The sequence below is a fragment of the Balaenoptera musculus genome, chromosome 1 (genome assembly GCF_009873245.2).
Source record: "Balaenoptera musculus isolate JJ_BM4_2016_0621 chromosome 1, mBalMus1.pri.v3, whole genome shotgun sequence".
Taxonomy (NCBI): domain Eukaryota; kingdom Metazoa; phylum Chordata; class Mammalia; order Artiodactyla; family Balaenopteridae; genus Balaenoptera; species Balaenoptera musculus.
Window position 1 is genome coordinate 85,082,684 of NC_045785.1, and position 144,179 is coordinate 85,226,862.

General features: G+C 34.9%; 1 protein-coding gene and 1 non-coding gene across 5 annotated transcripts; one reads left to right on the forward strand and one right to left on the reverse strand.

The window, feature by feature from the left end:
- The first annotated feature begins 36,976 nt into the window (after window positions 1-36,976).
- On the forward strand, window positions 36,977-121,137 carry PTBP2 (polypyrimidine tract binding protein 2). 4 transcript variants are annotated; one of them, XM_036846712.1, is made up of 14 exons: window positions 36,977-37,089; window positions 38,754-38,784; window positions 58,416-58,491; window positions 76,561-76,733; window positions 77,694-77,837; window positions 83,975-84,139; window positions 84,231-84,341; window positions 92,186-92,381; window positions 106,412-106,551; window positions 108,015-108,048; window positions 108,465-108,557; window positions 115,827-116,043; window positions 116,149-116,226; window positions 116,397-117,906. In XM_036846712.1, the coding sequence occupies exons 1-14, from the start codon at window positions 37,082-37,084 to the stop codon at window positions 116,527-116,529; spliced, it is 1,599 nt and encodes a 532-aa protein (XP_036702607.1). In that variant the 5' UTR covers window positions 36,977-37,081; the 3' UTR covers window positions 116,530-117,906. The 4 variants fall into 4 exon arrangements, with proteins under 4 accessions (XP_036702607.1, XP_036702588.1, XP_036702598.1 ...); XM_036846693.1 differs by having other exon boundaries at window positions 36,985-37,089; window positions 106,397-106,551; window positions 116,397-121,137; XM_036846703.1 differs by having other exon boundaries at window positions 36,985-37,089; window positions 106,397-106,551; window positions 116,400-121,137.
- Window positions 82,816-82,917, reverse strand: LOC118887130. The gene has a single exon (XR_005017896.1). It is a non-coding gene; the product is annotated as a U6 spliceosomal RNA (small nuclear RNA).
- Window positions 121,138-144,179: the final 23,042 nt, after the last annotated feature.

A 144,179-nucleotide genomic window follows, 5' to 3' on the forward strand; every position in this document is an offset into this window, starting at 1 on the left:
ATTATTTGAACTCACAGTGCCTGTCATCTGTTATTCTCAAAGTACTTTACTAATAATAAATAATCTGTGAAATTTGTCTCTGCTGGGTATTACTACTTCTGTTTCAGCAGCAAGTCCCTGAGGTTGGTCCTGTCTATTACCACCAAGATGTCTCATTAGAGGAATGAGGAGTGGAACTGGGTACCAGGGCCAAATTGCAAGGTGGGTGGCTGGTGATTCTGCTGCTTTCTGTGCTGTCAAAACAAAAAACAAACAAACAAGAAAAAACTTCCAGCTATGGCTCCACACAGGGACCAGTTTCCAAGTCTGAATCCCTCGGCAAAACAACAGTGCAGTGAAGCTCAGCACAACAGTGGCAGATCCAGGACCAAAACACTGCCCTAATCCACACCTGTTCATCGTTCCTTTAACCTGCACTTGACTCACTGCTCCTAGTTTCAGTGTTTCAATTCCTCTCACCCAAGAAGTCAACAGAAGACCAGAATGACAACTCCCTTTTTCTGAGATGAACAAGTGGAAATCATAATAATCTTAGAGCATTGGCAGGAGTAGTATGTCTTGTTTATTTGTTTTTCTACTTTGGGGATAGTAACAGAATATAAAAATAAAGTTTCATGGATAATAAATGTAAAAAGGGAAGCATAAGATGGTCAGGTGATCTCCAAAAACAACTTGATTTGTCATTTCAAATGTTATGTAACACACACCCTCTTGAGTTTTTTGTTGTTGATTCTGAGCACCTCAAAATTACTATATATTCATTTCTATTTGTGGATAAGGCCTGAGTAACACTATCAGCATTAAATTTGTCTTAATTAATTTCTAAGCTGCTTGGCTCTTTCTTGCAAACTTTCCTTAACCACTTATGCAGATAAAGAAATGTGATTCTCATATGAAGATGGAAATTCTTCAGATTTGTGAAGATACCAAGTGTCATAAGGATATTCAGAGTCTCCAAAATTAATATTAGTCCTAGAGTGCAGTCTTTCTTTTTTTAATCAAAATGTGAAAGATCCTGGAGTAATTGATACTGTTCAATTATCAAGTAAAACTTCTGAGCTCACATTTTTATATCCTTTCTTTCCCAAATTCCACACAGTAAACATTTAAAGTACAAAGATCCATATCAGCCCTGAAAGTGGTTAAGAATGCTGTTTGCAGACCAGACATTTTGTTAAATTTCAGGACAAAACATGGATGAAGTCATAGTCAAAGTGCTGACATAGCACCTTTGTGAAAATTAGGACAGGACACCTTTTGAGGAGACAGAGCTCTGAAAGCACATTTGTATCTCTCTAAATGTTGAAGAGCCCTAAGATTCCATTCTTGATTTCTCCTCTGTCTTACCCCACTCCTTAGAAAGTTCTCATGTCTTTAAATATCATCTTAACACTGACAGCTAAATTTGTATTTTCAGCTTCATCTGCCTGCCCGTATTCTTGATTCATGTATCTATTGTCTACTCATCATATCCACCTCAATAGATAACCAGCCTATCAAAGTTAACAGGGCAAAAAACAAAAACAAACAAACAAACAAAACTCTTTCAATTCCCCTACCTCACCCAAACCTGGTCTTTCCCTTTTCAATGAATGGCACTACCTTTCACACATATATTTAGCCCCCAATTCTAGATGTCATCTTTAATTCTTTTCCCATCTCCTACTGCAACCCTGAAGCATGTTCTGTTTGTTGTTTGTTTATAGTAAATCTTCATTCAAACCATTCTCACACCCTCTGCTGGGACCAGCTAATAGAAGCCATTATCACTGTCATCATGACTTATACCGCAGCCTCCTAACACTTGTCTCGGCCTCTATTCTTGCTCCCTATACAGTCCATTCTTCACACGGCAGAGCGATCTTCTCAGATTATAAATCAGACCCCAGCGTTGTACAGTTCAGATGCCTCCAACAGGTCCCCAATAGAGAATAAAATTCAAACTTATCATCATGGTGAACGAGGTTCTGCGTACCTGGTCGCTCTGTAGTTCTCGGACCTTATCTAAAATACTCGGATCTCTGGTTCTCTGCCCTCCTAACATTGGTCTTTTGGTTCTTTTCTCAAAAATACCAGGCTTGTTTCTGCCTTAAGGCCATTAGACTGCTCTCGGCATCCATGCCCTCATGCTATACGTGTTTATTGAGCACCTATCATATGATAGGCTGTTTTATGCAAAGGAGAAAACAACAGTGACTATGGAACCTACTTCCAAGGAGTTTACATTCTAGTGCCTAAAGGAATTCTCTATCATCTCTCATCAGGACTCCTGAATAGTCTCTTAACCCTTCTCTCTGCTTCTAGTCTTACTCCCTTTAAATCCCATGCTTCACACAGCAGTCAGAGGGTGCCAAGGTCCACAGAGAGACTTTCTCTGGAGATTCTATATAAAACAGTGTTCCTCTCTCCATCCCAGGTCCCTATCACTTTCTATTCTTCTTTATTTTTTTCATGGCCGTTATAGTAATCTAAAATGGTATTATAAACTTAGTTGCTTACTTTTTTATTACCTGTCTCCCCTGCTATAAGCTTCATAATGGTGGGGATTTTGTTTTTTATCCCTAATTCCCCAACTTCTTAAACTGCACCTGACACATAATACAGAGTTAATAAATACTTGTAGAGTGAATACATTAAGAAGGATGTCAAAATACACAACATGCACAGGAAAGAGCTTAAACCGAGTGGAGATCATTTCTTCTGGAAGTGCATATAAAAAAGTTCCGAACTTGGAATTATCAAGTATGTGGAGTGGAAGGAGCCTTGGAAGGAAGCAAAGTTACTTACTGAGGGACCGTCTGTTAAAAAACCTGGTGGATCTCCACCTTTTAATTGCCTCATACAGAATAATTTGCACAGCATTTGTCCCCAAACTAAAATCAGAGTTGTCCTCTGAAGAAAGTGAAAACTTCTCTTGAAAGTATCCAGAACCGTAAACGTAGCTGTTGACACTGTAGAGAGAGGAGGGTAGAGACAGGAGTCAATGGGGACCTATAGGACAAAGGGGGAAAAGGAACAGGGAAGAACTTGGCCTGAGGAAAATACCCTAAGTGAAGCATGCCTGTTCATTCCTGCACACACATCTCCAGCCTGCCTGCTCCTCTGTCCTTGTTCTCCTAAACTGAAGTTTGTTCATCTGTAGGGCATGATTGTTGACATAGAGCCAGAAATCAGCAATCCAATTTAGGGAAGAAAATACTTAGATACAGATCTGCACAATTGTAATTAGAGTTAACATTTGCAATAGCACTTGCCATGTATAGGCACTGTTATACGTGATTTAAACACGTTAATTTGTTTAATTCTTACAACTACTCCATGAGGTAGGTACAATTATTATTCTTCCCATTTTATAGATAATGTACAGAAATGGTGAAGTGACCAGCCCAGGCCCTCACAGCTTTTAAGTGACTCAGTAGCAACTCTAAACCAGGAAGTCTTGCTTCATGGTCAAAACACTTAACCTCTACTCTTTGTAGAAGAAGCTCATGTCATTGCCCTGTTAACCAACTTCATTCTCCATTCATTAATAGAGATGGAAACTCAGGAAAACAAGACATATGAGCTAAATATACAACACCAAAAAGTAGAACCAAAGGAGCAAACAGAACAATTAACACTATTGGAAACAAAATTAATGCAAGATGCTAGTAAAATTCTAATAGTATCCTTAAAAAATTTCAAAAAGCTCTCATGTCCATAAAATATGATCGGAATGTCTTGAGAAAAGAGTGGTCAGGAAAAAAAAATATTTCTTAGAAATTTGAAATATTATTGCTGAAAAGATATTTAAATAGTATATCTAAAGACTACAATGAACACCATATAAGACCAAACAATGATATAGAAGATAAAGATAAAGAAACTTCAAAGAACATAACGTAAAAAGATAAGTAAACTAAAAATATGATAAAAGTAGTTAATAAGCATGAAAAATTGATCCAGGACCTCCAACATCCAACTATTAAGAGTTCAAGAAAGAAAGAGAGCAAGAGTGAAAGTGAGAGCAAGAGAGCGAGAGACAGAAAAGAAAGAAAGAAAGAGGGTTAAAGGGGGAATGAAAGAAATAATGAAGGAAAATGGAAGAGAAGATATATTCTTAATGGAAGACAATGGAATAAATGTCATAATTAAGCAATAGTAGAATAAACAGAGGCATGGGCCTATACTGAAAGGGTGTGAGTTTTAGTAGGGGAAATTTTTTTAAAGACATATGTGGAGGAAAACTCATGAAATATAAAAACTCCAAAGATTAAGAGAAAATTCTAAAATCTTAAAGACAGAAAGAGTAAGTACCCTACAAAGAAGTGGGAATCAGAATTGTGTCAGTAAGTCTGGATATTAGAAAACCATAGAGGAGGGCTTGACAAAATCTAAAATGGGAAACTAGAATTCAAAATCTAATCAGGGACTGGATGCATGCAAGAACTCAAAAAGTTTACCTCCCACATATGCTTTTGTAAAACTAATGAAAAATATATTCCACAAAACAAACAAGAAATCTTAAGAAGAGTTAAAAATGCTTGTTGAGGAGTTATGGAATTAATACAAAATATAAAAGTAAGAAAATTACATCTATACACTAAGACTAGAAACTACTAGTCTAAATTAGTACAGAAGTCAAGAGGGCTCTGTGAAGCATCACTTTGAAAAGATAGTAGATTCCTTTCAAAAAAATATGAATATGAAATGTGAATTTCTTCTGTCAATAAGGAAAAGAAAAGGCAATTAGAAACTCAGAAAAACACAAAAAGCTGTACAAGAAAGATTTGTCCTAGAATGAGACTAAAAATGTGGCATGATTTTCAGTAACTAATTTATGTTCTGTAAGGACAACACACATTTAACTTAATCTCAGAACATTCAATTTTGAGCAACATGGTTTTTATCACCTATGGTTATATTTTTTTTCTACAGTAAATTACACAATTTGAATATCAGTAAATGATGTTTTATAATTATTATAAATGCTGTTTTTAGTTTATAACTTTTAGATTTAACTTATTGTCAAAGGTCACAAAACCTTTGATTATAGTCATAGGATGATTTAAGTTAAATAACCCCTTAGAATGTGAAATTATAAAATGCCTGCAATTGGAAGATGGCATGAGGAGACATGGAGGAATATGTAAGGGACCTAACTTCTCATATCATATAAAGGGAATTCAATAGATTCTGCCTAAATTTTATGAATTGAGATGTAGAACTTTAAATACTTAAAATTATAATACTAACCACTAGAGTAATTAAAATCATAAACTGAGTGGTGGAGGAACTGAAAAGGGGGAGTAGAAGATAGTGTAACTGTGGTCACTTTCTACTTGCAACGCTGATTCAGCCAATACTGCTTAAATCAAAAAGTATTGATTTAAGTATTTTACTGTATTTAACTATTTTACTGGTACATGCAGATCACTTAGAGATATAATAGCAGCCTCCAGAAGAACCAATTTTTATAATAAGTAAATAGTCATATGAAAATTAAGAAATTCTTGGTATCAAGATGACACCCTGGCAGAAATGAAGTTAGTCTTCATGTCACCTAGCTGAAAAATGATAAAATTCTATTACAATGTTAAAATATATATTCCTAAAAGAATGAAGTATGTGAGCTATGTAAATTAATTTTTGATGTGAATTATGACCATTCCTTAATTCAGCTAAAGAGCAAAGAATTTAAGATAAAAATGAATAAATAAAATGCAAAATGTATTTAAACAAACACATTAGTTTTTTTTGAAATATATTTATTTTTTATTTATTTATTTATTTTGGCTGTGTTGGGTCTTCATTGCTGCACGCAGGCTTTCTCTACTTGTGGCGAGCAGGGGCTACTCTTCGTTGCAGTGCACAGGCTTCTCATTGTGGTGGCTTCTCTTGTTGCTGAGCATGGTCACTAGGCTCGCAGTCTTCAGTAGCTGTAACACGTGGGCTCAGTAGTTGTGGCTCACGGGCTCTAGAGCACAGGCTCAGTAGTTGTGGTGCAAGGTCTTAGTTGTTCTGCGGCATGTGGGATCTTCCCAGACCAGGGCTCGAACCCATTTATTGGCAGGCGGATTCTTAACCACTGTGCCACCAGGGAAGTCCAAACACATTCGTTTTTGCTGCATAAAAAACAACCAAAATATCTCACTGGCATTCAACAATAAGCTTTTATTACTATTATCATTTTTTTTTTTTACTACTACTATTATTATTATTTTGCTTACAAGTCTGCAGGTTGACTAGGACAACTTCAGCTTTTAGGTCCACTGCAGTGGCTCAGCTCCATACTCCTATTCAGGAACCCAGACTGATTGGGGCAGCAGCCATCTGAAAAATGCTTTTCTCATGGTAAAGGTTGGAAGTTTCTGCAGGCATGAGTAAAAACATACTGCTTCTTAAAGCCTGCATTCAAAATTTACACATTTACTTCTACCTTCAGTCCACTGGCAAAGCGTATCACATGCCCAATCTCAACATTGATGGGACAGAGAATATAATTCCTGTGGTGGTAGGGAGAGGAACACATTTGCTCAACAATAATCTAAGCTGCCATAGATACATAGGTGAGGTTATTTCTTTCTACTGAGCACTGCTGATTTCACTCAGAAATACATTTTAGGAAATTATTATTCCAATTACTTTACCTATATTTGTTTCCCCAAAATAAAAAGACCAGTCAAAGCCTTACAAGTCAAATTACCAGTAACACTGAGCTAATAGAGTAATATACAGCCAAGCCATTATTTATCATCTCACTAAAGCAGACACTGAAGCAAACTGCATGGTAAATTATTCTCAAAAAGGAAAAGTATCATTTTTTCATTGTCTCAGCATACACATTTATGTATACATGATATTAATTCTAGAAACATAGCAGTCACCATTTATGTCCATGAGAATATGTATAGCATTTGATGGGAAATGCTCACTTTCTTCTGTTGAATAGCAATATCATTTAGAATATTAAAAATGAATTAGCACATTGGACACAACGTAGTCTTGTGAAGGTTAACTAAGAGTAACAGCATTTCTCAAAACAAAATTCTTAGTGTATATGTGAAAGCTCTTTAAATATAGGAAATATTACTTTTAACCAAACATATATATATATGTATTTATATATATTACACAGTAACTTAACTTGTTTTCTTCCATCTCTACAAAAGAAGAACTATTATCATCTGTTAGATAAACATTGATTTTTTTTTTAATTGGGGTATAGTTGCTTTACAATGTTGTGTTAGTTTCTGCTGTACAACGAAGTGAATCAGTTATATATAGACAAACATTGATTTGAATTTCACAAATCAAGTATGGCTAACCATTAAGATTTTTCACATTATTTTGACATTGCTAAAAAGAACATTAAATTCGGGCTTAGAGACATATGGCAATATCACTTTGATTTGGTTGATTGGCCGTCATGTTCAACAATTTGAATTCATTTTATAAGCAATTTAAACAAGTTACTGGTAAAACTCCGAGCAGGGACAACAACAGGCTGAATGAGAAGTAGGCCATCTTTCTCTTCATGCATCTCTGTTTCTCTTTTTCATCTTCTTTTTTCATTCCCAGCTCAGGAAATACAGTCCTCATGCAAACCTAGTGAAATAGCCATTGTGGTCTTATCCTGCTTTCTTGGACCTCTCAGCATCCCCCCCTCACCAAATTTCCAAACTGTTAAGTTGATCAATGATTAATGATTAATACGAATATACATATCTGTACGGAATAGAATAAGAGCCCTACAAAAGTTTGCATAATCCTCAAACTGTGGAGAGCCTATTAAAGAAAAAAATCAATAAAATTTCAACTAAGTTGAATAATTCAACAAAGCCTTTTGCTGGAAAAATATCTATATATATCTATAGCTATATCTATCTATCTATCTACCTACCTATCTATATATATATATAGACATAGAGAGACATGCATACACATATATGAGTATCTTTGCACACATACATACACATACATGTATATGTGTAGGTACGTTTATGTGTTTATAGATATATACCCCAATAAACCTATGCAGATGCAATACACTATTTTCATGATGTTCCTGAATAAAAAACATCTAGCTAAACCTACCTTAAATGTATTCCTGACTTACATTTTAATAACAAATCAACAATTTGGAGCAGAAGTGTTAGTGGGGCAAAAAGACTGTCCAAGAAATATATCTAAGAGTAACTTCATAAATTTTGTTTAATTTTTTTGAAGGACTTATATGCAGACATTTTTATCTTTCACTAAGTGATCTTTCCAGTGTTTTTGAGTTAACCTTTTGCCTCTAATGGTCTTTCAGGTCTCTACCTATCAAATCTCTCATTCTCATAATTGCAAACTTTTAAGTAAGTAATAAACAGAACTTTTTGCTGATTCAAATTGGCTCATATCTTCCTAAACCAGGCCAAATTTGTGATATTTCCTGGTACACAAATAGAGAAAGTGAAATGTTTAGTAAACAATGATGACACTTCGTAGGTACTCACTAGATATTTGTTGAATGATTCAATGTATGAATTCTATAAAACCAGAACTGAAAGACAAATGTGGCTCGTTTTTCTTTATTTCACAAAATTTCAACTCCAAAACATGCAGAAAGTCACTTAGTGAAAGAGAAAGTGGGTATGTGTATTTAATTCCTTCTACATGCATGCTTAAAAGATTTAAATATAGATTTACAAGACGAATTTGTCCTGGATGTGTTTCTTGAACGATCTTTTTTTCTTTTCATTATCACCACTGCTTTAAATTATTGATTCGTCATTAGAATATCAGTCAGGAGTACATTTAAAGTAGGTTTAGTGAGAGACATTTATGCGAGAATACCGTGAAATAAGGTTCTCTATAAGCTGATGGGTATGTACATGGGTATGTTTATTCTTGAAATAGTCTGTGAAGGAGTTTTGCTGATGTGGTCATGATAATGTGCTGCTTATGTCTCCTTCTGTGGGGAGCAAAATTCACCGAAGGCCTCAGCAGCTAATGCTCCTTTAGATCCGCCCCATTCCTGGGCTGATCATGTCAGGGCCATACTTCCAGACAAAGAGTGAACACGGTGAAGGGGTGGTGCAAGACATGGTGTTCCTTTAACAAGGGGCTTTGGCTCAAAGACTATTAGACTGACCAAAACTTTCTCAGAACTGAGCTTCAGTCTGAGACTGTCCCCAGTGATCTGTCCTTCTTGCCCCCCTTCTCTCTCAGGTGTCAAACATAACATGGCAGTCTGAATGCTCTTCCCACTTTCTCTGGCACTGTCCATTTACCTTTTACAGATTTCCCCCAATAAAACTCTTGCACTTCCAATCCCCCATCAGTTTCTCAGACCACCCTAACAAACAGAACTGAATAATTGAATTGAGTTGCAGTTGTATTGCTTTTTTCTCTTTAAAATCTTCTCGAGGGTTGGAGCATCATGCAGGCATTTATAGAACTCTTACTCTACCCAGTACAGATCAAGTATTAGTATTACTTGACTTCAGCTCCCCCAGCATCATCAACCAGCCGGGGTGCCCCCTTCACCAGCCAACTTCATCACGCCAGGGAAACAGCCGCTCTGGTCCATGGGCCAGATCATCGTGGGTCAGGACGGCCAGGTCCTCATGGTGCTGGGGGCCTCCGGGGGCATGCAGGTCACCACGTGCACTGCATTGGCCGTCATCCACAGCCTGTGATTCGGCTACGATGTGAAGTAGGCTGTGGAGGAGCCCCGGCTGCACAACCAGCTTTTGCCCAACACCACGACACTGGAGAAGGACCTTGACCAGGCAGTGGCTGCAGCCCTGAAGACCTGACACCACCACAACCAGGTTACTCCTACCTTCATTGCTGTGGTACAGGCCATCGTCTGCACAGCCGGCGTCTGGGCAGGACGCTTCAGACTCCAGGAAAGGCGGGAACTCTGCGGGCTACGGAGCGCTCAGGCAGGCAAGGCAGGTGGGCCGGCAGGCCAGGGATGAGATGCCCATGGGGCCCGGGTTGGGACTTTGGGGGATGTGCTTCCCCGGTGAACAGCAAAGCAGTGCAATAAATGGGGGCTACAGCACCAGGCTCTGGGCGGTCTTGCCGGCTGGCTCCCAATTCCCTGGGAAAACAAATGAACAAAAAAACATAATATTGATGAGAAAACGACCCAGAGTAGGAGGAAGAAGAGGAGGAACTGGCAGCTTCTCAAGTCTTATTGTCTCTAAGTCAGACCTGTTCACCTTTTTGGAGCAAGTGAAGGATCCCTGGGACGTGAAGGGACTGGAGACAAGAGCCGTACACCCAGCTGTATCTTCTCCAGGGTTTGATGCTATAAAAGACAGGCATAAAAGAGTTTTTCCAAAAAGTGCTGCTCAGAAAATTTGAAAGCTGTCGCCTTGGAAATTTAAACATAACAGAAGACTGGGAATGTAAGCAGGCATGTCAAGGGTTGAAAGGACGTTATTATGGAAATAATCATATTGAGACAATTCCCATAATAGAAGTATTACTGCCAAAAGAAATAAAAGATATAAATCGAATTGGGAAAAACTTCACTTTTAGCCAGTAACTTATGGCAGAAAAATACTTTTTTGTAAGTAAAGACCCACATCATTTTTCTATCATACACGTTCTCTGAATGGACATTTGGAAAACCTGGAGAGTCATCGAGTCTATACTGCAAATACTCATTCAGACAGTTATGAATATAGGCTAGGAGTAAACATCCATTCAAACAGTCTGAAAACAAGAGATTTAAAAATGAAGAAAAAACATCCCAATATGATCAATTTGAGAGATCCTTTAACAAGTGTTCTTTATTCCTTAACCAAAAAATATTAAAAAAATGTATGAATAGATCTCATTAAATATGAGAAATATGAATAGATCTCATTAAATCAAATACGAATAGATCTCAACAGTTTGGAACTTTGATTGACAGTGGAAATTGCAGAAGGACAAGGCAAACCCAAAATAGCTATTCAGCCAAGTCTGCATGGGTATGTTAGGCCCCTGGCTTGGAAATGGAGAAAAGAGATGAAACAGAGAAACATGGTCTACTTCTTACTAACCCATGCTGTCCCTTTTAGAGTTTCAATTGCTAATTCATTTGAAATGCTTCCAAAGTGAGGTCAGGTTGCTGAAAACAATAGCTGTTGAACACAATCAGATCCAAGAGATATTGCCATTATATCTCTGAGCTCAAGAATTATTATTTTTTAGCAGAGTTTAAATGCCATTAAAAAAAATTTTAATGGGTAGCCAAGCTTCATTTGTGAAATTCAAAGCAGAATTTATCTTAAAAGAGCTTATCAAACTACTCTGTTTTAGTAGAGGTCAAAAAAAGTAGATAACATTTTTTTTTATCAAAAAAGTACTATTTTTTATGTCTAAGAAACTCTCAAATATATGCTTATATGTTAATTAACTTTTAAAACAACAGTTTACTCCAATTTAACCTTCACTAGGTTGTAAGCAATGCTTTGGATGTGCTTTGCCTATCCAATGTAACAATCCTTTTATTTTTTTCATTAATTTTACATCAAGTGTGTTTCATTGAATTTTTTATTATTATTTTCTTATTATAAGCATGAAAGTAATTTTGAAAGAATGCCTGGAAGAGGAGAGCAATAGGTTGTATAACCTGTAAAAGCATTAAAACATAACATAAAAACTACAGTACATAAATACTTGAATTGGTTGAGAAAACATAACTTGAAGTCATTACAATTGTATACCTGCAAAAAGAGCAAGACTATCAAAGAAAAATTATCCTAGTATGAAGTATCTAGGGACACTACTGAGACATCTGTAAGACATCTAGTAAAAGAATAAAATGGTGCTGAGAATATTGAAAGTAAATGAGGATAAATGGAGAGGCTAGGTACTGTTGCTTGAAGTGGGTATGGAGTTTGAGGCCCTGTAGAGGAAGCCATTACAAAGACCCGCCAAAGTAACAAGTTCCTTGGTCCCAGCCATATCACAGTTTCTACCTCACAAGTACAAAGCTGGTTTCCCTTGCCCCAACAAAGTGTCCTTTGGAGGATATGTAATCATGACTATATCATATTGTGCCCACTCAATGCCTCTGCTTGGCCATGTATGAATGGAGATGGGTCATAATGGAACCACAGCAAGTGAGGGGGAATTATGACACAGGCCAGCCATACCTGCCTCCAAAGACTACTGGCAAAGACAAATCCTGGGTTTGAATCAGAAGATTCATCATTTACTAATATATTTCCCTGATTGTAAGTCAGCTGTCTCCCCCAAAACCACTCCTGAGAGAATATAAACTCCTGAGGGGCAGGCGTCTTTGCAGATTTGTTCACTGCTGCGTATCAAGCACCAAGAATAGTGACTGGTAGAGAGTAGGCACTCAAAAAATAACTATGTATTGAATGAGTAGGTCTCCCTCCCCCAGGAGACTGTAAGACCCTTGGGAGCAAGAACCATATTAAATTGGGCTTTGTACATCCAGCATCCAGTTCACTGACTGAGACCTCTTTGCATCAGTGAATACTTGTTGAATTAATTAATTGATTATTTGAAAGTAGGACCAGTAGAAAAATAAATTTTCTTTCCAATCTGGAGATAGGACATTGGAATCTATCTTTGGGCCATGCATGTGTCTTTTGTTTATCAGGTGTCCTGCAAACACTTCCAGTCAGCTATAGGATTCAAGGACAAGTATAACAATGTAATTCATTTTTCTATGGAATCCACACAGAAGCTGGTGCAATTCTCAGGGCAGAACAGGAACTAAGGTGGCACTTCCCAGACCTCAAGCATTTAAATATCACTTATAGAGTTGCTGCTTCCCCTACACCTCAGCTGCACTGATATATTTTTCAATTATTTATTATAAAAGAATTTTCAATTTACAGAAGAGTTATAAAGACAGTACAGAGAGTTCCCATGTACCCTTCACCCAATTTCCCCTAATGCTGACATCTTACACAACCATGAAACATTTGTCAGCACGTGGAAATTAACATCGGTACAACACTATTAAATCAGCTACAGACTGTGTATTTGTATTTCACCAGTTTTTCTACTAATGTCCTTTTTCTATTCCAGGATCTAATCCAGAACACCACGTTGCATTTAGTCATAATAACTCCTTAGTCCCATTCTAACCTATTAAAATTTCTTGGTCTTTCCCTGTTTTTTCATGATCTCAACTAACAGACACTTATGAAGATTTGTGGTCAGGAATTCTACAGACTATCTCTTAATCTGAGTATGTGTACTGTGTTATGGTTAGACTAAGGTTATAGATTTGGAGGAAGAACATCATAGAGATGAAGTGTACTAGTCCATTAATTTTTATATCCCAAATGATGTTGCTGTTTTACAAAGCAAAGTGAGTATTTTGTATCACATGCAACACATGTCAAAACTGGGTTGTGCTAAGCCTAGAACTCCTGGTAGGTAGTTCTTTTGTTTACCAGAACAATTGAATTCATAGTCTAGAGATACAAGGATAGGCTAGAAGCCTAGTCTGGAGTGGGGGTCAAGGCTTAAATTACATGTGTGGGTGAAAACACCTGCTCCTGTTTTGGTCCTTCTAGTGACTAATCCCATCAGCTTCTGGAGAAAAGAAAATGAGAAAGAGACTATTTGGTGGGCAAATACCCAAGTTTCTTACATTGATATCATGAGTGATGACACAGTATAATAAATGGCACATTGTAAATGTAATAAATATTTGTTGATGAATAAGTAAATAAACAAATGGCAAGGCAACAGAAGCACATCTTCTGGTACAACTGACAGAATATTGGGCTCTGGGGACAGTGGACCTGACCCAAGATGTTTGGCAATTTTTCTTTTCAGATGTCATAATAACCTGCAAAATTAGCTTTATAATAGATAGTTGAAGAGAAACTGCTGGCAAGATCTCATCAAAGTTTACATTAAGTATAAAAGCTAGAAATTAAGTTGAACCACACATAATAAGCTTCTTCTTGCCACCCTTTTGAACCAAAAGGAAGATCCTAGAAAAAAATACTGTTGTTCCCTTATTTTAATTAAGTCAATATATCTAACAATCTTAAGTCAAGGCATTTACATTTTTTAACAACATTAAAATGAATGTTTTCTATACATTACAGACAATGCTGACAAGAACTTACGTTCTCTTACCAAACTTAATGTAGTATAGATTATTGGTAGAATTTTATCTTTTGATTTTTTAAAGGTTTCACCTGGAGGAATCTAAAAATGCACATATCACTGAAAAGGCAGTTTTTCTATTTTGGAAATAATTCCTCCTTAAAGAATGTCTCTGGCTTAAAGAAAATTTGGAAAAGGTTTTCTCTTTGAAAAAACTCATACGATTGAAGAGATTTCACCTTCAAAGAGTTTTACTCCAGAGAGAGCCCCCTTTGAGAATTTTAAGCATTGCATAGGAAATGTATTCTTTGAAGATTTTCATGTTAAAAAACAGTTGCATGACTTGGGTATCCTCTTTGAAGTTTTTTTTTAAACAATATTTAAAGGATTTCCCCCTTTGAATGTTTTCATGTTACTGAGTACTGCTTTTCTGAAAAATGTTATTCTCTATTCAGGGGGTTTGCTTTTCTTTTCAATTTTTCCCCATTACTATCATACCTTTAGTTATTTTGTTCTAATAAGAGAGATTGAAGATACTAATATACCAGGGCTCCTCCTACCTGCTGTAAAAATAGGATTGGATTTCTCAGCTTCACCCTGCGTCAGATCAGATTCAGAAGTACTATAAAAATTACTACCCCGTATAAGGAACCAACATAGAAATATGACCTAGCATAGGAGGTTTTATAAGAATTGGCAGTGTCTGGATGAATTACTCAAGAGCATCATTAAGTGATTACAGGTAACAGAGAACACCTCAATGAATAATTTCATCGTTGTGTCCCTAAATCAGATACAGCTAAAGAAGAGACAAATCTTTTGCGGTAGATTAGATGAGGCATATCAAGATTAATATCAGGTTTCTTTCATTTGACTAACTTCCAGTGAGACTCCACTATATGTGCTAAATAGGACACAAAATAAACAAGGTATCAACCTTACTCTCAAGAAGTTTATAGTCTTACAAGAAGGCATAAAATGCACACAAATGGCTATAATGTCAGATCTTGTGTTAATAAGTGCATCAGTAGTAAAAAGCCCTTATCAGGGTGCATAGAAAGGAAAGACTGTTTCTGATTAAGGGGATAAATGTCTTCATACAGGAGGGGACATTTTAGATAAGCATTAAGGCAGAGTTTCCATTTGGAGACTAGTAACCCATAATTGGGTCAAGAAATCAATCTAGTGAGATGAGATTAGCATTTTCTTTTAATGAAATGGAGTGGTAGAGAACAGAATAGAATACAATCAAAAAGAAAGTTTCTATGACTCAAAGTAAGGGAAAATGTACTTTCATGAAAATTTTATTCCATTTTATTTTTATGGACATATATGTGTGTGTTTTAGGTTGCAAGTACTTCTTACAGTGGGTCTCAGTAAAACAAAACAAACAAAACAAAAACCATCTGAAAGCCACTATGTTGAAAATGGAAAAGATTTCAAGGAAGAAAATGAGCTAGGAGAATAGACACATTTTTGGCAGAGGTCAAAAACAGAAACATACTGAAGGACAAAATAATTCAGTATCTGGAAGATAGAGTTCACTAGAGGAGTGAGATAAAAACGGAGAAGTAAAATGAGGTGAGGAAATGAGTGAATTTTGGAGGAACTTGAAATCCAAGCCAAAGACTTCAAGTATTGTTCTAAAGTAGTGGGGAGCAATTGAAGATGTTGGGACAGGAAGTAACAACAACAGAGTATGGACTAGGAAGATTAATCCATCAGGGATAGATTACAGGTAATAGAAATTATAAATGGGAGAGAGATTAGTGGTATATTGCAATACTGACTGAACAAGAGTGGAGTTTGTTATTTTTTAAATAAATATATATATACACTTCAAAAACACAAATTTTAAAATACTAAAATAGGGTAAAGAAGAACTATTATAGTCTCAAATAGAGATGTGTCATTTTATAAAGAAATAAAGTAAAAAAAAAGAAAAACCTTTCCCTTTAATTGTGTTCTTTTAAATAAGAGGTATAAAAAAATTATACTACAGTAACACTGTGACAATGCTGCATGTAAACACTGCAAAAACTGGGAATGAATTCGTAGGTCTTTTCTTCTTTTCTTTTTTTATTATTATTAGCATTAGGCTTTCTTTTTCCTAATCATTTAAAAATTAAAACTCCAAGACTTTTTTTGAAGATATATCAGTTATATTTAGTAACTTTTATATAAAGATAGAATTCATATTGCTAATATGGCTAAGCATCACCATAACTTGAGAAAACTACTCAAAGGCCAGAATCACACCTTATGCCTCATATATTTCAGCTCCTAGCACAATGTCTGATGAATAGTAGGTAATTTTTCTATATTTGGCATATAAAACTACAGGATTCCCAGTGAAATTTGAATTTCATGTAAACGATGAATTTTTTTGGTATAAATATGTCGCATTCCAGAAAACACTTTTTCTAATATAAGTTAGGTCCCAAATATTCCAAGATACATATTTACACTAAAGAAAACTATTCAGTGTTTTTCTGAAGTTCAGATTTTACTGTGTACTGTATTTTATCTGGCAACCCTGATAGCAGGTGTTCACTAATGTTAAATAAATAAGTGAATGCTTATATATGGGTTATTTTTATTGTGGTAAAATATACATAATATAAAATTTATAATTTGAACCACTTTAAATGTACAATTCAGTGGCATTTAGTACATTCATATTGTGCTACCATCACCATGATCCACCTCCAGACTTTTTCACTACCCCAGACTGAAACTCTGTACCCATTAAATGATAATTCTCCATTCCCCCCTTCCCTCAAGTCCTGGCAAGCACGATTCTACCTTCTGTCTCTATGAATTTGTCTATTTAAGGTCCCTGATATAACTGGAATCATACAATATTTGTCCTTTTGTGCCTGGCTTATTTTACTTAGCATAATGTTTTCAAGGTTCATCTATGTTGTATTATGTATCAGAATTTCCTTCTTTTTAAGGCTGAATATTTGTGTTTTTATTAGAGTATCCTATTAGAGTATTGACATAAAGACTACCCTGTAATCTTCATATAGCCTTTCAAGCTTTGCTCCAATTCCAGCACTTTGCAGGCTAGAGCTATGATTCTTGCTGTTGCCTATCTATAACCCAACATCTTTGTATTTTCTGCAAGAAGCATAAGGAGTGGGGGGGGGGGTGTCAGAGGACAACACGACCTCCAAAAGAAGCTTTCAAAAAACTCATTCCCTTCTTCTGTCCCTGAACGTTGCTGCTTCCAGCAATCATACCTTCCGCATTTTCTGGACTCTGGAGCTTATCACCCCAGTCCTTCCAGAGCCGGCCACCTGTGTCTTCTAGCTTGGCTGAATTTCCTGAACCCCTGACACATTGTCTGACCATAGATCCCTACCAAAGCCTTCTTCCCAACTACTACTGTGTACTGGGGCAATAACCCACTACAGTACGTTCAGTAAACAATTATAGTAAATATTTGCTAGCATAAGTTGAATTCTTTTTTATTATTTTGAAAAATTTATAATCACTGATACATCATGGGTCATTTTGAAATGATGTGTGGTGACTATAAATTTAACTTTAAAATCTTTTAAATATGTTTATATAATAATATTTTGATATAGCTGACATTTGTTTAATTTTCAGCTCTATTAAAGCAATTTTGTACTATTCTCCATATATATGAGATGGTTGCTAAGGAACTATTCACTGTAAATATCAGGTAATTCAGGTTTGGGCTTCAAAGGTCAAAGAGCTAAATTTGAGAGATCAGGGGAAGATAATAGCAGTTTCTCTTTTTTCCCCCCACTTGAAAATGCAGAGAGATATTCTAAAGTCTCCTTTTGTTTCTGTGCAAGATGAATCAACCATGGCACCTGTGCCTTGCCTATCACGACACTCATCCCATCTTATGGTGATTGTTTAGCAGCTCTCCTCTAGGCTAAGTGTTATGCTGTGTGAAGACTGCCTTGTGTACCCTCCTCAGTTTCCTGGCCCTGATAAATTCTTATTCATTTTTGCTTTAAATAGTCAATTATATTTTGAAGAAATTTTTTAAATGAAAAAAATATTTAAATATAACACATATTTACATTTTCCAGCACTTTTCATTCCCTTTTCAAGATCCAATTTCCTACCTAGAATAATTTTCCTTTTATCTGAGGAACATTTTTTTCGTGGCACAGATATGCTGATAATTTGCTCAGCTTTATTTGTCCAGAAAAGAGTTTCATCTTCCTTAACTTTTGAAAGAGATTTTCTCTGGACATAGAATTCAGTTTGAAAGGAAAATTTTCAACACTTTAAAGGTGTCATTGCAAATCACCTGGATTGCAATTTTTTCTGGTAAGAAGTCTATAATCATTCTGTATTTCCTCTGGCTGGTTTTAAGATTTTTCTCTTTATCATTGATTTTCCACTACTTGATTATGATGTGGCTTCATGTGGGTTTTTGTGTGTGTGTTTATCATGCTTGGTGTTTGAGTTCTTGAATCTGTGGGCTAATAGTTTTGATCAAATTTGGGAATTTTTCAGTCATTAATTTTTTCAAATATTTTCAGTCTTCCCTTCCAACTCAGAACTTCAATTACACATGTTTTAGACTGTTTACTATTGTACCATGGGTCATTGAAGCTCTGTTCATTTTTTTTCAGTCTTTTCTTCCTTCTTATATATCAGTTTGGATAGTTTCTATCAATTTTTATGTCTTCAAGTTCATTTATCTTTTCTTCTGCAGTGTCTAAAAACTCCATTAAGCCCATCCACAAAAAGTTTTATTTCAACTATTATCTTTTTCAGCTCTAGAAGTTCCATGTGATTTTTTTATTTCTTAGTCACATATGTTATATAAAAATAATTTTATATAAAATAATCTTTTTATATCTTTTATTTCCATTTCATTATATTTGTTTTTTCTTTAAATACTTGAGCATATTTATAATCACTGTCTAAGTAAATATCTGCTAATACCCATCATATCTATAATTTTGAGGTATATTCCTACTGATTGACATCTCTCTTGGCTATGAGTCTCAGTTTTCTGCCTGTTTTCATGTCTTGTAATTTTGTATTGAGTTCTGGACATAGCAAATTTTATGTTGTTGCATGTCTGTGTTTTGTTGTCTTTTAAAGAGAGCTGAATTCTGTTTGGTAGACATTTAAGTTACTTTTGGATCAATTTGACTCTTTCATGATTTTTTGTATAGCTTGGTCAAGGATGGTCAACAGCAATCTTAACACTAAGGCTTGTCTAGCCCTACTACTAAAGGATGACATTTCTGGGGTCTCGATTGAACATCCAGGAAATTCAATGACGACTCTCTACTATGGCTTATTGGAACTCAAATATCTCCCAGCCCTGTGAGAGCAATGATCATTACTCAGCTTACAGGTCTTCAGTTATTCCTTGACCAGCTTTATGGTGTTTTATTCTATGCATGTGCAGCTCAGTATTCACCAGCAGACTCTAGGGTAACACTTGCAGACTTCTGGAGCTCTTTCTCTGCTCTCCTGCCTCTCCAGTTTCCCATCAGTTCAAATTTCAAGTTATTTAACCTCTCCTAAATTTGATATCTGTCACCTCAACTTAGTGAGACTGTCATATTGTGCTTTGCTTAACTCTCTCCTCACCGTATTTCAGAAAGTGCCTTCAGACACAAGTTGGAGAGATCATAGGGCTCACCTCATTTTTTCCCTTTTCTCAGTCCTGCACTGTTTGTTGTCCAGTGTATGAAAACAGTTGTTTATTTATATTTTTTCAAGTTCTCTAATTTTTTTTTTTTTTTTTTTTTTTTTAATGGCAGGAGAGCAAGTCAGTTCCCAGTTACTTTTTATGGCTAAGGACACTAATGAGCCTAGCCCATATTCTTATCTGTGATTGACTTGTCTTGACTATTTACAAGTGAAGTTTCTGTTTTCCCCTGCTGTATTAGCCAAGAACCCTGATTTCACTATATAGAAGTATGTTCAGTTTGATTACTCCTGAGAGCTAGAGATAGAACATAGCAATCTTAGGAGAAAAAATATAAAGAGTGGCCTACTCCCTGTGGACATTAATTCTGCTGTAGCTCAAGTACCTTGTCCATACAGCTGGGCCAGATGTCCAGACTGGTGAACTTTATTGCTACCAGGGACTCAGGATCTTGGCCATTATTTCTTAACTCAGGTGGTATTAATTTCATTAATGTTCTTTAAACTATTTATGAACATTTGTGTATGGTATGGATGAAATATTTCACAATAAAAAATCAGAGTTTCATATTGCAATACAGTAAAAGACTTGGTAGATCAAGGTGAAAAAAAATGTAGTTTCTATCCTCAAGGACCTATAAGGTATGTGTGGTGTTGTAGTTGGGACACCCAAGCTTACAGAGATATTTAGAAAATAATAGATAAAAATGGGTGATGGAGAGCCACAGGATATTATTACAGCAAAAAGGGAAAGATTTTTTTAGTGTAAGTGACATATTAAATGACTCCAATAAAGTAAATAGAAATTAATTAGGCAAAGGACATGTGTGAGGTAGTGTGGTGTAGTGTGGGAAAGTTGGGAAGGTCATAAACAGGTGTAAACAAGGGCACTGAGGCAAGAATGGCACACTAGGTGCAGGAACTATTGGTGTCCTATTTGTCTGGAGCATAAAGTGGGAGACTGGGAGTGTCTGAAAATGAAGTTCAACACCATGAAGAGTTTGCATACCATGTGAATAAGCCTAGACTTTACCTACAGTGAAAGGGAGCCATTAAAGAATTTTAAGAAGGTTGGTTCCATATTCAGATCTGTTTTTACAAAGATCCTGTGGAGTGTAGAGTTAATATGAATAAGAACAGTGGTTAGAAGAGTCGAAAGATTATTACAGTAATTGAGTTAAGAGAAGATGCCTTCCCCTGAACAAAATTTAGTGATAGAGGAGGAGGGAGTCATTGAGAAATCAAGGACCTGGATGGTATAGCAACAAGGAACTGCAAGAGGCACCGTTCATCCTCAGAACTAGAGGAAAGGAGTAAGTGTGAATGGTTTATCTAAATTATTTCATAGGTGAGAGACCTACAAGTTAAGAGAGATTGTATATTATGGCCTCAGTTTTCTCAATAAAAGTGGTCTGAGAGTGAATGGAGAATTTGATAAGACTTGTGCCAATTTGGAGTAGTAATTGAGGGAGAGGAGGCTAAGCAGAATTACTCCTAAGTATAATAGAGATTAATAGGAGAAGCTGAGGATCCAACTGTTTTGAAAATATGATTTTATGGTGACAACATCTATAAGACTGGGAGATTTTTTTCACTTGTGACACTCAACTGTTCAGGTGTAGGAAAGAGAAGATGATAGACTGAAGCCTTGATTGGGGTTTTGTTGGGCTGAGTTGGGAGGATAGGGCTTCAGAGTTTTTTGAGTAGCGATTAAAAGCTTTCTTTAAATAATCAAAATCGACCTTTTAAAACTTCTCTCTCATACTCCTATAATGAAGAGGAGAAAAATGTATTCATCAGAATTCCTCTTGGGAAGAACAAAGTACAGTATTATTGGAAGAATTATTTCTTGGCATTTCGAATGAGACCCCCCCAAAGGCATGTTGAAGCAATAAATGGTGCTCACTAAAACTACACGCCTGAGAGAGGAAGGACACTTTGTTTTGCTTCAACAGAGAGAAGAGAGAATACAAAATCAAGAAGAAAGAGAGAAGAAAAAGAAAGTTGTTGCAGAAGTCTAACCCCTGCACAATATAACTCTTCATTGTCACCTCCAAATATTCAGGATCAATCTCATGAACACTTGGTGGAAACTGATTTATTATGTTAACTAAACAAGGGACTGAATTTCACATGAATGTTAGTGCAAGGTGTACCGATGAAGGAAATATAGACAGAGGAACTGGAGGCAGAGTAGATTGCGAGAATCTAAGCTCCCAGGAGTGAACATTGGTGATTCACACCAACTTTACCTTTAGTGGCAGGAAAGACCCCACAATAGCTTCTCAAGGGCAGAATTCAAACTGATCCCTCTGTATCTCCTGACTGCCTTGGCATACGCCTTACACATGAGGAGCATTCAATAGCTAAACTCTATTCTGAGTCATCTGTCTCAAGGATGCACTCTACCTTTTATAAGAAGAACAGGAGAGAAAAGAGTGACTGGATCTCTGACCTTTCACTGCCTTCAAATAAACAACTCAAAGCACAGCTCAGCGCTGTCATTTTCATATAACAAGGGCATGACATTTTCAAACATCAGCGTAGTAGGCTAGCACGGGTAAATTTTCTAAGAGAGACTGGATAACCAGAAACATACTTGCATTCAGTATCTAGTGTAAATTTTTGTGGCTGGGCTGCAGGTAAAGCCACCCTTATAACAACCCTGCACCAAAAGCCTTAGGCATCTATTCCTAAAGGTTAAGTGCTGGCTCTCTGCTTTCCTTTGGCTGGTCCAGGACATTATCTGCAAAAAGCTTGTCAGGTTGGTTACTATAGTGGCTAGTACTGGATTGACCAATAATCAGGCTAACTTCATGCCTTGGATAAAAGCAAGGTAGGAGCACCACGGTTTTTTTCAGTGAAAGGCTTCCAAATAGTTACTAGAGGAAAATGTATTGGACAAGGTTTAGGTGTTTTTTTTCCCTAAATTTTGTATTAATTTGGGAGCTGGAAAAAGTTTTCCTCAGCCCTCTTAGGGTCTCTGGATGGGTCTGAAAACCAAACTGACAAAGACAGATCAACAGGAGAAAAGCATACAAATTTTACTGAATTTTTACATTTACAGGGAGCCTTCACAAGAGAACGAAGACCTGAAGAAGTGACTAGAGCGGGAAGCTGTTATTCCTTTTAGACAAAGAAACAGTAAGTTTGTGAAGAATTGACCAAAGCGGTTTGGGCTAGAGGTAGGAAGTGGTGAAGAAATAACTAGGAAGGTAAGGGTGAGTTTAACAAAGCTTGTACAGATTTCTTGACCCCAAATTCCCCATCTCTGATAACAAGAAGTTGTCCTTCTTTCTGGTACAAAGAAAGTACCTTTCAGGTGGGAGTTTCAGAGAAGGGTGAGGGGGTGGTGGGACTTCAGAGTGACCTACCTGCTTCTGCCCTTTTCTCGAAATCCTTCAGCTTAAGATATTCGATATGCCAAGGTCACATATTTTGAGTTAGTGTGCCTTGAACCCCATGAAATGGAAACCATAATTTTGTAAAAAATTATGCCTTCAAAAAATCACTCTGTGGCCTATTTAGTGGATATTTTCAGCAGACATAATGTTGTTGGGTCCTAAGCAAAAAGGTACTAAACAAGAAGGAATAGTTACTGAAGAAAGGGGAAATGTCCAAGTTCATTTGACAAAGATGAAAAGCAGAAAATATTTCACTATTTCCCCCTATTCATTCAGCTGTCAAGTCTTAAGTAACTCAAACTCTTCCAGCTAACAACATGTTGACTAATAAAAATCCTTAGGGGACTGATTGAATGAATAGATAAGAATTATTCATAAATCAACCATAATTAGCATATCAATTGTATGTAAATTAACTACTTTTGAAATACTTGAGGGTGTCGAAGAAATAGTTTAGAAAACTGTAAACTTAGAAATAGTTTACAGTTAATGTTACTTTAAACATTCTGCTTACACTTAGACAACTAAGTTGTACTGTTTGTAAGTAAGGAATTCTTTCAGGGAAGAGGAACGTTATTCAAGTCTGGCTCAACCTCAGAAGTTCTAAAATCCACAAAATCTGAATATTGTGGAGTTTTTTAAAAAATGTTTTATTGTAGCTTTTAAATCCTCTCTTTTTTCTTTTTTTAGTGATTTTGGGAAGGAGATCCAGAAGATATGCCTACACTTGGTGAGTATAAAAAAAGGTCCAAAGATGTATTTCATAAATTGTTAAAACCTTAGCTTAAAATATACCCTAATTGGTCACTTTGCATTCCAAAGCACATATAACATCAGAGTGGCCAGGCTGGCATCTTCTATTTAACTATATCCATGTGTCCGATGGAATGTAGGGAAGGAATAATCTCTTCCTCTGCCTATTTTAGGTTTTCCACCTAGGGCCTGTAAATTAGACTGACAAAAGATAGATGAACAAGAGAAAAACAAACAGAAGTTTATTAACGTGTATATCCCACACATGCACAGGGAAACTCAGGGATTAGGAGCTCAAAGGGGTGGCTAGACCTTGGGTTTATACAGTATTTTAACAAAAGAAAAATAAATTTTTAGGGAAGTAACAAGACAAAGGAAAAGGACCTCGAGTCTCTAGGTCTCAAATTGCTAGACAGTAAATATCTGGGTAGCTAATGGTAAATAAAGGCTAGTCAGTAAACTTTGTTATGCTGATTCCTCACGTGCTGCCTCCAGGCTGATAAGGGTCTAAATTTGTCTCCAGTGGGGACATCTTTGTAAACTGTTGTCTGGCTTTTAAACAAATAGGGAAAGAACAAAGAACTTTTCTTGTATCTGCTTCTTCTCAGTTGTCTTCAGCTCAAAATCATCCTTATGCCAATGTGGCATATTTGGGGTGGCAAAATCTTTTACTCTTCAGGGACAAGATTTTGTTTGCTGCTGAAATCTCTCTGTATTGGTAGAAAATATGAAAAAGGGATAGCTTTTGATGAGATATAAATAAGCTATGCTTCTTGTTAATATCAAAAGAAAGTATTTGTCCATTGCATTAACCAAGGTAAAATCAAAATAATATCATATTATTAGCATTAATATTGTTACTAAACTCAGGTTAAGCTGTTCACCACTCAAAAGTCAATAATTTGAGAGGCAAGTGTCAGCAGAAAGGAAAGGTGCTTTAATCAGAAAGGCCTGCAATCTGGGGAGATGGTGGCCTGGCGTCCAAAGACCAACTCTGAAGGTTCCGCTCAGCCATGACAGTTTTTAAATGGGAAAAAGGGGAAGAATCTCAGTAAATCATCAAGGCAGGAGGATGGGTTCTGATCATTCTCCACTGAGTGCAGACTGGGTGACTCTCTCCAGATGTTATCTTGTCTGAGTTATCTGCCTGCAGGGTTCCTTAGGGAGCTGTTGGGAGTAGAGAGCTAATCATTCTTTAACTACTTAATTCTTCATTCTTCTTTGTATCTAGGGAAAGAATCAACAGGTTAGACAAGGCATGGTGTGCATAAGGAGAGCATAAGTCAGGAGTTAGTTTCAATTGCTTAGTGATCTCATTCCTATAATTAGGTTCTTTTAAGGTCAGAGAGGAATAGAAATGGGCAAACAGGAAAGGGGCAAATGAGCTGCTTTCAATAGCAGTGGGCAAATATCCAATTGGCTGATTATAGAAGCTTCAAATCAAAGACAGTTTCCAGGCTATACCAAGTGTCATGAAAGAGCTACTGACATAAATATCTTGAAGCTTTATGTATTTCAGTATTAAAGAGAAACGATGAATTCATTATATTGGCTTTTCCCCCCTCTTCTGAGATAACACGAGTCTCAAGCGGGCAACAGTTTTATGAAACAGTCTTGTAAATTCCAAAAAGTTAAAATTGTAAATGTCTACCCTGAGTTTCTGCCCAAACATCTTGTAGGAACCTCATGTCCTCTGCTGCTTAAAACCTTCCAACAGTTTCCTGTTGCATTGCCTTTGGGATAAAGGTTCAAACTCCTTAGCTTGGCATATACAGACATTTCAGTAACAGGTTCCCTCTTTACTCTCCATTCCTTACAACAAAATCTTCAACACCATTGTTACCTCTCTGTGTACAGGTTCCAAGCACTTCATGCTCTCTCCTGAGGCCCTGTTTTGCACATGCTGTTTCCTCTATCTGTAATGCCCTTCCCTGTCTCATCTATTGGCAACCTGAGGATTGAAGCTTCAACCACCCAGAGACCCTGATCACCAACCTCTCCAACTCACATTCCCCCCAGAAATGTGTAGGGGGCCTCCTTTATGTTTCTGGTTATACTAGAGCTACACTGAATTTTCTTTTATTTTTTTGCACTGAATTTTAATAACTAATTTTCCCATCTCTTCTCTCTACCAGAAGTCAAATTACTTGAGGTTGAGGACAGTTAGGTTGTGTTGTTTCTTTGCTTGCTTTCATTCTTATGGCTTCAATACCTCACACAGAGATTGAGACATGGTAAATTTTCGATAAGTTATATGTTAAATAACTTAATTTTCAAAAATTTTGAACAGCCACAGTCAACATATTTCCATATATTTACATATGGAGTATTATACCTGCAGTCTCATACTGTTTTATCTTCTTTTAAGTCTCTGCTTAAATCTTACTTTATCAGAATGGCCTTCCCTAACCTCCCTTTTGAAATATATCACTCAATTCTCATTTATTACCCTCTTAGTACCCTGCCTTGCTATTTTTCTATACAGCAGTTATCATCTCCTGACATATATATGTATGTATACATGTGTATGCATACATGTATATATGTGTATGTGTATATATGTATGTATATATATATATATATATATATATATATATATATATTTTTTTTTTTTTTTTACTGTCACTTCCTCTGGAATGTAAGTTCCTTGAGAGTAGTCTTTGTTTTGTTCTCTACTGTATTCCCAGTCCCTAAAACAGTGTCTGAAACATAGAAAGTGTAAATTCATTCATTTAACAAATATTTATTGTTAATAAGATTAATATTTTATAGAGCCAGGTACTGTCCTAAATGCTTGGGATATATTGATGAGCAAAGTAAGAGCTTCCCCTTGTGAGTGTCCAGAGTGAGAGACTGTTGAGGGAGGAAGAAAGACAATAAAAAATAAACATAATACATAAGGAAATCATTTACTATATTGGAAGATGTTATGGAAAATGAAAGTAGGGTGAAGAGGATCAGGTGTGCTTAGGGGACAATTTACAATAGTAAATAGGATGGTCAAACAAATATTTATGAATAAATAAATATGTATTGTGTGAATACATACTTGTTTAATGAATGAATGAATATCTCTTATTCCATGTGGTCAGCTATTTTATTTATATTTAAACTTGCATTAGTTAAATAACTTTGGCTCACCACCAGCAACATGAATGGTAACTTCTAGAATGGAAACTTATTTTTGTTTGAGCTGGATATTTCACCTCATGCAAAAATGAACTGAAAAATCTATATTCTTAAATAAGATAACCTGATTAGAATCTTTGAGTTGGATCATAGAATCTGTACACCTCTAGTTATGTCATTTCGCCAACATTTCTTTTAGTGAAAAGAAGTTAAGTGATATGTCCCACCCAGTTTAGGCAACTGACACAAGAGCCAGCTCTCCTGAACTACAGATCCAGTATTCTTTCCATTATCTCAGCCTGGTTCAAATCCAAATGTTCATTCTGAATCGAACTACTAGCCTGTAAAAATGCAACACACTTTATATCGGTAGGTAAAGTCAAATTGTTTTTCTGTATTTCAGTCTTCTAAACTATGAAACAGGATAAGGAAGAAAAGATTTGCCATCTGTTGTGCAAGCAGATTACTAGAAATAATAATGTTCCTAAGTAAACTTTCTTCTAACTTCCCACTTTAGCTCATTTGTCTTGTATATCTAATCACTTATTCATATATTCAAACATTTTTATTGAGTGTCAATTCTGGTCCAGGCACTGTGCTAAGCACGTACAATAGAGAGATGATTACCACTTGATTTAACAAAATCTATTCATTAATTCATTACATAATGATTTATTGACTATTTGCTTTGTGCCAGGTATTGTTCTAAGTGTTGGAAGAGCAGCAAAGGACAAAAAAATGCAAATTTATTACCCTCATATAGTTTGCATTTTGAGAGACGAGACAAATAATAATCAATTAAACATTTAGATATACAGTATAATGTTACACTGTTAATTCCTAAGAAGAAAAAAAGAAGTAAGAAAGGGAATAGAGTGATGGGAGAGAGTTGCTATTTTGCCTTTCTGAGGGAGGGGGTCACTTCTGAGCAAGACTTGAAGGGAGAAAACCATGCAAAGGTGCAAGAGAAGAGTGTTCAAAGCAGTGAGCCCAGCCCGAGGTTGATGTGCTTGGCAGTGTATTCTAGATACAGCAAGGTGGCCTGTATCAGTGGTGTGTTGGAGACACTTGTACACACCCTCAAGAGCCAACTCTGCTTACCTCTTCCCAAATCCATGTTTAGTCATGCTTGTAGCTTGAAATCAGCCATGGAGGAAGAATTTAAGTCATGCAAATCAACAAACATGACCAGTGAGAGCTTTTCTCCCAGTTGTGAAATATTTGCCAGTATTCTGACTCTGTTCCCATGCACTGAGGCAGGGGACAGTAGTAGTGGTGAGATCATCTCAGGGGGCAGATCTGACTTCTATGAGACTGGTTCACATGGTGGAGACCTGGCAAAAAAGTTATGCTTGTTTTCTTATGTAGCCCTACAGTCTCCCCCAACCTCAGCCCCTGAGGTGGAGAGAGTATCCCTTGCAGTTACTGTTCCTTGTAATTGGCAGGCGGTGTCAATGAAAATTCCCTTTGTTCCACCCTTGCACTTATGTGCCACTCCTGCTTTTTAAAAATGTTTAGTCTTTAACACCTATTTTATCATTTTCACAGTACCACCAACAACTAAATCTGAAAGAATAAAAAAGCTAAGTTGAGGATAGGAACAGAAAATGCTATTGATAATACCACCCAAAGTAAGTAGGACATAAGAATGGCTTTAAGGTTCCCAAATTGAGATACATAGCACATTTGTAAAGTTCCAAAATACTCATTCTAGAACTGTTATCACATTTTTAAGAACTTTATGTCAAGCACTAATATGATGGTGATAAAGGTAAAGCAACTAATGCACTGCAAAAAAAGTCATACAACTTTTTTTTTATTGACAGTGTATGTAGTTCCAATTAATGCATAGAAAGAATATTATCTTTACCCTTTATATATAAATGGTAGATTTCCTTTATTACCCCAGAACCTATAAATGCAGATAAACAGTGGTTAAAGGAAAAATAAATGTTTATTGGGTGTAAGTAACAGAAAGAACTTGACTAGCTTACTAGCTTAAGGACGGAGAGAGAGAGGGAGGGAGAGAGGCTCAAGGGTAGGAAAACCACTGGGCCTTAGGAATGACTGGAATAGAAGCTGGAAAGCCTGATAGCCAGGCAGTATAGACTCTCATTAAGTTTTGCTCTCTTTTTGCATCAGCTTCATTCTTTTATTCCCTCTACAGACCAGTTATCTCTGCTCGTTAGCTCATATGGTAGAATATGGTTGTCCATTACTTCTGGGTTCAGAGGTTACCTTTCTAATCACGTAAGAAGACCAGCTGAGAGTCTTTTCTCCTATCTCTAAATTTCTAGGTGGAAGGATCCAATTGATACAGTTTGCTAAGCTGCCCATTCCTGGTCTAATCAGCTATGGCCAAAGGGACTGGGCCCTCACAATACAAATATGGCACATCAGAATACTTCAGACCTGATTCTAGAGTAGAAAAGAACTCAAAAAATCACTGAATTCAATCCACTGCCAAATGCAGTGATCTCTTCTGTCTGCTCTCTGACTGATGGCTATATTCAGCCTCTGCTTAAACACTCATAATAACAGAGAGCTGACTAAAGCATGAGGCAGCTCATTCATGGGTGAGGCAGTTTTATTGTTAGAAGGTCCATTCTTACATTGAGCTGAAATCTCTGTAACTTCAATCCATTATACTTTGTGGAACAATAAATAATATGCCTAATTCCTCTTTTTACTTGAAAGCCCTTTATTTATTAGACTATAACTAACATGTTCTTCACTGGTTTTCCCCAGTGTAAACATCTCCAACTCCTTCAAACGTTCTTTCTCTGGTAAGAATCCCCCATCCTTCACTATTTTAATAATTAGTTTGCTTTCAGCTGTCTAAAAAAGGTATTTTTACTCCAAAGCATAAAGCAGTAAAGGAACCACCTTTGCTCACATTACTGGCAAGTCCAAAGTCAGTCTTCAGCAAGTGGGTGGTCCAGCAGCTCAGTTACACATTCATCCCTCAACAAACGCTTAGGGAGCACCTACTATGTGCCAGACATTTGTACTAGGCATTCGAGGTATGTCAGGACCCAAACAAACTACCCTTCTAGAGCTTATATTCCAATGGAGAGAGACAGATGGTAAACAATAAATGTTTAAAAAAAACAAATTATATAGAAGGTTAGAACGTGGTAAGTGCTTTTAATAAAAAAAGTAGAACAAGGAAAGGGGGCTGAGATTGGGGGTGGGGTAGCAGGTGGCTGTATCAGGGTACCTTTCACGGAGATTTCAATAAAGACTTAAAGATGAAGACTTTATTGGGGGTGTACATAGGAAGTGGGAAAGGGGATATTTGAGGGAAGAGCCGAGAAACAGCTAAAGAGAAGACCCTAAGGCGAGACAGTGCCTGGAATATTCTAGGAACAGCAAAGGCCAGTATGTCAGCAAGAAATGAATATAGAAAAAAAGAGAGTTATCTCAGATGAGGACAGAGAGAGGGCAGGGGACCAGATCATGTAGGATTTATAAACCTTTGTAAGGACCTTGCCTTTTACTCAAAATGAAATCAAGCTCCATTTCAGGTTTCTGAGCAGAGGCGTGACATGGTTTTGCTTACATTTTAAAGGAATCTCCCTGGCTCCTATTAAAAATAGATTGTTGGGAAGCAAGAGTTTCTTTCTGTCTTCCTTCAGGCTTTATGTTCAGGTAGCCTCCTGTTGTGATTTTAGTGTGGTTGCCAGCAATGATCAGAACTCCATGCTTCCATGTTTGCGTCCATCAAGAGAGAGGTGATGATTACTACCATCATCAAATGATGGTAAATTTTATGCTGACAGACCCACCCTTGAACCAACCCCTGGGTTCAAGGGAATGCCATGCTCTGATTGGCCTTAGGTCTGGATTACCTGAAATGATCACTATGGAAGTGAGGGATGATTACTTTGATTGGTTTACCCCTGACCTAATTGCATGGTTACCCCACAAGACAACAGAGCTGCTAACGATATTGCTCTCCACAATTATCCTGGTATAACTGCTATTTTTTTTTAACATATTCTAACTAAACATAATCTGTGGGGAAAATTTGAGTAGGACACAATGGAACTATTATATGGTTAATTGAATACTTTTATTTCATTAACAAATCCTAATACTGTAATTGCTTTGGGTCAATGCTTCATGATTTCTTTATAGGGTGTATCATCAAACCATGTATCCCCTAATATGTAGAGCATTTGGCAGCTGATCTTTAAAAACCTAAATAGTAGACTTTACATTTATATTCCTGTTGCATTCCTTTCAGTGTCATTTTGAATGCTGATTCTATCTTCCTAATATAAGTTATCTATCATTTGCAAATTTGGTAAAAATACTTCATCATAAATATTAAATAAGGACAAAATCATATTCATTTCCCCTTTCTTAAAAAGATACTTTATTTCTCTAGTAGAAAATGGGTATGGGAGTGAGGGAATTATAGACTGAAGTGACGATGCTCCAACAGAAATATCTATTTGCAAAATAATTAAGAGTTTTAACCAAACCTGAACGATTTTCAGCTCTCATTCCTCAGTTTTTCATTGCCGGTGTTAAGGAGCAAATGTATTCAAACTACTTTGAATACTCTAGAAATATTAAAATATATTTTGAAAATGCTGATGGTTTCCATTTGTTACTTGGTTCCTTTCTGTGTGAAGTTATCAAAGAAGAATTTAGTTTGGAAGAGTTACTTATTCCAGGAATGAGCTTAAAATCTGTATTTTTATTTGCAGAACACTTGTCAGTTATCATTTGTGTGGTTATTTGCATAAAGTCAAATAAATTATAATGTGGATTTTATAATACATTTATAGCATTTCATAATTGATGATATTATAAAGCAAAATGATGTTGTTTCTTTTGTATTTAGCGTATTTTTTATCTTTTACTTTTTTCTTTACTTTTCTCCATTCGTTATCCTAGTTTAGTTCTTTATGCTTGATCATTCTAAAAACTGCTGATCCACTCAAACTATTGTGTTCTCTTCCAAGAATAATCTTTATTAAATGCACAGTATAGGAAGGACAGCCAGCTATGCTGAGCTTTTTTCAGTGAGCAAGTAGATAAGCAGTCACTTTTGCAGAATACAAAAGAGCAATATTTGTGCTAAGACAGCCTTTTGTTCGCTGCCATCTAATCCTTTCTCTTTTAATGTAAAATTTATTTTTACCAAAGTAACACATGCACAAAGCTTAAAAAATAAATAGTTCTGGAAGATTTATCATGAAATAAACAAACCCAGACTATACTCTCTGTCTCACCCTTTTCTTATCCCTAAGTATTATATCCCAGAAACAACAACTTTAAACTCTTCTTCCTGATTTTCCTGGTATTTACCTCCATACTTCTGATTAATATGTTCATCTGCCATTTTCTCACCTATCAATTCTAGACATTATCTATTGGCTTCCTACTTAGGAATATGAGAATTTGTATTCCCATCACACAGACATATGCACACATCCCTGCTTTTTTTCCATCCTCCCATGAAATTGTTTCACATCTTAATTTTATTAATATTCAGTGCTTACATTTTTATGAAGATGTAACTATTTTTATAACTGATCCACAGAGTGTACGTGATTATATCTCCTTAAAACTTTATTTACCTTGAAGTTAATTTTTTAAAAGTTTCCATGTATCTTTTATTATTTTTTTCCCCTAAGTTTGCCAACAGTACTATAAAATTCTGTTCAATATATTCAGACATTTTTGGTCTATAAGTTCCATGTTTTTCCTTGGAGACATGTTTCCTGGAGCCCTCTGGTCTCATATTGCATTGGAACCCAAGGACTGATATATGGCTGTATAGCTGTTGGCCTAGGCCTTAATTCATTGATATCTAATTTACTTATCTTATATGTTTGATCTCCGGTTTCCTGGGTACCACATCTTCTTTACTGATGTATTCCTTCATTGGGACATACATCTTCCAGAAGATTTCAAAGAAAAGTACATAGGGAACAAACTTTTCTACATTTAGTGTATCTAGAAGTATCTTTATTCTATTCTTGCATATTGATAATTTGGAAAGGAATCCTTCTTCTCAGTACTCAGGAAGATTTGTGCAATGTTTGCCTAAGGTGGAGGGGGGAGGTGGGCATTGACAGGTGAAAAAGAGAATCTTAGTACAATTTTACTTTGGATGTCTCTTATTATAAGTGAGGCTGAACATTTTTGTTTTTACTTTTCTATAATGTTTGTTCATATTTTATTCATATGTTTTACCCAATTTTAAAAATTTGATTGTTGGCCTTTAACTTTTTTATTTTTAGGAACTCCTTGTGTATTAAAGAAATCAGCACTTTTTTATGATAAGAATTGGTAATATTTTCCTGCAAGGACTCAAGGACCTGGAGGGTAATTTGATAGCATCTTTTAAAATAAAAAATACATTCTACCCAGAAATTTAATTTATAGTATCTATCCAGCAGATATATTCCCACATGTGAAAAATGACTTAGAAACAGGGATATTCATCAAAGATTTGTTTGTAAATAGCAAGATTGGAGGCAACCTAAGTGTCCGTCAATAAGATCTAGTTAAATAAATCATGACTCTTATTTGGTGGAATATTTTGCAGCTATATATAAAGAATAAGATATTTCTAAGTGTACTTACTGATAAGGACAGATCTCTAAGATATATTTTTAAGTTAAAAAATAAGTTACAGGACAGTGTGTACTGTGGTTACTACTTTGTAATAAAAACTAAGTATGTATGTAATCAATTTATGCATTAGAATATATGTGGAAGAATGTACAGTAAACTGGTCCTCGGTAGCTGGAGAGCAGGAGTTAAAAATATGTGCTTCTTCTTTTTGAAACAGCTTTATTGGTATACAAGTTACATACTATGAAAATCACCAGTATTAAGTGTATAATTCAATGAATTTGTCATATTTAGCATATTTACAACTATCACCACAATTTAGTTTTAGAACATTTCCATTTGCCTAAAAAGAAAATTATGTCCATTTAGTTATTCCCCATCCCCACTCCCAGCCCTAGGCAACCACTAATCTACTTTCTGTCTCTCTATGTTTGCCATTTCCAGGCATATTGTATATGCTTTTATACTTTCTGAGTTTATATTTTCCATTGTGAATTTATACCTATTATTCAAAAATACATACCCCTCAGAATTATCTAATTGACCTTATGATTATTTCCTTTTCTCATAAGAAGAAAATGCAGCATAAAAATGTTAAAGAAAGTCTTTAGTAATATAAACAGACAAGAAGTGAGGCTAGGAATAAAATCAGAACATTATGAACACGATCCTATCTCCTATTTTTATTGCATCAGTATTAGACCTCATTTTGGCTTAGCATACACTGAAATTTAGGTTTAATCATTGTTCACATAAGTGTAAATCTCTGTAAAAGGTCAAAACATTTACCATGCAGAAGGGAAAGAACAAATCATTATACTGAAAAAAGATATGGGTATGAAAATAATGCTGTACAGGCACTTCACTTTTTATTGCCTTACTTTGTTAGGAAGCCATAAACACTAATATAATCTTGTCATATATTACAAAGGTTGACCATCTGCTAATGTTGAGATTAATAATCTACCCCATGGTTAACTCATAAAATCACACAAATTTAGATTTGGATGAGGTTTTAGAAATTTATCTATGACATTTTCCCAGATTTATTCCACTAGATACCAGCCAATCTAATTATGTTAGTGGTGACATGTTTAACCTTTGTGAAAGTCTCTGTATAGATTTATTTATATGAATATTGTTGCTGTTAAAAAATCCAAGGGCCAAATTTGTGACCTGTTCCTTCTCAAGTGAATAATAATACTTAATAACAAAAATAATAAGGATGATGATAGCAGCCTTTATTGAGTATTTACTGTAACCCATCACTGAGCTAGAGAAGTGCTTTACGTACATTATGGCTTTTAGGTTTCACGATCATCTAGGATGAAGACCCTATTTTTAATCCCATTTTCATCTTCAGTAAAGGAAATCCCATTATTTTCAGTAAATGAAATTTATTCCTGGAGGTTAATGAACATGTCTGGTGTCACACAGCTACTAAATGAAAAGAGCTCAAATTTGAACCCAGTCTTTAATCAGCATGCTTTTGTGACATACATTGTTGCATTAGCCTCACTCCTGACTCCATGTTGTATTTTGTCCTTTTGTTTTATTTCTTATTTCACTTTTTATATTTCACTTTTTGTGTCTTGACTTGTAAAGAACCTGAAATCTTTTCTAGAAAGTGATGGGGTTTAAATAAGCAAGCATATTGACTATTGTTTGTTTGTAGTCTTGTGCTTTATTAGGAGAAAAAAAAAAGAAAAATATGGTTTTGTGAGTATTATATTTTCTTTTGCCTCCTAAGGCCAGGTTTCCCCTCATGGAACAGTTTGTTTTTGCCAGGATAAAGCAAGAGCTAATCAATCAACATCGATTGAGTCAATGTGGGGAATACAAAGAATTATGCTAGAGTTCCTGCCCTTTGGGAGCTTACATATTTAATTGTTGAGTGAAAATACATGTACAAAACCCCAAACATGTGAAAAGTGATTATTAATGGCACTGATAATGGGCCCTTTATGTATTGTAAGTCAATGATTAAGGCAAAGAAGGCATTGTAGGAAATAGGTGTTTTTGTTTTTTTTAAGGAATCCCAATCCCTGAACCAAATCAAGAATTTTTAACATTTGAGTGCTTTGAAGAGTTCTATTTGGACAAGATGCTCTATAAGGTTTGCCCAAGTTAAAAATAATATAATTTTATGAATCATACAGAAAGTACCATTTAGTACAGTGAAATTCCAAATAGTAAAAGGGTAAGAGGTTTGTATGCAGGAGATACAGGAAAGCCCATAATAGGCATTGAGAGTAACTGGAGAGACAAGGGATATTTGTGTGTGTGTGTGTGTGTGTGTGTGTGTGTGTGTGTGTTGTGGTTGGGGGGGAAGGGTGGAGGAGAGAGAAAATTGCTGGCAAAGCAGTTACCCACTGAGCAAATTTTTCAAAAATGGATGCCTTTTCAAACGTTGTAGAGCCTCTGATAAAAACATTTTAAAGGAAATTTCCAATATCTATTAAAAATAAAACGGAGACCGTGAGAGATACTGTATAGAAAAGGGAGTCAATTTGAGTAGCCTTTCTTAAGGCTTCTTTCATCTCTAATCAGTGGTGAAGATGGAGCTACCACTCCCATCCCCACTTGCTCTTTCAAGCCCCCAAATGGTAGATCCTACCCTTGGTACCAGTTTTTGTACCAACTCTTTAATACATCGCTCAACCTGTGTTCTTTTCCATCCAGGTATTGTGAATATTTCCTACGGGTCCCCACTAATCATCAACTGAGTGAGAATCACATCCTTCTCCACTTGGAACTTCAAGTGTCTGGAAGCAAAAGCGTATGTTTCAATCTGATGATGTCTACTTTGGAAATACTATTTTTACTAAGCAGTGGTCTTGGTTAACGGGGTAAAGTGTTTTTTGTTTCTTTTTTTAAGAGGATGGAGAGGTCTGCAAATAAAAGATGGCATAGGAAAAAAAAAGCTATAAAATAGTTTTTCCTTGGCCCGCCTAGGTCAAGGGGAGCCAACTTGGAGCCTGATTTGGAGGGAAAAGTGGAGGCTGCCTGGGGGCAGTCCTGCGGTCCAGTGACCACGCTCCCGAGGTCCAAGGCAGCGGGTGTGGAGGGTTGGGCGGTGTCGCACCCACAGCGCCCTAGGAGGGCAACAGGGACTTCGGAGAGGAACGTTCAAAAGAAACCGAGCACGCCACGCTGCACAGCAGCACGCCCCGGCCCAGAGCGCGGAGGGCGGAGGGCGGAGGGCCTCATGCGCGCGGCAGCGCGTAGGAGGCGACGGCGGCTGCGCCCACTCCCCCTCTTCCTTGCGCCCCGCCGCTCGCCGCCCGCAGCCGGGCGCCGGCGCGCTCGGCTCTTTCCGCCGCCGCCGCTGCCGCGCGCTGCCCCGTGCGCTCCGGCACCTTCGGCAATTTCCGTCGGGCCCTGGCCGCCATTTTCTCTCCGCTTGTGTGTCTCGCCGGCTGCGTGGCTCGGTTCTTGTGAGCGAAGCTTTGTCCGGTTCGGCAATGGACGGGTAGGTAACGAGGCCGGCGAGGAGGTGTGCGGGAGGGGAGTGGGGCCCGCCTTCGGCCCGGGCCGGGGTCGGGCCGAAACCCCCCGGCGGTCCCTCCCCAGGGCTGGGCTGCCGTTACCCAACCCCCGCCCCATCGCACACACCCCTCCTTGGGCTTCCCCGTGGCGGGCTCTGGTCGAGAAAACGGGAAGAAAGCGGGCTCGTGGACACGGCAGGCGTTGGGGAGACGGCGGGGCGACGACCCCGGAGAGGCAGCGGGCCCCGGCGGGGCGGCGGGGGATGGGCTCTGGGGGGGTCCCAGAACGTCTCGCCCTGCCCTGCCCCCTCTAGGAGCCATTTCGATCCGTAACCGGGGACCTGGACCGCGGGCGAGCGGCTCGGCTGGGAGCGAGGCCTGATTGGGAGGCTCCCCGCGGAGAGGAGAGAGCCCCCCCCCCACCTAGGCCCCCCCAGCCGTCCCAAGCCTCCCCGGTCTCGCCCGGCCCGCCCCGCCCCGGCTGGGGGAGATGCCGGTGGCGGGAGCTCCGGGGAAGGCTGAGTGGGAGCCGCGGGGGAAGGGGGGGCGGGGAGGCGTGCGGCGGCGGGAGGAAGGGGGAGGGCAGATGTCACACTCCTTTGTTTTCACTGGAGTCCGCTAGTGGGGGCGGGAGGCTGAAAAAAACGCCTTTCTGTGTGGCCTAAGATCGTTCCAAGCTTGGCAGAAGGGCCCAGCAATTAAATCATCTCAAAAACGAAGTGTTTGTGGTCGACATCAGTCACATGGGCAAAGGCCAAGAGCCATGGCAGAAACAAGAGTAGATAGTCAACACAGGGCCCTCTTTTCAGCTACTTTGACCAGTTTCTGGAAAAACAAAAACAACTCCAAAAAGCCAGAACCGTGCTGCATCTTTGAGGCTGGCGATAGAGTGCTGAGTGAGGTGAGGCAAGGGCTTCGGGAAATGATACGGACCAGGGTCTCCCTGGTACTTAACGCTCCACATCTGAAAAGACGATTTAATAATTTAACTCATTGTTAGAAAGGAGGCACCCTTTAGGGCGAAATATAGCCGTATTCAGCCCGTTTGGGGGCATAGGAAAACAGTATCACTTAAAAAGTACGTTTATTGGAATCATTGACAGTATTTGAAGGGTCAGAAGTAAAATGTGAGTTTATTTTAAGCATCTGGAGTTCGGTATTTTGTGAAGAAACTAAGTGCAGGTCACATAAAAGTTAACAGATTAACAAAATTTGAATCTTCCTAGAGGTTCTCTGGAGATTATTTTCCAGATGAAACAAATCCAGAGAAGTTCACTCTTTCCCCCAGATCAATATGGAAATAGATGGCAAAACTTGCCCTGGAATTCATGTTTCCTGTTTCTATCAAGATTACTAAAGAGTTAAGTTTTAAATTACTAATCAAAGGGTAAAGGGGCATTATAGGCTTTGGGGTTTTGTTCAGTTTGCTATTTGAAGTGTTAAAAAATACCAAAAGTGTGGTGGGTTTCGTCACACCTTTGAAAGTCATTTCTAGAAAGCCAAGTTGATAATGTGCCACTGACCATCTTTGTTTTCTGTCTGCACTGTAAGTGGAAAATTCATGGATGATGAACTACCCTAAAAAGTTTCAGTCAGACAATGACCATTTGAAGAACAAGAGGTTGAAACTTGTTTTTTTTCATTACAGAATTGTCACTGAAGTTGCAGTTGGCGTGAAGGTAGGAAAAAAGTTTAAAACTAATGAAAACTGGATTCCTCAATTAACTGAGTATATTATCATCATTAGTGGAAACTTTCTGTTGGCTTTTGAAAACTATAATACAGCTTACAGAATTCAAGTGTAAAGTGTTTTGTTGAATTTTTAAAGTTGGTTTATATAAATAGTTTTAACCTAAATAGACAACAACCATAAATTTTTTTAGAAAGGCAGTCTGTGAGAATAACATTTTAAAATAGTTATGAATGCTGTTCAAGGAATTAAAGCTTTCGGACACGGCTTCTTGTGAATAGAAAATAACCCAATTTTCTGAGAGGAAATGATGGTTTTAAATGGACAGATACGTGATTTGACCTAAATCATATAATTTTAGTAATCTAAGATTTTTTTCGCTCTGCTTTTGTCTTAGGAAGACTAAAATATTTAAGCCAATGATAAGCCTCATTAGAAGTCAGTTACTCTGATCTTTAAAGAGAAAAGAAACTTGTTTAGGCAGTTAGCTTCAAATTTGAGTCAGAAGTTATAAAGCTGGTTTGTGTGTCTGTTAAAGAAAGATAGGCCTTATAGTAGAGATTGTTTGGAATCTTTCCTCACTCACTATGGCCAGGAAAACTACTCATACTTTAAACCTTAGTTCTAGTGCTTAGGCCTTTCATTTCCTTGAATCCTTGCATATTTTAACATCTTGATGTATTATAAATTTTTGTTTGTAAGCCTTTCTGCCCTGTTAGGGCATGGTTCTTGTCTTAAATATTCAATTTTCCAAGCCTGACACATCTTCCAAGCCTAGTACTAAGATACTTGTTGGATGCAATGACATTTCCCCCCTTCAAGTGTGAGTAGTCTTGAAAAGCTGTGTGCTTAGTCCAGTTAATGCTGACTGTTGCAAATAATTTTTGGAATTCTTAAAATTTCATCCATAACAGTGTGATATTATTCAGAATGCTTTTGGAGATATTTTGTGTTTTGCTTAATTTCTTTCCTCTGTATCTAGTAAACTAAGTACTTGTCCATGCTTTAATATTTAGGCTTGTCAAGTTCATATTATGTAGATTGGGGGAGAAATGATGAGCTCTTTGTGGGAAGGTGTATTTATTTTTATTTGGCAATGTTGTTTTCTAAGTTGAGAGTGCAAGATGTAGATATAGTTACTATCCAAACAGCCTCTGGAAGTGAATTTTTTAAAAGAATAAATGATTCAAGTCTGAATTGTCAACTGTTATTGGATAAGGAGAAAAGGAACTCAGAGAACCCCGAACAAGCAGAGAGAAATGAGGATGCCTGGACGAGGATGTACAGATTTGGTTTACTGGCAGTTTTCTGTATTAGTAGTTTGAAGAGAAAACATTAGAAAATGATATAAAAGTAATTGCTAGCCAATTTTTTTGTCCAGTGTTTAATATAAAAGTTTTGATAACTAAAGTTATGTTTTAAATAATTTTCTAGGATAATGGTTAAGAATTTTTGCTTTGGCGTCAGACTTAGGTACAAGTAATTAAGCTTTTATGAAATTAAAAAAAAAAAAAAAAGTAATGTGAACGGTTAAAAAAAAATTTTAAGTGAAAAGTATTTCTCCCTTGATATCCAGTCCTGTTTCTTAGGTGTAGATAATTATTTTAACATTTTTTTTGGTGCATTTTTTCCTGAAATTATTAGTTTATATATTAGCACACATATAAACGTCCTTGTTTAGCGACACATATGGATTCATGCCGTGTGTACTGGTCCATATCTTGTCTTTAAAAAAAGCTTTATTGAGATACAATTTGACGTAAACTGCATATATTTAAGGTATACTAGTGTTTTGACATGTATATACCTATGAAGCTATCACCACAATCAAGATAATGAACCCCAGAAGTATCATTTTGCCCTTTTGTAATCTCTCCCATCTGCCTTTCTTTCCCCAAGCAACCACTGATCTGCTTTCTGTCACTATAGATGAGTTTGCAATTTTTAGAATTTTAAACAAATAGTCATACAGTATGTACCTTCTTTTTGCCTGGATTATTCCACTCAGCATAATTATTTTGGGATTTCACCCATGTTGTATATCAATAGTTCACTTCTTTTTATTGCTTTGTAGTATTGCATTGTATGGATATACAGCAATTTGTTTATCCACTCAACTCTTGATGGACATTTGGATTGTTTCCAGTTTTGGGCTATAATAAGTAAAGCTTCTGTGAACATTCCTGTGCAGGTCTTTTTGTGAATGTATGCTTTCATTTCTCTTGGGGAAATACCTATGATTGGAATGGCTAGATCATATGGTTAGGCATATATTTAACTTTTTAAGAAACTGCAAACTATTTTCCAAAGTGGTTACACTATTTTACATTGCCACCAGCAGGGTATGAGATTCCCAGTCCATCTACGTCCTCTCCAGTGCCTGTTGTCTGTTTTTCTTGATTATAGAGATTATAGTGGATGTGAAGTCGTAATCTCTTTGTGGTTTTCATTTGCACTTCTCTAATGTCTTTGGTGCTGAACATCTTTTCATGGGCTTTTTGCAAGCTGTGTATCATCTTTGGTACAGTGTCTTTTTAAATCTCTTGTCCACTTTTTAAATTGATTTATTTCTTTGAGTTTTGAGAAGTCTACATTTCTGGTTACAAGTTCTTTATCAGATATATGGTTTAAAATATTTTCTGCCACTTGTGTTTTCATTCTCTCAACAGTGTTTTGAAGAGCAGTAGTGCAGCAGTTTTTAATTCTGATGAACTTCAGTTTACCAGATGTTCTGTGGTGTTTTTTTTTTTTTTTCTTGGTTTGGTGTGGCTCATGCTTTTGGTCATATCTAAGCCATCTTCGTGTAACCCAAGGTCACGATGATTTTCTCCTCTGTTTTCTAATAGAAGTTTTATAGTTTTTACTTTTGCATTTAAGTCTTTTTGAGTTAATTTTTTTTAATATGGTGCAATGTATGAATCAAGGTTTTTTGGGTTTCGATACGGACATTCAATTTTTCTAGCAACATTGTTGAAAAGACTATTTTTTTCATTGAACTGGCTTTGCACCTGTGTCAAAAATCAATTATGTATGTATGTATGATTCTATTTCTGTACTGTATTCTTGTCCATTGACCCATTTTTGTCTACCTAGTAGCCAAAAACGTGCTGTCTTAATTACTGTAGTTTTATATTAAATCTTGAAATCAGGTAGAACTTTGTTCTTTTTCAAAGTTGTTTTGGCTCTTCTGGGTCCTTAACATTTTCCTATGAGTCAGTTTCTACAAAAAGGCCTGCTGGGATTTAATTGAAATTAACTTGAATCAGTAGAGCAATTTGGGGAAAATTAACATCTTAATGTTGAGTTTTCTCATCCATGAACACAATTTATCTTTCCATTTACTTAGGTCTTTCATTTCTTTCAGCAGTGTTTTAGTTTTCGCTGTATAGATTTTGTATTTTTTTGGTCAGATTTATCCTTATTTTGTGTTTTTTGGTGCTATTTTAAGTAATATTTTAAAAAATCAAATGTCCATTTGTTATTAATATATAGAAATACAGATTATTTATGCCCATTGCTCTTGTATTCAGCACCTTTGCCAAACTCATTAGATCGAACAGCTATTTGGTAGACGCTGTCAGATTTTATATATACACGGTTCATCATATTTTTTATCTGGATGCCTTTTGTTTTTCTTGCCTATGGCATCTAGTACAGTATTTAAATGATGAGAGCAGGCCTTCTTACTTTTTTCCTGATAACAGGGTAAATACCCTAAATGATATATTTTTTTCTTAAGTGTTTGGTACAGTTCACTAGTGAAGCTGTGTGGGCCTGGTGTTTTCTTTGTGGGAAGGTTTTAAACTACACATTCAATTTATTGAATAAATATAGGACTATTCACATTATTTATTCTGGAGTGAGCTTTGGTAATTTTGTTTTCATAGAATTAGTCTGTTTTCATCAAAGTTGCTGAACTTATTTGCATAGGGTTGTTTGTTGTATTACATTTTTATATTTTTAGTATCTGTAGAATCTATAGTGATGTTGCCTTTCTCATTCCTGGTATTGATAATTAGTGTCTTCTCTTTTCCCTATCAGTCTGGCTAAAGATTTAATTGATTTTATTAATATAAAACAAATCAGCTTTTGGTTGCATTGAGTTTTCTCTTTCCCATTTTATTGATTTCTGCTGTTTTAATGTTTTTCTGCTTTGTATTTAGTTTGCTCTCTTCTTTCTTAACATTGAAGTTGATGTAGTTGACATATCTTTTCTAATATAGAGAGGTTTAATGCAGTGTATTTTCATACAAATGTTGCTTCCATGGCATCCCTCAAATTTTGACATTTATACTTCTTTTCATTCAGTTCAAAATATATTCCAATATGTTTTTTTATTTCTTTGACCCATGGGTTATTGAGAAGTATGTTATTTAATTTCCAAGTATTTGGAATTTTCCATGTATTTTTCTGTTATTCTAATTTAATTCCATTGTGCTTAGAGAACATATTTTGTAAGACTTGAATCTTTGTAATTATTTTATTGTTTTATGGTTCAAATATATATCCTGTTAGTTTTAAGTGCATTTGATAAGGATGTGCATTCTGTTATTGTTGGGTGATGTGTTCTATACATGTCAATTAGGTCATGTTTATTGGTAGTGTTGCTCAAGTGATCTGCCTTTCCTGATTTTTTTATTGTTCTGTCACTTATTGAGAAAACGATATTGAAATCTCCGATATTGTGTATTCGTTTGTTTTTTCTTGCAGTTCTCCCAGTTTTTGCTTTATGTTTTTGAAGTTATAATTAGTACATAAACGTTCAGGATTACTATGTCCTCTTGATTCATTGATCCCTTTATTATTATGCAGTGACCTTTTTTATCCCCAGTAATCTTCTTTGCTTTAAAATTTAAAATTTTAAAAAATTTCTTTGCTTTCTTTTTTTTGAATTTCTTTGCTTTACTTTTTGTGATATTAATACAGCCATCTTGGCTTTCTTTTGAATACAGTTTACATGGTATATCTTTTTCCATTATTTTACTTTCAGACTATTTGTATCCTTAGATTTTAAAGTGTATTTCTTGTAGACAGCATAAAATAGAGACTTGATTTTTAAATCCTGTCTTACACCCTCTTCTTTTGGTTGTTGAAACCCTTCACATTCAATGTTGTTATATTAATATGGTTAGTTTTAAAAGTACCACTTTGTTGTTTGTTTTCCATTTGTCCCTTGTGTTCTTCGTTCCCTTTTTTTTCCCTGCTTTCTTTTGGATTGAGTAATTTTTTTAATTCCATTTTATCTCTTTAGCTGATTAGCTTATAGCTGTTTTGTTATCTTGATAGCTGTTTTAGGATTTATAGCATACATCTTTAATTTATCACAGTCTTAACTCAAGTAGTATTTATGCCACTTTACATATACTATATGAATACTTCTCCCCCTTTGGCCTGTGTACTATTATAACATTTTATTTCTATGTGTTATAAATTCTATATGGCATTCTTTTTATTTGTTTAAACAGCCATTTATCTTTTTAAAAGATTTAAACAACAAGAAAAATAATCTTCTACTTTACCCTTAACATAGTTATGCACATGCATTGAATACTCAGGGCGGATTCTCTGCAGATTTCTAGAGTTCTCTCCGTGCAACTGTCTTTGGAACTCTGCCATACAAACTCTAGTTGCTTTGGTCTCCTTGGATTCTTACCTCTTTCTTAACTCTCAGGGAGTTTTCCAAGTTCGACCTGGTTTCCTTATCTGAGCTGTGCCTTGACCTGGGCTTTTTCTCAAGTGAGTAAGCTGGGACGATTATGGCCTTACCCCATGGTTGTTTTCTGACTCTCGGGGATCATTGTTCATCATTGTCTGATGTCCAGTGGTCTTGAAAAACATTGTTCTATGTATTATGTGTGATTTTCTTTTTCTTTTATTTTTTTTCTCAGTTGGGCAAACTGGCCCATGTTATACCTTCTTGGCCAAAAGTAGAAGTTCACTTTTTTTAAAAAAAATTACATAATATCTCTGCAGTAATAGGTTTATCTTATTCTTTGTTCTATGGATGCACCACAGTGTAGTTGCTTGACATACCACTATTTAGTTCCACATTGATGAACATTTTGGTTTGATTCCCTTTGCAGTTAAAAACTGAGCATACTAAAAATAGAAGTAAAAATGCAGTGTCAAATGAAATTTACAGTTAAAAAGTTTGTTAAAACCACAATGCCACAAGTTTCCATACTCATTTGTTTTCTACAGTTGTGTATGGGAGTGCCTGTTTTTCTACACCCTTACCAATCCTGGGTTTTAATAAAAATTTAGAATATTAGCTAATTTCACAGTAAAAAAAGTTTTGTAATTTGTATTTTGAAATGGGTGAGATTTTTAAAATTTGGCTTTCTATTTCTGTGAACTGCCTCTTTGTATATGTGATCTATTTCAATGATTATCTTTTTTGTTATAACTCTGTATAAAAAGAAAATTGATTCATATGCATCATAGGTACTTTTTCTTACAGTTTATTACTTTTTTACCTCATGAAGTTTTGGGCATCTAGGTGTGTTTGAATTGTGAAGTAGTATAATTTAATTTTTTTGTCTCTTTGATACTTAAACATTTTTAATTTCAGTTTCTTTAAAATTGAGATTATAAGTTCTGAAGATTAAAAGTGATCATGCATAAAAAGTATTTTCCATGAATTGGGTCCTTTGTTAATGTTAACCAATTTATACTACATAAAGAATATCCAATTTTTATAGCTTTAGGGTATGTTGAAATTTCATTTTTCTTTATCCTTATAAATGTGCTGTAGACTTACTCAGTTCTCAGTGATTTTAGACTCCTTTCTATTTGGTCAGGTCAGTGAGACTGTACAACAAGAAAGGAAATTTCTGAATTTTTAACATGAAGTTTGTTGCATTTGTTTAAAATGTTTTTTTATGTTCTTTGTAATTTGTTTCAGAGGCTTCATTTCTGTACTCTTAACCATTTTGCCTTTGAAATCCTTGCAGAATAATGGGCCCAAGTAGTTAGCTTTTTTTCAACTTAAATTTCACTAGAATTTTGAAAGCACTTGTTGTAAATTGCTGAATGCACAGTTTTAAGTTGTGATATGGCTATTTTATTCATCATCATTGGCTTTCCTAGAAAATTACAGTAAAATAATGCTAAAGAAAACTTTTTTGGTAGTAGTTGAACGTAACTGACTTATAACAGGTTAACAAAAACTGTGTTGTTTGGGTTTTTAGATTTTGAGTTTTCTTAAAATGTTACATAATGCTTGCTAGGGTATTTGTATTAGAATTTCAAATTAGAGACATTAGTGTGTCTACTAAATGACAGCACTGTGTTAAAGACTGGTGATTCAAAGACATTAAGAATAGAATATATGCGTCTTGAGGGCAGGGACCTTTTTTGTTTTATTGTTTCTGTGTCATCAGTAGTGCCTGTTAAATAGTACATACTCAGTATATATTTAATGACTATTGAAGGGTCTCTGGCTTCAACATGCTCATAATCTCATGAGCCACTTATCAGTAAAAAGGTAAATATTAATTTTATTGCACAACATTCTTCCTTCTTGCTGGAGATCCAAAAGAGCTGTATCTTCTAGAACCTCATCTAGAAGAAATAAATATACCAGGTTTAAGCAAATGCTCTATGGCTACGTTAGGGAAGATTGGTTGGTAGAATCAGAGTAGATTTCATGAAATCAGTGGATTGTGACCTGTATATTGTAAATGTTTGGGAGCAGAAGTGAGCAGTATATGTTGAGGGGAAGACATGGCCAAAGTTTTGTCAATAGGCTTGCACAAATTCATAGCCATTGAACAATTTAGCTGAATGATATGGATTTTACAGCAAAGGGTTTGTGTAATATATGGGAGGGAGAGAAAAAATAGAATGGCTGAAAGGTTGGAGAAAATTTAAAGTATTTCATGTGGTAGGTAGTATTCCATATATCTGTAAGCTTCCATACATGAAAGTAGCTCATTATTCTGTTATCTTTAGAATGTGGAGACTGAGCTGCAAAATAGTTGGCTTTGGTACTGTATGGAGCACCATGAATTAGAATATAGTTGTTAACTATTCTAATCTCTTAACTTGGTCCATTTGTGTCCCTAAACTGTAATAGCTTTCTTAATTTAGTTTCAGACATACTTCATTAAGGGTTAAGGTGGTTAGGTAATATTTTTACTTTAAAATTAATAACATATAACAGTTATGAAAGGTATGTGTTTTTGAGCAATGATTCATCTTATAACTGTTGTGGTGAATTTTAAACATTAAAAAAAGACACAGTAGTATCATGAAGCATTATTTATATGTCCTTCAGTCCCAACAATCATCAGCGAACAACCCATTGCTAAAACTTAGGATATCCACACTCTACTTTTCTCCTCCTGTATTATTTTGAGAAAAATTCCAGGTTATTTGTTTCATCCATAAATGTTTTGGTGTGTCTCTTTAAAAGATAGGGTCAGTTCTCCCTTTCTTTCTGTTTTAAAGAAATACAATCACAATACTGTTAGTGTAACCCCCCCCCCCAAAAAAATAGCAACAATTGCTTAATGTTCTCAAGTGCCAGATTTGTGTTAAGATTTCTGTTTGTCTCATGAAAGTCATAATATTTTTACAGAGTTCATTTTTTGTGGTGGGGAGGGATCAGGGTCAAATAAGATCAACACATTCAATAAATTGACATGCCTTTTAAATTTCTTTCAATTTAGAAATTCTCCTTTTGTCACTGTGAGGTTTTTCATAATTACATTTTATTTTTGAAGAAAACTGGTTGTTGGTCTTACAGAGTTGTCCATAGTTTGCATATACTGATTGTATTCTGATGTTATAATTATTATGTTGTCCATGTATGTCAATTGGTAGATGGATCTACAGACCATCAGGTTCTCTTTCTGTTTTTAGTAATATTTTATAAGTGGTGATATGTTTTTCCATTAGAAGATATATGATACCTGATTTTTTTTTGCATATGTCTGTGATGTTTTTTCCAAGAACATTCTTTGTAATAACTTTTTCTTCAATTTGTTTATGCTCAGCATAGTTTGCTCAATAAACATTTCTTTGTCAGTATTCTTAAAGGATATGTACAAAGAAGTATATCTTGAAAGTCCAATTAAATTTTCTGTAGTAGAAATACAGTATTAAAATTGAACATAAATTGGCATTACTGATGGTGGACAAGAAATTTTTTTTCAGTGAAGGGCTTGTCAGATTAAAAGCACGTGATTTAGAATTAACAGACTAGAGTTGGCCTCTAACATTGAACAAGGTAACCTCTGAGTTTCAGTTTTACAACTTTTAAAATGGGTTTAACAGGACCTACCTCAGAAGTTATGTTGAAGATTGAATAATATGTAAAAGATTTAGCCCAGAATGGCAGTAAGTGTTCAAATGATGGTGATGCTTGGTATTGTAGTTCTTTAATCTGTAAATCCTATTTAGAAGGAGCACTTTATTAGAAGTCGACTTTGAAGTTTTTATTTTTTGTCACTGATTTCTAGGAGTTTTTATATATTGTGGGTACTAAAGCTTTGTTAGTTATATATGGTACAGATAAACTCCTTCCTGTCTGTGGCTTGTTTTTTTTTGCATTGATGAGTAGAATAGGAAATTTTAACATTAAATTTACATTTTAGTTTTAAGAAATCTTAAACTCAAGGTTTTATACTATATAGTCTTCTGGATTTTATTTTGAAAATTTTTAAATTTTGATTTTCACATTTAGGGCCTCAGTTTACCTGTAATTTAATTTTTGTGTAGTGTGTTGTAAGTGGTTAACAAATCTGGTACAAACTCAGTTGAATGGTTCATGTTTTTCCTACTGATCTGCAATGTTAGTTGTCAGGTTTCCATATATGTGTGAAACTTTCCCTGGGCTATCTCTTCTGTTTCATTGTCTATTACTGTCTTACTACCCAAATGTCTTAATTTAATGTGGCATCACAGTAAGTCTTGGAATCTTGGAGAGTGAATTTTGCAACTTCAGAATTGTCTTGGCATTTTCTTCACTGTATATATATTTTTAAGATCAGTTGGCTAAGTTCCATGAAGACTTTTCAGGTTTTGGTTATACTTGTACTAAATTTATAAGTTAATTAGAGAGTATTGTATTTGTGTTATCAAAAAAATAAGATGGCAGAGCTGGAGAGAACAGTGATATTTCTTTGAAGAATTTTCCCCTTCTCCATACTGTTTTAATTATAAAAGACATGCTTAATGCAGAAACTTAATGCTTTAGGCAAAAAGGAAAATAAATTAAATCATTGATAATTTTACCAAAGCTAATCAGCATTGTATGTACTTCCCATCGTTTTCCCTACATGTTAGAAGGATTTTTAAAAGCTTATGTGTAGGCATGAGGAAAGAGAGATGCTTCTTTGACAGTTTGATTTCTTCCAAAGTTATTGATTTATTCAGTACTTTTCTATTTCTCAGAATTTTATAGCATTTTTTAATTCTCCTTTTTTTAATTTTCATTAACATTACACATTCCTATTTTATCCTTTTTCTTTATTTTTCTTATCAGAGACCTTATTTTACTGGTCTTTTCAAAGTACCAGCTTTTGTTAATTTTTTTGGTTTGTTTCATGATTCACTAATTTGTTTTTGTCTTTTTCTGCCCACACTAGATCTGTTTTACTGTATTATTATTTTTTGTCCACTTTAAATTACATCACTAACATGTTTATTTTCTTGTTTAAAAATGCATTCAAGATGAAGAAAGATCAATTGATAGTTTGGGCAGAAAGCTTTGACTTTGAGAGTTCCCTTTTTTCTTTTTCTTTTTTTAAGATTGAGGTGTAATTGATGTAAAAACATTATGTTATTTTCAGGTGCACAACATGGTTTGATGTATGTATATATTGCAAAATGATTACCAGAGTAAGTTTAGTTAACATCCATCACCACACATAGTTAAATTATTTTCCTTATGATGGGAATTTCTAAGATTTATTCTCTGCAACTTTCAAATATACAGTATTGTTAACTATATTAGCATGCGGTACATTATACCATCAGGAGTCATTTATGTCATAACTCCAAGTTTGTACCTTTTGACCACCACCTTCACTAATTCCTATCCCCCCTCGGTCCCCCCCCCAAAAGGCCTGACTGTGCTTCTGTATACCACTGTTCTCTGTATCTGTGAGTTCAGTGTTTTGGGTTTTTGTTTGTTTTTTTAAGAATTTGCATATAAATGAGATCATATGGTGTTTGTCTTTCTCTGACTTGTTTCACTTAGCCTAATGACCTCATTTGCATGTTGTTGCAAATGGTAGGATTTTCTTCTGTTTATAGCTGAATAGTATTTCATTGTATAGATTAACCACATTTTTTTCATGCGTTGATGGAGACCTAGGTTGTTTCCATGTCTTGACTTGTAAATAGTGGTACAATGAATACAGGGTGCAGATATCTTTTATAGATAGTGATTTTATTTCTTTCGGGGAAATACTCAGGTGGTATTGTTGGATCATACAGTTGTACTTTCTAAAATTTTTTGAGGAACCTCCATACTGTTTTCCTTAGTGGGTACACCAATTTACATTCCCATCATCAGTGCACAAGTCTTCCTTTTTCTCCACATCCTCGACAGTGCTTGTTATTTCTTATCTTTTTGATAATATCCATTCTAACAGGTGTGAGGTGATATCTCATTGTGGTTTTGATTGGCATTTCCCTGATGATTAGTGATGTTGAGCACCTTTTCATGTTCCTGTTGGTCGTTCATGTGTCTTTGGAAGAATGTCTATTTGTGTCTTCTGCTCATTCTTTAATCATACTGTTCATTTTTTCTGAGTAGTATGAGGTCTTTATTTTTGATACTAATTTTCTATATATGATTTGTAAATATTTTCTCCCATTCAGTAGGTTGCCTTTTCATCTTGTTGATGGGTTCTTTCACTCTACAGAAGCTAAAAGTTTGATATAGTCCAAATTTATTTTTGCTTTTGGTGTCTTTGCTTTTGGTGTCAAAGCCAAAAAGTCATTGCTAAAACTGATGCCAAGGGGCTTAGTTATACTAAATCCTTAGGTTGATAAGGATTGCATTGAATCTGTAGATTGTTTTGGGTAGTGTGGACATTTTAACAGTATTCTTCCAGTCCATGAGCATGGAATATCTTTCCACTTATTTGTGTCTTCTTCAATGTGTTTCATCAACATGTTATATCTTTTTCACTTTTTTAAGCTTTGTGAAAGCTTCAAGGTATACAAAAGTAGGGTGAATGGTATAATAATATATTTTCTTTGTCTTCCTGTGGGAGAATATTAAAGCAAATCTCAGTGATTATTTTACATCATTCCTAAATACTTCAATGTGTATCTCTAATAGATAATAATCTCTTAAAGATGACATTTATATCATCACACCTAATAAAATTTTAAACAAGTTTTTCCTTTTTTATTGAAGTATAGTTGACATACAATATTATGTTAGTTTCAGGTGTATAACATAATGATTCAAAATTTACATACATTACAGATTGATCACCATAACCATCTGTCACTGTAAAAAATTGTAATATTATTAATTATACTCCCCAAGCTGTACATTACATCCCAGTAACTTATTTATTTTATAATTGGAAGTTTGTATCACTTAATCCCCTTCACTTATTTTGCCCAATCCCACCCCATCACTAAAATAATTTCTTAATATCATCTAAGGTCTAACAGTAGTCAAAATTTCCCAGTCACTTTAAAGAAGTCTTTCATATTTTCTTTTTGAATCAGGGATCAAGGAAAGTCAACATGTTGATTTGGTTCTTTAAAGTCTATTTATAAGTCAGTTTTCCTTCTCCCTCCCTCTTTCTTGATTTTTTTTGTTAGAGAGACTGGGTCATCTATTCTGTACAATTTTCAGAAAAATATAATTTTGCTGATTATACCTCCATGTTGTCATTTTGTGTGTTTCTCATGTCTTGTATTTCCTGTGTACTTGTAGTTAGATGAGGCTTGATCAGATTCAGATTCAGGCTTGATCAGATTCAGGTTTAATTTTTAGCAAGAATATTTTATAAATGTATATATCCGTAATTTCTAATGTATCACACCAGGAGGAACATGTCTAGTTACCTCTTTGTGATGTTTTATCAGTAGGTTCAGTACTGACAGTTATCAGTAGGTTCAGGTGTCCTCAGCTTGATGCATCCAGTATAGAGTGCTCTATCATCCTTTCACCTAGTGGGCTTTAGTAGCTAATAATTGAGTAATTTCATTGGGTATTGCAAAAATGGTGATATTATTTTTTTTCTCTTGCATATATTTTAAAATATTTTTCTGTTCGGAAGATCTTTTTTCATCAAATCTTTGGTCATACTGAAACACCCTTATTTAAAAAAAGCAGGGTAGATTTTCAGTTAAAAAATTTTTCCTCATGAGCTGGTAACTCCAGTAACTCCAATGTAATGTGAGTTCTTTAGCGTTGATGTTAGGTCGTTGTGAAGGCAAGGATTTTTATGTTTATTCCAGTCTTGCAATGATCATTCCTTTAAAAATGTTTAAATTTTCTCATCTTGGGCCAGCAGCAGCTCATAATACTGGTAATTTTGATACTTAACCTAAAGTATCATTTCTTTCTCCAAAACTTCAATTAGCCATTTCTTTAAAAAGAATGGTCCTTTGGTGAGACCTGGTCCTTAGAGACCACAGTAATGTGGGTGCAGAGGTGCCAGTTGCTTTTAGGTTGTTATTGTTTCAAGATGTTTTCAATTCACAAAGCTAACAAAATTTTTTTGAGACATATATTTGAACTCATTTATTTATTCGTATGTAATTTTACAGTTTTTCCTCTTCCAGTTTTTTGTTTGTATCTCTTGTATGTTGTAAACTCTTGCTTGCTAATGTTAACATAATTGCATATATACTAGTTTCTTTAAAAAGCAACATCTGTGTTAACATTAACATTGTAATACAGTTTTAAGATGTTTGCAGTTATTTTTGTCCTTAAAGTGTATTTCGCAAAGAATGTATAGTATAATCACAGAATTTTAAAATCAATTGAGATAATTCTGTGTGCAGTTCTACCACCAAGCTAATAGTTAGGTTTTTTTGTTACATTTTGGTTTTCATTTTTAGGCAATATTTTTCATGTTGAATAAATTTTCCAAAGTCAAAACTACAAAACAAGCTACATTCATAGATGTCTAGTCTTTCACTTCTGTCTACTCTACTTTGTTTTTTCTATCCCCTTATAGGTATCTGTTTTCACTAGTTTTTGGTTTATTCTTTTACTTAATAGAAGTAAGTGTGAATTTCTTTTTACGTGCTCGCTCCCACCACCTTAGAGAAAAGGTAGCACAGAATACACAGGGTTTAATATCTTACCTTTTTTACTTAATGAGAAATACACTCTGGAAATCATTCCGTGGCTATATATGGAAAATCTTCTCATTTCTTTATACCACTGTATAGAAAGTATGCAAGTACCTCAGTTCCCCATAGCCATAGTATAGTATATTGTCAAATGCTTGGGGTTTTGCCAGTCTGAGAGGTGAAATGGCATCTAAATCTAGTATTAATTTGAATTTGTTTTTACTGTGAGCAAGATGAAACAACTTTTCTGTTTAAGGATAATTTCCATTTCGTGTGTGCTGAAAACTAATCTTATCTCTTGCCTATTTTTTTATGAGTAACTGGTCTTTCTTTCTAAATTTTCATAGGTATCTGTATTTGAAGTTTAAATTCTCTCTTTGGCTCAGGTTTTTAGGAACAGTTTCAAAATTTTATCTGAATAAACTATAATTGGATTTTGTTCTAGTTTTCTTTTCTCTCTTAATTTCATTAAAATGTTTATTGTGTTTGACCAGATATTATGATCTGTACGATTTCTTCTCTATGGAACTTACTGAGGTATTCATTACATAGTATGTGATCCACTTTTGTGACTTATATACTCATATATAAACATAAAAATATTTTCTTCTGAAAAATGTAAAAGTCTTATCTGTTGCGTTTGTCTCTAATTCATCAGAAAAAAATTTAATTCATTTATTGTACGAGGTGGGGATCCAATTTCATTTTTCTTGTCTTTTTTACTCTTATACAGATAGCCAGTTAAAATATGCAGTGTCATTTTTTTTTCACATTACAGATGTATATATTTTAGGGTAAAGGCTAAGCCACTATAACAAAATGGAAATGCAGAACATAGTGGTGTAAATAACCTAGAAGCTGATTTTTCATAAGTGAAAGTCCTGCAGTTGTAAGAAAATGGTATCAGTATGCTCCATGAGGTTATTCACTGGGCTAAGTTTTTTTCATCTGGTTGCTTCAGTTTTTCCCTGAGCTTTTATTCTTGTCTGCATGACCTAATGATACATAATTATGCTTTTTTTTGTTTTCCTTACCTAATTCTCATCCAAAATTTGTCTATTCTGTTGTCTTGTTTTCAAAAAATCAAATTTTGGTTTTATTGATCCTCTTCAGTGTGTTATTATATGTATTTTATATTTTTATTGGTTGTATGAGTTTGTGCTTTCACAGCTTTTAGCAGGTAGGTAGCACTCAGTCCACCTCCTTTGTAGCACCTTTGTGTTCGTGGAGGCCAGAAATACATGAGTGAGAACCTTTCTTTCTCTCTGAGAATCTAATTTTCCTCAGGAACTTGATATTCACATCCTTGTCACATGTGTTTCTGTCATGGTTCTCTCTTCTCCAGAGGAGAAAGTTGTTGGGCTAGTCTCAGTCCTGAAACCTGTCAGAGCCCAAGGACTGTGATAAGATGTTATCTCTGTTTTTCAAATGAGGAAGTTAAGGTTTAGAACAGGTAAGTAATTTACCAGTGACATAGTAGGTGGAAGCTGAACTACAGAATCCTTTTTCTTAATGCCATATGGCATAGTTGTCATAGAAACAAAGAGAACTAGGTTAATTCATCACATCAATTGACTAAAGAAGAAAAATCATATGATATTACTAGATGAGGAAAAAACATTTGACAGAATTCAGCACCCATTCATGATAAAAATTCTCACTAAACTAGAACAGAGGGGAACTTCCTCAACTTGACAAAGAACATCTACCAAAAAACCCTACAGCTAACATCATATTAATGGTGAGAAACTCAACACTTTCTCATGAAGATCAAGTGCAAGGCAAGGATGTCCCTTCTCACCACTTCTTTTCAACATCCTCCTGGAATTCCTTGCTGATGCAGTAAGGCAAGAAAAGGAAATTAAAGGTATACAGATTGAGAAGGAAGGTATAAAACTTGTTGGCAGATGACAAGATAGCCTATGTACAACATCCAAAAGAATTGACTAAAAATTTCATGGAACTGATAAGTAGTTATTGCAGGATTGCAGGGTACAAGGTTAATATATTAATAGGAAAGTCGATGGTTTTCCTATATACCAATGGTGAGCAAGTGCAATTTGAAATTAAAAATAAAATACAGTTTACATTAGCACCCCCAAAATTGAAAATCTTAAGTATAAATCTAACAAAATATATATAAGATCTACATGAGGAAAACTACAAAACTTTGATAAATGAAACCAAAGAACCAAGTAAGTGTGGATAGATATTCCACGTTCATGGATAGGAAGACTCAGTATTGTCAAGATGTCAGTTCTTCTGAAATTGATATATAGATTCAGTGCAATCCCAATCAAAATTCCAGCAAGTAGTTATATGGATGTCAACAAACTGATTCTGAAATTTATATGGAGAAGCAAAAGACCCAGATAGCCAACAGTATTGAAGGAGAATAGCAAAGTTGGAGGACTGATGCTACTCAACTTCAAGATTTAGTATGAAGCTACAGTGATCATGACAGTGTGGTTTTGGTGAAAGAACAGACAGGTTGATCAGTGAAACAGAATAGAGAGCCCAGAATAGAGCCCCCCCCCCCATAAATATAGTCAACTTATTTTTGACAAAGGAGCAAAGGTAGTCTCTCCAACAAGTGCTACTGGAACAGCTGAACATACATGTACAGAAGAATGAATTGAGACACAGATGCTACACTTTTCACAAAAATTAACTCAAAATGGATCATAGACCTAAATATAAAATGCAGAACTATAAAACTCTTAGAAGATAAGGTAAGAGAAGATCTAGATGAGTTGGGTATAAAGATGTATTTTTAGGTGCCACACCAAAGACATAATCCATGAAAAAAATAATTGATAAGCTGGACTTTTGCAAAAGATACATGTGATAAAGGGCTGTTATCCAAAATATACAAAAAACTTTTAAACTCAGCAATAAGAAAACAACTCGATTAGGAAATAGACCAAAGAACTTAACAGACATCTCACCACAGAAGATATACAGATAGCAAATAAGTATATGAAAAGATACTTCATATCATATGTCATTAAGGAAATGCAAACTGAAATAACAGTGAAATACTGTTACACTGTCAGAATAGCCAAAGTCTGGAACACTGGAAACCATAAATGCTGGCAAGGATGTGGAGTGTCAGGAATTCTCATACATTCCTGGTGGGAATGCAAAATTATATAGTCACTTTGGAAAACAGTTTGGCTGTTCTTACAAAACTGACCATACTCGTACCGTACGATCCAGCAACTCCTTGGTATTTATTCAAAGGAGTTGAAAACTTACGTATACACCGAAACCTGCACGTGGATCTTAATAGCAGCTTTATTCATAATAGCCAAAACATGGAAGCAACCAAGATGTGCTTCAGTAGGTGAATGGATTAATAAACTGTGGTACGTCCCAACAATGGGGTATTTATCAGCAGTAAAACAAAATGAGTTATCAAGCCATGAAAAGGCATGAGGGGTACATGGTACCATAAATGCAAATTACTAAATGAAAGAAGCCAATTGAGAATGGTACATACTATGTGATTCCAGCTATATTCTGAAAAAGGCAAAACTGAGGAGACAACAAACAAGATCAGGGGTTGGAAGGAGTTTGGATGAATAGGCAGAGCACAGAGGATTTTTAAGGTAGTGAAGATACTGTGTATGATGTTATAATGATGGATATGTCATTACACATTTGTCCAGACCCTTAGGTATTAAAAGGTACAGTATTAAACCCTTAGGTAAACTGAACTTTGGGTGATTATGATGTGTCAAAATAGGTTCATCCTTGGTGATAAATGTACCAGTCTGGTGGAGGATGTTGATAATGGGGGAGGCTATGCATCTTTGGTGGCAGGGGGTATATGGGAAATCTGTTCCTTCTCAATTTTATTTTAAACCTAAAAGTGTTCGAAAAAATTAAAAAACAACTAGGAAACATTTTTGTTGTTGATAGTGAACCAGTAATGGATGTCAGCAGTTCTTAAACTTCAGCATGCTTCAGAAGCATCTGAAAGGCTTGTTAAAACTCAGGTTGTTGGATCCTGTCTCCATTGTTCTGTTCAGTACGTCTAGGATGGATCTGAGAACATATGTTGCTAAGGAAATTTCCAGGTCTAATGCTGCTCTAGGGACCACACTTTAAGGATCTCTAAAGTATCTAATTCTATATATCATATCATGTCCTTATAAAACAATGCCATGCTGAATCTTCCATACTTTGATTAAAAAATTAAATATGATGTAAATATGGTATTAATGTGACTTTATACTATGTTTTTATTTTCCTCATGCTTCTATTTCTGTGAACTTGATGCTAACAAGTAGAAAGCTTTTAAAAAAGGGGATGACATATAAATATTTGTTCATCACTGTGATACTTATTATAATACAGCTTATTAAAGTATGAGTTTAACACAAATTAACATAAATTTTATGGTTAATTCGGATTGTTTTGGACTTTCTAAATTGCTTTGGTAAATTATCTCCTTTGTACATTTTTTTCCACTTCGGTGGTTGCATTCAACTTTGTCCTGATTGTCTAAATCAGCTAGTGTTGATTTAGTTATTTTAAATATTAATTACCCATGTATGTAAGTATACACATACTTAAAATATGCAAAACAGTTGACTTAGCTTTTTTAAATATTAGTCTGGTCACACATACTTTTGTATGTACACACATTTTTAAAATAGTTGAAACAACATTGGTTGGTTTGAACAACTGTGCAGTTCTGGAAACATACGATTTATAACCTTTTCTTTAAAGGATTTAAAGACATGATTCAATCTCTTTATATTGGCAGAAGGAATTTCTCATTCCATAGATTTTTGCCTTTGTTTACAGTGTTCTAGCCATTGGAATATATACCTAATTGTTTAATTTTAATGATTATGAAAATGAATTGTCCAGCTCATGTAAATGAGTTGTCCAGCTCACCAGTGTGAAGTTCTCATTTTCTAAAGACCTGAGTTATCTGGATGAGTAAAGGGCTGTGAGGCTGAAGGATTCACAGAGTGTCTGTGAGAAAGTCCAGCTGCTGTGGCATTAGTTTGTTTATTTAAAAAAATGATGTAGTTCTCCAAGGCTTCTGATTATGAAACCTAATCAGTTTTCCTATTTATTGTCTGTTGGACTTGGGTGAATGGAAGGAAGGAAACACTGTTGGCTTTGTGGAAAAGGAAGAGATGGATAGGAGAGTGGAGTTAACTTATTATTTTAGGGATTAAATTTTTTATTCCCAGTAGTGTAACACCTGACATTTGGTTTTCAGTGACACTGTTTGAAAAGTTACCAGATAAGTGACAGACTTTCAGATTAATATTTTTAAATGTAAAGGGGTCTTATGCTAATTTGTTCTTGTTTTAACAGAGAGGATCTGACGAACTACTCTCAGGCAGTGTTCTCAGTAGTCCAAACTCTAACATGAGCAGCATGGTGGTTACAGGTAAGTGTTAACTCTCTTAACAGTCTCATTATTTGACATTTCGCAGAGCAGAATGTTAAAACAAAAGTTTAGTGTGTTTTACCAGAATAGCCTTTATTTTTAAATACTCTGTTGAAACAGTTTAGAGAAATTTTACTATAGTATGTATGTGTCAAGTGCAAAAACCTGAAGTGGGTGATTTGTGGGCAAGTAACTAAATCTGATTGCTTTTTTTTTTTAAATCACAAAAATGTAACCTTTTTTTCTTTCATGTTACAAGTTTCCTCACTCTCACTCCTTTTGTACTTTTGTGCTTAGCTTTTATTGTGTCATAAAATATTTTTATTTTAAGTATTTTTTCTTTATCCCACAAATCCTAAAGCCCAAACTGTAAAAAAAAAAAAATACCATAAGATTCAGTTGCATAGCTGTTTTTTTTATGTGCTTTAAATCTTTTTTCTGTGTGGTAACAGTATTTTTAACTCTGGATTGGTTTCCTTTATTTATTTACTTGGAAATATAAAATGATCTATGTAATCTTCATAGTTAGGGTGTTTAAGCTTTATATGTTTGAAACATTACTGGTTGGTTGTTTGTAATGTCTGTCTATAAATAAATATAGACTAATTTTTAGAGCTTAGTTTTATGGCCAGTGGAGCAAATTTGAATCTGATGATGAGTGAATTAGTTTGCCTTATAACCCTACATTTTATATTATTACCTAAAGCCAAAGTTTCTTTTTTCTAAACCCTTTTCTGAATTAGTTGTTTGAGGAATGATATTGGGCAATATAAAGATTGTAAAAGAATGGAAGCATTTTGATTTCCTTCAGGTAGCCATGCTTGTGTATATGTACACCTCAGTGCACATGTACACATCCCTGACAATTAAGTAAAAATTATAATGAAGTATTTTTCAAATATAGTTATAATGATGTTAAGATGAATTTTTCTGCACATCATCATTACTGAGTTTTCCATGTCATGATTACAAAGCAAAATCACTAGGCCATGATTTTGATAGTCAAGGTACCATGTACAAATAATTGAACAAACAGGCTCAAGTGTCTGTATCTCTGCTTTGCCAGTTTCATGTTTTTTGAAGTAGTACATTTAATGATTGATAATGGAAATGTTTTTTAAATTAATATGTAGGGCTATGACAGAGTACTGGTAGCAGCCTTTCCTTCTTTCCATCTTTCCCCAAAATCAAAAACTACAAAACTGAATAAAATATATGGGACACCTGTTGTCTGGAATTGATGAGTAAATAGTACAAGATAATGAAACCTGAGATAAGGGAAACATATGAAGTGAGTCTCATGAATACTTTGGCTTTTCTGCTTTGGGGTACCCTACTGTTGTAGCATATGGAGGTGGAGCTGAAGTAAAGCATGGAGGTCTCACTGTGCTGAAGAGACTAAGATTGGAATTCAAAGCTGCTGAGACATTTGGGATTTATGGAGAAGGATCCTGAAAAAGGAACTTGTCCAGGGGTTTGGGCATAGGTTGGAGGGCAGAATTTGGTGTGGGGATTCTTACTTAATTCAGAATTTTGAATAATGGCTGGGCTGCATATATGCAGGTTGAGACTCTCCTGGTCTATCAGAAATGACCAACTGTGGGTCAGAGCTAGAATGGTGATTCCATAGGTTGTGCAGTGCTCTGAGACATTGGAGTTCTGGGTAGTTAGAATGCGTATGTCTTGCAGATTACTTCAGACATTCTGTTTAGACTGCAAAAAGCTCAGGCCTTAAGAGAAAGGATCATACACTATAGTAAGTGACAGCCGTAAGACTAAGTTAAGAAACTCTGATAGTCCAGCCTGACAAGACATGAAGGAGTCACCAGTAATTGAATTGCCTGCCTAAATAAAACAACATGCCCTAAGGAAGACAACATGATTCAGTCTTCCCACAGCTATCATCCACAGTATCCTGCATACCATCAAATTTTACGAATCTTGTGAAGAAGCATTCAATAAGAATAGACCTCAAAATGACCTTGATATTGGAATTAGCAGACAAGGACTATAAATATTTTTAAAGCTATAAAAGAAAATATTGAAATAATGAACATGGAAGAATGTGTTGAGAAAAGAACTATAAAGAAAGCATATAGAAATGCTCTAATTGAAAAATACAAAATTTGGAATGAAAAAATCACTGGTTGAGACTAACAGCAGTTTGAAGACAACTGAAGAAAGGTTAATGAACTTGAATACAGATTGATAGAAATTACTCAGTCTTCCAGAGAGAGTAAAAGTATATCTTTGGGGCGATCAAGCAGTCTAACATATGTGTAATTGCAGTTTCAGAGAGGGAGTAAAGAGAATGGTACCAAATATTTATGTAATTGAAGCAGTAATAGTTGAAAACTTCTAAAATTTGAAGAAAACTGTCAGGTAGGATAAGTAAAAAACATACCAAGGCACACAATAATCAAAATATTGAAAACTAATAATAAAGAGAAAATCTTATAAGCAAGCAAGAAAAAGATATCTCACGGGAGACTAACATTAAAAGAAAAAAAAAGTTCTTTAGGCTGAATGGAATAGCACTAGACAAAAACTTGGATCTGCAGGAGATAACAAGGAGTACCAGGATTGGTAAATAAATGTGTGAAAATTAAAAAAATCTATCTCTTTTACTCCTTTAAACTTCTTTGAAAGACTGTTTAGGTATACAGAAACCCTTTTAATTATGTGGTTCATTCTGTACATAGATGTTTATATGACAGTGATTAGCACAAAGTGAATATAAATGGAATTTTACAGTTTAAGGTTTTATATTTTACATGAAGTGATAGAGTATTAACTCTTACATAAGAATATACTGGTAAATTAAGGTTGCATATTGAAACAATGTCTTTAAAAAGGTAGAAAGACATATTCAAAAGCAAATAGAAAGTTGGAGGGCTGACTCCTGCTTTTAAAAGTTACTGTAAACCTTACACTAACCAAAACAAAGTCATATTAGCATAAAGAAAGATAAATAGATCAATGGAACAGAATAGAGAGTCTGGAAATAAAGCCACACAGTTATGGACAACTGGTTTTTGACAAAGGCACAAAGGCAATTCAGTGGAGGAAAAAAATAGATTTTTCAGCAAAGGATTCTGTAACAATAGGCTATCCATATGTTACCAACAACAGCAGCAACAAGCTATCGATACTTGGATCTATACTTCATACAAAAATGAGCTCCAAATGGACTTTGATGTAAATGTAGAACCTAAAAATTATAAGACTTCTAGAAGAAAGCATAGTAGAAAATCTTTGTGACCTTGGGTTATGCAGAGATTTCTTTAATGGGGTCATAGATTGACCCCAAAAGCACAATCTATGAAAGAACAAATGGGACTTCATTAGTTTTAAAAACTTACATTATTCAAAAGACATTGTTAAGAGAATGAAAAGATAAGCCATAGAGCGGCAGACATCTTTACAAAGATGGCTGATATATATACATATATATATATAGCTGATAAAGGATTTTTATCCAGAATATATATAAATTCAGACTACGTATATAAACTCTAAAACTCAACAATAATGCAGCAAACAACCCAATTTGATAAATTGGCAAAAGTAATTCAATTGGTCAGCAAAAAAAATATACAGATGGCAAGTAAGCACATGAAAAAGATGTTCAGCATCATTTGTTGTTAGAGAAATGCAAAGTGAGATAACATTACACATCTCTGCAACAGCTAAAATTTAAAAGATTGATCATACTAAGTGTTGGAAAGGATGTGGGGGAACTGTAACACTCATATACTGTTGATGGGAAAGTAAAATTATAGAACTACTTTGGAAAACAATTTAGCTAAACATTTACTGTATGATCCAGCTATTTGTTTCCTAGGTGCTTACCCAAGGAAAATGAAAGCATATACTCATTAAAACTCTCATATGAATGTTCATAGTAGCTTTATTCGTAATATCTAAAATCCAGAACAACCCAAGTGTCCATCAGCAGATGAATATATAAAAAGATAGCTCTTTTGGTATTGAATTCCATTGCATACAGTGAAATACTGCTTGGCCATATAGAGTGACCTATGTTACATGCAGCAGCAGGGATAAATCTCTTAAATAATTATGCTCTGTGAAAGACAGGGAAAAAAAAGAGTATGTCCGGTATGAGTCTATTTATATAAAACTTTAGGAGATGCATATTAAAGCAAATTGGTGGTTGCTTGGAATTTAGAGGTGGGTAGAGCAAGGGAGAGGGTTGTAAAGGGCATAAGGAAATTTGAGGGTGATGGATATGTATATTCCCTTATGCTGAAGGTTTCACAGATGTAAATATATGTCAAAACTTGTTAGATTATAACTTCATAGGCAGCTTATTTTATATGAATTGTACCTCAAATAGATTATTTAAAAAGAAAAGTCCGTAGAGGAATTAAAATGGAATACTATCAAATATAGCAAGAGAAGAACAACAAAACACTGGACAGTTAGAAAATAAAGAGAGAGAGATGTTAAACCCAGTCATAAACGTAAATGTAAATTGGTTAAACTAACATAGTTTATTAGTGCAGTAACCACTAGTTTTGTGAGACTGTGGAGCATGTGGAATGTGACTACTCCTAATTGAGATGTAAATGGGTGTGTGTGTTGTTCAAAGACGTACCAAAAAAATAACGCAAAATAATCTCATTTTTAAAAATACTGATTTAAATGTTGATATGGTAATATTTCAGATATATTGGGTTAAAATATATTATTAAAATTAATTTATTGCCAACTATATGCCAATAATGTGGACAACCTGGAAGAAATGGACAAATTCTTAGAAAAAGTACAACCTTCTGAGACTGAACCAGGAAGAAATAGAAAATATAAACAGACTAGTCATAAGCACTGAAATTGAAACTGTGATTAAAAATCTTCCAACACACAGAAGTCCAGGACCAGATGGCTTCACAGGTGAATTTTATCAAACATTTAGAAAAGAGCTAACACCCATCCTTCTCAAACTCTTCCAAAAAATTGCAGAGGAAGGAACACTCCCAAACTCATTCTATGAGGCCACCATCACCCTGATACCAAAACCAGACAAAGATACTACAAAAAAAGATTACAGACCAATGTAACTGATGAACATAGATGCAAAAATCCTCAACAAAATACTAGCAAATAGAATCCAACAACACATTAAAAGGATCATACACCATGATCAAGTGGGATTTATGCCAGGGATGCAGGGATTCTTCAATATACGCAAATCAATCAATGTGATAAACCATATTACCAAATTGAAGGAGAAAAACCATATGATCATCTCAATAGATGCAGAAAAAGCTTTTGACAAAATTCAACACCATTTATGGTAAAAACTCTCCAGAAAGTTGGCATAGAGGGAACCTAATATAATAAAGGCCATATACCACAAATCCACAGCAAACATCATTCTCAATGGTGAAAAACTGAAAGCGTTTCCTCTAAGATCAGGAACAAGACAAGGATGTCCACTTTCTCCACTATTATTCAACATAGTTTTGGAAGTCCTAGCCACGACAATCAGAGAAGAAAAAGAAACAAAAGGAATCCTTATTGGAAAAGAAGAAGTAAAGCTGTCACTGTTTGCAGATGACATGATACTATACATAGAGAATCCTAAAGATGCCACCAGAAAACTACTAGAGCTAATCAGTGAATTTGGTGAAGTTGCAGGATACAAAATTAAAGCACAGAAATCTCTTGCATTCCTATGCACTAACAAAGAAACATCAGAAAGAGAAATGAAGGAAACAATCCCATTCACCATTGTAACAAAAAGAATAACATACCTAGGAATAAACCTATCTAAGGAGGTAAAAGACCTGTACTTAGAAAACTATAAGACACTGATGAAAGAAATCAAAGATGACAAACAGATGGAGAGATATACCATGTTCTTGGATTAGAAGAATCAATATTGTGAAAATGACTGTACTGCCCAAAGCAATCTACAGATTCAATGCAATCCCTATCAAATTACCAATGCCATTTTTTACAGAACTAGAACAAAAAATCTTAAAATTTCTATGGAGACACAGAAGACCCTGAATAGCCAAAGGAGTCTTGAGGGAACAAAAGGGAGCTGGAGGAATCAGACTCCCTGACTTCAGACTAGACTACAAAGCTACAGTAATCAAGACAATATGGTACTGGCACAAAAACAGAAATATAGATCAATGGAACAAGATAGAAAGCCCAGAGATAAACCCACACACCTATGGTCAGCTAATCTATGACAAAGGAGGCAAGGATATACAGTGGAGAAAAGACAGGCTCTTCAATAAGTGGTGCTGGGAAAACTGGACAGCTGCATGTAAAAGAATGAAATTAGAACACTCCCTAACACCATACACAAAAAAATAAACTCAAAATGGATTAGAGACCTAAATGTAAGGCCGGATGCTATAAAAACTCTTAGAGGAAAACATAGGAAGAACACTCTTTGACATAAATCAAAGCAAAATCTTCTTTGATCCACCTCCTAGAGTAATGGAAATAAAAACCAGAATAAACAAATGGGACCTAATGAAACTTAAAAGCTTTTGCAAAGCAAAGGAAACTACAAACAAGATGAAAAGACAACCCTCAGAATGGGAGAAAATATTTGCAAATGAATCAATGGACAAAGGATTAATCTCCGAAATATGTGAACAGCTTAAGCAGCTCAATATTAGAAAAACAAACAACCCAATCAAAAAATGGACAGAAGACCTAAATAGACATTTCTCCAAAGACGATATACAGATGGCCAAGAGGCACATGAAAAGCTGCTCAGCATCACTAATTATTAGAGAAATGCAAATCAAAGCTACAGTGAGGTATCACCTCACACCAGTTAGAATGGGCATCATCAGAAAATCTACAAACAACAAATGCTGGAGAGGGTGTGGAGAAAAGGGTACCCTCTTGCACTGTTGGTGGGAATGTAAATTGATACAGCCACTATGGAGAACAGTATGGAGGTTCCTTAAAAAACTAAAAACAGAATTACCATATGACCCAGCAATCCCACTACTGGGCGTATATCCAGAGAAAACCATAATTCAGAAAGACACATGCACTGCAGTGTTCACTGCAGCACTATTTTACAATACCAGGTCATGGAAGCAACCTAAGTGCCCATCGACAGACGAATGGATAAAGAAGTTGTGGTACATATATACAATGGTATGTTACTCAGCCATAAAAAGGAATGAAATTGGGTCATTTGTGGAGACGTGGATGGATCTAGAGACTGTCATGCAGAGTGAAGTAAGTCAGGAAGCGAAAAACAAATATCGTATATTAACGCATTTGCAGGGCAGAAATAGAGACACAGATGTAGAGAACAAACGTATGGACAACAAGGGGAGAAAGTGGTGGAGTGGTGGTGGTGGGATGAATTGGGAGATTGGGATTGACATGTATACACTAATATGTATAAAATAGATAACTAATAAGAACCTGAAATTCAAAATTTCAAAAAAAAATAAATTTCACTCCCTTTTACTTTTTGATGTGGTTACTAGAATACTTAAAATTTATGTGGCTTGTAGTATGTTTCTTTTGGACATTCGTAGTCTAAGAAGTCCAATTAAAAGGCAAAGAATATCATACTGGATTAAAAAGTAAGACCTAACTACGCTGTCTACTGCTGTAGTCAGGTTGAAGTATACAGAGACACAAGTTGAAAGTAAAAGGAATGGAAAATAATATTTCATGCAAACAGTAAGCACAAGAAAGTTGATGTGATTGTATTAACATCAGATGAAGTAGAATTCAAGACAAGGAGTATTATCGGGTGTAAAAAGACATATTTCTTAGGGTCGAAAGAGTCAATATATTGGAAAATATAACATTCCTTTATTTGTATATTAGTAATAACAGTTTCAAAGTACATTTTAAAAAATGACAAAATTAAAAGAGAAGCAGTGAAGTCTACAATTTTAAATTTACAATTGGCTATTTTCATATTCCTCATAGTAATCAATAGGACAAATTGATCTTAAAAAAAAATGCGTAGAGGATTTGAACAATGCTGTCAGCTTGGCTTAACTCACATTTACAAGACATCCAATAACTGCAGAATAGCCTTTTAAATGTACATAGGATATTCAACATGATGTTAAAATAACTTACAATAAATTTCAAATGATTGAAGCTCATATAGTACCTGATTGTAGTGGGATTTACAGAAATCTAGGAAATTACCAAGTATTTAGAAATTTACACAATTCTGAAAAGCACATGAATCACAGAAGATATAAAGGGCATATTTTTGAATGAAAATACATCATATTTTAATCATACTTCAAATGAAAATACATCTATATTTTCTTGGAATATAGAGGAAAATATAGAAATATTTTCCCCACACGAAGTGCATGGGGGGAAAATAGTTCTATGCCTATATTAGTACTTATCTACCTACATTGGAAAATATCTGTCGTAGAAAAAAAGAAAGATTTAAAATTTCTGTCAAGAAAGAAAAAGAAAACATGAATTACCAGAATCAGGAATGAAAGTGGAGATATCACTACAGATCCTACACAGGACAAAGACAGTATCACAGGCATTGGAAATGCTGATAAATTCAGCAACTTAAGTGAAATAGACTAACTCCTTTATAAATCTAGTGAACCAAAACTGATATAATAGATTACCTCTATATTATAATATTATAAGTATGGATTACCTTTATCTCTATTATCAAAATTGAATTTTTAATAATAAAAAACATCTTTTCACAGAGATTACTCAGGCATAGGTGATTTCACTCGTAGGTGGTTTTCACTTGTAGGTGGTTTTACTCAGGCATGGGCAGTTTCACTGTTGAATTTTATGAAACTTAAAAGTAAGAAATAATAGCCGTCTTTTAACCTTTTTTAGAAAAAGAGAAGGAGGATACTCCCTAATTCACTTTATGAAGCTACCAAAACCAAAATCTAACAAAGATAATATAAGAAATCAGGATTTCACACTAATATTTTTCATTAACATAAATGTAGACATTCTTAACAGGATATTAGCAAATCACTTTCAGCAGTATGTAAAAGGTAATTCATGATGACTAATTGAGGCTTACCTCTTGATTGTAAGGTTTAACAGTGGAAAAGGAATTCAGTGTAATTTATCACAATAGAATAATGGAGGAAAAAAATGATCATGTTAATATAAGCAGAAAAGGCATTTGACAAAAATACAGCATCCATTCATGATAAAAAGTTCTCAGAAAACTAATAGGTAAAAGACGAACTTCTACAGGGTAGACAAGGGGCATCTACTAAGAGCCTACAATAAATTTCATTCATAATGGTGAAATATTGAATGTTTTCTTCTTTTTTTTTCCACTTTAAATTCAATTTTATTAAGGTATAATTTCCATACAATAAACTGCATCCATTTAAATTGTACAGTCAGATAAGTATTGAAATGTATGCACCCATGAAATCACTGACAGTCAAAATATATATCCATCACACATACTAGGTTCCTCATAGCCCTTTGTAGCCATCCCTTCCTGTTTTATCCCCTTCCCAGGCAATCACTGATCTGTTTTTTGTCACTATTAATTAGTTTGAATTCTCTAGAATTTTGTATAAACAGAACCATGTACTGTGTACTCTTTTGTGTCGTACTGCTTTCACTTCCTTTCCTCTTCACTGCTGAGTAGTGTTTGCATTTTGTTTATTCATTCAGCCATTGATGGACATTTAAGTCATTTCCCTTTGGGGACTATTATGAGTAAAACTGTTAGGAGCAATCATGTTCAAGTCTTTACGTGAACATCCACTGTTACTCCTCTTGAGTAAATGCTGAGGAGTGGAACACCTGTTTTGTATGGTAGGTATATGTTTAATTCTTATGTACATTTAATGCCAAACAGTTTTCAAAAGTGCTTATACCATTTTAACATTCCCACCAGCAGTATATGAGAGTTCCAGTTGCTCAACATCCTCACCTTGGTATTGTCTTTTTAATGTTATCTCTTCTAATGGGTGTGTAAGTAGTACCTCAAGGTTTTAATTTTCGTTTTTATGACTGAGGTTGAGGAACTTTGCTCTTTTTTTCTAATTGATTAATCTAGAGCTTTTGTGTTTCCAGGTAAACTTAAGTAATTACTTAATCAATTTCTTTAAAACAACAGTAACAACAACAAAACCTGCAGGGGTGAATGTTTCCTTCTTAAAATGAGGAATGAAGTAAGGATGTCTGTTTCCACATTTTTCTAGCTTTTGCTTACATTAAGGCGAGTAAAATAAATAAAAAGCATAAAGATCAGAAGGGAAGAAGTAAAACTGTATTATTCACAGTCAACATGATTTTTAAAAGAGAAAACCCAAAGGAATCTAAATGATTTTAGAATGGTTACAGGATACAATTAACCATACAAAGATAATTTTTTTCTGATATTATTAGCAAAGTTTTGGAAAATGGAATTAAAAAAAATCCGTTTATAGAAACATGAGAAAGACAAAATATCAAAGAATAAATTTAACAAAAAATGTGCATGATAACTACATCAATAACTGTAAGGCATGGCAAAGAGAAATTAAAGACCTAAATAAATAGATACACCATGTTCATGAGTAGAAGTCTCAGTGTGTTAAAGATGTCATTTTTCCCCTAATTGGGATGGAATTTATAAATCAGTCAGTCAAGCTGAACAGGCATTTACATTAAAAGTGATGAATTGATCTGAACTATATATGGAAATAAAAAAGGACCTAGAATAACTAAAACCATTTGAAAAAGAAAAAAATGAGTTAGAATACTATTTGATTTCAAGAGTGAAGTAATCACAGCAGTTTAGTATTAGCATGATTAGTGTCACAGAACAGTATTTATAAATAAACTCCTACATTTAAGGTCAATTGATTATTTACAAAGGTCCCTTGGTCATTTAATGGTGAAAGGGGAGTATTTTTAACAAGTGGTGTTAGAACAGTTGGATACACATATTAAAAAAAAAAAATTAGAAACTCAAACCTTACTTCATACCGTACAGAAAAAGATGAATTACATACCTAAACCTAAAATCTAAATATGCAAAGCTTTTAAGAAAAAAATCCTAGAATGTATCCTCAACCTTGGGGTAAATGAAGATTTCTTAGAAAAGGTACAAAAATACAGTAACCATAAAGCATTACTTTACAAACTAGAGTCCATCTAAATGAAAACCTTCTCATCAAACGACATTATTAAGACAGTGAAAAGGCAAGGCACAGGCTGAGAGAAAATATTAATATTCATTCAGATATCAATACATGTCTGACATATATAAATACTTATATCCAGAGTATGTAAAGAATTCTTCCACGTCAAATACAAAGAGACTAATTTTTTAAATGGACAAAAGGAGGTACACGAATGGCTAATAAGCACATGAAAAGATTTATTAGTCATAAGGAAATCACAATTTATAACTAATATGAGATACCACTTCAGACCAACTAGAATCTAGGCTAAAATTAAACAAATCGGTAGTGCCAAATGTTGATGAGGATGTGGAGCGGCTGAAACTATATGCCATTGCTGGTGAGAGTGTAAAATAGTTTGGAACACAGTTTGGCAGTTTCTTATAAAGTTAAACATAAACCCGCCCTATGACCCAGTACTTCCATTTCTAGTTGTGCAAATATGTGTATAAAAAACTATTTATAATGGTCCCAAACTTGAAACAATCTAAATGTCTATCAACAGGAAAATGGATCAAGAAGTTAGTCATACAGTGGATTACTACTCATTAAGAGCAAAAGAATTACTATTAATACATGTAGCAACATGAGTGAATATTAAGAAACAATATATGAAGCAAGAGAAAGAAGCCAGACACAAAAGAGTATATACTATGTGATTACCTTTCTGTAAAGAGCAGATAATTAATTTTCAGTATAGAAACCAAAATAGTCGTTGCTTGTGGGTGTTGGGGATTAATAAGTATTAGGACATTTTCTGGGGTGATGGACATGTTCTTTGTCAATGAACAAAGTTGTAAAATAAATACAAAATTTATTTGAAATAGTAGACTACCTGTGGAAACCCATCAACTACTTGTAGAGTTCTGTCTTTCTGCAATGTGGAATGTGAGAAGGGGAATGACTAAAAAAGTCCTGGTGGGCAGGGGTCTGGATATAGGATTTGATTTGTTGTACTAAGGAGATTGGACTTCACGATATTTACACTTAGACAGGATTTTTGTTCCATTTGCATTTTTTAGGGGGCAGAGGGGGGTTACTACTGTACATAGGACAGTTTAAAACTTTAGAATAATCTGCTTTAGAGACACCGAGGTCCTGAATTTTAGAGTCTCCGAAGTAGAATATGGAGAGAAGGATATATGAAGAAATTAGACAATTTCTGAGTTATTTGGAAGTAGACTTTGGTAGAAGTATTAAGAGTTTTGGCCTAGAATCACTGGGTTGATGGATAGTAGTTCCATTAACAAAGGGAGCAAAGTAGAGAAAGTGATTTGTTTTTGTTGAAAAGAAAGAACAATCTGTTACTGTTATCCTTTTTTTTTAAGTATGTTTAGGAATGATAATGTACTTTGTGACTAAAGAATGAATCAAGTGTTTTTGTAGTGATGGAGTAAAATTTCTTAAAGCCTGTTTCAACATAAGTTTATATAGATTCAATTTATTTTACCTTTTTGAACAAAGGAAACATTGAGTTTTTAAGTTTCTCTGTGGTTTTCCTAACATAGAAAGATGAGAGTCTGTATGTTCAAACAGACCCCAATTTGAATAATAAGACCTTTAAAAACCAGTGACTATACTTACCTGGAAAAATATGCAGTTGTCATCCAGATGTCTCAAAAAGGGACTTTTACAGACAATATTACAAGGACATTTTTATCATTATCAGATACAAAACAGAATTTCATTCTTACATTCCAGCTTTTCCCAAAATGTTTCTTCTAGTTGACTTCACTAGAATTCTGTTTCCAACAGCATCTATCTCAACAGCCTTTCCCTGTCGAGACTTCTTTCTCTACACGTATATTTGTGTCAAAGAAAAAAAGAATTTTAGAAGTGAGAAAAGTTAATGTTATTAGAAACTTAGTCTTGGGGAAATAATCTTATTCAAAACTATTTTGTAATAAACTAGTTCCTTCTTTAGAAGTGTAACATTTCAAAGACACAGCTAGCTCTAACTAGTATTGGAATTGGATTTTATTGGAAGGAATTTGTAACTCTTTGGAAGTGGGGAGGAGGCTTGACAATTGTAAGATATGGTCTCTCCTGAGTCCATTTTTTTATAGGTGTGGAAGTGGAATACCTCTTTAAGTTAGGTATACATGTTTCTGCCAGTGCTGCTGCTGTTCTTTAATATCAGTATTTATTATTGCTGAAAGTATGACTTTTTCTCTGTGTGAAAGAACTGAAATCATTTTATAGATTCTGTTACATGTTATTCAGAATTCTCTTAGATTTCCAATTAATTTTTACATACAGACATTTTTGATATGTTATTTCATCTTTTTGTAATACTTTGAGACTATTCTAGCACGTTGTTTCAGTTTGAATGTTTATGAGGGTCCTAACAGCATGTCCTCTTTCTTGCATAGAAGTGTAGAGGTAACGTGAGCCTTCCTCTAATTTAGTGTAGCCTTCTATATTTTTCCAGCTCATGCATAAGTTACTTTTGGCAACTAGGCTATGCAGCTACTCAGAAATGCAGAGTTACAGGCAGCTTTTACAGTAAACCTAGTAAGATTTTTTTTTTGTGCGGTGACTGTTGGAGTTAACTAAAGCTAGTAGAATAACAGAAGTATTCTCTACCTGTATATACCTACATTTCTGGTTTAACTGTTCTTTGAAATTTGTTTTCCCATATAGAATGCAAAGAGTATGAGCATTCATTTTTCTTAGATTAACTTTATTTTATTTTTTTGTTTTTCTAAAGCCAGCAGCTTGTATAACACTGTGCTTTGCCCTGAAGTCTAACTAAAACTGCTTGAGAGTAAAACTGCTTTGCCTCTCAGTTATATTTCGATAAAGGAAGTTACGAGTGCTTTTTATAAATGCTTGAGTCTGGAAGACTTGGAGAATGAGAATGTACTTATATTTTATTAAATAAGTTTTCACTGGACAGATGAAGTAAAAAGTTTTGAGATGATGCACTTCAAGTTGGTATATACAGTTGAAAGTATAGAACTAGAAGTATTGGTGAATGAGTGGGACTAAAATAATAGACTCATAAAATAGAAGTTGATTTTTGAAACCCCTTACTGGAGTGTCTGTATGAGCAAGTAAAGATGGGAACGACTTAAGACCAGAACAGATTGGGGCAGTCCAACCATTTTGGGACGTAAATGAGTTAGCAGAGGGGTCGAAGCAGGTATCAAATGAGTCAGGGAAGTAAGGAAACTAGAAGTAAGTTATTAAGGAAGCTGTGAGAACAGAGAGATTTGGTAAGGTTGAGAGGGCTCACAGCTCTTCCGCCACAGGTGGATTTAACAAATTACCCAGGATCTTGGTGAGACCGTTTTGTGTGAAAACTACAGGTAAAAGCCAGTAGAAGAAAAAAGTCAAAGAGAAAAGAGATGGACTAGGACTGTTCAGAAGTGAAGATGTTCACTTTAGAACTGAGGTAGAAAACTTTTAAGTTTATATTGGAATGTTCAGTTAGAAACAGTTTCTATGTCCTGTTTTGAATTTGTGAGTAGAAGAACATCCTCCATAAGCCAGAGGCTTTTTTAAGAAGACATATATGGAAAATAGTATAAAGATTTCTACAGTCTATATGCAGCTTACATGCATGAGTAAAATCATCTTCATAAGATCATCTGTTGTTGAAAAAACAGTCTTTAAAATTCTTTAGTTTTACATACCTAAACCAAAGTTTCTGTCTGGAATTACCTGGGAAGTGTAAGGGAAAGGATTGTGGAAAGAAGTCCAAATTATAGTACTTTGTCTTCTGAAGAATCATAGATCTGTAACCCAGAGAGACCCCATCTTCCTTACTTCTCTAATAGGGTCATAAATGGCCTACATGTTTCATAAGTTGAGGCCACACTTTGATTTATTTATTTATTTTTGGCTGCGTTGGATCTTCATTGCTGCACGTGGGCTTTCTCTAGTTGCGGCGAGCAGGGGCTACTCTTTGTTGCAGTACACAGGCTTCTCATTGGACGGCTTCTCTTTTTGTGGAGCATGGGCTCTAGGTGCACGGGCTTCAGTAGCTGTGGCATGTGGGCTCAGTAGTTGTGGCTCGCGAGCTCTAGTGTGCAGGTTCAGTAGTTGTGACGCAAGGCTTAGCTGCTCTGTGGCATGTGGGATCTCCCGGACCAGGGCTCGAACCCGTGTCCCCTGCATTGGCAGGCGGATTCTAAACCACTGCGCCACCAGGGAAGCCCCAAGGCCACACATTTAGCGTCCTTTCTCTTTTCCAGGGTTGGGGTATTTTTATATATGAAAGTCAGCTTAGTTATATTTAAAGAAATCATCATTTCTCAATTTTACATTCTCATAGTATCATTATTTAAAATTGAGACTTTCATAATATTTAGCACTAAAATATGAATATCTAATAGCCACCCTTTCTGAAGCTATTAACTGAGAGGAGTATCAAGTAGTGTAAAGACAGAGTGTAAATGTTGTTAGTTACATGGTATTTGGCAGAAAAGAACAGATCTTCTCTAGGCCATTATATATTACCTGAAGTTTGTCTTTAGGGTCCTCCTGTAGTAGTGGGTTGAGACTACAGACTATGGAGTCATACTGCTGAGTTTTAATCCTTTTCCTGCCATTTCCTGTCTTTACCACTTAGTAACTCTGACCTTGGGCAGCTTAAGTACCTCTCATTTATAAATGGGATTGATGGGTTATAATAGCAGTCTTAAGAGTTGTAAAGTGCCTGGCATGTAGGTTACTGTCAGTGAATGTTAAATATCAATGCAAGGGAAAAGTACCTTCTTTTCTATAAATATGAAACAAACAAACAAGTTATTTATCTTCTTCTTTAACTGTGAAAACTGTCCCAGCTACCTTTTTACTCAGTTGTTTTACTCACCATCCACTGTCAAGAAATCATCCAACACAAATTCAAAACAATAAACTCTTCTATTCTTTTAATAATAGGTTTAGGCAGGTTTTTGCCTTTTGGGAATCATATTCTAAGAATCATTTGAAAAGGGAAGCGTTTTTTTCTCCCTATATGTGTAGTGATGGGTAGTATCTTTATTGTGATTTTTTTTTTCTTGCCTTTTTCCCTAAAGGAAAAACAAATTTGCTGTTTGAGTTTCCTGATATCATAACCTATAACTCATGGGACTATAGGTTGGACTGTGAAGTATTTGTTCTTGTTATTCAAACAAATGAATGAACAAGAACACAATCTGTCAGATTGCTTTGCCAAGAAAAGGCCTTAGAAGAATATGCATTTGTATGTCAATTATATGTTTTAAGGTATATGTGTATTTTTTGATTCCCTGCTTTAACTTAAAGTATCATTTAACAGACCCAATGATGATTTTGTTAAAATAAGATGCCGCAAAATAGGAAATTCAGCCTGTTTCTGATAGGTTCAGGTGCCTGTGCACATACATGTTTTCCTTACTTATGGAAGGAAGTGTGGAGAGCTTTTTGTAGTTCTTATTTTTGGAATGATGAAGAGCTAACCAGCAAGATTTTTCTGGTAATATATTCAGAAGCCAGAGCTTACTACTCTTCTGTACAGAGTCAACTTAGGGGAATTTTTAAATGCATTGGCTGTTCGTTGATGTATATAAACTTGAGTGAAACTGTTAAACTATGACTTAATTGACACTTTAAGTTATACTTACCAGGTGAATTCACATATTATCTCTGATCATCCAGTAAAATCACTACCACATCACCCTCTTCCAGTCCTCTGCTAAGTCACTTGTAATCACATTACTGTGCTTTACTTTCTCCATAGCACTTAATCACTATAATAAATTATCTGGTTCATGTACTGGGTAGTACATCTCTCCCACTAGACTACAGGAGAGCATCAGGGATCTTACTGCTTACTGTTCACTGCTGTACCCCCAGAACCTAAAAAAGTGCCAGACATATTCTTGACACTCAAGAATATGTTTAAATAATTATGTTAATTATTAAATAATAATTATTAAATAAATATGTTAAATAATGTTTAAAGAATTAATGTTTGAATAAATTTTGAAGGCACTTAGAAGATCCCGATGATCTTAGAATTTTACAGATAGTATTGAATGTTTTCTGGGGGTGTACTGTAAAGTACCAAAAATTGTATCAAAATGGAGTATACATGCATATTTCTCACTGTGTAAGGATTCTTCAGGTTAGTTAGAGTCTCAGAAATATCCTTGAGTTCTTAGAAGATTAAGAACCACCAAAACACCTATTTTATTGCACCTTTAGTAAGTTTGGTTTTTGTTTTGTTTTTTGTTTATTTTTTGTGTTTTGGTAAAGCTTTGGAATAAAAGCAGGCAACTAATTTGTTGTTTAAAATATATCACTTTAAAGCTCAGAGTAACAGAATAAGATAATCAAGTCCATGAGTGATTTATAGTAGATTTTGATAGTGACAAAACATTTAGGTAGAGGAATGTGACCCGTAGTGTGGATTGACTGCATAATAATTTTTACAGCATTGCCTTCTTTGATTCCATTTTTTAGCACATTTTTCAAATTGAACAATTTAGAATTTCTCAGGTAAAATTATAATCTAATTTTTGGTAAGTCAAAATTTTCACTTTTTTGTATTTTCCTTAGTCTTAGACTAAGTCTTAGACTCCTTATTAGTCTCTAATAAGACGATTGAATTGTAAGATAATTGTGTTCTATAGCCATTGACCCTTTCTTTATGAAATTGCATCTTAATGTTTTTGATTATCACTTGCTACTCTTTATATATGCTATCCAGAAATATATTTACCCAATAGTAATCTTAATTGATGATTTCATTTAGTAGTAATTGGTGGATATGATTTTCTCTGTTACTTTGCAAACCTGGTTTTTGAATTTTTAGGAAGTATCCCAAGTATGCTCAGCTCTGTTTTTAAGTTCTTTATTAAAGTTTGTTTTGTGATTTTTTTATGCAAATAAGGAAAATCAATATACTAAAGACTGTTTCTTTAATGTCTTTCAGCCAATGGTAATGATAGTAAAAAATTTAAAGGAGAAGATAAAATGGATGGTGCTCCTTCTCGTGTACTTCATATTCGAAAATTACCGGGTGAAGTGACAGAAACTGAAGTTATTGCTTTAGGCTTACCTTTTGGTAAGGTGACCAACATCCTTATGCTGAAAGGAAAAAATCAGGTATATTTCTTTCAGGACTTACAAAATGTTAAGCCCCAGCTATGCAGCAGGTGTGAATTAGCTGTCGCCTGATGAAAGGATGGTATATAGTAGGTTACTTTTCTTAAAGAACATGACAGAAGTCTTACTCTGACTTTTCCTTGTAGCTGTGTTTGGGAAGCTAATGCTAGGGAGCTAAAAGGAATAAGTCACCGTAGTTTTCAAATTTTGCCTTTTAAATTCCCTTTAAGACTCTAATTGAACTATTGGTCAATGAGATTGTGGGAAATACAGATGAAATACTTCTTTTATTGTGGCTTTGCTCTTTGTAATATCGGAAATCAGTAAGGACACTAGCAGCATCTTATCCTTTAGGCTTATCCCAGGGAAATATTTATCTGATAACATTAGAAAAAGATAGTCATTAGTCCCAGGTATTCTATATTGAATAGTTATACCTGTGGCAGTAGGGTCCAGGTATATTAAAAATCAAATTTTGTTTTGAAGTTTCTAATGATACCATTTAGAAGAATTTAGAGAAATTTAATGTTCTCTTAAATATAGTTAATATCACTAATAATATGACATTTAATTTTTTTCTTTGTTAAATTGTAAATGCTTTTAAAATGACTTGGAGTTCTCTTATGTTTCCTAGGTTAGGAGTGGTAAAATTCTGGTGCTGGAAAATGTTTAGATTTTATTTTCTCTAGCCTTTGTTGGAGTGGGTACATTTGTAGTGTATGGAAAATCAGAGGTGGAAGTACTTTATATTCTAAGAGCTTTCTTCTGAGTTTAGCTTTAATTGTATCTCTAAACTTCAGTAAGGGATTTCTAATTCTACCTACTAGAGCATCTAAATGTAACTTGAAAGGTTATATTCTAGATACTGATTTTTCTAATGAGCCAAATAGATTACACAGATATTGAAGTTTATTTGAATTTGATTCATAATATTAAGATTTTTGCTATTTAAATTTTCAGGCATTTTTGGAACTAGCAACAGAGGAAGCAGCTATTACTATGGTTAATTACTATTCTGCTGTGACACCTCACCTTCGTAACCAACCAATTTATATTCAGTACTCCAATCACAAAGAACTAAAAACAGATAATACATTGAACCAAGTGAGTATGTGTAGGTACATAAATAAAATGGCCTAGAACCTATTAAGAATATCATAAACATATTAGCAGAAAAAAATTTTTTTAACCATTCAGAAGATTTTTCTATGAGCATTTTCTTGTTTTTTGTTTTTTGGTTTTTTTGTGGTGTTTTCTTGTAGCATATTAAAGTATTAACCATTATGTTAATTTACAGAAAGTATGTGTGGTCTATTATTTTCATATTTTAAATTAATACTGGATAAATTAGTTAAATAGCATTTTTTCAGTGCTTTTAAGGTTCTGGTCAAAGTGTTCTTTTTCTTTGTGCAAATTAAAGTTTTTGTATAGAAACTGTCTGAGGTAGGACTTAAGCATAAACTGTTTATGCAACTCTGCTGCTTAGACTTCAGTGTACGAAGTTCAGTCCCTTTGGTTATTTGACTTTTTTTTTTTTTTTAATTTATTTATTTTTATTTATTTATTTTTGGCTGTGTTGGGTCTTCGTTTCTGTGCGAGGGCTTTCTCTAGTTGTGGCAAGCGGGGGCCACTCCTCATCGCGGTGCGCGGGCCTCTCACTGTCGCGGCCTCTCTTGCTGCGGAGCACAGGCTCCAGACGCGCAGGCTCAGTAATTGTGGCTCACGGGCCCAGCTGCTCCGCGGCATGTGGGATCTTCCCAGACCAGGGCTCGAACCCGTGCCCCCTTCATTGGCAGGCAGACTCTCAACCACTGCGCCACCAGGGAAGCCCTATTTGACTTTTTATAGGTCTTAATTATGGAAAAACTCCTATTGAGGATCTGTTAATGGTTTTCCTGGGGGAAAAATGTAACAATTGAGAATATATGAATGTGTTGATCTTTTAAAAATGTGATGTAGAAGATATTAATTATCTAAAATTATTTATTTAGAAAAAGTGTAAGAATGGTTTTAGATCTAAATACATAGGATTGCAATAAAAACTGGTCTAAAAATTTCAGCTCTTCAAATGTAGTTTTTAGCTAATTATATCTGTTTTAGTAAAATCTAAACTGTGGCTCTTATCAAAAATTAAATGGAAAACAATTCCTCATAGATTTTAACCTTTGTAAAAAATAATTTAAGATCATTTTGATAGTTCATGAAAAATAAGCTTGTAAAACTTTTTGCCTAAGAGATAAGGCTAAAATTTTCAGTTGTTTTTTTAATTTGATAATTTTCATTTCTTTTGAACCAGAAGTTGTACTTCTCAGAATTGATTATGAGGAAATATGCCACAAGAAAATATCTATTCTCTATTCTTTTTACTTAGAGTTTAAAATGGCATTTAATATCCCAATTTTATTTTACATGTTAGTATTTTCAGTAATTAGTGAATGCATTCTCATTTAAAAAGATTCAAATGAAAATGATGTGGAAAGAATAAAGATAAGGCATCTATAGATAGATATATATATGTAGGGGAGGGGGATTTGTAATTTCAAATAGGATAACCAGTGGAAGCCCAACCAACAAGTGACATTTGAGTGACAAACTTCAAAGTGATTAGAGAATAAGGCACTTACTGCAGTCTTGGTTATATTCCAGACATAGGGAGCAGTCAGTGCAATGTTCCTTATGTTGAAAAAAATTTTTTTGACAGCCATATTTTTGATTTTCAAAAGTTCTTCTTCTTTGATACCCTTTTTACCTTGCAATTGGTCATTCTTTACAGTTACTAATTAATGGTATTTTAAAATATTTGACTGTATCTTTTACTTTCTTTAGTATTAGCTGTTATGTTTATCTTGTTCTCTCCATTCTTCTCTTCCTCCCACCCACCCTCATTGTCTGTTTATATTTCAGAATGGACAATTTAGGTTTTATTGGACTTGCATGCTTTCCTCTAGAGTAAGGTAATGAGGACTTGGATTCTAACCTGGGATCCCCCCAAATGCCAGAGGTCTTTATTCTTGGCCTTCAAAACTCCTTTTAGAGTCTCTGTTCTTTTAAGGGAGTGTTTAGTTGTTGTTGCTTTTGTTTTTATTATTTAATTATAAGTTGGTTGATGGTGAGGAGGAGGAGGATATTTGTTAGCCATACGTTCTGTTAGCCCTTTTATTTTCACGTTCTCCTCCCTCCTGTGTACCTTCCAGTTTCTAATTTGATTCCTATGGCTGCTACCAGTGCAAACCCTGTTTGCTATGTGTTCACTGTGTCTTCTGTCCATGCATTTTCTGAGTTCTGGGAATTTGATCAAACTATTCTGAGCTAGTGATTACCTTCTCTCTGCAGTATCTGCATTTATTCCATTTTGTACTTATTTATAGTCATTTTAATAGTGTTTTCTAATAGAAGAGAGACAAATGAATGTGTGTGTCAATCATGAATTCTTCCATAACCTTTCATCAAATCAGTAAGTCCTGTGAATTCACTCTTTTCAATATCTGCCCAGTTTTCTTCTTTCTTGCTACTTCATTTGCTCAGACACAATCATCTCTTGGCTATATTACCTAATAGCTTTCTTTTACTATCTTTCTTCATTTTCATCTTCAATTCTTTCTCCCTAGTACAGCTGCGCGTGTGTGTGTGTATGAGTGTATCTCTTTCTAAAATGCCAAATCTGACTAAGTTACTCCCCTACAGCAAATCCTTTTCATGCTCAGGGTAAAGGCCCTTTCTGAGATGAGTACTGTTTCTGTCTTACGGCTACTCCCACCCTATTTTCCTGTGCTTCTATCCCAGTAGTAAGTGTAGCGCCTATAACCTGGCATGCTTTCTCTTATTTTGTCTTTGGAGGCCATTGTGTTTCTGTGCTGTCCCTTTTACCTGGAATATTGTGGCCTGCCTGCCTTTGCACCACCTTTCCATCCCTTACTTCACATGGCCACTTGTTAGACATCTTCAGGTTTCCCATTAGTTAGTTTCCTTGAAAGCCATCCTCTGATCCACAGAGTGGATTAGGTTTGGATTAAGAACCCTTAATACAAATGAAGCTCACAGTGAGATACTGCCATGTATACCATACTGGATAAAATTAAGACCGGTAGTACCAAGTATTGGAACAATGTAGAGAAGCTTGAACTTCCGTAAATAAGTGATGAGAATGTAAATTGGTAGAATCATTTTTAAAACCTTGAAATATCTACCAAAGCTGAGCATATACATATTCTTTGACGTAGTAATTTTTACTAGTCACGTATCTGAGAAAATACATACATATGTGCATGAAAAGATACGTATAAGAAAGTTCATGGCACACTGTATGTAATAGCCCAGAGCTGGAAATGATCCACACGTTCAGCAGCTGTAGAATGTGTTGTGGTATATTTATTCGTTGGAATACTGACTGGCAAAAAGAATGAACAAGCTACTGGTGCCTCTAGAAATTGGATGAACATCATAAAAATTACGTTTATTGGAAGAAGCCAGATCAAAGTAGAACACATACTATATGGTTCCATTTATATAACTGGGAGAAAGCATGTGTGTGGCTTCTGGAGTGTTGGTAATGTTCTGTTTTTTATGTAGATAGTCCTTTCACAGATATGTTCTATTTGTGAAGTTTTATTGAGGTGTATATACTTATGATTTGTGTCCTTTTATGTGTATATGATTGTTTCAATATGAAGTTTAATTAAAATCTAGGTTGGCAAGCCAACTCTGCTCCATGAATTTTTTTTAAAAACGTATGAAGAGGCTTCCCTGGTGGCGCAGTGGTTAAGAATCCGCCTGCCAGTGCAGGAGACACGGGTTCGAGCCCTGGTCCAGGAAGATCCCACATGCTGCAGAGCAACTAAGCCCGTGCACCACACTACTGAGCCTGCTCTCTAGAGCCTGCAAACCACAACTACTGAGCCCACATGCCACAACTACTGAAACCCACGCGCCTAGAGCCCGTGCTCTGCAACAAGAGAAGCCACCGCAATGAGAAGCCTGCGCACCGCAACGAAGAGTAGCCCGTACTCGCCACAACTAGAGAAAGCCCGCACACAGCAACGAAGACGCAATGCAGCCAAAAATAAATAAATAAATAAGTAAATTTATTTATTTTAAAAAAATGGGGGAGGGAGATGCAAGAGGGAGGAGATGTGGGGATATATGTATAGCTGATTCACTTTGTTATAAATCAGAAACTAACACACCATTGTAAAGCAATTATACTCCAATAAAGATGTTAAAAAAAAAAAGCTACACATAAATGAGACAAAAAAAAATGTATGATGTTACTTGTTAATGATAATAGAGAATGTAATTGTTAAAGTGAAAAAGGAAGATGGAGAACAGTGAATAGTATGGGAAAGAAAAGTATGCAGTAGATGAGTACTTAACATGTTTGTATGGCGTACATATATACATATATGCTTGTGTATGTAGGGAAAGCAGACAGGGTAACTGGGTTGCAGAGGAACCTTAACTTTTTAATACTGTTTGGATAGTACACCATGATCATGTGATTCCTATTTTAAGAAGACGTTCCATTGTTTAAAATAGCAGATGTTAGAGTTGTTCTAAGTTGTGATATTTCCATGCTTATTTTAATAAATGTATATAAAGACATGTTCACTAATGAAGAAAGTGAACAGTGAGCTACTTGCAGTGAGCTACTTAAAATACTTTAGTTAAATATATATTGGGTTAAATATGTTCAGATGTTTAAATTAACAAACATTGTTCTAGAAATCTTTTTATCCCTCTTTTTTTATAACTATTCTTTATAGTAGTATAAATGTGCCCATTGTATTAAATATTTATTGTATGTTTCAAAATGTTGGATTTGAATTAACAAGTCACTTTAACATAAATTTATAGGTCATATTTTACTTAATTAGCATTTAGATGATGAAGTTTGACTAGATGAGTGTGTGATCTCTTTGAGTACCAAGCTATATGATTTCCTGGTTATATAATATTTCAGTGAAATGACCATCCTCCCACCTTTATTGAGATATAATTCACATACACATTGTTTGAGTTTTAAGGTGATGTGATATATTTATATTTTGCAAAATGATTACCACCACCACATTAGTTAATAGGTCCAGAAAAAATGTGACACTTCATGATTTTGAGGTCATATTTGCATAGGGCCATGCTAATCTCTGTGTTGTTCCAATTTTAGTATATGTGCTGCTGAAGGGAACACTGATCATTCCTTATTATCATAAGTGTTCTCATTCTTTTGTGTCCACCTTCCTTTTCATTCATCACTGTGCTCTGTTTATATTCCTGTTATCTGCCAATACAACTTTTTCAAACTATAAAGCAGTGTAGAGGTATTTGTCATTATTATATCTAACAGTTATTTGCCTTTATATAGGTTTTCTGACCCCAGATAAGGTAGAAAGAAATTATTCCTTATCAGTGAATCTGTCAGTAATAATAGGAAAGGCATAATAGTAATAAAGGCAGTCTTTTTGGAGCATTTAACATATGATTTAGTTGACAGATTTTCTAAAAATACTGTATTTTTTCAGTTCCATATATATATTTTTTCACATTTTAAAATCTCAGAAATCAAGATGTGTCTTATAATAGTTGATCTGTCATGGTTTAATTATCAATATCTTACTAGTCCTATGTAAAATAATAGTGTATTAGATACCATAACATGTATGGAAAATATTCTTCATATTTTATTTTGAAGTATTCCTGAAAATTTTATAGCTTTGTAGTATGGTATACATCAATTTCTGTTCTAAAAATTTTGGTTTCAGAAGTTATGCTAGTATGAAAAAAAGACTTAATTTGTAACTGAATATTCTTCTTCTCGGATTTATTGGAAATAATAAGGTTTATGGGAGTTCTTTTGGATAATCTAGTAATCCCCTTGTTAAGGTTTACTATGTGCCTTTTTTATGGAATGAATAATGTTAAAGTTTCATTGTTCTCTAGAAGTTTCTGTTTAAAACATTTTCTGAATCTGTCAGACTACATCTTGTTGTTTTGAGAATAAATTACACTGACTGTCTTTCTTGTTCCACATTGGTCCCAAACCCTAGATAATTGTTTTGAAGTAAATACTAGTATAATACTTGAATTATAATCCCTGGCTCATGGCAGGTGCTCAAAAGTATTTATTGAGTATTAAATTTTATTTAATCTATATGTGTTCTAGAAAAGAATTTAATATTGTAACGTGTAGCAAAGTATAGGTGAAAATACCAGGAATGTTTCTAAAGTGCTTATCTTTCATTTTTTAGCGTGCTCAAGCAGTTCTTCAAGCTGTGACAGCTGTCCAGACAGCAAATACTCCTCTTAGTGGCACCACAGTTAGTGAGAGTGCAGTGACTCCAGCCCAGAGTCCAGTGCTTAGAATAATTATTGACAATATGTATTACCCTGTAACACTTGATGTTCTTCACCAAGTAAGTTTAGTTTAATTTGCATGTTTATCTATAAAATTGAGAAATAATAACACAGTAGATAAAATTTGTTTTGATTTTAATGTTTTAACAGATATTTTCTAAGTTTGGTGCTGTATTGAAGATAATCACATTTACAAAAAATAACCAGTTTCAAGCTCTTCTCCAGTATGGCGATCCAGTAAATGCTCAGCAAGCAAAACTAGTAAGTCTAGCTTTTTTTTGAGAGAGTGGCAGATTTTGTGTTTGTAATTTTCAGTGGCAGATAATGTATATGTATATACACATATATATGTGTAGCTAATGTTATTAATACTGACATAACTTAGCAATACCATATAGCATTTTAGATGGCACACATTATTGTCATTAAGATAGTATTAGAAAAGCTTAGTATTTATGATAAAAAAAATGTTTATTTTTAACATTACTCATATTTGTAGTTATCTGTAATATAGGCTTATATTTTGCATTTTTGTTTGATTTAGGTCCAGAAGTTTTGTGCTCTTGAGGATATAGCAGGATTGTATTGTGCATGCATACCTGTATAAGATTTTACATTTTCCAGTGGGAGTTTCAAAGTAATTAATTTAGCTATAAGATAGTTTGGCTGAAATACATCAATAGACGTGTGGCTCAATACTATGATAGGCTCTCAGTCTATTTCCAGTATTCTTTTTAAGTATTTTTTTAAAAGATAGGTTTTTTGAATAAGTTCTTAGTCTCCCTTTTATTCACATTACTTACCTTTTTGTTGTTGTTGTTGTTATTTTATATGGACGGTAAGAAACTGTTCAAAGCAGTAAAATCTACCCCTGTCATAGCTACCACTGAAAACTGCATACCATATCTTTGTTTCTAAATGCCTAATCTTCTGTTTGTGTATCTTATTTAAATCTACCTTTGTCTGTCTCTTTAACTTCTTGTGCTGTAGTATCTCATTTTTATTCCATTATTAAAACATTAAATATTTATTATTAAACCATTAAATCAACTGTCTCTACTTATATTTGTCTTACCTTTTTTCTCCCTTTCACACTTTTACTTTCAGACTAATTATGGTCTATTACTTCAATACTTCCTCCAGATCAAGATAGCTTGTATGGAACCAGGCCATTTTTAATTATTGTTTCATTGCATTTCATCCTTAGAATCTCATTTGGGGAGCACAAATAGCTTCAGGTAGCAGAAAGGCTTTACTAGTAATAATAGCATAATTGAAATGGTTTACCAAGTGCTGTTGTCTCATTTTTTTCTGACTACTCCGTGTTATAAACAGAACAGGAATTTTTCCTGTGTTACAAGGGGATGCTAAGATTTAAAGAAGTAAATTACTTATAATGTACCCTATCTGTAAAGTTGACATTTTTTTAGTCTACTTTTCTCCAGTGTGTTGCTACTCACTGGTTCCCAATTGCATGATCTAATCATATTATGTTTCCCTTTTCAGCAATTAGAGTTCTTTAAAAAAAAATAATTGTCTTTCCTAACATGCCCCAGCCCTCCAACTTTGGAGCTATTTTATATTTAAAGAGTTACCAAAATCATTGTGGTATGAGGTTTGATGAATAGCAGACAATCTAGAAGCCATGTTCTCGATGGCACTTTTCACAGCTTCAAACAAATTTAAATATAGTGTGCATTTTTCTTAATATGGAATATTTTCTTTGTCATTCCCTTCTGATCCAGAGGAGGAGTATTTGGTAAAGGACCAGTGAAATGGAATTTGATTCAGAATTAATACTGCATTTGGGCTCTACAACTCAATGGGGAAAGTAGTTTATATATATCTTTCAGTATTTGATAGGTTTTCATTTAACCAGTCTTCTGTGCACAGAAAATAAGCATTACACTTGGTGTTTGTGAATGTTTATATACACTCAGTTCTTCTCTGCAAAGATCTACAATTGTAATTCTAAGAAAGTAGGTAATAATTAAGCTTTTATTCTGGTGTCTGAACTCAACTATATTTCACTTATTGGAGAAGGAAAAAGGAGTTTGTTTCCTAAACTTGCTTGTCCCAATTTCTTTTAATCCAGATTCCTGGTTTAAACATATACTTTTGATGACTCCAGTCATTTTTCTTGATGCCTTTATCTGGACTGTGGACTGTACCTAGAGAATATCACATAATCTAACCAATTGGTACCAGTTTAAATTCTTCAGCATCAACTACAAATAGGCCCTCTGCTTGCAAAATCTTACCACATTTCTTCAGTCTGTTCTCCCATTTTCCACAATGACTATATCGGATTGAAATTTCTCTTTCCACCAAGTCTCTCTTCACTCTTTCTTATGACCTTGCCTGCTGCTTCTCAGAAAAAATAGAAACTATCAGATGGAAACTCCATCAGTATTTCTCACAAAATCTACTTATACCCACACATATCTGTCTCTTCTAAATAAAAGGCATAGGTATTTCTAAGACCAGTAAACACCAGATACCATCCTCTTCTGCCTCTTAAGAGCCTTTGCATTTTCATCCCCTCTTTCTCTTGTATTTTTCTCTTTGTTGGTTACTTCTCACCAGTGTTTCAAGTGTGCTTAAGTGTTCTCTCATTTTTTAAATGAATTTACCCTTAATTCTGTATTCCATATATCTGTCCATCTAACACCTTGTCTCTCTTCCCTTTTTTCATTTATAACTAGACTTCTTAAATAAGCTGTCTTTATTTGCTGTTAATACTTATTATCCTCTTCTTATTTCTCTACTTAGAGTAATTTGGTTTCAGCCCCTATTTATCCATATTTTTCTCCCTCGTGTCACCAATGATCACTAGAGTAGCTAAATCTCAACAGAATTATTCAATCCTTATCTTAACTAACCTTAGGTAACATTTGACATTGAACCTTTCTTTCCCTTTCTTAAAATCCTCTTTTCTCGTGGTCTCTGACACTTCTCACCTATATATATCCCACCTCTCTGTCCCTTCCTTGTTATATCCCTCCCCTTCCACCACGGGGACTTCAGCTGTTACACACAGCTCAGTTACACCTTTGTGATTCTGACAGTACTCACATCACTTTTTCTAGCTCAGACCTCTTCTAAGAGACCCAGATTAGGAACCCATGGACCATGGGGCACCTTCAAACTTAGCGTGTTCAATTAACTCCTGTCACCACCACCCCTCACCACCAAAAATATGAAAGCCTGTATTTTCTATGTCAATAAAGGTCAAGGTACTATGAATCTAAGAAACAAGCCAGAAAACATTGAATCTTCCTTTATTCCTCTTCCTTTCAGCTTAATACCAAATAGTACTGATTCTAGATCCTAAATTTCTGTTGAATCTATCCTTTTGTCTCCAACTCTCTTGCCATCACCATAGTCTAAGCTAGTGTCATTCGAAGTGTTGGTCTTTGATGCTACAAGGAGCTTGTGCCAAAATACAAATCAGCATACTTTTAGCTATAGTTTGTTTAGTGTCAGTGTTGATAATAAGTTTGGACACAAGCTTCTCTTCATGCAGAGTGACTTGGGTTGCTAGTCCAAGAACCACAGTTTGAGTAGCACTGATCTAAGCCATCATCTCTTAAATCTGTGCTTCATTGGCCTTCTGACAAAACTCACCACTTTGAGTTTTAAGAATGACCTCAAAGTCATTTCTTCCTTTCTCAGTGCCCTTCAGTGACTGATTTTTGTCCTTAATATAAAATTCTCCTTCTTTAACATAGCTTATAAAACTAAATCTTGCCTCTCCAGTCTCATCTTCCACCTCTTTAACCATATTGGACTTCTTTAAATGCTTGCATATGCTATATATTCTCTGATCTCTGGGCTTACAGCTTGCTGTTCTGTTTGCTGAAACTGTTCTCTCCATCTCTTTATGCCCAACTTCTACCTCTCTTTCAAGTATCAGTTTAGAAGTCTCTTCTCAGAGAGGTCTTTCATAACCTTTCAACTAGATTGGATCCCTTCCTTTCTTAGTTCTCACCACTGCACACCAAACTTATAATTACTTAAGTGTATTATCTGTTGGACTATAAGTTATATATGAGTGAGTATCATGTCTACTTTGTTCCCTGCTACATTTTTAGAACCTAGCATAGTGTATGGTGTATTACAGGTATTAGGGCTTTTTCAACCTGTGTCACAACTTTCCCAGCATCTGGAGTGCTGTAGATCCTTCCAACCTTTCAACCATCCATGTACATCTCGGTATATTATAAAATGAGTTGGTTCTAAACTTTGTAATTCAGTTTGCTGTATTTTTATGCTTGTTAAAACAGTAGAGATCATGTAAAATTTATAGGTAAGGAATAAGAATTTGGGAAGAGAATCTCAAGCCTGCTTCTCCACTTCTATAATGATTGTTGTTCAAATGAATGAGAGAATGACAAAATATTGCTTACGCCCTGGGAATTCATTTAGCAGGCATAGTGTACTTTTAGGTTTGGGGCAAGAGAATTATAGTATTCTTTAAAGTATGGTCCAGAGCCCATTCTTATCAGACTGTGGTCCAGATACATTCTTATCATATAGATTGCTTATACAGAATGGGACTCTTTGGCTATCCTGAACTAACAGTTCTAATCTTTGGGGTTGGGAGCCCACTACTCTGTTTTGTTTTGAATGCCCTGGGAATCCCTGCTATGTAAAGGCAGCTTGAGTGACAGAGCCAACCAAACTTTCCATATATTAGTTATGATCTTTGGCAATTATTTTCAGTTAATTGGAATTCTTTCCCCCTAGCATTTTGCTTTATAAGAGAAGAGCAACTCGGAAAAAAACATATTAACAGTGGAGTTTTATTAGTAAGGGTTGGAGGGGAAAAACGTAACCATCTCCTAAATTTGTCCTGAGGTTGGCTTTAAAAACCTCTTAAGTCAACAGAAAAGGTAATGTATATTGAGGGTTGACATTTAGGGTGGTAATCACAAGTCATTGTAACAATCATAATTGTCAAGTAAAAAGTAAATTGTTTTAAATGATCTTCACATTTATTAAAGAAAATGCCCTAATGCATTTTTCAAAAATCTTGTTTATTGTCAAGCAGTGTACTGGGCAAAGATATCACTTACTGTGGCTTTCTAGTTGGTTTCTATATTTTCGAGAAATAGAAGTAATCTCCTTTTCACCTGGACTTTTAAAAATTGTTTTATACAACCCTGAAATTATAACACACATGGTAGAAAATAGCTGTTTTTGTTTTTATGTTATTAGAGACACCTTTTCAGGTGTGTTATCTATTTCTATTAGGAATGTGTACAGTTGACACTGGACAGTGACACTGTGTCTTTTGGAAATCCTTTAATATGGTCACTCTGTTTTAATATGCAAGTGGATTGTTTCTCATTAATGATTCCTTCCAGGAGAGTGTATTTCATTAGTTTCATTGGTGGCTTTTCCTGTTTTTAATCCATATGCAATGTTTTATTGTGTTGTTAATTATACATTCTGTATTTAACGTTTTTACTGAGTTTACCATGTTTTTGCCATAAATCTTATACTTCATATGAAAATACTTTTTCCTGATTGTTTTTGTGTACTCCAAACCTTCCCTTTGCATAGACACATTTGAGAGGCCTTTCTGCAAATTAACTTGAGCTTTTACTGTCAGAAATCTTTGCTCTAGCAAGATCACTGCAATCCCGACTGCTGAACACAGACTGACTGGTGTGCTGCCATTATTTCCTGGAATTTTGCAAACACATGAGCTTGAAGTGAGCTTGCATATATAGTTTAATTTGATTTTTCTCCTTACCTCATTTGTAGTCATCTTACCTCAGCCAGCTATTGAAAGTGCCTGGATTTCTATTCTCATGTATCCTCAGCTCTTGTTCCTCTCGTATGTTGCTAACAGGTGATTTTAATTTACATATTGTTTCCTGATTTCTCTAGCTTTTGTATCTTAGGTATACTTGTGTATCTTCCATCTACATAAAGATTTTTTTTTTTAATTAAAGGAAGAATGTCAAAGGCTTCTAGAGGGCTTTCTAGCAGTTAGCATATTCATTGTAGGTATTTGGCAGTCAACCTCATTGAAAGAACTCAGCCCCAAAGAAACTCTGCTTATTGTGAAGTTAGTGATTTTGTGTCAGTACATTACTTTTTGCATTAATTTAGATAATATGACCCAAAGCCAGGTCTTTTCTTACAAGATATCAGATTTTTTGTATGATGTTATTGAAATAGTCACCTAAGAGTGAATTTTGCTGTTCATCTTTTGACGTTCATATATTGGGGAGAGATACAGATTCTATTACTTGGCTCAACATTTCCCCTATAGGAATGAGTAAATGAAGACCTATTTTCAATGCTTTGTTTGCCTTTACAGCAGAGTATTGAATTAATACTTATATTATTCTGGCTGAGAGAGTTGATACTTGGCTTTCATTCTCATGTGATGATAGGTACATTGCCTAATTCAAATATAATTCAAATCCTGATGTGTATGTAGTCCCTTTAAGTGAGTTTTCACCAGTAATGTATTGAAATTGGTGAACTTGGGTTGAATTGTGTTTTTAGGTTAGTTTTTAGCTTGGTAAATATATTCACATAAATCTTAACTTTTTTTTGAGTTTTATTTTATTTATTTTTTTATACAGCAGGTTCTTATTATCTGTTTTATACATATTAGTGTATACATGTCAATCCCAATCTCCCAATTCATCCCACCACCCCCAACACTTTCCCCCTTGGATAAATCTTAATTTTGTATATTAAAGGAACGGGTTTTCTTTTGTTAGAGTGGGAATATTTTAATTATAAGCTTTATATACATAAGGAGCTCTAGAGGTTTACTTTTTCCGTAACAGGGCACTCTTGATTATATTTAAGTCTGTTTCAGTTACTTTCCTTCTTCAACAATGTGACAATTAAAATAGTCATACTGAGGTAATACAAAAATTCTCTTTCAAACATCAAATGTGAAAAATATGTTGGTCTACTATTAATATAGTTCTGGTTTTACACACTTAATAGATCTTGGTCTGCGTGATCTATTTATGTATTGTTATCAGAAGAATTGTTTTCATTTTTGAGGTGAATTATAGAGCTAAACATGTTCTTCATTTCTGGACTGTTATTTTATACAGTAAATGTTCATTCTTCTAATGAAAAATTAACAGTGTGTTCCCCTGTTCTCTAGTTCGTTCCAGGTTTCTATCCAGCTGGAGTAGCATTGGTGATTATATAGGAACAGAAAAAAACATAATCATCAAAACAGCAGCACAGTCCTTTATAATTCATGATATGCTTTTACATATGTGATCTTTTATCTAATCCTCATAATCCTGCAAGGAAACATGGCAGCCATTGTCATCTCTGTTTTCCAGGTTCAGAAAGATTCTGAGATTCAGAAAGGTTAAATAACTTGTTCAAGATGACCGTTCAACTCTAGAGTTTGTACTCCTTCTATTCCAGAACTTTCCTGGGATGACGTTGAATTTGCTTATTCAGCAAGTTATTCTGATTCAGGTTGAACAACCTAGGTTAAGGAAGATAATATTGGATTGGCCAAAATGTTTGTTGGGGTTTTCCTTAATATGTTATGGAAAACCCAGACGAACTTATTGGCCAACCCAAGAGTTTTTGCTCATTTCATGGTAGTTGCTATTATGCATCATAGTGATATTTATTTGTCTTGAGGCACCTCATTTAATGTGGCATCAAACAGAAGTTACCTTATACCTATACCAATTTTTGTAAGTGTTACCATCCAGCAAAAGATATGTGTATAATAAAATTAACTTTAAAGTATTGTGCAGACTGTAATCGTACTACTTTGGCAGGACTGACTATATTTGTGACCCTTGTTAATTTTTTTAAATTAAAATATCTGCAGATTTTTAAAATTAAAAGTATTAGCACATATGTTTAACTGGTTGTATTTTAGATTTAGGTAACACTTTTCTATTTAAAGAAGATAGTATTTGTGGAAACCAATATATGTACAGCTGGGATAGTAAAGAACAGGGTATGGAATTTGATCCCTTTCCTGGCGGCTTTTATGTGCAGTTTTTCATTGTTGAGTTTTATTGTCAAAGTCATACTTTTTCTAATTTTTATTTCTTAAGATTGCTGATGTATTTTGTTCACTTTTACAGGCCCTAGATGGTCAGAATATTTATAATGCTTGCTGTACCCTAAGGATTGATTTTTCCAAACTTGTGAATTTGAATGTAAAATACAACAATGATAAAAGTAGGGATTATACTCGACCTGATCTTCCATCTGGGGATGGACAACCTGCATTGGACCCAGCTATTGCTGCAGCATTTGCCAAGGAGACATCTCTCTTAGGTATGATTTTTATTGTCTATACCACTTTTCTCCCATTTTGCCAAATGGGAAAGTGCCTGTTAAACTCCAGTAAGTATAATGAAATCTCCCATTTTGGAATTTAAGAAATTAGGTTTCTCCCCCCATCAGGTAAGAAAGCATGTGAATGCTGTTGGAAGAAAACCCTAAATTCATAAGTATAATGAAAATTATATCAGTTATATTCTTTTTCACCACTCTCATCTTCTCTCCCAGAATAGAAGAGGAAAAGCTCTAATGAAGAAATACTGTTGAGTTCTTAATAAAATATTTACACTTTAAATTGAAGTCATGCTGTCTAGGGGCCCTTGTGCATATTCTTTAGGGCCAATCTAATTGTTTCAATTTAGCACTGCACAAACAATGAAAAGTTAACAGATGCAACATATAATGGGAGTAGGTGTATAGATTTTTTCAAAGCATATTATACTCTCTTTTAAACAATTTTAACTAGAAAGAACTTTATATAAAATTTATTTTGGTATTTATCAGTATTTGCATTTTGTCTTAATCATTGTATTTCACCTCATTCTACAATGGATTTGACCCACCTAATCAAAAAACAAAACAAAACAAAAATTTGCAACTAATAGTTGACAGAGTCAAGATGAAGAAAAAATAAAGGAAAATGTTATTTTGTAAGTAAAATAAGTGATTTATAATTTAAGATGAAATTTTACAGTTTTATTTGATGTATTCAGGAAATTCTTGGTTTCTGAAGTTTGTAAGATTATCTTTAAATGAGTGTTTCTATACATATGGAACCCAAGATTGATGAGTCACAAACTAGTTCTTACAGTTTAGTTTATGTTCATCAATTAAAAAAGGAAAAGCATTAGAATGAAGTAATTTTTGGAAATATTTACTTACTGTGAATATGTAGCATGTGTTATCCATTTATAAATATGTAATATAAGTGATACATCTATGAACCGACACACACTAATGCACAAGAGGAGCATTTGATATGTGAAATTAATTCTGGTAATTTTAGACAAAACTGACCCTTTATTCTAATTGTCTAATACATCTAAGCACAAGTCATAGCAGTTTATCATGACCATAATAGATTCTTTAGGTTGACAACATTCTTTCTTGAGAGAATCTCTATCACTGTGTGGGGATAATTTAAGGCTTTATTCCCTCAACTTGGCTTGTAAGTAGATAATATTGACTATTACATGGTGTACCATTTTTTCAAGTCAAGAGTGAGACACTAATGAGTGATACATGGCCTTTGCTTGTAATTGTTACTGTGAATTCTTACATTTTTTTTTTTTTTACATTTTTTTAACTGATAGAAATTATTTTATAGAAAAGACAAAAATCAACATTTATTGAAGAGCTTCTATGTCATAGGCATTCTGCAAGTCACTTAGCAGATACATTATTTTATCCTTAAAATAACCAAAGTAGAAGATGACAACAAGATTTTTTATAGTAGTTTCTAAGAAATTTAAAATATTACATGCAACTCATTAAAGAAACAAGGGTAAAATACCAAGAAACTTCAGCTAGCGTCAAACATATGACCATAATAATCACTTTCTTGGACCCTAAGAGCTATGTGTGTTTGCTCATTTGGGTGTAGTTAGATGAGTTCGTATGTGTTTTTGATTCTGGGTGGAGTCATGGTTAGAGGGAATTCATCATCATTTTCCTTGTAATCTCATGGCTTTGATGGAATTTTTTTAAAGTAATAATAATGTCTTCCTCATAAAAGATTATGAAGTTATGCCATAACTAACTTCTGTCTTATTCAGTGCTTTTATCATTTTTCAAGTGTTCTACATTTTTGCATTAAAAGAATATGAGTAAAGTTGCTCAGTTCTTAGTAAATAAATTCGTCTGGTGTCTTCTTCCAGCTCTGTCTTGAATATTTTAATATAATATGCTGGCATACCTCGTTTCATTGTGCTTCACAGATACTGTTTTGTTTTTGTTTTTTAAAAACAAATTGAAGGTTTGTGGCAACCCTGCATTGTCAGATGATGGTTAGCATTTTTTAGCAATAAAGTATTTTGTAATTAAGGTATATACATTTTTTTTAGACATAATGATGTTTACACACCTAATAGACTACGGTATACTGTAAACATAGCTTTTATATGCACAGGAAAACCATAAAATTTGTGTGACTCACTTTATTGCAATACTTGCTTTATTGTGGTGGTCTGGAACCAAAGCTGCAGTATCTCCAAGGTATGTCTGTATTTTTGTTTCTGTGCTCTGCCTGATAAGAACAAGGAAAATATTTTGTAGTGAAAATATGTGAATTTACCTTCCTTTACTAAATGACTTCATCGTTTACCTGTTATAATGGTTTTACATCTTAAAACTGGGGTTTTTTATTTTAAATGTCTGCAAGTAGTTTTTGAAAGTGGGTGAGTTACAAGTTTTAAAAATCAAATAATGGAATTTATAATTTATGAGATTACTTATATTTTGATATTTTTTTCTTTCTATGTAAATACATATTTTGTACAAAATTAAAATCACACTATTTGCAGTTTTGTGTTTTATTTGAATTATTCTACTGAGAATTTTTTGGAAAAATGATAATTATAATAGCTTCATAACATTCTAGTGGATATATAATACTTTTGGAAGTATGTTGGACATTTAGTCTACTTTCATACTTTTCATTAGTATAAATGGTGCTGTGACATTTAGTCTACTTTCATACTTTTCATTAGTATAAATGGTGCTGTGACAAAACACCTGTACATAATTTTTTGTCTCTTATTTACTTAGTCTAGATTCCTAGAACTAGAATCAGTGGGTCAAAGAAAATGTTAAAGCCTTCTGAATCTTGTTGCAAATTTCTTTCTAGAATGTTGATGTTAATTTAAACTAACATGAATGGTATATGAGGCTGGCTATTGTACTTCTTCCTCTACCAGCTTATTATAATTGTTATTATTTTATGAACTAGTTTATAATTTTTCAATGCTTATTAGGTACTTACAAGTCTCTGAATTGGTTGTCTGGATTCTTTCTATTAGGATGTACAAAACGTAAAATGTATATTAAGGATATTATGTTCATATTTGGTATGAGCTAAGCATTCAACTTTATACTTATATTTTAGACTGGCTAGTTACGGGAAAATATTTTAAAATAATTCATCACAATCCAAACGTTTCCATTTACAGGACATTAAGGTAACTTTTTTTTACCCGCCACACCTTTGGTGGGTATTGTTATCTTTATGAGGAACCACTTACTGTTTTGCTTTTTAAAGTAGTCATGAAACACTCTTAATAGTGACATACACTGTTGCGTTAGTGAGGTCATGCCTTCTGGAATGGTGACTACATTTTTTTCTCTGTTTATTTGCTTCTAGTGATATTTAATAAGTCAGGTGACTTCAAAGTACAACAAACTAATATTGATAGGATCCATTTCCTGCTTGAGTCTTCCTCAAAGAGTACTTGTCCAAAATGAAATAATTGCTCGGTATCCTTTTATTTCAAGGATTCTGTAAGAACACAGATACTAGGTGATAATTCTTTTCTGCTAAATATTTAGGGGGATTCACTTTACTTTGTATGATTTTTATATTATATCCTAGCACTTGACTAAATTTAATTAATTTGGAATCAGTATTATAAATTTTAATTGGTTTATTTTACACAGTAATTTTTTAAGACTAGCATTCTCGGCTTCCTTTTTTTAGTGCTAGGGACCACAGTGTCTCCAAAAAATGTAATTTATTCAAGAATGGAGACTGAGTGCTTTGTAATTAGTTAGAAATCTGACATTTAAATACATAATCACAAACTTGGCAGACTATTAGTTATTCACATATTCTACATCAAAGAACAAGGTGATCAAAAATCCTTGAGATTATAAATTGAGATGTCATTATAATGACCATTTTATCATGTTTAAGAAGTGTAGTTAATTTATTAAGGGGTGGGTCACGTTTAGAAAAACTGCTAGAAGTAATTAATTTTTCATGATCATGTTGTCTACATTTTAAAAATTAATGCAGATAATACGTACAAAGAATACTTATTTTAGAGCCTTCTGTGTAGTTTGAGTTAATAAGTAGCAGCCGTTCTCATCATAAGGTTTTAACAGAAAAGCAAAGCAAACTTTGTATAGGATATCTTCTGAGGTGAAAATAATTGGTAATTGAGAACAGATATAACAACCATTTATTCATAAGGGTAAATATGTAGTTCTTGTAGATCAGTGTTTCTCAAACTTTCCTGCACATCAAAATCACCAGGTCTTACCCTAGACTGAGAATCCCTAATGATTAGTGGGTTTCTAATTTTTTAAGATTCCAGGATTCCAAGATGTAGTGGGAGTTGAGAATTACTGCTATAGAGGAAAGTTTGTAGTTTTTTAGTGAAGTTATTAGTGTTCTCATAAAAACATACTTTATACCTATTGAGCCAGTATTCTAATACTTTTCTTTATTCATGCCATGTAAATCTGTCTTGGTATCAGGTACAATTCCACTGATACTGTTTAGCTGTTAAATTGAATTTGGTTTTCTTTTCTATGTGTTTATGATGCATAAAATTAACAAGTAAACTTTTTTTAAATATATTTTTTAAAACTTACTTTAAACTTAATATTTTAAAATTTATTTTTAAATGACTTCTGAAAGCTTTTGTTTTTGTTACTTTTGAATGGGTTATTTACATGGTGTTTTTTTTTAAGTTTTTATTATCAAAGACTTCAGTTATCATATCCATTATCTCAGTTCACTAGTTCCCACACTTGTTTTATCTGTTCATTTTTTCTTTTGTATTTTGAAGCAAATCCTTAACATCATGTCATCTCAAACATTACCATAATTTCTCTAAAATAATGACATTTTCTTACCAAGCATACCTGATCAAAATTGATTAAAACCTGATTATCATACCTATCAAAATTGATGATGATTTCTTAATGTTGTTGAATACCAGTCAATCTTGCATTTCCCCAGTTGTCTCAAAAAATGTTTTTTAAGCATTGGTTTGTTCAGAATAGGATCTTCTCAGGGGCCACACATGGCATTTGGTAGTTATGTCTCCTGAATGTCTATTACTCTGTTAAAGTCCTCTCCCTCTGCCCCAGCCCTCAGTTCCATTGACTTATTGTGGAAACCTAGTTATATTCTTTTAGAAAATGCCACAGTCTGGATTGGTCTGGCTATTTATTTCCTTATAGTGTCATCTTTTTTTTTTTTTTTTTAAGATCACGTGTTCTTGTGTATTCATATTTATGTATTCATTTTTAAAAAATATTTATTTGGCTGTGTCGGGTCTTAGTTGCGGCGTGCGGGATCTTTAGTTGCGGCCTACGGGCTCTAAGTTCCCTGACCAGGGATCGAACCCGGGCCCCCTGCATTGGGAGCACGGAGTCTTAACCACTTTCTGTCTTTAAAATGTCTCTTTTAAAGAGGAAGTTGCAAGAGCTGGGGTAGAATTGTTCATTTTAAAATTTGGATAACATTTTTACTTGTGAATCATGAATTAACTTGAAGCAATAACCTTTAAAGAGTTTATTTAACTCCAAGTACATTTTATATAATATTTGAATTAATATGTTTTAAATCTGGAAATTTTTTTGTCTTCTCAGCAAAGGAAATAGTTGGTGGTAATTGCATACTTCATACTTTGGAGGTACAACGTGCCATAAACATTAGGAGAAATACATTATTACATCAGTTCATATTTACTTATTTACCAGCCTTCTCAAATGGAATAAGCTTATAACTGTAGGGCTAAAATGTTATTCGTAGGCTGCTTTTTAACTATTCAGGGTACACATTTTCATTCAGAGTTCTTAATGGTTGATTTTATAGTCCTAAACTGATTTGTTATGGTCATCCATTCTATTGTTCTCAGCTATAGCTTTAAGAAATTTCTTTTATTAATCCTAAGTTTACCTCCTCCTTTTCCATGATACCCTGTCACATACTTGAAAACCTTTCTCATATTTATCCTGGTGTTCATATTTTTAAAGCTAAACAGCTAAACAACAGAAGTTGATTCAGTGGTAATCAACTTCAGCCTTTGGATGTAGAAGACAGATTTAAATTAAATTATACTGTAGATTTAATCTTGAAAAATTTTTAAGAGTTGACAGTTATGTATGTGGTATGGCTAAAAGTAAAGCCTTCTAAAGTATATTACTGCTACCTCTGCAATTAGTAGAAGAAAAACTATGCATTTGTGACCATAGTATAAAATGTGCCTCTATCTGAAGGAGGTAAAAATTATGCAGGAAGTTTTCAGTCTCTAAAGATGTACCAAGAAAGCAATAGATACATACAGGAAATTTTAGTGGTTTTTTTTTTTCTGAGTTCTTCCTAACTTCATATTTCTCTTCCTTTTAATTTCTATATTTTTTCTTTTTCCTGTTAATCTTGATTTTAATTTAAAAATGGTATTCTGTCTCTGAATCTACCTCTCCTTTTTGCCCCACTTTCTGAATTTTTCTTATCCTCCGTAAGTAATTGCTGTGAGCTTTTCACATTCCTAGAAGGATTCTACCTCACCTCAGTGACATCCTGCTTTATTCATTAATTGCGTTTTTCAGCAGTCATTTTAGCACTGTGCTGGGTACTGTAGGGGCTCAGAAAAATTACAAGGTTTCTGTGCTTGTAATCTTGTTTATACTCCGGTGGAGACAGCATACGTCTGAATATCTCTAATGTGAGGCAAACTGAAATATATAATAGAGTTTAATGTAGTATTAGAGCATAATGAAGTGAGTAATTTATTATCCAAAGGAGAATGTGGAAGGGCTTTATGGGCCAAAGGCATTTGATTTGGATAAGAATAAAGGATTTAAAAAACACAGCATGAGAAATGTGATGAAGAATATATCATGCATGTTTAGGAAGTGACAAGTATTCAGTTGTGAAAGAGGCATAGGGTAATTGGGAAAACATGAAAGGCAGTGATGTCAGAAATAACTAGTTTGAGAGAAGATCTTAGAACTGATGCTATCCCAAGGAGTATACTGGAGACTATTAGTCTAAGTAAGGTAAAATTGTGAATCTAAACTAGGGACAGAAATGAGAATGGAAAGAAAGAAACATGGGAAAAATGAAATGTAAAAGTAATAGGACTTGGCACGTTATGATATGATGACTCGTGAAGAATTAAACTTGTGGAGGAGTCTACCTAGATAGTAGGAAATTCAGCCTAGGACTTAGGCAAGAGTTCTGTGGGGTTGAGAATTTGAAAGGCCAGAGGAGTGATATTTAAAACTTTGGTTTAGAGAGATCAGATTTGTAGTTGCCAGACACAGGGCTTGGGGGTGGGGAGAAATTGGATAAAGGTGGTCAACAGGTACAAACTTCCAGTTATAAGATAAATAAGTACTAGGGATATAATGTAACTTGATACATATAACGAACACCGCTCTATGTTATATATGAAACTTGTTAGAGTAAATCCTAAGAGTTCTCATCATGAGAAAATTTTTTTTTCCTATTTCTTTAATGTTGTATCTATATGAGATGACAGATGTTCACTAAACTTACTGTGATAATCATTTCATGATGTAAGTCAAATCATTATGCTGCACACCTTAAACGTAGACAGTGCTGTATGTCCATTATATCTCAGTAAAACTGAAAGAAAAAAAAAACTTTGGTTTAAGATTCTCAGGTATAAGAGAGCAAGAGGGCTAAAGACTTGAAATTGAAACTTTAAGCACTACACATTTATGTTGTGGGAAAGTAAAGAAGTAAGGGATTGAGGGATGAAATAAATAGGGTTAAAATTAGAAGTGCCTATTCAGTTTAGTAGTTACCATAAAGTTTATTCTTATAAGAATGGGTATAAATCAAATTATAATGGATTAGGAATGTAAATTTGATAAAGTACTTACTACTCTTTGAATAAGTGCTTTAGGAAGGAAGGAGAAATGGGATGGTAGTTGAGCAAATCAGGGCCCAAGAGGAAATGTTTACGGTGAAGAAGTATGCATAATCATTAAGAGTATGTGGTCCAAATCCAGACATCCTCAGTTCAAAAGCTGGGTCAGCTTCACTGTCTCAGCTTTCACATTTGTCATGGATATAATGATAGTAATCCCCATGTTCTAAGGCTAGTGTGAGGATTAAATGTGTTAATACATACAGAGAACTTTTCACAGTGTCTGGCATAGAATGAATGCTAATTTCATATTAGCTAGTATTTGTTTTGAAGGCTAGCTTAAGTCCTAGAATTGATTGTAGTAGATTGGATCAAGAATATAGTGGAAATGTTGGGGCCTACGAAATACAGAGATACTTTTCAGGACCATTGTGAGAACTGGAAGGAAGTTTTATCAAGCTCACCTAGAGATTTAGGGGCAGAGCTGGAGCCAGAACTGAAGTCATCAGCTTTTGATAGTCCATATTCTTTCTTCTCACCATTTGTATCTTTATGAAGAAAGGGGAACATGAAAGAAGGGAGGACTTTTGAAGTTGATTGAAAATTTTGAGGGAATTCTGATCTCGGTCTTACAAGATACTTGGTGAATATAAAGGTTGAGAATAGGGTACAGGACTTAAGTCTAGTGGATTTTTAGGGAATTCTTGAAAATAGAATAGGAAATGCGGCTAACATCAAATAACAATGTTTGTGGAATCAGTTTGGGGTTGTAGGGTGTGTGTGTGTTTTCACTCTAATATTTTACAAACCTAGATGAAAGCATATCCAAAATATAAGATTTGATTTATCCAAGTCTGACATTGTAGAGCATTAATGGATTAGGAACAAGCAAGCCAAAATGCTCTAGACATAGTATAGTCTAGCCAAGGGAGAATAGAAAGGGAAGTGGTTATCATATAGGCTAAAAATGGGTTGGTTCAGTGGCTGGTATGGGAGTAGGAGGATCTATAAGATGGAAGAATGAAGTCAGGAAAGGGGATGTAATGTTAGAAATGAATGGCGAAAAAAGGAAAAAAAATCAAAGATGTAGCAAAAGAAGTTGGTAAAACAGACTGATACAGTAAAAATCATCAAAGTAGAAGTTTTTAAGAAATAGTGAGACCAGTGTGTCAGACAGATCACAGGATGAGGACAAGAGCTGAGATAGAAGGAAGAAATAAAGCCAGGTGCCAAAGTCTTAATGTAATGAGAGAAAATGTCCCAGTGAGCTGATGGCTGTTTTGATGAGAAATGATTGCATGGTACGACCTCAAAGACATTCTAATTGGTGACGACAGAACAGCAGTCTGAAAATAACATTGGGTGGTGGGATAGTGGGATGAAAAATGCACCCTTTACTTTCCTTTGGGGAAGGGTTTAGGGAGGTAAAAATGACTTTTTGAGAGGGTTATAAGATAAGTTTCATTAGGACCAAGCAAGATTTTAATTAAAAATTTTCTCTAAGGAACACATTGAATAAAATGCAATTGTTAATGATAGAAAAGAAAAATGGGTTCTGGAGGGTAAAATAGAAATTGAAGGGAAGGTTGGTGGAAGAGGAAGAATGGATTGTTTGAGGAAAAAATAGCAGCTGTCATTCTTGTCAAAGGTAAAATTTTTATTTTCAAGTCAGGAAATAAAATGTTGTAAAAACTGCCCCCCTCACCCAGGACCCTATACTACATGAATTATAACAGGCCTCAAAGTCCCACCACCAATCCTCTGTTCAGTCATATGTGAGAATAACAACCACCAGATGTCTTGAACAGGGAAAAGAAGTGTAAGACCAAAAACAGGGGAAAGAAGTGTAAGACCAAAAGATATGATGTAATTGACTTTGGATAGACGTTTTAGAATAGGAAATGAAAGGATGAAACAAATTCTGCATCTCTAAAAAGCATGGATAAAACTGTCATAGTCAAGAGGAGCCTAAGGAGGTATGACTAAATCTAATAACGGCATCCTGAAACAAAAAAAGGACATTACATGCAAATTAAGGAAATCTGAATACTTTATGGACCTTAATTAATAATAATATATTAATACTGGCTGATTAGTTGCAACATATACTATTGTATGATAGTACAATATATCTATTTATAATATATATGATATATAACTATATCATGCTATAGTAAGATATTAATAATGGGGGAAAAGGGGTGCCCAGGTTATAGGAACTTTGGAGAATTTTTAATTTTTCTGTAAATCTAAAACTGTTCTAAAATAAAAGTTTATTAAAAATTATAGATAAAATTTGCCAGTGATCTAAGGTAAGTTATCAAGAACAGTTTAATTCTTCAATTGTAATGGACAAGGTTAGGGATGTCTGTGTGCCTCAGCAAAATATGACCTCAGGGATAGAGGGATAGATAGATGCATAATTTCTCATCACTTCATCGCTGTGGACTTTGAATCTCTATCAGATAGATACATGGCAGTGTGGCCATCAGTTTCAGGGAGGAAGGGCTAGTAATGTGTCAGAACTAATAAAAGAAGTTTATAAAATTGCTGAATCACTCAAAATGCTGGGTGGCCCAGCTGATGAAGATCATTTCACATAGAAGGGATCCCTGTGACACCTTCCTTTTCTTTTCATGTGGCAGTTTATGAAGCTCTTTGACGTTATTTGATTCTTAAAACAATCCTGGAAGTAAAACAGACGTTTTTATCCCCCATCTCAATATGCATATAGTGTTTTTTACAGCATACCTGCTGGCTTGAAGATGTAAATCATTAAAATTAAAGTTATTTCTACAGCTAAAAGTAATCCATTAGAGCCAATGTGCATAACGTGTTTTATATGTTTTTTTACAAAGGGAAGATAGTAAATGTATTTTCTCTCACAGCTAGCAGTTAACATTAATATGAAAAATACAGTGCAGAATTCCTTTTCAGAATTCATTATTATGGCATAAATAGTACATCATGAAATACTTCATAGGTTTTTATATTTTTGTGTAGCAGACAAAACTGAGATTAAACCTAAAAAAAAAAAAATTACCTTACTGACAAAATAATTTTTTAGAGAAGAGTATACTGAAGGAAATTGTGGAAACTATCCTTAGAGGCTTTAAAAGTCCAATAAAAACCTCAAGACTATTCTAGTGATTTGGAACTGTGAAAGATGACTGAAATAGTTTTTCTAGGTTACCAGACTAGGAGAAGAAATAGTGGAAGAGAAATACATGCTAGTGGCACTAAGGACAGTGACTGCCCTCATCTCTTGAAGTACCTTGCATCATGCTCTGGGCTTCCTAAAATGAAGAAACGTCATTTGGCAAGAGGATAGATCATCTGGTGACCCAGAATGGTGAGAATAAATGGAGAAGTAGGGAGATTATGAAGTAGCATTTGCATAGTAGCAAGAACAGTGGGGACCTCATAGCTTACATTCCACATTTTGCTGAGCTTTCCATTATCTCCTTACTAGAAGGAGATAAATTGTATCTACTTGGAGCCACAAAATTTCACTTACGTTTTCACGAGAAAATTAAGTCTTATTTTTACTGAAGTGTAATGTTGTTTATATGGCATTCTTGTTGTTTTTTTTTTTTAAGAAATTCACGTTCTTTTATTTATTTATTTATTTATGACTGTGTTGAGTCTTCGTTTCTGTGCGAGGGCTTTCTCTAGTTGCGGCAAGTGGGGACCACTCTTCATCGCGGTGCGCGGGCCTCTCACTATCGTGGCCTCTCTTGTTGCGGAGCACAGGCTCCAGACGCGCAGGCTCAGTAATTGTGGCTCACGGGCCCAGTTGCTACGTGGCATGTGGGATCTTCCCAGACCAGGGCTGGAACCCGTGTCCCCTGCATTGGCAGGCAGACCCTCAACCACTGCGCCACCAGGGAAGCCCTCTTGTTTTTTTTAAGTCTTTCACACTTCAAAAAGGGCTTTAGCCTAGTCTCTTAATTCTTAATTACCATTTTAAATTAATTTTAATTATTTTAATTCTCAGTGATTATTTTTCCATGATGTCTTGATGTTTTAAATAATATTGTGCTACCAAGGTATCTTCATTACAAATCCCAGACTTAAAGTTTCTTTGAATAAATTTTTCATCATCTTTGAATATTTTGGTGAAGTATTATGATTGTTTAATTGTATATTGGCATGGTAGAGATGTGTTTTAGAAGAAACCATTTTCTGCAAAAATGAAGTTGTGTTTAGACTGATATATCAAATGTATTGATGTTTTATATGTGTTTCATGAATTAGTAATTTTTCTTGAAATATCAACAGAGAAAGACAAATGATAAGTAACTTAGAACTATAAGTTTTGGAATCTATCTACATGTCTAATAAGAGTATGCAAGATCAAAATGACTGTGAGTACATACCTAGGAATTAGGAATGTATCTTACATTGGCAGCATTTTAAGATATCCATTGACTGTTAAATGGAAACAACCTATCAAATGTAATGAGAGCTATGGTATTTAACATTGAGAAGTTAGTAATACCATAGGATAGTTAAAGTGGTGGATCCTAAAAGGCACTAAAGACTATTATGCATGATTAATTATTAGACGTGAGAAGTTTCTATTTTAAAATTAGATCCTTATTTCTGGATTTACTTTAAAAATAAAATTGGTGAGTAGATACAACACGATTAGCCATGAGTTAATAATTGGTAAACAATTGTGGTGGATACATGGGGCTCATTATTCTAGTCTCTCTACTTTTTTATATGTTGGAAATTTTCCAAAACAAAAAGTAAAATCTAAAAAATAAAAGTGGAGAAATAAGAAAAAAAGGTGGGGGGAGGGAATCCCCAAAAATGGTATGTGGAGTGGTGGTGGGGGACTGTAAAATAAACTCATACAGAGCAAGAACGTAAATGAGAAACACCATTCTACTGATGGGGGAGATACTCAGAAAAGATAAAAGGAGATTGGGAGGGAAAAATTTTATAAGTCAAAAACTAAAGAAGTTAAGAATTGTCAGTCTTCAAGAACCCTTCACCCTGCCAATGAAAGGTCATAGTAGTTTCTGTAAAGTAAAAAGATAAACTTGGCTAAAAGAGTAACATCTGAAACCAGAGGTAACAGCACATCCTTATGACATGTACAAGAAAGCTGGAAAGAGAAAAGAAGAAATAAAACATGAACTTATGGGACAACAGTACTATGGGCCAGTTCTACCCAGGTATGTCATGAATTAACTTTATGTAGGTTGAATGTTTGTCGCCTTTATCATGAGAAGGAAAAAAAAGAACATATAACTCATTTCTTTAGTGAACTAATATTTATTGAGAAATAAGCTGGTATGTAAGAATTTAAGGGATGAAAGGAATCCAAGTTTATTGATAATTGAAATATGGATAAAAGATGCTGAGACAAAGGGAATTCTGTGGAATAAATGAAGAATCCTGAAGATGACAGAACAACAGTAAGACTGGAAAGTAGAACAGTAGAAATAAGAAGGAAATGTTAAAACTGGTAGGTAAAGGATAGGAAAATACTGAAAGAGAAAGCCTGTGTGATATAGAGACTTTTTCTCATTCTTTCTATGGGGGAAGTGTTGTAATTGAGAAACTTGTGTTATACCTACTTGAGTGTGGAATTAAGGAAAACAGATTTTGGTAAGATTTTCTTTAGGTCACTTGAATGAATTAAATAATGATGTTCAGGGTGATTTTGTCTCTAAAAGTGAAGGACTTACTATATATGGTTTGTAAGCTGTAATTATTTGTCTAATTTCAAGCACGTTTATAAAGAAGATAGCACTTTATAAAAAAGTGAGTTACTGTTATGTTGAAGATGATTTTTTTTTAGATTTGGCTCCTCACTATGAACCATGGAAGTGAATTTTTCAAGTCTCTGACTTGGAAGTGTATTCTTTATGCTGTGTTTGCTTTTCCATAGGAAATGGAATGTTGTATATTTAATTTTTTTTAACATAATACAGGTATGTACCTTAGTTCTAATATTTAATGATTTCATTGAAACCAATTAATTTTATCTACTACTTATCAGCAACTAATGTTTCTAAATGTTATAAAAATTAACTTTCAGGAACCACTTGGAACGGTCAGCCCTAAGCCGTGCAGCCATCGTGCTTAAATTGGTTTTTGTAAACGACTTGTGTGTGTTTCGTAAAATATGCTTTATTTTAAAATTAGGGCTTCCTGTTGCAGCTGTTCCAGGAGCTCTGAGTCCTTTGGCTATTCCAAACGCTGCTGCAGCAGCTGCTGCAGCTGCTGCTGGCCGAGTGGGTATGCCTGGAGTCTCAGCTGGTGGCAATACAGTCCTGTTGGTTAGCAATTTAAATGAAGAGGTTAGTAAAATAATTTTCTAGTGTTTATTTTTTAACTCCATTTCATTTGTGAAAGTTTTTCATGTTTATTTCGTTTTGCACTTGCCTTTCTTTTTATGTACATTCATTAGTCAAAGTATTTTCTGTGTGTTTCTACTTCCGAATAAAATCTATGTACTTGTTTAGGTAATACTTTATTTCCGTAGACAGTCATATCTCTTTTAATATATATATATATATTTTAACCTAACTACCTATTTTTCCTAAGAAAAATATGGTGAAGTACTGTAGTTTGGCTTTTTATCTTTTTGTTGTTCTCAAAAGGCAAATGTGATCTAATTTGCAGATGTAACTGTAAAACAATTTTGCTCTTTGCCTTTTCTAATTATTTGCTTGTTCATTTCATGCTTATGTGTCATTGCATTTTTTTAAATCTTATTTTATGTGAACTACTCTAATACATTTTTCTTTGAAGGTTCTTCCAAAGATCTTGACGAGGCACTCTTCCAGTCTTTCTTAGTAATTTTTTCTTTGCAGTTATTAGTCATTGTCTTCTAAAAATATTTTTCAACTTTACCCCTCCCTGAACCCCTCCCACCCCGTTAAATAAAGTTTATTGCTGAGTTATTTTCTTTAGTTGTACATTTTATGTCTGGTATATTTTATTTTGATTGCTATGGAAGCTGGTATGAAATGTGGGAAGCTCAATGTATCAGTTTATGATGTCTAATTTGAATATTTGTTTCATTTTTAATTGGCCTCTGTTAATACGAACATTAAGCTATTTTATCATTTAGTACTGTTGTCATCCACAGTTCTGCATGCTAAAATGTTTGAATCAGAGTGCCTTTGTTTTTCTCTTAAGAATTTTGCCTGCATTTCATAACCAGCCGTGCTTATGCAGTTAAAGTTCAAAGTTTAAAATTCCTGTGCATGCTTTCCTTCCCTATGTTGAGATGAAATGCTGTAATTTACTCTTTGATATAGATGTACTTTACCCATATTTGTCTTGGATGACTACATTTTACTCAGTTTTTCTTGTACAGTACATAAACCAACCATTTTCTGACCAAATCCTGCATTTCCTATGTACTGACCTATATTTTATTTTTTTTTTGTTCCCCAATTCCTTATTTTTTTCTTCTGCATTGCTGTTTCCCTTCCCCATTTCATCCTTTTCCCTGTGTGTTCACCTTCCCTTTCCTTGTCTTTTCCCAAATGCCCATTCCCTTCCCTGTCTTATCCTTTATTTTCCTTGTCCTTGTCTTCATCCCCTGTCTCCATTCCCTATGTTCATGCTTCTGTGCTTGAACAAATGTTCCTCGGACCAACTTGCCCCAATTAACCGCCTTGAACCATGATCCATGACCACCTCACCATTCTGCGGGAACCACCCTTCGTTATGGATGATCTGTTCATCTCCGCTCTTCCTCGACTCTTCTCTCTTCTTGTCTTACGCTGCTTGCTCTTCTCTCCTTCTAAAGATGGTTACGCCCCAAAGTCTGTTTACCCTCTTCGGTATGTTATTGTTAGCACTATACTTTTATTATTGATTTGATTTTTGTTTCACCTTAATTCTTATTTGTAGCTAGCACTTTGGCTTAAAGTTGAATAGTAAATCTTTTGCTATTTTTCTTTGCTATTTAAAACTCCATAGACACAAAATTTGTTTTAATGCATGCTGATTTATTTTGCATGGTCTTTAATTTAATATCATTCACATAGCTTTGAGGGTTTATCAGAGATTATTCTTTTCAAAATTCACTGTTCAAAATCTTGATCTTCTTTATTCATTTGTGAGAATGATGAGTTTGAATGAGTGATCATGTTGATGTCTGAATGTTTCATTAATATGTCAGAAAGATAATCTTTAGCTGACTTGCACGTAAAATTAATTCCATTTTTGGATTACCTCTCTGTGGCTCCAAAAAAAGGTGTTTATGGAGATGTGCAGCGTGTGAAGATTTTGTACAATAAGAAAGACAGTGCTCTAATACAGATGGCTGATGGAAACCAATCACAACTGGGTAAGATTAAATTATATGTTATCTATACATCTTCAAATCTGATTTCAAATATATAATCTAAACCTGTGAATAAAAACAAAGTCTTTATATTAGTAAGAAGCCATTTATTAATAGCCAGGGTTCAAAATGTCATGTTAATTTTCATATTTTAACATGAATAGTTGTACATGATGAACATATTTGTATTTTTCTGCTGTCCTCTTAACCATTTCTTGTGTGGAGTCTAAGGAAGAAATGTTTTGGCTTCAAAATTACAATAACAATTTCACATAAGAATTATGACATACATATTAAAGATCCTTAGTGTTTTTCATTCCTGGATACTCCTTGTAATCAAAGCTAACAGTTCACATAGTCCATGGAATCCTGATTAACGCCGTGTTATTTTAATTCTTCTAAAGTCATTTGCAAGTATTTAACTAAACTTAGTAAAGGAAAGAGTCACATGGGAAACATACTTTAGAGATACCAGGTTCTTACAGAATGAAAAACTTATACCAAATACCCCACTGTTATTCCTTTTTGAAATCTTAAAATGTACTTCAGACAAGTTACACTTATACTATTAAATAATTGATGACTTAATTAACATCTCGTTTGACTTCATGCACAAAGCCAAATCACATAAATCTAGAATGTAGCTGCATATGCACGGTGTGATTGACTGTAAATGTCAATATGTTCTTAGCTTATAATTCTGTTAGTTGAGATTCGGGGATGATGGTACTTCAGACTGGGTGTACTCACATTATTAATTTTGAAATTTGCCATTTTTGGTGGAAAAACTAGTGTATTTTTGCTGTTATATCCAGTGAGACTCACAAACTAAGAACATGATGAACTAGACCTTTTAGCCTTTGGAATCAGAAGTAAGTTTGAAATTCAGTGTTTCTTATCAGCTATTATCCATCTTTAGTGGAAGTTATATAAAAGTGCTAATTATGTCATAGATGCTCATTAAATCTTTTCTTCTTCCTCTGCTTGTGTACACTTCTGTACTTTGGTGGGTGTAGTCATTGCCATTGTTTTTATAAACTTTGTAAGTAGCATTTTACAGTTTTTGTTTCATAGTTGACAAAGCATTCTTAAATGTTTGGTTTTTTTCCTCCTTGTGTGAGCTGTGGGTGGCATTACCCTCATGTAAATAAAGGATACACAGTCATTACGGTTGAGAAGTACCTGAGGTAGAATTTAACCAAATTTTTCACGATATTTTTGGTTTTGTTTTATGTAAGGACTATTTAGATAAGTGATACTTTAATTTTTGCTATACTTGTATTAGTCTGCTTGGGCTGCCATAACAAAATACCACAGACTGAGTGGCTAAAACAACAGAAATTTATTTTCTTATAGTTCTGGAGGCCAGTAGTTAGGTGCCAGTAGATTTGGTTTCTGGTGAGAACTTTCTTCCTGGCTTTCAGAGAGCTCCATTCTCCATATGTCCTCACATGGCCTTTCCTCTGAGCCTTTTCTCAGCCTCTGAGGCTCTGATTTCTCTTCCTGTACTTATAAGGACACCAGTCTTACTGGATTAGGGCCTCACCCATGTGACCTCATTTAACCTACATTACCTCCTTAAAGGCCCTGCCTCCAGGTAGTCACATTGAGGGATTAAAGCTTCAGTATATCACTTTTGGGAGAATACAATTCAGTGCCTAACAGTACATTTATAAATCTTTTACCCCTAATTTTTATAAGATTTTTTTACTAAAGCTTTGACTTACTAATAGCATGATTTATAGGTTTCAAACTATATGTAGTGGCAAATAATTTATTATTTCTCATTGCTGCCAGGTTAGATTTTGCTTTCTTGAAGTATATGTCTGTAAAAATACGTACTTGGACCCTTAATGCCTTTATAGCACACACACAAACACACAAATCCTATACAAAACTAGGGTGTGCTATTGAAAAAAATAAGTGAAATTTTTAAAAATGTAGTATGCTTTTTTTATGGGCTCTGTTCTCATTCTTTTGTGTTTTCATGGGTCTCTGTTTGGAAATACTCATTGTTTTATAATATAGGCAGATGTTTTTATGCTTAGGAAGTAGTATGGGAGAAATAAACGGCAAGATATAGTCAGTAGTATACAAGTGTCAATGGGATTGTTGCAAATCTTAGAGGCCATGTTAAATCATTTTAGACCAGAGTTTTAAAATTTGCAAACATTAAGATGTTTCAGTTTCTACCATAACCTATTTAATTGATACTGGAATTTTCTTAAATTGGATATTTTAGGAATAATATAATTTGTAAATTATGTTTTGAAGTAGTGTACTGATCTTCAACAATTAAAGTAAATTAATTCTAAGGAAATGTCAAAGAGTAGTTCCTTGTTAAAATAATTATCTTGTTTCTCCAATTCATATTTTCAAGAACTACTTACAAGAAAGCCTCAACTTTTTATTTAATATGTAGCTGCCATCTCAAAAGTAAACTTACTTCTTCTTTAACTACTAAATTATATCTAGCGAAGTGTGCTGTAAAGGGAGTAGGAATCATGTAACTCTGGTGTTGCGGTATTTGAGCAATTTTTAAGTATGTGTATATATTGGCTTTCACTTCTTCATTACTGTGAGTAGTGGAGAACTCTGAGTTGCACTTTGAGGTATTGCTGGTCTGATAGAAGGGAGCTCTCAATAGACCTTTCCCCCCAAAAAAAAAGTCAAAAGAAAAGAGGGAAAAATGGCAAATGATATGGAGAAAATGGGGGAAAATAGAAATTTGAAAGTAATGATAGAATCAAGTCCAGATGTATCAATAATAACAACAGATGTAAAGGAATAAATTCATCAATTAGAAGACAGATTTGATTTTTTAAAAGCCACCTATTCTTTACAAGAGATGTGAGGTGCAAAGATGTAGAAAGATTGAAAGTAAAGGGATATAAAAAGGATAATTGACAGGTAATAAGCAAAAGAAAACTTAGGTAGCTGTATTCATTTCAGATAAAGATTAGTGATAAAAGATTTATTAGTTCACCAAGATGACAACAGTTTTATGTTTATGTGTGCCTAATGAAATAGCTTCAAAATACGTAAATTATAAATGGATAGAACTGCAGGGAGAATTGAGCAAATTCACCACGATAATGGAGGTTTTTATACACCTTGCTGAATTATGTCAGGCAGACCCCCCAAAAAAAAAAAAAAATCAGCAAGACGCAAATGATACAGCACAATTACATTAACAGAATTACACATGTATAGAATTAGGCATCTAATAGTTATACATCCAGCACATTCTTTTTAAGTACACAGGGAATGCTTAACAGAAATTGATCACAAACTAAACTATAAAGCAAGCTTCGGTAAATTTCAAAGAGTAAGTATCATACAGACCAAATTCTCTGACTACTGCGCAATTAAGTTAAAGAGTTAATAACAGAAAGATACATTTAAAATCTCCAGGTATCTGGAAATTGAAAAATAATTCCAATATGTCATGTCTCAAAGAAGTTATTTTAATGGGAATTTTAAAATATGTAAAACTAAATGATAATAAAAGTACTATACATATTAGTATGTGTGGTACAGTGAAAGTGATGTTTTACAGAATGTTTTAACTGTTAAGAATAATGGTATAGGGACTTCCCTGCTGGCGCAGTGGTTAAGAATCCGCCTTCCTGGGCTTACCTGGTGGCGCAGTGGTTAAGAATCTGCCTGCCAATTCAGGAGACACAGGTTCAGGCCCTGGTCCGGGAAGATCCCACGTGCTGAGGAGCAACTAAGCCTGTTCGCCCTAGAGCCCGTGCTCTGCAACAAGAGAAGCCACCACAATGAGAAGCCCGTGCACTGCAGCAAAGATAATGCCCCCGCTCCCTCCAACTAGAGAAAGCCCGCACGCAGCAACAAAGACCCAATGCAGCCAAAAATAAATAAATAAATAAATTTATTTTAAAAAAAAAGAAAGAAAAAAGAATCCGCCCGCCAATGCAGGGGACACGGGTTTGAGCCCTGGTCCGGGAAGATCCCACATGCTGTGGAGCATCTAAGCCCATGAGCCACAACTACTGAGCCTGCGCTGTAGAGCACGTGAGCCACAACTGCTGAGCCCACGTGCCACAACTACTGAGCCCACGTGCCACAACTACTGAAGCCTGCACGCCTAGAGTCCATGCTCTGCAACAAGCCACCACAACGAGAAGCCTGCACACCGCAACAAAGAGTAGCCCCCTGCTTGCCGCAACTTGAGAAAGCCCGCACACGGCAACGAAGACCCAACACAGCCAATAAGTAAATAAATAAAATTTAGAAAAAAAAAAAGAATATGGCATAAACCCAAGGAAAAGAGATAATAAAGACAAGACTAGAAATCTAGAAATAATGGTATAGAAGACAGTTGAGAGAAAAAAAAAAGCTAAAAGTTGGGTCCTTTGACAAGACTAATAAACAAGTGGATGTCAAGATTCATTTTTTTTTAAATGGGAGAGGCAATATTTTTAATTATAAAGGGGATAATTATTGATATAGTTCCAGTTCCACATTATGTAAACTCCTGTATTTTTTTTTTTTTTTTACCATCTTTTAACTTCTCATTGTTCATTACTATCTTCAGAGATAAAGGGAGAGGTAGAAAATAATACTAAACCAAAAATGACGTTTCCACTATGCAGCATTGACTTTTTTCTTCTTGATCATTGATTGCTTTATTCATTGATGCCATATTTCTTGGAACAGATTTCAAGATATTAGAGTCCTGTTATTTAAACTTGATTCATTTAAAATTATTCTAATCATTTCCTTCTGCTTTGTTTAATCAATATATATACCTCCATTTTTGACACGCTTTTTATTTTTTAATACCCTTAAAAGCCCCGGTATTCTAATTACCCCTCTCCTTAACCCCCATCCACTTTAAATTTATTCACATCCTTTTATCAGCAATCAGCTGACTAGAATCTCCCTTATTACCTGGTTACTTTCTGAGTTAGCTGTTTGGTTATTTTGCTTTATTTGTAACCCCATTTCTCTATTATCCATCTCCTTTCGGTGCAGTTACTATGCTTAGAACCTCTTGTTGTTTTGTTATTTGTGCCCTTCAGTATCTCAAAGCTCAACTGTGCAGTATTTTTATAACTTCTCAAAGCTGCACTAAAACACCTTTTCTTATGACAACCTTAGTCTACTTCTTTATGCCACTTTGTTCCCAAAACTCATTCCTTATAACACATTTTGTATGAGGTAATAGCACTTTATCATAAGCAAAGTTCTGTTCACTTAAAACAACAGAATTAATAGAACCTTAAAAATATTTTATAATTCAAGTAAGCTTTATTATAAAAGGAGTTTACATACCATCACTATGGATAATTGAGTTGATTTTATAAGTGTATGTGAAATACAGTGTAAGAAAGTTAAGGCCTGAGAGCTTATTTTTTTTATTAGCCTCAGTTGAAAATCTGAGAAAAAACTATTACAAATGTATAACACTGCAGTAAATCAGGAAGAGTAAACTTTTTTTTCCTTCCAGTTTTGAGATATAATTGACATACAGCACTGTGTAAGTTTAAGAGGTACAGCATAATGATTTGATTTGTATACATCATGAATTGATTATCACAGTAAGTTTAGTGAACATCCATCATCTCATAGAGTTATAAAATTAAAGAAATAGAAAAATTTTTTGTGTTATGAGAACTCCTAGGGTTTACTCTCTTAACAACTTTCATGTATAACATACAGCAGTGTTAATTATATTTATCATGTTGTACGCTACATCCTTAGTATTTATCTTATAGCTGGAATAGTAAACTTATTTTTACAAATTAGGGAAGCTATAAATGAAAAAGATTTTTTGGAATGGTACCTTATACTTTTATAGCATTTTCCTTTTCAGACCTGTTTTATATTTAACTGGTTTATTCTATACAAGTAAGTATGACAAGATGCATGGATTTAACAAATTCTGGGTATCTCCTGTGTCAGACTGTGTACTGTAGTATACTAATCAAATTAAAAACATTTGAGAGTAAGGATTTTATTCTCAATTCCCTGCTCTTCCATATTGCCTTTACATCTCTGTTTAATACTCTAATACTTTGATTTGAGTAGTCAAATAGACCTTCAGTTTAGCTAAACTATTTGACTTATGACATGGTTTTCTTCAGTTGTGACTAGTGAATAAAACATAAAACGTATAACTGTTCTCTAATCTCAGACCAGTTCTTTTAGTTGAAAAGTAACCCAACTGCTGCCTCAAGAAGTAGCTATGTGATGTTCTGTGTTTAGGCACTGTGCTGTGTGCTGTGGGGAGAGACACTGGTTCCTGCTTTCATGTATCTTACAGTCTGAAGGAGGATATAAATAATTAAAATGTAATGAATTTATAAAAATAAGTAAAGGGTACTGCATGGGGGAATATCTAGTGAGGTTCTGAACGTTTTCTAGAGGATGAAGAAAAGGCCCTCTTGAGGAAGTAACACTAAAGGATAAATAGATTAGGAGGGATAGTGAAGGAGATAGGAAATTGTTATAAATAGAAAAGCATGCACACTGGGCTAAAGGTAAAAAAACTAGTGTTTAAGAAAATATGTTTTGTACACCTGGAACATTAAGTACAAGGAGTACGGTACTAAGATACTGTAGGTTCCATGAGGAGGGCTAGGATGGTTCTTGTCTTACCACTTGATTCTCAGCATTAGCAAAGTGGTTAGTATTGTATATCATCAATAAATGTTTATTCAGGGAGGCTTGAGAGAGATGGTAGGGTCAGACTGAGAAAGGCATAAGCCATGTTAAACAAAGAGTAATTTTAGAGTTTATCCCTAAGGCTTTTAAGCAGGTAGTGACATAGATTTGTATAGAATGGATTGGAGAGAAGTAGAGAAAAATCCAACAAGACAAATTAGGAGACTGATTGAGTTATCCAGATAAAAAAATAATGGCAGTGAAAAGTGTAGAAATAGAAGATGAATTTGAGAGTAATTAAGAGGATGGGTATGGTAGGACTTGGCAGTTAGGATATGGATCAGCAGGGAGAAAATGTTACAGATGAGTACTAAGTTTCTTTCTTGGGCATTTAGCAGGACTGTCAAGGAAGAGAGAGACTCACATTTTGGATTTTCGTTCTATGAAAGAAGCTGGCTTTTTTGCCTCAACGCCTTGTCTAGTGCAAATAAACTTGTTTTGTCACCAGTGGCTATTGTAAATTCATGATTTATTTTAAAATCGTAACAGAATTCAGATATTTCAACTATTCTAAAATGAGAATTATTTTTGCTTTGAACCTTGATATTGTTTTTTAATAGGCATTCTTCCCCTTTATAGCCATGAATCATCTTAATGGACAGAAGATGTATGGAAAAATTATTCGTGTTACTCTGTCTAAGCATCAGACTGTACAACTACCTCGAGAGGGACTTGATGATCAAGGGCTAACAAAAGATTTTGGTAATTCCCCACTGCATCGTTTTAAGAAACCTGGATCCAAAAATTTTCAGAACATTTTTCCTCCTTCTGCAACCCTTCACCTATCCAATATCCCGTAAGTATTAAAGCTGGAGTAGTTTATTAAGGATATACATTTTAGGAATAAAATATAAACATTTTTTATTAATTGTTACTCTTTTTTTCCGTCTAATTTTCCCAGTCCTTCGGTAGCAGAAGAGGATCTGCGAACACTGTTTGCTAACACTGGGGGCACTGTGAAAGCATTTAAGTTTTTTCAGTAAGCAAGCTTTCTTGTCTTTAAATTAGTGACTTGATAGAAGTAAAAGTTTTCTTCAAGTAGTTGTTCTTTTTGTTTCTAGACATCTTTGATTCTGGAATGGGCAAAAGTTAAGTATTTAAGCCCTTCCTAATTTTTATGAAGTATCTAATTTCATAATTTTGTTTCAGAAGAGATCACAAAATGGCTCTTCTTCAGATGGCAACAGTGGAAGAAGCTATTCAGGCCTTGATTGATCTTCATAATTATAACCTTGGTGAAAACCATCATCTGAGAGTGTCTTTCTCCAAGTCAACAATTTAAAAAAGGGGAGATGAAGATTGGCGGTGAATCACATTGTTTGGTGTCAACACCTATTGACTGTTCAGAAAAGTGGGGACCAGAGTTTGATTTTTTTTGTTGTTTTCTTTTTTTTTCTTCTTTTTTCCCATGCTGTTATCATTCCTTGGTTATAAAATGAAATGGCATATGTAAAGGCAGAGTTATTAACTGCTCTCTTTCATCTGTTCTGTAGAGAAGCCATTTTTATTGTCTGTTTAAAATTTTAATTTTACTTTCCTTTTTCAACTTAGTTGACATACGTGCCTTAAAAAGGAAAACTAGTGTTGCTATTGTGCATTTACTAGAAGAAAGGAATTGGTTGTCTAGGGCACATTGTTAAATGGGAATTAACAATATGTTTAGGCAGGGGTGTGTAAAAAGGTTAAGTTTTTGTTTCTCCTGCTTGGAACTTATTTTGAATTATTGGCTTGTCACATTTCTTTATATTTAATCAAATAAGATACATGATACTGAAAGAATAAAGCAGCATTTTTTTAGTTTTTACTACCTTAGGCTTTATTGCTTTGAAAAAAACATTGGCCTTTTGTATCTCACAGTTCTGGTCTAGATTCAGTTATGAATGTAGGCATTAGTTAAAATTAACAAGATGCAGAGTATTAATTTCTTAAGACAACAAAGTGATTTCTGTAAGTTTGAGCCCTATGTGGAAAGCATTGTGGAATCTTAACCTTTTTGTACACACTCTTGTGGGACGTATCATATAAATGTCAGCACTAAGTAACGTCTTGTTTGTGGCTGAATATTTTTCGTAGATGTTTTTGAAGTTGACATGATTTATGTGCATTTAAATATATATTGCCATCCTTAGTTTGTAATTAAGATTTGGAATACGGTTGTGGATTTCTGAGCATGTGCAGACTGGTCTAGCTAGTTCAGGAACTGGTGCATGTATTTTTCAAAGATAAAAGAAAGTGTACTGCGAAAATTTGCAGGAAGATTAATTTTGTGGCAGTTTTCTAAAACTGACAACCAGGTGGGACCAAAGTTTATGTGCCTTTAGTCTTAATTTACCTTGCATTGTAATATTCAGTTTTAATAAATCTTCAAAATATTTTGTATTTAGGAATAGATCTGACTTTGACTTTAATAAAAACATGGCTCAGAATCTACAGGTCAAATTAATTTGAACAGTTCTTGTCAATCTGAATTGTTGATTCTGTTTAAATGACCAATACTTTTTCAAATTGATGTACTTAGTTTCAAGGTTCATAGATTCTGTTATCTATGTAGACAGAATGGTCATGTATATTTTCTATTAGTTGAGTTTTTACATCTTTAGAAATGTAAAATTCAGTATAGTTTGAAAGCGGCACAATTAAAAATTAATTTTCTAACAAAGTTGGGAGGTTTGATGGTTGTTTAATTTCCTTTTGTGTGTACTCTGCTTACCTCTGTAGCATGCTCAATAAACACTTCTGTAGCTCTGTATTCACCTTTTCTGTCTTTCTCTGCTGCCTTTTCTCTCTCTTCTTTGTTTTCACTCCACTGTGCTTCTGAATTCATGTTTATTCTCTGCCAGGGTGGGAAAGGAATAATAATACTACAATTCTATGGCTTTATACCATAAATAAATCTAGATGCTGTGAAAATATACCAGCTGGTTTTTTTTTAATTTGAAAGATGGTAACTGCTTTTCAGGAGGACACATATTAAACATTTCCCACCCTGTTATAATCTACTGCTTTAAAGACATAACTTTTATTGTATCTTGTTAATTCTTTCTATCTCTTTTGTTGTTGTTGTTTTTTTTCCAGTAGATTTATGCACTAATAGATCTTTTGGATTTGCCATGCTCTCTTGCTGCAGTTTCATCTTTCATCTTTTGTGTCTGCTAAAGATTTCCTACCTTGTGAGTTTTAACAAAGGGTACTTGATGTTACTGGGAAGAAACAGTATCATACCATCTGCTTTTGCCTTGGGTGGGAAGGAAGATACACATTCAGGTATTTATTTAAAAGTTTAAGGGTAATTTGTGATGTTACGATTTTCACTTTTTAAAGGGTTTCGATTAGGGTGCTATTTGTACTCAATATTTTTGGGGGGTCACCTTTTTTTATACAGGCATTTTGGGTGTCTGATAACTTTGCAGTTATACATGTTCCTTAAGTTTGTTCTGTTGTTATAAAATAACTGACAATTATGCAAAACTCATACATTAGGAAAGTTAAAAACAAATGAAGGAGTATGCAGTTCATTTAAGTGTGCTATATTAATAATTCAGTCACTTCCAAGAAAGAAAGAATATAGTAAATAATTGTTTACATTTGGGTCGACAATGGGGGTGATTTGGAAGCTAAAAGTTATCTCACATTTTTTTTTTCTTAAAATAGCATTGTAGTACAGAAGAACTCTAGCAACAGCACATGAGCCTAAAAAGTCTGTAAAAAACCCATAACATGAATGAATAGTAATCGAACAGTTTTCTCTAAGTGAAGTTTTTCTCAGTATTGGGTGGTAGTTGAAATATCTGAAAGTAGGTGCTATGTGTTTTTCAGGTAGTTCCTTGTGGCTGGGATTGGCTTGGAAGAAGAAACAGAAGTTTTGAGATGTCTGTGGGAACTGGGGTTGCTCCAATTACTGAGTTAAGAAGAGGAGTTCCCAGTATTTCTGATGGGGGAGTGACCAGAAACCCAAGTTTTTCCTGCCTAGGGAGTGGCAGATTCCTCAGTCTTTTAGAGTGCACTCCAGTGCAACCTTCCCTCCAAAGCACAAGTCAGTGAAGTGAGAATTTTGACATTTTGGAGTGCTTTAATTTTCATACATTATTTTAACCCAGTCCTCAGCATATAGTAAATTGTTTAATTAGGTGAAAATAATAGCTTTGTCATCATTATTATTACCACCATATGCCTCAGTCTTATCTCTCAGGTGAACTAGCTAACTGAAGTGTTGTTCGTAAGATGCAGCTGCTTGTTAATAGAGGTCTTACCTTGAATATTAAGAAAGATAACTTTATTTTTTCCTACAACTGAGAGAGAAACTGATTTTTTGACATTCAGATTTATTTTGGAAAATGGGTTTCAAAATACCTACTTAAGGAATGGATTCATAAAGTTTACATTTAATGTTAGAAATCTAATTTAATATTTGAAAGCAGCTAAGAACACCCTGGCTTAACCAGGAATGATAAGGAATCATATTTAGTTACATTAGGGATATATTAACACTTGAGAAATTTAAAGTTCAAAATATAAGGTTAGTATAATCAAATTGTGGTAATTGGTTTGTTATTTCTATTTTTGGATCAACATATAGTTAGCAGAAAAGGACAAGTTACGTTTCTAAGCCTCAGTATCCCTTGTGTATGGGAAATGTAGGCAGTACTGCTCTTCCCACCTCACAGGATACTGTGAAACTCAAATAGTAGGAATGCAGAAATGCTATGCAATTGATAAATTGCTATGTAGGAGGAAAAGTTGCAATGCCAGTTTCATGTCTGCCAGATCTTAGTTACCTACAATAAATAATACCCTGATGTCGCTTTGCTACAGAGGATTTTTTTTTTATGTTTTTAAGTGTTAACATCTGCTAAAGCAAAAAGATGTAGAAAGCAAGTCTATAATGCATCCCAAAGCCAAATGAAAGGAGAATCTGGATTTAGCCTTGTATTTTCTGTTTGAACTATTTGATAGCCTAGTAACACAACACAGATACATATTTAATTATGGACTCCATTTAAAAATGAGATTTTCTGTGTATATACCTTTAAAGGTTGCTGTGAAACTGAGAGGTAATTTTAACACAGTCTTGGGAGAATATGAAAAGAAAAGACGTTCTCATGAGTAGCTTGGGACTTCAAACAAGATTTCCTCACTGCCTTAATATTTTTAAATAGAGCAAAAATCTGAAAATGTTTTTTCATTCAGGAGAAAAGGGTATGGAACTGTTTAGTGAAATTGAACATACATAGGTTTCTATTTTGGCTAAATATTTGTTTCAAGAAAATCTGTTGGTAAGAATTCAGTAGAAAATCTCAATTTTAAGCCACAGTATTAGGATATGTGTACCAGTTATCAAAACCCTTAATTTTGGAGTTATTCTTTATTCTCCTAAGTATACTTATTCCCTTTATCTTTTTTGGTTTTAGATTTTGCAAATAAAGTATTAATGAAGTTAAGTGTCAGATTGCCCACATTAAGGACAAAATGAAGTGTTCAGATACGCAGAAAAATACAAAGAACATAAACAGCTATGCACTTACTATTTCACCACCTAATACTTCCCATACTTTGTGTAATTTTAATATATGACTTAAAAAAAACATTACAGATTGAACTGATCTCCTTTATGTACTCTCCCTGATATTAGCCCCTGTATATCCCTTCTCCACAGGTAATCGTTACATTGAATTTAGTATGTTTTAAATTCAGTGGTGGTTTTTCAAAGAGAATTTGGTCTGTATTCTGTAGTCTAAGTTGCTTTTTGTACCTAAAAAAATACTGCAAATATTTATGATGTTTATTAAATGGTATGATATTTTGTTCAACACACTTTAAAATTTTGTTAAGATTAGGATGTCTGGACATTAATAATCCCCTTATCAAATCTCATGACATTTAACCAATTTTAAGGTTATTAAATCAATTCCTTTTCAATAAATACTGTATGTTGTTTGAGTCTCAAGTTTTTCCTAAGGCAAAGATGTAAAAAGTAAACAAGGAGCTATCGTTAGTATTTTAAAAGCTGAAATTATGTGTGAGATCCTCAAATACAAAGATATCCTTTCCAGCTTCACATTATAGCCACTGTTCCTACAGCTTAATGCCTCCCTCCCATTTCAGTGGACAGAAAGAGTATTCCCCTTAATTGGTGTTAGTGCTTAGAAAATAACAAACCTCCCTCATTCCGCTTCAGTTACCAGCTTAACGATCTTTCTTGTTCCTCCCATATTATCACCTCCCAGACGTATTTCATCATCAGGTTTTCTGGAATGTTTTCCTTACAGTGTTTTATTCCTGGTCATAGTCACTATTCTGCAACGATATCTGGGCTAGCCTAGCTTGTCACCATTACAGTTTGTTCAGATCATAGAACCTTGCTACTCAAAAGTCAAGTCCCCAGACCAACAGCAGTTATCACCTGGGAGCTTATTAGAAACTCATAATCTCTAGCTCCGCCTCTGACCTGCTGAACTACATTTTGACAAGATTGGTAGGTGTGACCCATTTGGACACTCAAGTTCTATGCTAGTAGAATTTTTTTTTCAGTTCAGTGAAAATCAGCTTAAAAGTTTTTTCTTATTTTTTGCTGAGTGTGAACATTGTTACATTTTCTTGGTAATTTCAAGTTATTCGAGAGATGTACTGTTAACACTAAGGAATAACTGTAGAGCTGAAAAGGACCTTATGTATAGTTTTAACCTCATTTTAAACTGTTCTAGATAGGTCAAATGAACAGTTTAGCAACATATTTGTATTGACGTACCTGTAATTAGATTACAGGTACCTGGGTTTCCAGTTCAGTCTTGCAATGTGTTAAACTAATTAAAGGAAGTAGAGGCCTGCTGTTATTCATAAATTAAAATTACTGGAATTTAATGTACAAGATAATAGGTAAATAGCTAATAACAGAAATCAATACGATTGTTTAAATAAAACAATCGTATTGATTTCTGTTATTTTAGTAATAAACATCAAGTTTAGCCTGACAGGGAAAGGACTTCCACGTGAATTGATATTGTTAAATGACTGGAAATTAACAGTCTTAAGCCCTGTCTCTGTTACATCATACTTTATAATAAAATGACCCTTGGGTCACTTTGGTAGATAGAAAGCTTTCCTATTCACTGAATGCTGCTTCAGTTCCTTTCCCAACTCCAATTGGATAGCACAGTTCTAAAGCTGCAGTACCTAAACTTTACTAGTGATGCTGCTGATAGCTCTCTGCGTTAGGGCTGTGATAAAAATACAGATTTAGCTGTGCCATACTATGCCTTCAGTGACTTATTACCCATATCCTTAGCATGGTTGTTCATGTTCTTGTGGCTAGCAGTTTTCTCTGTTGTCCTGTCTTGCTGAGTATTTCCTGTTTACCACTCCCATTGCTGTCTCTAAACCTTGTTGCTGCTTTAGCTATCACTTAAATTGTTTTTCTCTTTACTTTTCATCCATCTTCTCTTTGCAGTTAATTTCTTGCTCCTGTGACTTACATTTTTATAACCACAACCAACCAGTTAGATGAATCCTTTCAACTGGTTAATGAACTGATAAATGATGGTACAAATTGTAATATTCAGATGTTTTTCTATTTTTGTCTGGTTCAGCTTAAAATCCTCCCTTTTTAAAAATTTTCTTAATTTCTGGTATTGTAACAATTCCAGACGGTAGAAATCACTAAAAGGCTCCAGAAACCTGAAGTATTAATGTATTTATCACTAGTGTGTTCAACGCTAGTGGAGAATTAGTCAAAGAATTGTGGTTAAAAAGCTCCTTATGCTGACACCTATAAAGTTCTAAAAGGTGGTTCCAATTCATTTAGTAATGATTCATAGAAGTTAAAGTACATATATATGTTCAAAGGAATAATTACTGCTGTTTTTTTAAAGATGTAAGTAAAACAGCCCCAGGGAGACCATAGTAACATTGCAGTAGTTGTCTCTTCCCTGAGTTTGGAATTTTATAATGTATATTTTAAATTATAAATATTTTTTGTTCTGGAAAAAGTATAGGCATTGACATTAGACTGAACTGTATTCAAAGACCTTATTCTGCTACCCAGTAGTGATGAGACCTTTCAAAGCCTTAATTTTCTCATCTGTAAAATAGAGATAATACCTGCCTCATATGTTCACTGTGAGGATTATGTGAAATACAGATTCATTCCATTGGTAGTTTTTCTTTCTCCTCTTGCTTGGGGAAGATTCTTGGCATTCCGTTTATGGAAGTTTTTTTCCCCTAAAAGTGTTAATTTATACGTTTTCAAAAGACGTTTGTTGGAATTTGCTATTTGCATTGTAGGGAATTCAAAGATAAATGGCACCACAGTACACTCAGCTCTTTTCTTTGATTTTTGAAAATGCACATTTGTTCCAACATATTTGATATATTAAGGAAGAATTTAAGTGTTAACATGCATTTCGCATTTAATGTGCGATTTCATCACGAGAAACGTGGAAAACAGAAAACTGCACCCAGCTAATCCAGGCTGTTTAGAAATACACCAGGTGCACACACGTATACACCTCAGACATCTGTCAGCTACCTACCTCAGCTCTTCACGTGTTAGGGAGCACACTTACCCACATCTGGTGTTAACAACTTGCCGTCCAATTTCATACAATCCTTCCAACACTTCACGATGACTCACAAGCTACAACACTTCCAACACCCACTTCCACAAGCAAGCTTTCAATCTTTTTTAAAATAAGGCATATTTATAGCAGTATTTATATATTTCTTAAACATTTAACATACAAAACTGTGCTGCCATTTTTTTTATTGTTTGTTTTTGTGTGATGAAGTGTTTGAGGGTTGTGTCCCATAAGCCCTGTGGTTTTTATTGTGTGATTTTGCATAATGTGGCAGTGTCTGGAAATGCTTATGCTTTGTTAGAGTAGAGTTGTCTACTCTCAAGGAGCTTCTAGGCCAATTCACATTATGACAGAAGGTATATAGCAAATTGTGATGCTGGACATGAGAAAACAGGGTTTGAGGCTGGGCATCACCATTTATAGATCATGGCAGCTTGAACAAGCCATGTTAGTCTGCGCCCATTTTCTCGTCTATGGCCTTTTCATCTTTATGCTATTACGGGAATCATGCTTAAAAAGGTAATGCCCAAGATGGTTATTTTCTAGTTTTTGTTTATCATAATCTCTTGAGCATTAGTTTGTAATCTGGGCATGGTATTTATTCCTTTCCTGAGATGATAATAGTATTAATTTCAACCAGTCATGACTACTAAAAATATTGCACTCTATGTAATTGTAGTATATTTATTGCTAATTAATGTATAGATTAATAGCATAGGCAACAAAAAATGGCAAATATTTAAATATTTTCAAAATAATGATTTAGTTTCAAACAAAATATGCAAGCACTTCACAAAATATCAACTGCTGTTGAAATACAGTTTGGGAATGTCTGTAGTGATAGAAAAAAGAATCACCTTTTGAACCAATTTTTTAAGGTGAGATTATTTTAACAATTTTCTGAACGAATGGAGGTATTTTTCGACCTCAAAGCCCATGGCTCTTTTCTCTCTACACCACAATAACAAAATGATATAAATTATTTGTGGTTAGTTTTTTCCCTTTCCATTTTTGTTTTGTTAGATAATAATTGAATTTATTTATAAAACTTACAGGAGAGTGCTTGCTTCGGCAGCACATATACTAAAATTGGAATGATACAGAGAAGGCAAGACGGGAATAGAGACACAGACCTACTGGAGAATGGACTTGGTGCTTTGTGACCACCTAGAGGGGTGAGATAGGGAGGGTGGGAGGGAGGGAGACGCAAGAGGGAAGAGATATGGGAACATGTATATGTATAACTGATTCGCTTTGTTACAAAGCAGAAACCATTGTAAAGCAATTATACTCTAATAAAGATGTTTAAAAAAATGACAGGAGAGCACCTGATGAGGTAGATTTCGGTTTTAAAAGACTGTCAGTATAAAACATCCAGTATTATGCTTTCAAATGAACCACTAACTCCTCAAACTGGATTTCTACGAACTAGAAACATAAACTATACTTACTCGCTAACATCTTCATTCAGCAAATACTACTACATGCTAACTAGAAGCTGTGAATCAGCATGAAACACAGTTCCTTCTTATCAAGGGGCTTTCAGTCTGGTGTGAAATAATAGCAGTTGTATAGTTTGGTAAGTTTGATGCAGAAACTACTGGGCGCTATTGTAGTATACTCAACCTTTACCCGTTAGAAAAGGATTCTTGGAGGTACAGTTGAACCTCGAACAACGTGGGGGTTAGGGCTTATAACTTTATAGTCCTCCCTTTGTACCCTTGGTTCTGCATCTGGGGATTCAACTGAGGATCCTGTAGTACTGCAGTACGTATGTATTTATTGAAAAAAAAAATCCATGTTTAGGTGTACTCGTGTAGTTCAAACCTGTGTTGTTCAAGGGTCAACTGTAGTTACAGTTGAGAGCTGGGTCGGAGGGATGAGGAAGGGAAGTGTTGAAGACAGAACAGTTTGTTTAAAAAAAAAAAAATAGTACTGAGTCAAGATTATGGCACCCTGGAGAAACTAAAAGTTTCACATGGCTAGGTCATCAATTATGAGACAAGGAAGCAGTAGAGAAATGTGTTTGGGTATGAAAAGGTCAAATCATGGGTCACGCTAAAACATTTGGACTCTATTCTAAGATCCGTGTTTTTAAACACAAGTATTGGTAAAATGGATTTAAGAGAAGGGTCAGGGTTGGAGTGACAAAACTGATAAATTTACCCTGCTCATTAAAATATCCCTTTTAAATATAGAGGATTTTTTTTTCCTAATTCTAAAAAAATCACACAAGTATTAAGTTTGTTTAAATCTGTATATAAGAACCTCAAATAAAACTTGATACTAGATTCTCCTAAAGAATATAAAATTAAGACTTCCAAAAGTATCTCGTTGAGTGCCATTAAAAGGAAGATCCTTACTCTAATGCTGCATCATCCTCTGACGACTTAAACCCCATGACCATACTTTTCTAATTATATGATAAGGATTAGAGAAATCCATGAAACAAACATGATGCATGGTTTTGGCATTGTCTTTTTTTGTGGTAATTTTAAAATATTTTCCCATTAAAACAAACATGGACATATCAGAAGAATGCAAAACATAAAGCATGTAAGTGACAACAGAAGATTTAAAATGAAATTTCAAAGCCATTTTAGCCACTGTACTTTTAGGACCATTTTAGGCTGTGATTCAAAGTCCCATAGGAATATTGCCTCAACCTCCTAAGCTGTTCATGCTGCCGTTTTGGCTTGAGAATTCTAGAATCCCTATTTTTAAGTAATATAGAAATTTTAAATCTGAAATAATCAGTTTTGTTGAGTCAAAAGACAATGTAGTTGAGCAAAGACCCCTTTAAAAAAAGTTTCAAGTCCCACAGTAAGCTTAACTCTTTATTACTTGCTAATAAGTAGTATGTTAACCATGATTTGTCTTTCAGCTAATTCAAGCAGAATTATACATGCAATATATTCTTGAGTTGACAACCACACTCAAAAGCAGTTTGATTGAAAATTCAACATATTTTTCTTCACCATCTGTGCCTCTAAATTTGCTATCTACCTTAGCTTATCATTTTGTATACAAAAGTCATATGTGTTTGAGTTTAATGAGAATTACTTGAAATCAAGTAGACAAGTAAGATATCTTTGGGAATACTGTGCTTTATATTAGATAAATAGAACTGCCAAAAATATTTCTGTTAGCATTTGCTTTCTTTCTGATCACTGAATCACTATACCTAACCTAGAACTCTAGAAGTTCCTTACCAATATATTGTCTCCCTTAAGTATATTTTCTTTCTGTGTCTCTCTTCTTTATTCATCATTCTTAACTGCGATGATGTATGGAGTTGATAATTTAGGTCAGATCCCACTTTAGAAACTCCAAAGACTGTCAAATTTTTTGACACATTAAATGAATTGTTATTAAACAGATGTAATTTAGTTTTGGTTAGTTTAATAGTGTTTGACCTAAGGAGATCAAAGAACTCTCATTCATTCTGTATTTAATATATTTACTGCATAAGTATCATACTATCTTGGTCTAACTTATGGAGTAATAAATGCAAAATAATTGGCAAAATTAATCCAAATTTTGTTTTCATTTGTCACCTATTTTTGCTAAATTCTAAATGTGAACATGATATACACAGGTACTAGTATACTAGTACATGAGAGTTTGATTTGTTTCTTCAAGAGTAGTTAGGATGTTGTCTTCTGTTAGGGTAGGAGAGCTTAAGTATGTGGGTCTTTGTAGATTTGTTGAAGCAAGTGATAGGAGACAATTCAGATGATAAAACAAGGCACAGAAAGCAGCAGAGTCATATAACATTTAACAGGATTTCTGAAAGAACGCAAACATGGTTAAGTGTGTCCTTTTCCTCTTTTGTATTTATACTCAACAATGAACACTTGTTGTATGGAGATCTGTAGTCACAGTGTACCCTTTTCTTTCCCTGTCTTCCTTCAGGGGGAAAAAAGTATTATGTGTTCTCTAAGAACCTAAATTTATACTTTTACATGCTATCATAAAGATGATCAAAATCAATCATGGACCTAATCTAGCTTTGTTAGATTTGTAGTGCCAGAAGGAGACATACTCTTTTAATTTGTCTATACAACCAACACTAAAAGCAAACTATCCACATGGTAGCCCTTCAGTCAAAGGAAGATGAAGAAAAGATCTGTTTTGAATCTGATTCTTCTTGGTCCTGGTTGCTTATCTATATACCTTTTATCCCTGACACAATTTTACATTACATAACATTTCTTCTGTCCTTTGGATATAAATCTTGTACATTTTTATCATAAGATCTTCACTTTTTAGTGCATTTTTGCACTAGAGAGCCAGAACTTTCTCTTTGCTGTCTTTTTTCTCCTACAGGATGATCATGAAAACATCTGTTTTCCTTTTTCAGATAATGGAGGTGGGGGGGAGGGTTTGATAAAACTTCAGGAAATGACACACATGTTGGAGCAGTGGCAACAGGAAACACAAATCTCGTGTGCTGTAGGTCTGGATTTGCAGTTGTGGTCCTGTAGTAAGTAAGAGATAGAATTTAAAGAGTATTTGATAGTAATACTTACAATGCTGAACCCTGTATATATTTGTACATTTAATTCCTCTGGCAACACTATAAGGCAAATATATATTATTTCCATATTAGAGAAAATGAGGCTCAGTAGATGTTACTACCAAAGTCACACAGTAAACAACAAAGACTGAGCCCATGTTTTGTGTTTTTTTTTAACATCTTTATTGGAGTATAATTGCTTTACAATGGTGTGTTACTTTCTACTGTATAACAAAGTGAGTCAGCTATACATATACATATATCCCCATATCCCCTTCCTCTTGCATCTCCCTCCCACCCTCTAGGTGGTCACAAAGTACCGAGCTGATCTCCCTGTGCTATGCGGCTGCTTCCCACTAGCTAGCTATTTTACATTTGGTAGTGTATATGTGTCAATGCCACTCTCTCACTTCGTCCCAGCTTACCCTTCCTCCTCCCCGTGTCCTCAAGTCCATTCCCTACTTCTGTGTCTTTATTCCTGTCCTGCCCCTAGGTTCTTCAGAACCTTTTTTTTTTTTTTTTAGATTCCATATATATGTGTTAGCATACGGTATTTGTTTTTCTCTTTCTGACTTACTTCACTCTGTATGATAGACTCTAGGTCCATCCACCTCACTACAAATAACTCAATTTCGTTTCTTTTTATGGCTGAGTAATATTCCATTGTATATATGCGCCACACCTTCTTTATCCATTCATCTGTCGATGGACGCTTAGGTTGCTTCCATGTCCTGGTTATTGTAAATAGTGCTGCAGTGAATATTGTGGTACCTGACTCTTTTTGAATTATGGTTTTCTCAGGGTATATGCCCAGTAGTGGGATTGCTGGGTCATATGGTAGTTCTATTTTTACTTTTTAAGGAACCTCCATACTATTCTCCATAGTGCCTGTATCAATTTACATTCCCACCAACAGTGCAAGAGGGTTCTCTTTTCTCCACACCCTCTCCAGCATTTACTGTTTGTAGATTTTTTGATGATGGCCATTCTGACTGGTGTGAGGTGATACGTCATTGTAGTTTTGATTTGCATTTCTCTAATGATTAGTGATGTTGAGCATCCTTTCATGTGTTTGTTGGCAATCTGTATATCTTCTTTGGAGAAATGTCTATTTAGGTCTTCTGCCCATTTTTGGATTGGGTTGTTTGTTCTTTTGATATTGAGCTGCATGAGCTGCTTGTATATTTTGGAGATTAATCCTTTGTCAGTTGCTTTGTTTGCAAATGTTTTCTCCCATTCTGAGGGTTGTCTTTTTGTCTTATTTATGGTTTCCTTTGCTGTGCAAAAGCCTTTAAGTTTCATTAGGTCCCATTTGTTTATTTTTGTTTTTATTTCCATTACTCTAGGAGGTGGGTCAAAAAGGATCTTGCTGTGATTTATGTCATAGAGTGTTCTATGTTTTCCTCTAAGAGTTTGATAGTGTCTGGCCTTACATTTAGGTCTTTAATCCATTTTGAGTTTATTTTTGTGTATGGTGTTAGGGAGTGTTCTAATTTCATTCTTTTACATGTAGCTGTCCAGTTTTCCCAGCACCACTTATTGAAGACGCTGTCTTTTCCCCATTGTATATTCTTGCCTCCTTTATCAAAGATAAGGTGACCATATGTGTGTGGGTTTATTTCTGGACTTTCTATCCTGTTCCATTGATCTATATTTCTGTTTTTGTGCCAGTACCATACTGTCTTGATTACTCTAGCTTTGTAGTATAGTCTGAAGTCCGGGAGCCTGATTCCTCCAGCTCCGTTTTTCTGTCTCAAGATTGCTGTGGCTGTTTGGGGTCTTTTGTGTTTCCATACAAGTTGTGAAATTTTTTGTTCTAGTTCTGTGAAAAATGCCATTGGTAGTTTGACAGGGATTGCACTGAATCTGTAGATTGCTTTGGGTAGTATACTCATTTTCACAATGTTGATTCTTCCAATCCAGGAACGTGGTATATCTCTCCATCTGTTGGTATCATCTTTAATTTCTTTCATCAGTGTCTTATAGTTTTCTGCATACAGGTCTTTTGTCTCCTTAAGTAGGTTTATTCCTAGGTATTTTATTCTTTTTGTTGCAATGATAAATAGGAGTATTTCCTTAATTTCTCTTTCAGATTTTTCATCATTAGTGTACAGGAATGCAAGAGATTTCTCTGCATTAGTTTTGTATCCTGCTATTTTACCAAATTAATTGATTAGCTCTAATAGTTTTCTGGTAGCATCTTTATGATTCTCTATGTATAGTATTATGCCATCTGCAAACAGTGACAGTTTTACTTCTTTTCCAATTGGGATTCATTTTCTTTTTCTACTCTGATTGCTGTGGCTAAAACTTCCAAAAGTATGTTGAATAATAGTGATGAGAGTGGTTGTCTTGTTCCTGATCTTAGTGGAAATGGTTTCAGTTTTTCACCATTGAGAACGATGTTGGCTGTGGGTTTGTTATATATGGCCTTTATTATGTTGAGGTAAGTTCCCTCTATGCCTACCTTCTGGAGGGTTTTCATGATAAATGGTTGTTGAATTTTGTCGAAAGCTCTTTCTGCATCTGTTGACATTATCATATGGTTTTTATCCTTCAATTTGTTAATATGGTGTATAATATTTATTGATTTGCGTATATTGAAGAATCCTTGCCTTCCTGGGATAAACCCCACTTGATCATGGTGTATGATCCTTTTAATGTGCTATTGGATTCTGTTTCCTAGTATTTTGTTGAGGGTTTTTGCATCTATGTTCATCAGTGATATTGGTCTGTAGTTTCCTTTTTTTGTGACATCTTTGTCTGGTTTTGGTATCAAGGTGATGGTGGTCTTGTAGAATGAGTTTGGGAGTGTTCCTCCCTCTGCTGTATTTTGGAAGAGTTTGAGAAGGATAGGTGTTAGCTCTTCTCTAACTATAGAATTTTCCTGTGAAGCCATCTGGTCCTGGACTTTTGTTTGTTGGAAGATTTTTAATCTCAGTTTCAATTTCAGTGCTTATGACTGGTCTGTTTATATTTTCTATTTCTTCCAGGTTCAGTCTCAGAAGGTTGTGCTTTTCTAAGAATTTGTCCATTTCTTCCAGGTTGTCCATTTTATTGGCATATAGTTGCTTGTAGTAATCTCTCATGATCCTTTGTATTTCTGCAGTGTCAGTTGTTACTTCTCCTTTTTCATTTCTAATTCTGTTGACTTGAGACTTTTCCCTTTATTTCTTGATGAGTCTGGCTAATGGTTTATCAATTTTTTTATCTTCTCAAAGAACCAGCTCTTAGTTTTATTGATCTTTGCTATTGTTTCCTTCATTTCTTTTCCATTTATTTCTGATCTGATTTTTATGATTTCTTTCCTTCTGCTAGCTTTGGGTTTTTTTTTTGTTCTTCTTTCTCTAATTGCTTTCATTGTAAGGTTAGGTTGTTTATTTGAGATTTTTCTTGTTTCTTGAGGTAGGTTTATATTGCTATAAACTTCCCTCTTAGAACTGCTTTTGCTGCATCCCATAGGCTTTGGGTCGTCGTGTTTTCATTGTCATTTGTATCTAGGTATTTTTTGATTTCCTCTTGATTTCTTCAGTGATCTCTCGGTTATTTAGTAGTGTATTGTTTAGCCTCCATGTGTTTGTATTTTTTTCAGTCTTTTTTCTTGTAATTGATATCTAGTCTCATAGCATTGTCGTCGGAAAAGATACTTGATATGATTTCAATTTTCTTAAATTTACCAAGGTTTGATTTGTGACCCAAGATATGATCTATCCTGGAGAATGTTTCATGAGCACTTGAGAAGAAAGTGTATTCTGTTGTTTTTGGATGGAATGTCCTATAAATATCAATTAAGTCCATCTTGTTTAATGTGTCACTTAAAGCTTGTGTTTCCTTATTTATTTCCATTTTGGTTGATCTGTCCATGGTGAAAGTGGGGTGTTGAAGTCCCCTACTATGATTGTGTTACTGTTGATTTCCCCTGTTGTGGCTGTTAGCATTTGCCTTATGTATTGAGATGCTCCTACGTTGGGTGCATAAATATTTACAATTGTTATATCTTCTTCTTGGATTGATCCCTTGATCATTATGTAGTGTCCTTCTTTGTCTCTTGTAATAGTCTTTATTTTAAAGTCTATTTTGTCTGATATGAGAATTGCTACTCCAGCTTTCTTTTGATTTCCATTTGCATGGAATATCTTTTTCCATCCCCTCACTTTCAGTCTGTATGTGTCCCTAGTTCTGAAGTGGGTCTCTTGTAGACAGCATATATACAGGTGTTGTGTTTGTATCCATTCAGCCAGTCTATGTCTTTTGGTTGGAGTATTTAATCCATTTACATTTAAGGTAGTTATAGATATGTATGTTCCTATTACCATTTTCTTAATTGTTTTGGGTTTGTTATTGTAGGTCTTTTCCTTCTATGGTGTTTCCTCCCTAGAGAAGTTCCTTTAGCATTTGTTGTAGAGCTGGTTTGGTTGTGCTGAATTCTCTTAGCTTTTGCTTGTCTGTAAAGCTTTTGATTTCTCTGTCAAATCTGAATGAGATCCTTGCTAGGTAGAATAATCTTGGCTGTAGGTTCTTCCCTTTCATCGCTTTAAATATAATGGTCCACTCCCTTCTGGCTTGCAGAGTTTCTGCTGAGAGATCAGCTGTTAACCTTATGGGGATTCCCTTGTATGTTATTTGTTGTTTTTCCCTTGCTGCTTTTAATATGTTTTCTTTGTATTTAATTTTTTTTTTTTTAAGGGGGTGGAGGGCTACTTTTATTTATTTATTTATTTTTGTCTATGTTGGGTCTTCGTTTCCGTGCGAGGGCTTCCTGTAGTTGCGGCAAGCGGGGGCCACTCCTCATCGCGGCGCGCGGGCCTCCCACCGTGGCGGCCTCTCTTGTTGCGGAGCACAGGCTCCAGACGCGCAGGCTCAGCAGCTGTGGCTCACGGGCCCAGCCGCTCCGCGGCACGTGGGATCCTCCCAGACCAGGGCCCGAACCCGTGCCCCCCGCACCGGCAGGCAGACCCTCAACCACTGCACCACCAGGGAAGCCCTGTATTTAATTTTTGATAGTTTGATTAATGTGTGTCTTGGCATGTTTCTCCTTGGATTTATCCTCTATGGGACTCTCTGCGCTTCCTGGACTTGATTGACTATTTCCTTTCCCATATTAGGGAAGTTTTCAACTATAATCTCTTCAAATACTTCCTCAGTCCCTTTCTTTTCCTCTTCTTCTTCTGGGACCCCTATAATTCGAATGTTGGTACGTTTAATGTTGTCCCAGAAGTCTCTGAGACTGTCCTCAATTCTTTTCATTCCTTTTTCTTTTCTTCTGCTCTGCAGTAGTTATTTCCATTATTTTATCTTCCAGGTCACTTATCCATTCTTCTGCCTCAGTTATTCTGCTAGTGATTCCTTCTAGAGAATTTTTAATTTCATTTATTGTGCTGTTCATCATTGTTTGTTTGCTCTTCAGTTCTTCTAGGTCCTTGTTAAATGTTTCTTGTATTTTCTCCATTCTATTTCCAAGATTTTGGATCAACTTTCCTGTCATTACTCTGAATTCTTTTTCAGGTAGACTGCCTATTTCCTCTTCATTTGTTTGGTCTGGTGGGTTTTTACCTTGCTCCTTCATCTGCTGTGTGTTTCTCTGTCTTCTCATTTTCCTTAACTTACTGTGTTTGGGGTCTCCTTTTCGTAGGCTGCAGGTTCATAGTTCCCGTTGTTCTTGGTGTCTGCCCCCAGTGGGTAAGGTTGGTTCAGTGGGTTGTGTAGGCTTCCTGGTGGAGGGAACTGGTGCCTGTGTTCTGGTGGATGAGGCTGGATTTTATCTTTCTGGTGGGCAGAACCGTGTCTGGTGGTGTGTTTTGAGGTGTCTGTGAACTTAGTATGATTTTAGGCAGCCTCTCTGCTAATGGATGGGGTTTTGTTCCTATCTTGCTAGTTGTTTGGCATGTGGTGTCCAACACTGGAGCTTGCTGGTCATTGAGTGGAGCTGGGTCTTAGCATTGAGATGGAGATCTCTGGGAGAGCTCTCACCAATTGATATTACATGCATCTGGGAGGTCTCTGGTGGTCCAATGTCCTGAACTCGGCTCTCCCACCTCAGAGGCTCAGGCCTGACACCCGGCCAGAGCACCGAGACCCTGTCAGCCACACAGCTCAGAAGAAAAGGGAGAAAAAAAAAGAAAGAAAAATAAAGTTATTAAAATAAAAAAATATTAAAATAAAAAAATTTTTAAAGTAATAAAAAAAAAAGAGACAACCAAACCAGTAAACAAATCCACCAATGATAACAAGTGCTAAAAGCTATACTAAGATAAACATAAGAATCAGAAACTAGTCTGTTGCATACAGCAAACCCCTAGTCTACAGTTGCTCCCAAAGTCCATGGCCTCAATTTTGGGATGATTCATTGTCTATTCAGGTATTCCACAGATGCAGGGTTTATCAAGTTGATTGTGGAAATTTAATCTGCTGTTCCTGAGGCTGCTGGGAGAGATTCCCCTTTCTCTTCTTTGTTCGCACAGCTCCCGGGGTTCAGCTTTGGTTTTGGCCCCGCCTCTGCATGTAGGTCGCCCTCTGGCATCTGTTCTTCACCCAGACAGGAGGGGGTTAAAGGAGAGGCTGATTCGGGGGCTCTGGCTCACTCAGGCAGGGGGGAGGCAGGGGTACGGAATGCGGGGCGAGCCTGTGGAGGCAGAGGCCGACATGACATTGCAACAGCCTGAGATGCACCGTGTGTTCTCCCAGGAATGTCGTCCCTGGATCACGGGACCCTGGAAGTGACGAGCTGCACAGGTTCCCGTGAGGGGAGGTGTGGATAGTGACCTGTGCTTGCACACAAGATTCTTGGTGGCTGCAGTAGCAGCCACAACTCACGCCCGTCTGTGAGGCTCGTTTAGGCGGTGTTCTGAATCTCTTCTCCTAGTGCACCCAGAAACAATGGTCTCTTGCCTCTTCGGCAGCTCCGGACTTTTTTCCGGACTCCCTCCCGGCTAGCTGTGGCGCACTAGCCCCTTCAGGCTGTGTTCACGCAGCCAACCCCAGTCCTCTCCCTGGGATCTGACCTCCGAAGCTCGAGCCTCAGCTACTAGCCCCAGCCCGCCCCGGCGGGTGAGCAGACAAGCCTCTCGGGCTGGTGAGTGCTGGTCGGCACCGATCCTCTGTGCGGGAATCTCTCCGCTTTGCCCTCCGCACCCCTGTGGCTGCGCTCTCCTCCGTGGCTCCAAAGCTCCCCCCTCCGCCACCCACAGTCTCCGCCCGCGAAGGGGCTTCCTAGTGTGTGGAAACCTTTCCTCCTTCACAGCTCCCTCCCGCTGGTGCAGGTCCCGTCCCTATTCTTTTGTCCCTGTTTTTTCTTTCTTCTTTGGCCCTACCCAGGTACGTGGGGAGTTTCTTGCCTTTTGGGAGGTCTGAAGTCTTCTGCCAGCGTTCAGCAGGTGTTCTGTAGGAGTTGTTCCACATGTAGATGTATTTTTGATGTATTTGTGGGGAGGAAGGTGATGTCCATGTCTTACTCCTCTGCCATCTTGCAGGTCCTCTGAGCCCATGTTTTAAACACCAATCCTTCCACTATCATCTCAGCCCACAGACCTTTAGTGATAACATTTTATCATACACCTCCATAAATATGCGTAGTTTGCTTTTGACACATTTATTCTTTATTCTGTCTTACTGCCTTCCTCAGGCTCTAGGGTTTAGAGCCAAGTGATGGGGCAAATAAACACAAAACTAGGCTCAATTTCTGGTGGGAGTGTGTTATCAGAGACCAGGTGATGGTTTTCTTTGCTCTTGAGTCTTTAAGTTGGGCATTTCTGTTTTTACTGACATCAATGTACTGAGATCTCAATCCACTCTGAGTTTCTCAATATACTGGCCTCCATTTCCACCAAGGACCTATTCTTGCCCTGGCTTCAACATCAACAGATCAGACCTCTGATTTCCCAGCGTGTCAGCCTATACTTACTAACCAGCTCCATTCAACTTCCAACACTTCCCTGGGCTTCAGCACATTAATAATAACTAATAATTAAAATTGCTATGTGCAAGCTCTACACGAAGTATTGTATATAATTTCCAAAGTCGTAGAGTCTATAAGTGGTAAAGCTGGAAATCTAACTTAGGAAGTCTTTCTAGAATCTGGACTCAACTGTTGCACCCATGCTTTTTTGTAACATTTGAGTCGACTAAATTCACTCCTTGATTGCTGCCCAAAATGTAATTCAAGTCCTTTATTGTCTGCCATATACTCATCCTCATAATTTTCTGTGCTTTCTCTTTCTGAACAAACTTCCCACTGCTACTCTTTCTCCTTGACCTTTTCACACTGTTTGTGGAACCCTCACTCATCACTCCATGGTGAACAAAGCCCTTAGAGTGTTCACATAATGCCTTTCCCACTTCCTTAACTAAACCCTGATTCTTCTCATTTTACATATATCCCATGGGATTAGAAGGTAGGGCAAGCTTTTTTCTCTCAACTACTGCTTCTCTCCCTCTACTTTCAAGTAAACATTCCTACTCCAGTGATACTTTTGCATCTGACCACACCTTCCTTCGCCCAGTTTCATCTCTACAACATAGCAACCTCCTGTTCACTCCTTCACATTCATTGAAGACTTTTGCACCTGGCTTTTTGTCTTATCACCCAAGTGCTGACAAATGTCTTGACTGATTTCCTACCCATGTTTATGACTTATGGAATATATTCTCCTTAGAGTTTCTTGCTCTTCTAAACTCCAGTGACCCATACCTTCACAACACTTCAGTCATCCCTTCCCATGTCAATGTATGCTCTTTGTATCTTCCAGAACTGTTTTACCCCTGAAAATTTGAACTTCAACAAACGTTATGGGGATTTTTGTCTTTTTTCTTCTGCTGTATCCCCAGTTCCTAAAACAGTATTTGGCACATAGTAAGTGCTTAATAAAGACCTGTTTGATCCATAAATTACAACTTCCAATGTTTCAATCTCAGTATATCTGGTTTTTGAAAACAGAGAGCCTATGTTCCTTGATTCTTCCCAGTTCTTCTACCTAGTCTGGAGCTAAGAATTGTCATCTGAACCACTCTCACTAAAATCTTCATTTCCCTTATATCTGTCATTTATGCCACACCTGACCAACAAATCTCAACCCAGATCAATATCAAAATCCATGTTCTTTGCTTGAATTGCTAAGTACAGTTGAACAAAATCTTACATCCTTGCAAATTAGCTCAACTCATCTGAGTACTTCGCACCATCTTAAAATTATTTTAGGCACCAAGGTCAATTCCCTTTTTATATTTCCCTTAGCCTATATATACGTATTTCCAACTTTACCACTAGCAAATACTTAGGGATAAATGTACATAACATTACTTTTTGTACATGTTTGTCCTTCTGCCTATAATGTTCTTACTTCTCTCTTTCCTAGCCTGCCGTTTTGTACTTATTCTTAAGAGTGAATTGTGTTACTGGAATCCTTCCCTGATTTCTCAGCCTAGACTTGGTAAATTGTCTCCCTTAACAAACTGTTTATCTGAATCACTGCACTTGCCAAATCCATTCAATTCAAGCAAAAAATTGCAAAAATGACTCACAGTCTAGCAAAGAAAACATAAAACAACCATATTGCCATGGTTATAATAGAGATGTATATAAAATTGTGCTATGAGAGCACATGGGAAGGATAAACTAATGCCACAGAGGAAGTGAGATTTGACTAGAGTACTAAAGGCTAAGTAAGCACTTGCCAGAAAGAGAAATGGATAAGGAAGGTATCTTAATGCAATAAAAGATATGCGCAGAGGCACAGAGTAATGGAAAGACATTATTTTCAGCTCATATGAATAGTTCAATATTGATGGAATATAGTATGGGAGGTGGGAGTGCAGAGAGATAAGACTAAAAAAGTTGGTAAGTCTTGTCTGTCATGCTGAGGATTTTAGTCTTCCCTATAGATAGAAATTGTGAATACTTAAATAAGGGCTCTATGTGATCAGATTTGTATTAGATAACTGGTAAGAATGATGAGGATGGATTGCATGCAGGAAGAGACCTTGGAGTAATTAAGATTAGTTGGGGAAATTCTTGGAACAGAGCAAGCCAAAGATAATGCTATGAATTCAGGCAGTGGAAAGGGAGAAAATTTGAGGACGATTTCAGAGATGGGCTGGGAAACTAATTAAATGAGAGGATGTGAAGGAAAAGGAAGATTTGATGACCAGAGTGTTATGCTATTATTATTTTTTTTAAGGTAGAAAAAGAAGTAGCTCTTGTAGTGTAGTTTTAGAGCAACAGTTTAAAGGACTGTTGGAACATTCAATTAGATTGTAAAAGAGGTGGGAGTGGAGATAATGTCCAGGGAGTCTTTGGGCCATACCATATAGATAATAGTTTAAGCAATAGGAGTGGGTAAGGTCATCTATAGAGAGTGGATAAAGATTTTTATTTTTATCTATTTCCTATTCTATCAGTCCTCTCTGCCCAAGTAGACTGTGTGCTCATTGAGGGCTAGGATTTATTTATTTATTTATTTATGGCTGTGCTGGGTCTTCGGTTCGCGCGAGGGCTTTCTCCAGTTGCGGCAAGTGGGGGCCACTCTTCATCGCGGTGCGGGGACCGCTCTTCATCGCGGCGCGCGGGCCTCTCACCATCGCGGCCCCTCCCGCTGCGGGGCACAGGCTCCAGACGCGCAGGCTCAGCAGCCGTGGCTCACGGGCCCAGCCGCTCCGCGGCATGTGGGATCTTCCCAGACCAGGGCTCGAACCCGTGTCCCCTGCATTAGCAGGCAGATTCTCAACCACTGCGCCACCAGGGAAGCCCTGAGGGCTAGGATTGATTCAAATTTTATATGCTTCTAAGAGTCCAGCACAAGAAAATGATACTTTCAACAGGAATGAGTATTTGCTAAAGAATTTTTTTTCCCTCTTTGCTTTCTTATCTTCAAAGCACTTTTCCTTCTTTGCTTATGCACTCTCTGTTCAATTCAGCACAGAGAGTAATTTGGAAAGTAATTTCTGGTGAGGTGTATAATATAATGAAATACCACCATAGGGAAAAATTTGAATGTTCTGTGGAACTTGCCATATAACTCCAGACACAGTTTCACCTTAGAGGCTTTTTAAGAACATAGAAAGGTTATTATTTTTTTTTTGGAAAGTAATGTTAATGATATATTGTTACTTCTATTGTTCTGCTTTGAAGTTTAAAAATATGCTAATCTGAAAGGCTACAACATACAAATAGGCCTATGTACTGTATGGTTTTCACAAAATATATGAAAAAGAGCTTATAATATCAATGCTTATTCCGTAATGATATAAGTTACTTTTAGATACACTATCACAGAATATTTACACAATTCTAGGTCTACATATACACCCTATGTAGATAGGCTGAATCTATATTTGTTGATACTTGATAAAATTTTACTCCATTAAATTTGGCATTTTTTTCTTTATATTTTCATTTACCTGGCTTGTTGAGGTTTTTTTCCTCTCCTCCTTTACTCCCTCCTGCCTGCCCCCCTTCCTTGTTCCATTAGATTCTCAGAGTTAAATAAGCAATTTTCTAAGATGTCCTTGTCAGGCAACATTATGAAAATTATTTGAATATCATTGCTAAGCCAGGTGAGCCATTTAAAAATGTAAATAATTTGCAATACCATGAATCTAGCTGATGAAGAGCAACCTTAATGCTGATTGATTTATTAGAATCTTTTCCTGATTAGTAATTGCTTCAAAATCTCTTTTCTGTGGTTCAGTTTATCATTTTTGTGCCAGTTCTTAATATAAATCTGTATAACTATCAAGTCTGTAATAAGCACTTCACATCATTACTCTATACTTTTCAAGCCAGTAATAGAGGGCAGTAACTGTATATTTCTTATAGCTATTGACTACTTACAGTGTTAGTTGATATTATTAATGATCTGATTTATAAAATATTTGAAAGCTTTGCATTGGTCCTACTCAACACTATTTTGTTCCCCAGGGTGCTATATTTTCAAATATATATTATGGCACCAAAACAAGACTTTCAGGTTTTTATCCATTCTTTAAAAGTATTTTAAAGGAAAAGATATAGTCATGACATTGAGTCATTTCAAACTTGAGCTTTGTTTAAAATTCACAATCGTGATTGTAATTTCAAGAAGCACTGTCTTAAAGTCGTCTCATTGCTGTAATGAAGCTGCTAGAAATTTCATTTATTCTCACGTTAAATCTCAGGAAACCTATTTTATCATAGGAAATAAGTCAGTGCTAAAATACTGCTTTGACTCTGAGGTTCAAATTTATTCATATATCTCTTGAGGAATGCCTATCAGTCAATCACAGAAGTTTTATTGCCTATTATATTTATTTTTTAATATAAATTTCAATTTAGCATTCTCTGAGGGTAAGTACTCTGTGTATTGCTACTTTCATCACGGGTGTATCTTCATTTATTTAACTATACATACATCAGGAAGCTTACCATGCTCTACATAGCACAGATTTTAGATGTGTAGTGATAGTAAAAGGATTTGAGTACAATACATATTAACTAAAAAAATCTGTGATTATGGCTGATTTTCAGCTATCTATTTAACAGAGATAAGAGACTGTACTATGTGCTATATAAGATCATTTCCACTTTGGAATTAACTTTACTGTGAAGTAATTTTGGCTGCTGTAATTTTCATAACAACCATGATTTACTGATGCAAATCTAATACTTGATATATCCATGAAAAAGTTAGGACAAATCATTTACTAAAACAAGAACAATTACATATCTCTTAAAGCTGTTCACATGTAGCTCAAATACTTATACACTGTTTTGTTTCAAAAAATACCCTTTTGTGGGAACAAAAACTCTTCATTTCTTTTAATTTCTCAAACTATAACTACTTTTTTTAAAAAAGCATAATTATATAAACAATTTGTGTGCTGATATCCGTTACATTTAAAGTATTTTATTCTTAAATGGGGGAAGCTGGAATCTAACATGTTTCAAAATTCCAGAAGATATACACCAATATATTGCAAATAATATAGGATTTCTTTTTGCATATTCATCTAAATGTTGAGTTGTTTTTGCACCTAGAGGCATGTCTAAGTTTTTTTGCTAAATTCTAAACCTTTCCTTATGAAGTACAGGTTAGTTCCATTCCATTTACATTTGATCTAGCAAGAATTTTTGAGGCCTAAAAAGACTACTTGTTTGAAATAATACAATATTAGTGATTAAATTGAACATTTCATTTCTGAAGTCAATGTGGAAGAAAGGATGAACTGGAAGGATCCTACCTAGAGTAAAAATGCAGTGCATTTTTCCCCAGAGATAGTTGTATTAAACTAAGCCTTTTCTTTCAATTGATTAGATAAGATATAGTTCAAAAATGATCAACTGAACTTATAAGTTAATAAACACTTCCTAAATAAAAATAAAAATTTATTTATTTAGACATTTGTTTATACTGGTCTATTTATACAACGTGAAGAGTTTGTAGCCCCCAATTTACTACATTTATTTAGTTCAACTGTATTTTTTCATCTAGAAAATGTTTATTCTATCATGAAAAATTTTTAGATTTAAAACTGAAACTTAACATATAAGGGAAAACAGATTCTGTCTCAGTCTATAAACATATTCACATTGCATAAAACACACACCTCTGATCTCATGTCCCCTTCTATTATTTAATCTCACTTCCCCTTCACATTCACACTTTTACAGGGGTAGTCTATACTTACTATTTCACAAGACTTAATCCACTCCAGTCAACTGCAGTCTGACTTCTGCCACCAATATTCCACAGAAATTTCTCTCATCAAATCATTAATGTCCATCATTAATGACCTTCTAACTGCCAATTTACTAAGCAAATAGTTTCCACATGTCACAGCATTTAATTTGCTAACATCCTATCAAGTGTATATTCTTATCCCAGTTTTGCAGATGAAGAAATCCACTTCCCATAATTCTTCAAGTTTCAAAAGTTAGCCTGATAGGATCAGTTTGAGTCACATACCAATTGATGAGATCATCACTACAAAATTTCTCTGACTAGGCAAGTTGGGGTTGTGTGCCTACCTCTGAACCAATCATGGTAGCCAGGGGAATTGGATGCTTTGATTGGCTGAGATTGAATCACTTGCTCCATCCCTGGAGTCCTTGAGCACATAAACTAAGAATAGGGAAAAGGTGCTTTCCTAAAGGAAATTCTACCACCTTTATGTTTATGTGTTATGGTTTTTGTATTCTATGAATTTTTTTCTACCAAAAAGGTATTTTCTGCTTTTTTTTTAAATAGTAGCAGAAACTCTGTAAAAATAATATTCCTTAATTCCAAAAACATATGAAACTTATACTATGTCTTAGGCATGGCATTAGATCCTAGGAGTACAGTATACAAATAAGACATACATAGCCCTTACTATAAAAGAGCTTATAACATGTAACTGTGGTCATTAGTATTTTATGCTCATGTACCTCTTAAAACAATTTTGAAAATGTGTGTACCCCTTGGTATACCTTAAACTGACATCAAAAATTTTTGTTATAAATTTGAATAATAAATTTAAATAAATGATTTGATTTCCAGAATATTATAAATGATTTTTTAAGAATAAAACTGTGTGCTTCTTTAAAATAATACTAATGGTATTTAAAACCCATAATCATTTGATACCCACCATCTTCCATCTAAAAACTTTTTTTTTTTTTTTAATTTTTTTGGCCGCACTGCACAGCATGTATGATCTTAGCTCCCCGACCAGGGATTGAACCCATGCTCCCTGCATTGGCAGCACGGAGTATTAACCACTGGACTGCCAGGGAAGTCCCTAAAATCTATTTGTAACAGCTTTTCTTTGACATTCAAAAATTAAAATTTTTCCTTTTACTCCCTCACTTTGAGTTTTTATTCCTTTTTCCAAATATTTCTTTCCTTTTTACTGATTATCCTTACATCATCATATGCAACCAAAATATTTATAAAAATGAAAATATCAACAGTATTCATTTTTTATTGTTGTGTAAAAAATTACCACACGATTAGCAGCTTAAAACAACCCATATTAATTATCTCAGTTTCTGTGAACCAAGAATCCAGGCCTGGCCTAGCTGGGTTCTCTGTTTAGGTTCTCACAAGGATGTAACTGAGGTTGAGACAGGTTCTCATCTGAAAGCTCAGCGGAGGAAGAATCTGTTTCCAAGCTCATTCAGATCATTGGCAGAATTTATTTCCTTGCAGCTTTATGACTAAAGGGTCTAGCTTTCTGCTGCTTGTGGGCTGGAGTCCTCTGGAATGTCCTAGAGGCTGCCTATGGCTTCTAGAGGCCTTTTGCACTTCCTTGCCATGTGGGTTTCCTCAATATGCCTGCTTACTGTGTCATGTTAGCAAAGAGAATCTCTCTCTGTCTTCTAAGGAGGAGTGAGTAGTCATGGAAGTGACATGCCACCACATTTGCCATAATCTGTTAGTTTGAAGTAGTCCCAAGTGGTGCCCACACTCAAAGGACAGGGCACCAAGAGGAACAAAACCATTGGGGTTCACCTTAGGGTCTGTCTGCCACATCTACATTTCACTACTTCTACCAATAACTCTCTTTGCTTTCCTTCCTTGAGACCTTCCCCACTTCTATGAAAACAACTGGAAGACAGAAGAAACAAATATCTGGATTCAGGATATCCCAACATGGACCAAAATTCCACATTTCTAACACAAGCTTATCCCAAGTAGAATATATAATGATAGGAAAATAGAAGAATTTTTATGGACCTATGGCATCTTGATTAACTATTGAAAGGTATGTCTCCCCTTTTTTTGGCAACAGATTTTCAAACCTCCAGCAATAAATCATAGTAATATTTAATGTGTGGGAGAGGTACGCATTACTTGGTAAAGGGAAGAAGGTCTTTTATGAACCCAGGCAGGT

What these genes read in the sequence shown, in the direction of transcription:
- PTBP2 (XM_036846693.1), top strand. An exon ending in CAGATAATACATTGAACCAA is followed by an intron (nt 77,838 to 83,974) that starts GTGAGTATGTGT and finishes TTCATTTTTTAG; the next exon opens with CGTGCTCAAGCAGTTCTTCA. An exon ending in CACTTGATGTTCTTCACCAA is followed by an intron (nt 84,140 to 84,230) that starts GTAAGTTTAGTT and finishes ATGTTTTAACAG; the next exon opens with ATATTTTCTAAGTTTGGTGC.